At 38.0% G+C, this 144179-nt stretch overlaps 8 protein-coding genes and 3 non-coding genes across 16 annotated transcripts; 4 read left to right on the top strand and 7 right to left on the bottom strand.

Annotated features, from left to right (window-relative positions):
• Positions 1-2552: 2552 nt before the first annotated feature.
• On the bottom strand, positions 2553-12592 carry acy1 (aminoacylase 1). The gene is made up of 15 exons (XM_026197892.1): positions 12466-12592; positions 10986-11129; positions 10304-10368; positions 10114-10218; positions 9934-10028; positions 9007-9083; positions 6867-6956; positions 6502-6558; positions 6344-6417; positions 4675-4724; positions 4446-4590; positions 4270-4338; positions 3648-3727; positions 3500-3560; positions 2553-3253 (listed from the first exon to the last, which is right to left on the bottom strand). The coding sequence occupies exons 2-15, from the start codon at positions 11113-11115 to the stop codon at positions 3089-3091; spliced, it is 1263 nt and encodes a 420-aa protein (XP_026053677.1). The 5' UTR covers positions 11116-11129; positions 12466-12592; the 3' UTR covers positions 2553-3088.
• Positions 12593-12828: 236 nt separating this feature from the next.
• On the top strand, positions 12829-12900 carry trnag-ucc (transfer RNA glycine (anticodon UCC)). Its single transcript has one exon. It is a non-coding gene; the product is annotated as a tRNA-Gly (tRNA).
• Positions 12901-16398: 3498 nt separating this feature from the next.
• On the bottom strand, positions 16399-16470 carry trnag-ucc (transfer RNA glycine (anticodon UCC)). Its single transcript has one exon. It is a non-coding gene; the product is annotated as a tRNA-Gly (tRNA).
• Positions 16471-17666: 1196 nt separating this feature from the next.
• trnag-ucc (transfer RNA glycine (anticodon UCC)) lies at positions 17667-17738 on the top strand. Its single transcript has one exon. It is a non-coding gene; the product is annotated as a tRNA-Gly (tRNA).
• Positions 17739-18004: 266 nt separating this feature from the next.
• On the bottom strand, positions 18005-26322 carry ifi44g (interferon induced protein 44g). The gene is made up of 8 exons (XM_026197889.1): positions 26273-26322; positions 19750-19976; positions 19615-19663; positions 19339-19537; positions 19086-19244; positions 18842-19013; positions 18536-18636; positions 18005-18446 (listed from the first exon to the last, which is right to left on the bottom strand). Exons 2-8 carry the CDS (start codon positions 19925-19927, stop codon positions 18279-18281), a joined length of 1026 nt encoding a protein of 341 aa, XP_026053674.1. The 5' UTR covers positions 19928-19976; positions 26273-26322; the 3' UTR covers positions 18005-18278.
• Positions 21922-43747, bottom strand: map1sa (microtubule-associated protein 1Sa). Of its 3 annotated transcripts, none has more exons than XM_026197888.1 (8): positions 43555-43747; positions 40166-40267; positions 34617-34699; positions 33440-33580; positions 30697-33303; positions 25027-25600; positions 23493-23707; positions 21922-23310 (listed from the first exon to the last, which is right to left on the bottom strand). In XM_026197888.1, exons 1-8 carry the CDS (start codon positions 43709-43711, stop codon positions 23155-23157), a joined length of 4035 nt encoding a protein of 1344 aa, XP_026053673.1. In that variant the 5' UTR covers positions 43712-43747; the 3' UTR covers positions 21922-23154. The 3 variants fall into 3 exon arrangements, with proteins under 3 accessions (XP_026053673.1, XP_026053672.1, XP_026053671.1); XM_026197887.1 differs by having other exon boundaries at positions 25027-25615; positions 30712-33303; XM_026197886.1 differs by lacking the exons at positions 21922-23310; positions 23493-23707; positions 25027-25600 and adding exons at positions 27008-28406; positions 28589-28803 and having other exon boundaries at positions 30123-33303; positions 43555-43746.
• Positions 43748-52729: 8982 nt separating this feature from the next.
• Positions 52730-54401, bottom strand: LOC113040663 (cocaine- and amphetamine-regulated transcript protein). Its single transcript, XM_026198947.1, has 3 exons — positions 53779-54401; positions 53590-53673; positions 52730-52961 (listed from the first exon to the last, which is right to left on the bottom strand). Exons 1-3 carry the CDS (start codon positions 53983-53985, stop codon positions 52854-52856), a joined length of 399 nt encoding a protein of 132 aa, XP_026054732.1. The 5' UTR covers positions 53986-54401; the 3' UTR covers positions 52730-52853.
• Positions 54402-55866: 1465 nt separating this feature from the next.
• On the bottom strand, positions 55867-59110 carry LOC113039787 (kininogen-2). Its single transcript, XM_026197884.1, has 7 exons — positions 58786-59110; positions 58048-58164; positions 57428-57500; positions 57067-57239; positions 56711-56821; positions 56296-56388; positions 55867-56186 (listed from the first exon to the last, which is right to left on the bottom strand). The coding sequence occupies exons 1-7, from the start codon at positions 58981-58983 to the stop codon at positions 56001-56003; spliced, it is 951 nt and encodes a 316-aa protein (XP_026053669.1). The 5' UTR covers positions 58984-59110; the 3' UTR covers positions 55867-56000.
• Positions 59111-61112: 2002 nt separating this feature from the next.
• On the top strand, positions 61113-67376 carry lamp3 (lysosomal associated membrane protein 3). The gene is made up of 6 exons (XM_026197883.1): positions 61113-61365; positions 61655-61875; positions 62818-62937; positions 63046-63118; positions 66824-66994; positions 67115-67376. Exons 1-6 carry the CDS (start codon positions 61305-61307, stop codon positions 67252-67254), a joined length of 786 nt encoding a protein of 261 aa, XP_026053668.1. The 5' UTR covers positions 61113-61304; the 3' UTR covers positions 67255-67376.
• A 1224-nt stretch (positions 67377-68600) lies between these two features.
• mccc1 (methylcrotonyl-CoA carboxylase subunit) lies at positions 68601-78440 on the top strand. The gene is made up of 19 exons (XM_026197882.1): positions 68601-68889; positions 69335-69378; positions 69460-69593; positions 69682-69777; positions 69874-69995; positions 71828-71975; positions 72053-72174; positions 72655-72766; positions 72874-72955; positions 73126-73253; positions 73372-73555; positions 74586-74695; positions 74860-75076; positions 75223-75309; positions 76406-76455; positions 77253-77390; positions 77480-77587; positions 77712-77783; positions 77861-78440. The coding sequence occupies exons 1-19, from the start codon at positions 68834-68836 to the stop codon at positions 77981-77983; spliced, it is 2133 nt and encodes a 710-aa protein (XP_026053667.1). The 5' UTR covers positions 68601-68833; the 3' UTR covers positions 77984-78440.
• Positions 78441-82729: 4289 nt separating this feature from the next.
• Positions 82730-126020, bottom strand: atp11b (ATPase phospholipid transporting 11B). 4 transcript variants are annotated; one of them, XM_026197880.1, is made up of 32 exons: positions 125759-126018; positions 116368-116484; positions 116145-116234; positions 114530-114610; positions 114309-114416; positions 114073-114201; positions 112414-112517; positions 112239-112286; positions 111513-111577; positions 111246-111327; positions 111020-111170; positions 110706-110903; positions 110461-110619; positions 107171-107346; positions 107025-107093; positions 106873-106946; positions 106684-106787; positions 104125-104306; positions 100381-100584; positions 99984-100137; positions 99751-99853; positions 99524-99669; positions 99387-99446; positions 98476-98603; positions 98083-98221; positions 95897-95920; positions 95500-95565; positions 95320-95423; positions 94719-94884; positions 93172-93257; positions 89510-89643; positions 82730-84186 (listed from the first exon to the last, which is right to left on the bottom strand). In XM_026197880.1, exons 1-31 carry the CDS (start codon positions 125783-125785, stop codon positions 89541-89543), a joined length of 3447 nt encoding a protein of 1148 aa, XP_026053665.1. In that variant the 5' UTR covers positions 125786-126018; the 3' UTR covers positions 82730-84186; positions 89510-89540. The 4 variants fall into 4 exon arrangements, with proteins under 4 accessions (XP_026053665.1, XP_026053663.1, XP_026053664.1 ...); XM_026197881.1 differs by lacking the exon at positions 82730-84186 and adding an exon at positions 92015-92142 and having other exon boundaries at positions 89520-89643; positions 125759-126020; XM_026197878.1 differs by lacking the exon at positions 93172-93257 and having other exon boundaries at positions 84026-84186; positions 125759-126017.
• Positions 126021-144179: the final 18159 nt, after the last annotated feature.

The following is a 144179-nucleotide window of genomic DNA, read 5'->3' as shown; positions in this document are numbered from 1 at the left end:
ATAAGTTTGGAAATCAAAATTTCATGGTCGATCACATCGAAGGCAGCACTGAAGTCCAGTAGTAGTGTACCCACTAGCATTGAATTATCAATTGATGTTAGCCAGCTATCCGACATTTGTGTCATTGCAGTGCAGGTGGAATGACCATACCTATAAGCATGCTGAAACATGGTAGTCAAATCATTGTTAGCAAAATAATCTTGCACTTGCTTAGATACAATCTTTTCCAATAATTTACTCAGAATAGTCAAAATGCTTATAGGCCTACTATTTGGACCACATAAAGTTGATTTTGTGTCTTTGGGTAAAGGAATTATCTTACCCTCCTTCCAAAATTTTGGACACTCACCACCAGTCAGACATCTGTTAAAAATGTGACAGATTGGTTTAGAAATATGTCCAGCTGATAACTTCAACAGCCGACTATCCAAGTTGTCTGTACCAGCAGACCCACCAACAGTCAAAGATCTCAGCAACATTTCCACCTGCACAACATGAATGTCAACCTGATGAAATTCATAACTACACAGTTTATCTTTCATAATACACCTTTCAATTAGCTCATTTGAGTTGGAATCCACAGTGTATTTCATTGTCTCTCTAAAGTTAGAAACCTTATTACTTAGATTTAAGTAATTAAAGGAAGCAAAGTTACATTTAAATACTTATTTTCTTGCTGACCAAAAAAACTATCTGATCGGTGGCTCAAAAACCGGAACATGATCCAAACCTTGAGATTTGTGTCCTTTTGAACCACAAGTTGATACAGATCCTTAAAGCCCTAACATGGCAACTGGCACTCTGATACATAGCATCATTCGAGGTCAACGGCTAAGCAGACAAAGTGGGCAAAGGAATTACCTGTGCCTAAAAAGGGATAGAAAGAGACTTCTGGGACGGAGAGTAACAATGTAGTTTTGGACACAGGTCCAAAGTGTATCCAATCCTCATCCACCGAGACTGCTGCTAAATATTTCCCAGTCACACCACAGTCTCAGAGCATGAACAAAATGGGCTAAAATCAGCCAATCGTCCAGTTGAAGAAGTGAAAGCACTGTATCTATGCACTTTAATAATGTGTGCAGGGTTAAAGCCAACCTGAATGGGAGAACTGAATACTTATATGCTGTGCCCTTGAACACAAATCTTCAACCTGAATATGGAAGTATGCATCCTTAAGATCGATGAATGCAAACTAGTTCCTGGGACAGATTTTTTTTTTTTTTGCCAAGATCTGCTTCAGAGTCACCATCCTAAATGCACGTTTGTCAAGCGCTTTGATAATGGGCCTCAGGTCCAGTATCGGATGCAGTCCCCCATCTTAGCTATTTTGTGGTGCCCAAGAGAGATTAGGGACTCCATTCGATACTGAACCTGATTGCTCCTTTTGGGGGCAGACTGAGAGCCTCCAGTCTCAGAACAAGGGCATTTTGAGGTAACGTCAGTGATAGAACCATGCCATTGAAGTGGGGTGGTCTGCATATGAACTGGAGAGAGTAGTCATGTTGTAATATGTGGTTGAATCTCTGAAGTAGGTGGCAGCAAGTTACTGTTAAAGATCGAGTCATTGAGATTCAACCGATTCAATCAAAAAGTTGATTCATTCAATAAGTAGACCCCAGCCTCGACTTGTTCCGCTTGAACCGTATTTATCATCAGCATACATGTGAAAGAACACTCCATAATTCTTAAAGCTACCACCCATCAGTAACATTTTTAAAGAAAATAAGACTGGGGCAAGAATTGAACCCCGTGGCACCCCACATGCTAGTGAGCGTGAGAATGAACTATGTTGGCCAATAGAAACACAAAATCTTCTTCTTGTTAGAAAAGATTGAATGAGGAAAAGGTCCATGAGAAAAAGTTGTTTGTTTCTCACCCGGAGACGATGCCATGAGCAGCCTCAGCATGGGCCAGACCCAGGCAGGCGATGCAATGCTTGTGCTGGTCCGGTAGCCATCGGATGCAGTGAAGAAGTTGTAGTAACCTCTACAACTAGCAACAATTGGCCAGTTACTGAACTACCATTATCTTGTGAGGTTTCAGTATTTTAGAGAAGAGAAGGGAAGTTCCCACAGCGATGCTTTGCAATGTAGAGTGAATTCTTGAAAGAGAACCACATTGTAATGCGGTGCTGCAGGAGCTCGAAATAGACAATTGGTGGGTTTCAACTTGTTTTAATGTGCATTTGTTAAAACAAGGTTGTCCTATGAAAGTTGTTATATTACTTTTGAAAACAGAGAGATAAAATGCTTTATTCCTGTTAATGTCAATATAAAATACTGGAAATGTTTAATCAGAAGAGTTAAGGCTGTTTGTTTATGAAAAGTATGGTTGACAGATATTTGGTCTGAATTAAATATATTTTCTATCTATCTATAGTATATATTTATCCATCTATGGAAAGCGGGGAAAAATACACATCACCTTTTAAGCTATATTATTTATTATATGAAGTCAGTCTATGTGTAATAAAAATAACACTAACATTTCAGATACATTACCCCTTAACTTTTAAATCAGGGCAAAGTAGCACCAGACAACCACATCAATGTTGATTTGTGTCAAAAAATATTTTAATAAGAAGCGATGAAATGTGACTCATTCTAGTTGAATTTACTGTGCAATGTAAGTCTCATAAGTGACCAATATGCATTTTCAGTAAACATAAATTCATGTTTGCATCAGAATCATTTGTATTAAAAAATACAATACATCTATGGCAAGCACAGCTATTCAGTTTCAGTCTCTGAAATCATTTTCTTTTTTCATATATGGAGACACAAACTGCCTAATTTAAGTGTGTTAAATGTACACTTTATGAATTAAAACAACAGTTCATATCAGCTCCTAATTGTGGATATCTGTTAACAAATAAGACTTAAAAGCATTTCTAAGACGTTATTGAAAGAAAGCAGCTCCTGAGTTAATTAAAACAAACACAGAGGTGATCTTCATTATATAGGATCAGCCCATTCTTTGGTGTTATGTCAGATACATTTGTGCGGAAATCAGCCCCTTTACTCAGAACCGCGAGGAGCAGAAGCAGCTGTGAGAGACTGAAGCAGGAGAGGAGGAGCGAGATCCTCTACTCTTCTCCGCTCAGAGGTGGCACACTGGCCAGAGCCGGGATCAGACGCTCGTACACCTGGATGCCCTGCAAGAACACCTGCTCATTCAGATACTCGTTATGATCGTGAAGCAGGATGGGAGTGAGATTCATCGGAGAGAAGCCAATGGCAGGAAGACCCTCCTACAAAAACACAATAGGAACTCACCAACTGAGGGATATAACATACAAAACTAATGAACAGAAATAGTTTCTTGAGCAGCTATCATCATATTAGAATGATTTCTGAAGATCATGTGACTTAAGACTGGAGGAAAGATGCTGAAAATTCAGCTTTACATCACAGAAATAAATGCATCTTCAGTTATATTTCAGATTTTTTTAGACACTGTGCCAGGTTGTATGTGTCTTCAGACAGAAGTGACTTACTTCCCTGATGAAGCGGCTGTCTGTGGCAGCAGGGAAGATTTCCTTTTTCAGAGTGATATTCCTGTTATGAGAAGCACAAAGTCACATGTCTGCATGTGTTTAACTAGAGGCTCACAAAACTTTGCAACAAACTACTTTTCCCCCTCACATGGCTTTGCAGGTGGAGCTAAACGCGTGCCACCAGGGGTCGCTCTCCTCTGTGGACGTGAAATTCTGGTCCATGTGTTTCTGAAGAGCAGAAAAAAAGCAACGAATTTAAAACCAAATAATGAGTCTCTTGTGCTTGTTGTACACACACAGTTTAGTAATTTACAGGAAGACTGGTTCTCCCAATTAACACTACCAAATGCAATGTGTACGGAAACTAATTGAGCAACTAGTCGATTGTGTCTTTTCTCAATGTGGGGTGCAAGAAATCACAGGGATGGTTTTTCACTCAGAAATGTTGCCAGATCTTGCTAGAAATAAATAAATTAATAAATAAATATTGCCACTTGCACCTGCCTACTTTATTGACTCCATAAACTGGATCACTTTAGGAGCCGAGCCCAAACAACAAACCTTAAAGATGTTTAATAAGCATCGCTTATAATAAGTGGACATGGCAACCGTTCAAGAGCGAGATCAAGTAGTGATGATAATTAAGATAATGTCACTCCTGAATCTCTACAGTGTGTATGTGGCCATAGTCTCCTGGCAGACACATGCAATTACCAGATGTGAGATCAGGCCAGATGAAATGGTGTTTGATGTGTAAGAATAAATCTGACCTGTGCAAAATCATATGTCACGTCCTCACCAGCTTCTTTACACCAGGCTTTTATCTTCTCTTCAAACTCCTGTACAGAGAACAGAAGCGGTAGTGACACATGGCAAAAGAATCAGTTCAAAGCCAAATAATTTAATAAATAAAAAGAGACTTGCATGTAATGATCCAGATACACACCTGCAGGTTAACAGTGGGCGGGATTCTCAAGTCAAAGCTGACATCCATTTCAGCAGGAACCACATTGTAAGCCACGCCCCCTTTCACCATGGTCATGTTCACAGTGGTGACATCACCCAGAGTAAAACACTCATTGGTGTTCAGCCTGGAAATCACACAGGTGTAGTTTCACATTTAACAGATCTCATTTAACCAGATGTTTATAATACAGATTGAGAATGAAGCTCACCGGGTTTTCTCTTTCTCTCTGAACTCCAGGAAGGAGTTTATAACACGCCGCTGTGGACACAATACAGACACATGCATCAGAAACAGGACAAAAAATAGACTTCTGTTATGTTAATGTAGTTTGTCAATTAATAGGAGAATGAACATGAAAACTGCATGTACAAGTATTATACATTTTTGAAAGAGTTTTGTTTCAAATAGTTCAACGTGTGTATGCTGCGTCCCCACAAATAAGAGAAGATATTACTGATCTTTCAGAAATCATTATGATTTGCTATTCAAGAAACATTTCTGGAATTAAGAATATTCTTAAGAAAAATTCCACAAAGTCGTAAGAATATTCTTAAGTGCCATTTTTGTTCTTAAAAATGTAACCTAAGAAGAAATTTACAGTTTTTATATGACTGAATAAATGGCTGAAGACACACTTATAATCTCACACTTCAAGGATTGTTTTTTTGTCCTTCCTGCTGATTATCCTAATAATCATAAAAAGTATAACTATTTTCATCGCAACCAGCTTGACTGATGTTTTAATGTGCCGTGTTTTTGAACACTTTTATGGGGCGTTCACACCAGATGCGACTTGCGCTAATAAATTGTGCAATTTGCACGTAGTTGTACACTTTAACATTTTGACTTTATTTGCGTCATTCATGCGTGAAATTAACTTCACAACAGACACAAACTCACGTCATGGGAGGGGCTTCTGCCAGTTGAGTTCACGCAGCATTGTGATTTCAACCACCATTTATTCGGATAATTTTCAAAATATTACTGTTATAGTGTCATGAAATGTAGTTTTAAAAGTATTTCATGTGATAACGTAGTTGTTTTAAACTCAAATATGCAGTTTATTTATAAAGACTGCGCCCATTTAAAAATGTGTTTCGCCAATTTCGGAGACGATCAGCTCCATGCGATCAGCGGGAGCTCAGTGCTCACGTTACCTGATCTGCGCAAATCTACGCAGCGTCAAAAAGGCCGAAAAGCTCAGTTCGTGCTGCGTCTTTTGAACCACAGGATGCCTATTCGGGTCTTTGCATTGACTTAACATGTAAATCACTCACACTTAACCCTTCATGGGCACAACAATGTGCATGATGTTATTGTTTAAATGATTGTCAAGGATACACAGAGTGAAAGCAGCAATGACATCGTTTTCAAAAGTCTCAATTTTGGTCCGTTTACACTGAAACACAACCCCAGAGTTTTCTAACTATATCGAGGTCTGCAACGTTATCAAAAGTCTCAGTTTTTGAGGAACGAAAACGCTGGAGTAGTGTAAAGATTGGTGTAACAGTAGCAAAAGTTATGCGTTTTAAAACAAAATGCACTAGTGTTAACGTGGTCTTAAAAAAAAATCAGAACATTCTTAAGAAGAATTTTTGGGAAAACAAAATACACAATATAAGAAGAAGAAAATGGTAGACTTTTTCTTAATGTTTCATGAATCCAGCCCCTGATTATTAGAGAACAGTCTATATAACAGGTGGATATTTCAAATTTGTCAAAGTTCTAATATTTCATGGCATTTATTTGAAATATAAATGTTTTGCACCAATATAAATGTTTTTTATTTTTTTTATTTTTTTTTTTTTTTAGTTTGTTTTTTTTATCCTTACAGAAAAAAAAAATGTTTAGCCACATCACATTCTGAACACACTCACTAGTTTCTCTGCTGCGGTGTTCTCCACAAACCTGGAACCATGGCCTGGACTTCCTGGACAGCGGACTGTGATCCCTGCAGGACACAGCACGTGTGTTAACACACACACACACAGATGAACACAGAGTAAATGTGGCTTATGTCATATGTGATACTCACACCAGGGGTTCTTTTCTCCGTAGAAGACAGTATAGGCATTGGTTGGGTTTGCCAAACCTGAGAACAAATAAAACAGGCAGAAACCCTCATTAATATTAGTGCATACATGTTTTAGTTTAAAAAATGAATTTTATGAAGACTGAACTGTACTGTATTTGTTTTTGAATGCTACACTGTTTGACGGATGAGCTTAAGTATAAGGGAGCGCAGTGTGTGTCTTTCTGTTTAAAGGGGTGCTAAAGCAGTTTAACCGTTTAATGAATTCACCCCTTAATCTGTTAAAATCAAGTCTGCAATTTTGAGAAAACCTGAGAATACTAAAGCAACTTCATCAACTAGAAGACTGGATCTACAGGTTTGTTTACCTTCATCAAGGGCAAAACCAATGTTCAGCTTTTGAAATTCAGGAAGTTTCACAAATGTCTCCATTCCTTTGTGACCACCGACCTCCTCATCTGGCAAAAACATTAAAAACACCAAGTTGTTTTTATTGCAGAACTGGTAATAACTGAAGCAAAAGCACCAATTGATATCTGTTATGCAATGTTTAATTTGCTACAAAAGATATACAAAAAGACTCAGGAAAACATGTTTGTGAAAATTAGACATTACATAAAACCAATGTGAAATGTCATTCAAAATCACATTTTACTTCCAGAAGTGTTTTTAATGTTGTGCAATAATACGGAAAACTTGTATTATAGTTAACTACAATTCAGGGACAATTTTTACCACGTTGACCATCCACCTTATTTTTTAACACCAAAGAAAGCTGTTTTCGTATGATGTTTGAGACATACGGTTCATTAGTCACTGTAGTGAAATAACGTGAAGAATAACAAAGTGGAAACAGTAAAACTGTTTGCATTACAAACCAGTGTGTTTATAATTTAGACAATACATTAAAATAATATGGTAAGAAACACCAGTGTGCAATATCAAGCCGTTTTATGCAGCTAAAAATAGCTGGAAGTGGATGAGACCAGAAGACACACATTAAATTTACAAACAGCTACATAAATTCAACCAAAAATAAGGTAGATTTAAGAAAAAAAAATTGGTTTAAATTACACTGACTGTATACATAATATTCATTTACAGATGTTTGGCACAAACTAATTTAATGAAATAATAACTGCAGGTTTAATCCTGCCCCAATTCTAAAATCACTGCCTGTTTAGCCCCACCCACTGATTCTAAATCACTGCCTGTTTCGCCCCACCCACTGATTCTAAATCACTGCCTGTTTCGCCCCACCCACTGATTCTAAATCCCTGCCTGTTTAGCCCCACCCACTGATTCTAAATCACTGCCTGTTTAGCCCCACCCACTGATTCTAAATCACTGCCTGTTTCGCCCCACCCACTGATTCTAAATCACTGCCTGTTTCGCCCCACCCACTGATTCTAAATCACTGCCTGTTTAGCCCCACCCACTGATTCTAAATCACTGCCCGTTTAAGTGACATGACGTGTGAGGTGACCATAGGCTGTATCAAAACATGGACATAGTGTTCATGAGGTCACTCGTAGACTCCTGAAGAGCGTTTTTGAAGCTCAAATTGTGCAGAGCGGGCCGTCGCCATCTAGGCAGCGTGTCACTGCCCGACTCTACCGGACAATCAGAATTGGGCAAAAAGGCAGGAGCTGGTTGCCGAAGCCATGCCCACCTAGTGCGATGGCACTGTGAGCAGCAGCAATCCACCTGTCACTCAAGTGGCCACACCCTTAATTAAATTATGCATAACTTTAAGGTTTAATATAATTTAAATGGATGAGTTATAAAAAAAAAATAATTTAACCAGTCTGTAAATATGTTTTTTTCTGTTGTAAAGTTGGGCATTTTAACATGTGGAGTCTATGGGACTGACTCCCTTTTGTTCCCAGCCTCAAGCAGCCAGGGGATGAATTGCAGTTTTTAGTCACTTCCTTGTTGGATTCACAAGAGAGAGCGGGAGGTTGCCGCTCAAACGTAACATACAGCCAAGGATGGTTGAGGGTTCGGTGCCTTGCTCAAGGGCACCTCAGTCATGGTACTGGTGCTCGAGACTCCAACCCACAACCTTAGGGTTAGGAGTCAAACTCTATTACCATTAGGTTACAACTTCCCCCGCCCCTGATTCTAAATCACTGCCTGTTTAGCCCTGCCCACTGATTTAAACATGTAGCTTAGTGTTAACAAGAGAGACAGACAAGCAGGTTTACACAGAAACCAAACGATGAAGATGCTCTGAAAACAGCAAGATGCTGTGTAGCGCCAAGCTGTGGAAAAAAACTTTTTGTCTTTGCATTGTCTTCTTTCTGATCCCAACATTACACAAGAATGGAGGGACTAAACAAGACAGAAAATCACCTATTACTTCTATATTATGGTTTTTGATGTAAAAATCTTGATAACATTATAAGTGGACCTCAGAGATCAGTACAAAATAAAAATAAAAACAGAGGCAGTTCATGACCCATTTAAGGTCTGTTGCTAGCATTTTAGAGTATGTTGTGAGCTGACCTGGGACAAATATTAAATGGACAGTACGAGAAAATCTCTTCCCAGCCGCCTTCAGTCTGCGAATGGCTTCAATGTACCTGCAGAGAAACAAAACTTTAATTCACCAGCAAACTCCATATCTAATATAGATGACAAATTATTATGCTTTTCTTATGTTTTTTTGCACCCAACCAAACCATAGTTGATGACTGAAAATATCGGACTATAATTCTCCAAAAGATTTCAAGCTGTTCTTACTTCATCTCAAAACGTTCATGATTTTGACCACTATTTATAAAAGTATCAACTTTAACTGCAACTGTAACACTGGCTTGCCAGGTTAAAGGTTTTAAAGGGGTCATGCGATGCTGCTAAAAAGAACAATATTTTATGTATTTGGTCTAATGCAATGTGTGTTTACGTGGTTTAAGGTAAAAAAAAAAAACACACACACATTTTCCACATACTGTACATTATTTTTGTTCCTCTATGCCCCACCTTTCTGAAATGGGTTGATTTTTACAAAAGCTCATCGTTCTGAAAAGCGAGGTGTGCTCTGATTGGCCAGCTATCTAGTGTGTTGTGATTGGCCGAACACTTCATGCATGTGACATCAATGCCACGCCCCTTACCATATTTGGAAACACACAGCATCCCCACGACACTGCGGCGGCAGCAACAATACTACAGCGAATCAAAGTCATGCCACCTTTCTTTGCGTAAACATTTGTCTGGTGTTATGCAAATCTTCCCACACAGTGATGTAGACATGTTGAAGCGTTTAAGGAGGGTCATGGATGAGTTTCAACTTTTATAAAGGATATCTCTTTAGGGATCTTAACCCTGCAGGAACAGCTTGTAACACTCCCAAAGACAAAGGAAGACTTGTAATCGCGTCATATGACCCCCTTAACATAATGTTTAGTTTGTGGCTGGTTTAAAACTCACTGTATCGTGACACATTTCATGTCCTGAGATCCTCTGCCGTAGATGTTGCCGTGCTCATCTTTGACAGCAGCGAATGGATCATGTTTCCAGTGTTCCTGAAGCAGACAGTCACACGGTTTCTGAGTGAGATCTGACCCTCGTTACGTGATCCGTACAGTGACTGATGTGTGACAGCAGTACCTCATACACCGGGACCACATCAGTGTGTGAGTTCAGCACCACAGACTTCAGCTCGGGCCGGCTGCCGACCCACGAGATGATCACAATGACTCGACCGGGACACACCTGAGGGGCAGCTTTAAATTAACACGGATGTGACCGATGATAAACATGACTAGAGTTAGACAGATCTAGCAGTTAGCATCAATACCTCCACTTTCTTCATGGGTAAAGCCAGCTCCTCCGCTATCCGCTCCAGGAACCTTATAGCAGCATCTGACAGTGAGGGATTGACAGACGCAGATTTACTTCACTGATCCCAGACATGAGAGTCAGCAACCGTTCATTTCTGATAACCAAAGGTTGTGTTTCATACAATCATTACACCTCAGTTTCAGAGACAGCAGTTATTTTCTATTTATATCCATCTCATCTGTAGTATAATGTAACTGAATAATGTAAATGAAATCTATTGTGAAAAAGACACTAGACACTGCAGTTTTGCGATCTGTTAATGAACAATATCCCGATCCTTTATTCTGGGGATGTTTGCAGGAAAGTACAGGTCAGGGTTGCAACAGCTAAGTGCAGTTTACATTATATGCACGACTAAATATTTACAGAGAGTTTATTTTGACTAACTCAAGTGTGACTGGGGTCGTCAACGCTACAAAAGACGGCGGTCAATCATCAGATGTCATTGGTAATGCATTAGAACACCTTTCACGGCAAATAAGTCTTAAAACTAGTAAACTGCCAACGTAGACACAATTTCTAGACTTTGTGTGGGTTAACGTGTGTTCCTGGACAAAGGTTAATCCAAGTCATAAACCTAGGAGGTGATATTGCCCTTCTATCTACCGCGGGACGGGATGAGAGGGTCTCTAAGGTACCGTAGTCGGGCTCTGGGTGGACGGTCTTCAGCCGCAGGTATTCTCTGAACAGGGTCACTGAAGGGTCTTCTGTCCCGGGACCGTCCTGGACCCCTCCGCCACCGCTCGGGCCATCTTTATCAGGCAACATACCGGCCCACTGTCCTGGGACGAGACCATTTATTATTAACCAAAACACACTCTCATACACGCATATGTGTGACTTTTAAATGTTGCAATCATATTTTACCCTAAAATAGATACAAATTGAATAAATATATATATATATATATATATTTTATGATAACTGTTGAAGGGCATATTTAGTATTTTTTTTAACTTAACATTTTTAACATTATATCATTAGATTTATGAATGATACGTTTTCATGAACCATAGCTCTATTAACCGTGATACAAAAGGTGAGAAATAATACTTTAATTCAACAAATATGCACTAAAATTGACCAAACGTGACAGCTTATGATGCATTTCTATTTTTATAATTCATAAACATTGCAACATATTTCTATTTCAAATAAATGATGTTCATTTGAACTTTATATTCAAAGAATCCTGAAAAAATATATATATGCATTTTTTATATATATATATATATATATATATATATATATATATATATATATATATATATATATATATAATATTATATATAGATATGTTTTATAAAATATTTTAAATAGTCTTCGCAAATATTTTGTTAGTTAAGACCAGGCTTTTTGGGGTTTGAACTTGCAACCTATTGTCCATTAAACATCTGTATAAACCGGTTTACATTTTCATCTAACAAACTTGAAAAAGTAACAACCTGCTAAAGAAAGAAAAAAAAAGATGACTTGTAACACAAGCCTAAGCAGTTTATGCAACTAGCCACTGATTTTAAAGACGGGTGATGATACATCTTTTTTTAACATTTACATAAAAACATTTATCTAAGTAACTTTATTTATAAAATTAAAATAAAGTAAAATGAAAAAGACTTGCCTTTTGGCTAGTTAGACAGATTAGTTCATTAGCAAATCGCTGTCTTGATCTAGTCCCTGTTTATGCATCTGACCCCTGACCTTTACATGAGTCAAGGCACCATCAACCACATGTAAGTTACTTCTTCTACTAAAGGAACAGCGCGTTTATTTCACTCTGACGAGGTTTTTATAAACATCTGTCTTCTCGTAAACACAGGTCAAATATCACTGTGTCACGTGCACTAATCTGGTTTAACTGTCAACACAAGTAATCACACATGGCAGGAAAACAAAACAACATTGATTCTTTATAGTGTAAACGTCACTGCACGACAAATCTGTCTGTTTCAGATCAAACAAATGTTTCTACTGACGTGTCGTGTGTTTAATAATAATTCTGTCCATCAACAGCAGACTCACCTGCTTCAGCGCGAGCTCAAGGCTGATCTGAGCCTTAATCAGTAAACAACGCCGTCTTTATCTTTAATAGATATCTGGAGGTGATGTATAACTCACCTTCGCTCCAGGGTTTTCTGCTGAACTCGTTCCCTTACTTAATATGCTCAATCATGCCGAAAACATCTATCTCGTTCCGGAGCCTTGCGTCATGACGTCGCAACTATCTGTTACGTACGTGGTGTTCAGAGCGCGTGCGCAAAATGTAAGAGTTTTTTTGGTGTATCTGCAGTAATACGTTTCTGAAATTAAATTCCCATTCGTTTTCTTAAACTGAATAACCAATAGACATAATCCAACAAAACTAATTTCTCCAGAAAGATCGACGCGTATTATATTATGAAGAAGATTCCCGCTGTGTACTTGTCTCGATGTGATCTTGAGTCTGAGTATGTGTTGTCCGTAGTGCGCACTAGTAAGCACGCGTTGGTGGTATAGTGGTGAGCATAGCTGCCTTCCAAGCAGTTGACCCGGGTTCGATTCCCGGCCAACGCAGAAACATTTTACTCCGAGGTAAAGCCCCTTCACGCCAAGATCGATAATTATAAAGTTTTAATCAACGTCCTCATTTTGTGTGAATGAAGATCACACTACACTATAACGGTTTATATTTCTGTTATGGCTGATTAAGAAGAAAACAAACCTTGACAGCCGGAAAGGCGTCAGGTTATCGTGCATTACTGTGGATGTAAAGATATCATGGTGAGAATGGGCTCAAAGCTGATGATACACAGCTAGGGCAGATTTTTGAGGAATTCTGCTGCTGTACCTTTGAGAATGCTTAATACATTTCTATCTGGATATTTTAGATCAGTTGAGGCCCCAATGTCTCTACTGGTTGAATAAAGATTAAAGGTCCCGTTTCTCGTGTTTTTTGAAGCTTTGATTGTGTTTACAGTGTGCCACGGGCGTAATTTCCTATGGGGACAGGGTCCCCCCCACTTTTCAAAATCCCGTTCGTGTCCCCCCCCCACACATTCAAATTAGTATGTTATGATTTTTTTTTAACCGCGCGCCGTCATCGTCACGGAGGAGCAGGACCGAGCAGAACAGACATCCGGCCTGTTTGTGTCGATGCGCGCGTCCGCGTACAGGCAGGGACGTCTCGTGCACACTCTAAATAGTGTAAGCGCACTGAAAGTTCTACTGAGCAGCCGGTATCGCAGTCAGTCATGAAACGCCAGCAACAGATGACTTTAATGTCTTCATGGATGAAAAAAAGAAAGAAAGGAGATGTGAGTTAGTTGATTCAGTAAATTAGCTCAGGTCAGGGTAATCAAAATGTCTGTCTACTTATTTTTTGACAGTCTATGGTCTACACCTGTTGATGAGCAAACGTTAACATGCACTGTTGCTAGGTAACTTCAGACCGTTAGCTAGCTAACCTAAACATTTAATGTTGCCTAAAACATTCTGTGTCCACTTTAAACAGCAGCGTTTTCTGTAAGCAATGTATGACAAGCAGACTCTGGCTGCTGTTATAGGCTACTCCACTCATTATACTCAGATGCAGAAATAAAATAAGTCTTAATAATAAATGTTTTTCTAAACTTGAGCTTGTTGTTCACTTACAATATTTGTTCATTTAAAATGGAAGTTTATTTGTAAAAATTGATTTACTTGTTTAAAGAAAAGGCTTAATGTCGAGCTAGCCTGAGTTAGCCTATATTTAATATAGTGTTATGGTTATGTGGTGAGCCTGAGTATAGTTTAACACATCAGCTCAGTCTAGTCTGTAACGTTATTGATACGCAGTCAGGGTTTTTTCTTTTTTAACATTAATCTGAAAATGAATGTGGCACACCCAGTTTTTAAAATGTACATCTAGAGACTCTTTTCTGGCTATGTGGACTCAATATGATCATAACTCTGTTGTTTTCATATCAGAGCACAGATGAGGTGGAGCTGCTTCAGAACAGAGAGGGTGAGACAGGGAGAAGTAGCTCAGAGTTGCAGGTATGTGCTGTGTAAAGGGTCAGGTAATTAATTTTAATTATGTCATATCAGAAACAGGCTAGCACATTTTCATATTTCATAGGTGAGACGGAAAATCTTTAGTGAAAGTTTTTGACTTTATAAAATTATTCTCTCAAGTCTTGGCTAATTAACAATAAGTGAAGGTGACATTCAGCCAAGTATGGTGATCCATACTCAGAATTCGTGCTCTGCATTTAACCCATCCGAAATGCACACACCCAGAGCAGTGGGCAGCCATTTATGCTGCGGCACCCGGGGAGCAGTTGGGGGTTTGATGCCTTGCTCAAGGGCACCTAAGTCATGGTATTGAAGGTGGAGAGAGAACTGTACATGCACTCCCCCCACCCACAATTCCGTCCGGCCCGAGACTAGAACTCACAACCCTTTGATTGGGAGTCCAACCCTCTAACCATCGATTGGGAGTCCAACCCTCTAACCATTAGGCCACGACTTCCCAAATAAATAAAGTAAGACATATTTTTCTTATACATAGTAGCCTATTATTCTTTTTGGCAGAATTTATCATTATAAACAACTTAATTATTTCCTAGATTTTGTATCACCATAGTCCCTAACTGTATGTAAATGGAGGAAATGTGATTCAAATCGAAAACATTTTTCCCCATTTTGTGCCCCCCCCCCCACTTCTCAAACCAAAGTTACACCCTTGCAGTGTGCAATATAACATGTGTTCATGTTTCGCATGTAAAAAAAACACAGTACACCTATCTGTATACCGCTGTTTTCACTGTCATAAAAACGAGCTGATGACTTCCTTGTTCTATAAAGTCCCTCCTTCAGAAATACGTGACGAGTTCTGATTGGGCCAGCGGTTCCTGTGTTGTGATTCGACAGCAGCTGAGCGCGCGCTGCCCTCCTGGAAACGCGATTGGGCTAGTTTTGAAAAGCACGTGGGCAGGAGCATGTGCTGGAGAAGTACTTATAATCACAGGAGCGTTTTTACTGACGAGATGCACATGAAAATCACATCAGATTTTTTTGCACATCCCTAACATCTAGTTAACAAAGCTAAACAGGGCTGCCCTTTGTTTAATACTTTACAGAAACTGTTAAACGCACCAGTTTAAATAATTAAATACACTTACCGGTTGTGGTCCATAAACAACGCCTTCTCCAGACAAAGAGGGAACTGCTCCATCTTTCATGAATAATCTTTGTGCGAATCCGGCATTAAACTGATTGAGATTGAGGAAGCTCGCTGTCCTCAGCAAAATGTGCTGCACATAGTTTTACATGTGAATTATAATTTTCGCATTACTACAGGAACTAGAGGGATGTAGTCCAAACGCGTCGTTTTTTGTAGGTGAATTCTGTTAATTAAAATATCTCGCTTGGCATTGAACTTTGAGCTTTAGAATTTTACAGATATTATTTATACTCTAACAACAACATTACACACTAACTAAAGTTTAAAACATGGGATCACGAAAAACGGGACCTTTAATAATAAGGAAAAGAGGCACATTACAAAATAGCCTACATCGTTAAATCCTGTCCTATTCTTGATAAACAGAACATCATTGCTTATTAACTAAAAATCATGTACTTCAAAGAAGCACAAATAAAGATATAGGTGCAAACAGAATACAGTGATGTCAACCTTTGCTTTGATAAGCAGTTATTTGATGACACAGAACGCGTTGGTGAAACTCATCTAAGAAGAATTTAATAAACAAAATAATCATACTGCCGCAAACATTTAACATTTATGAATTAATTAAATGTCAGCAATTAACAATTCTGCGATCACGAGGAAGGTCCTATTCTATCCCAAACACGTACAGTAAAGTGGATAAACAGTATACAACACCTATCAGTTATATTCAGGTCTATAGTGACATCTGCTGGCACAGTTTTGTAACTTTTTGTAACTTTTGTTCTGTTAAGATCACGAGAAAATAAAGTTGTTAATGACAAAAATAATAATGCATGGCCGCTCAGAGCCTCCATATGAAAGGGCTTTTCTTCAGAGTGTTTGAAGCAGGAAAATGTTTCTGCGTTGGCCGGGAATCGAACCCGGGTCAACTGCTTGGAAGGCAGCTATGCTCACCACTATACCACCAACGCGTGCTTACTAGTGCGCAATACGGACAACACATACTCAGATTCAAGATCACATCGAGCCAAGTACACATTGACAATCAGTGCGCCTTTACATCTATCTTTCGCGAAGAAAGGAGCTGTGTTGTAGCGTCTGATAGTATTTTGGGTGCTGTCATATCGCTACAATTATCATATCATCATATCATACAATTCGCAGAAAGAGAAAGCTGAAAAGGTTTTGAGGTTAATGTTTAACAAATAAATCAAGCATATAACGGGAAAACAAAAAGGAAAAAAAATATAATGCATGGCCGCTTAGAACTTCCGTAAGGTATTATTTTAACATGGTGAAATGTAAATGACAAAGCGCACGAGACTATATTGGTCTCTTTTTTTTTTTTTAAACCCATCTAACCGGACCATAGAGCGAGACCCTCAAAGCCTTGACATCCGGGAGATAAGTCAGTAAATTCGAGTAGAAAAAGCTTCGCTTATCCCGTGCGAATGCACCACACGGAATTCAGATGGGGGGTAATTTCAAAATCACACAAGGTCACAAGATAACACTAATCCCGTGCGAATAGGGCTAATGTATTATATTATTACAACCTATATTATATACGCAGAGCTGGTTGATTACATGTAGGAAAATCTAGATTTACAATCAGACTAAAAAAATATTAATATTATTTGATTACATTTTAAAATAATCAGAGTTACGTATGTATAGGTTAAACGATAGCATATTATTTACACAGCATCAATAATTTATTGAGAATTTATTGATTATCCTTAATTCCTAATTTTCTAAATGTTCCTCTCTGAATCAGAAAGTCTTCCAGTTTTGTGGACACTGACACAAACACCAGTCTCGACAGCTGACCAGAAATACAGGGTCAAGAAGTGTTTGAAGTGAACATTGCATCAACTGATGAACAAATTGATTTGTCCTTGAATGATCACTCAGTCGGTATTTGTACCATGTATTTCTTTGGAAGGCGTTTGTAATTTCAAACGCAGTAAATTGCACAAATTCACCAACCTTTTTGTCACCTGCTCCTCTTTCAACATCCACTGGCTAAAACACTGTATTCAACACAACTAATTTCTCCAGAAAGTGCGACGCGTATTATATTATGAAGAAGATTCCCGCTGCGTACTTGTCTCGATGTGATCTTGAGTCTGAGTATGTGTTGTCCGTAGTGCGCACTAGTAAGCACGCGTTGGTGGTATAGTGGTGAGCATAGCTGCCTTCCAAGCAGTTGACCCGGGTTCGATTCCCGGCCAACGCAGAAACATTTTCCTGCTCCAATGAATCACTCTGAAGGAAAGTCCTGTCATATTAAAGTTCTGACCGGCCATGCATTATTATTGCGTCTTTCTTGTTTTCTCGTTATAACGAATTAATTTTCTCGTGATCTCGACGGAACAAAAGTTACAAAAAGTTACAAAACTGCGCCAGCAGGTGTCACTATAGACCTGAAAATAACTGATGGGTGCTGTATACTGTATATCCACTTTACTGTACGCGTTTGGGATAGAATATGCAGTATTGTTAATTACTGACATTTAATTAATTCAGATCATTTGTGACAGTTCAACAGAACAATAACAAGAACAACAAGTTTTGGCCTCATCATTTCAACGGGACAAAACTGAGATGAACTCATTTTGGGCACTTCTGTATTTTGTAGTGTGAATTGTTATTGTAATGCTCCACTTTTTCAAACATTATTAAACACACCTGAACAAAACAACCAGGGTCTTCAGGATCACTAGGAAGTTACAATCAGGCAGGTTTGATCGAGACTGGAGCAAAACTCTGCAGAAGTTTAATCAGTGTCGTCTTGAAAGAACAGATTCACGTATTGTAAGATGTGATCAACAGCTTTGAGCAGCAGAACATCAGTGTTTTCGTCCAGGTCCAGCTCTGAGCAGTAGTTCTTCACCGGGACGATGTAGGATGTGGCCATTCCCAGCAGCTGCCCAGTCTTCTCCATCTAGAGAGAGGAATCATGAGACGCTCAAACAGCAGAACACGGTAACGTCAAGCATTCAGATGTAAAGATTATAATCGAGCGTGACATACGGCCTGCTGAACGGCCCTGCTCTTGTAAACCTGGGTTATATCCCTTCTGGTAGCGTTACACACCTGGTCCACATGGGTCAGTAACGCCACCTGGTGTACACCTTCAAGACACACAGTGATATTAGACGTTTCACAGCTCGAACCCTGGATTCACAGACTAGTCCCAGACTCAAATGCAATTCTGAGCTGTTTCGATCGAAGGAAACTTGCACAGATCTTAAAATGTGTCAGTGCCTTTGTTTTGTCTTACACTTACTTAAAAGTAAATGTATAGCACATACGGTCCACTCTTCAAACACAACTCACCTAAGTTGCTGATGTGTTCTCGTAACTGTTGGAAAGTGGCACCAAAGCTTTTGGCGTAGGAGCCGACTTTAGATCCGTCGATCACAAACACCACACAGTGCACTTCATCATTAGTGCTCGGTTTCCTGACGAAGCCCACAGTCTCGGCTCCAATCGGCTGCTCGGGACTGAACTAGAAAGACAACGCAGAGTTTTACTAACAACTGTGCTGTTAAATACACACTTGGTCAACACAACACAATACCTGGTGTCCCTCTGGAGCGTGGCCTTTGATGACAGACAGTGCATCGTGAAGAGTGAGTCCAGTGCCTTCTCCTTCACCTACACCCATCACGTCACACAACACCAGAGCCGTGGGCTCGTCTGTGTCCTCTCCTGCTCCTCTGATGGGGTACGAGCGAAGCTGAGGAACAACAAGAAGAACACACTGCAAAATATAGCTTGAGCCTCTCGGAAAAATCAACACAGAATCCCCGTGCAGATCTGGTCACATTTACCTTTTTGGTGAAGCTGGTGGAGGACGAGGAGCCCACCATGGCTCTGTTGAGGACCCGTCCTGAGAAGACCGACTGGACGGAGCTGATGAAGCTGGACTTTCCCGCCCCGACGGGACCGAGCAGCAGCACCCGTGCTTCAGTGACCGTCTCACTGGCTGGTTTAAATGACCTGACCGTCTCCTTCAGTGCCTCTCTCACCCTGAACACATCACTGTTAGATGCAGCTGATACCAGGATGTTATAAAAACTAGGAAAGTTATAAATTGGTCTACTTACTCTTCACTCCACTCCGTTTTTCTCCACTCGTTTTCCAGCAAAGATGAAGCTTGTGTTAAGGTGTAAAATTAACAGTCATAAACTGAGCACTGGGAGTTCATGGAGCATTTGCATGTTTGAATATGTGTATGATACCTTCGAAAGTAAACTGAGGTGGAGGTGCGGTTTCGTTTTCAGGTTTGCTAGCACCATTGATGATTGAAAAGGAGGCTGGAACTGCACTAGGAGTTGAGCCGAACACTGAGGATGAAGTGACATTGACTGCTGGGGGATAGCCAAAAGATGAGGCGTTTAAACCGAATCCTCTATTCATTCTCGATCAGAGAAGGGGGTGCTGTCGCTGATGTGTCTAGAATCAAAAACTAGCAGATACAGGACCGTACAAGATTACTGAGGATATAAAAATATCAAATCTATACTGTAAGAGTTATATGTGACCCCGGACCACAAAACCAGTCACAAGGGTCGGTGTTTTATCTGAGTGAATGAGCTTTCCATTGATGCATGTTTTATTAGGATCGGACAATATTTGGCCGAGATACAACTATTTGAAAATCTGAGGGTGCAAAAAAATAAATAAAAATAAAATAAAATTGAGAAAATCACCTTTGAAGCTGTCCAAATAAAGTTCTCAGCAATGCATGTAACTAATCAAAAAGGAAGTTTTGATATATTTATGGTAGGAAATTCACAAAATATCTTCAAGGAACATGATCTTTACTTAATATCCTAATGATTTTTGGCATAGACGAAAACTCAATCATTTTGACCCTTACAATGTATTGATGGCTATTTGTACAAATAAACCTGTGCGATTTATGACTGGGTTTGTGCTTCAGGGTCACATATGTTAGTGTTAAAATTATAATGTTGGATTCTTTTCCTAAAAAACAAAAACAAAAAAACAAACAAACAAACAAAAAACATAGGCCTACATTATGTAATATTTAGGCTAGTGATATATATTGCTTATTGTCAGAATTTTGACTATAAGATTTTACTACTGACATTAAAATTACAACCATATATATATATATATATATATATATATATATATATATATATATATATTAGTAAAGTCTTTTTAGGGGGTGTAAATATGACTGGTTAGACATTTTCAGTATAATACCTACTAGACTTCATTATGGTATTTTTGTGAGGTAGACAATGTAGCTTTTTTTTCAGTTTTTAACTAGGCTACATAAGGCTGATGATACACTGGGCAGGTTTGTGAGCAATGTTGCCATCAGTTGGCAAAATATGTGTCGTTTTAGTATCGTTATTAAGAGAAAACATGTCGTTTTAACGACAAAGTGTCTCGTTATTACGAGAAAATACTGGCTATGGTTTAAACAACACAAGACCTCGTTATTGAGACACATTGGAGAACAAACAAATGTAAGCGGCAGCAGGTCGAGACACTCTCTCTCTCTCTCTCTCTCAAATTTACGCGTTCAGTGGCTTATTATCAGAGTTATAACTGTTACCGTGGTATTTCTGTGAGGAACACAGTAACTCGGGTACAGTAGGTCACTGCAAAACAAATTAAAACATACTTACGACAATGACATGAAAGAGAGCCGAGGCAACAAGTGAATGTTTCAATATTGAGAAAACGAAACTGTGTGTTGTGTAAGTTTGACACCTGGCCAGTAGAGGGATGCCTTTTCAAAGATTAAAGACAAAACTCATCATCGACACAATGAAATACTAAGGACAAACATGTCACGTCTTCAAGACGTTATTTTATCAGTCACTTCTCGAAGTCATATTGTTCCAGAAGATCCCTGTTATTCTACTGATTAATAAAATCAACCGAATTGACCAATCAGATTTCAGCACGGAGTCTCTTTTAGTTTTGCACTTCCTTGCACAAATAAATGTTTGGTCTGATTGATGAATATCGTTCATTTAGTTTTACTTAAGCCTTCATCTGAGTTAAACTAAAGTTTAATCAAATATAATGATTTTTATCAATGTATGTGTGTGTGAGAGAGATACAAATTAACAGACGTTAAAATGACCAGTTTTCTTGAATTTTTCAAGCTACTGCAGAAAGACAAAAACCCACTCAGTGCTTTCATTCTTAATTTATCAATTTTATTCAACATTTCAAAATACGCTTACATTTTTTTAATTAAGTACTAAAGCATTAAAGCCTGTTAGTGACATTTAACACATTTGTGGTGATATTTTATTTATTGATTGTCTGGTTTCTCCTTATAAGAAAAACGTATGAAAAAAAATAAAAATTTAAACCGTACTTGTACCTTTTTAATTTTAATTTTATCGGCTCAGGAAAAAATAAAAGTGCAATTTTGAAAAACATGGCCGCATTAACTGTTGCATTAATGGCTCTATAAAGTACAAACAAATAAGAAAATGTCTAATAAGAAAATTGTGTGGAACTGTCTCCACCTGATCACAATTAAACTTTTTATTGCTCAGAAAGTTTAGCAGCCATTGCGGTGACAACGTACACATTGGTCGAGCTTGTCTAAAGATAAATATCAGGAAAGCAAGGTGATCAGCAAAAAGTATTCAGAACTCAAATTAAGTGTCGTGAATGACATGCTGCTTTAGTGTTTGTCGATGATTGCAAGAACATTAAAGCATTCAGCTTTGTATACATAATGTGTCTCTAAGCGAAACGAGCCAAGTATGTGGGACAAAGAAAAAAAAAAACACAAAGATTATAATATTCTCCACTCTTAATAAATGCAGAATTAAAATGTTTCTTGGCTGTCACTATGTATATTTTCATATACGCTTCACAAAAAACACTTTACTTTGCTACGTAGTGTTCACACACAAGTCATTTGATGCACTAAAATTGTTTTTTTTTCTTACATTGCGAAACCACACTTTCCACTGAATGTTTAATCTGGAAATGTATTTGGTACAAATGACTGTACTAGAGAAGTGTTTATCTAGCCAGATGTCTGATCATGTACTGACAAAAGTGGTGCAATTCTAGTAAACATGAGATTTGAATTGCCTTCATTTTCTCTCTAGAAGAAAATCAACTTGCTAAAGGTTGCACTGACAGACCAAAAAAATTAAAATACTGTGGAGTGCATGATCTGCACAGTGAAATACAGGAATACATCTGCCCTTAACAAAATATCAAGTGTTAACCTGCATGTCTGACTCTATTCTGCCAAAGCTTTCAAAGCGGCATCAAAACTGTGCAAAATGTAAGCAATGTAGGACCATAAGATATGGTAAACTGATCAGATGAATGTTAGATAATCAACAAGATGCAATGAATAAAATCACATGATCAAGTGTAAAACTGCTAAGAATAGCCACAAAGAAAACAAATGGCGAAACTGTCTCCTCTGTTCACACAGAATCCTAACAAGCAGCGGGTGTAGATGTGCAGAAGTGTTAACATTACAGAGAAGTAATTCCCGACGAATGGAACTGAAATGCTTCGTCCTGCTGCTCAAGGTAAAGCGTGAGAGACTGAGAGACGACATTTTGAAAGTGAACAGAAGTGCTCAAGTGACAGGCAGGGGTGTGATTCTTCGGGTGTGTTTAAAACTCCACTTTGCATGCTGGGAAGGTCTCGTCCTGCATGGCTACGGTGCTGTTGCTCCCAAGCACCGTGATCGCTAGATCTCTCTGCCGTTCGTGGGTCTCCTGGTACCAGCTGTGCATGGTCAGCGAATCAAACGTGGGGATCAAAGTCACCTGAAAAGTCACAGAAAAGCTGTTAAACAACTATTGATCAGTGAACTGGTCAAGTGACTATCTGTCGTTTGTGTGAATTTCAACCTCTGTAGAGATTGGGCATGTATACTTAATATGTCCTACTGCTATAGAGCACTTTGAGCTTGAGAAAGGGGATGTAAATAAATAAAACATCTACTTACCTGAACATCTGGCCAGGATGCTTTGCCCTCTAAAAGAGAGTCGAGAATAGATCTCATGACTGTTTCCTTGTGCGGCTCATCTCCACTAATTATATAGCAGGATGAACGGAGGCGTCGGAAAAACTCCACATCCACAGTAGAAGCTGCTGAGCCAGAGGGCAAATATGCCAAGTCCAAACAGATGGGTACTGAACTTGAATGTGCAGTGACAGAACCTGCAAAGGAAAGCAAGAACTTTATGACATTTGGACTTCAAAGCAGATTTCCTGATGTCCCTTCCATTTATCCATTCTGATATAAATGGAAAGCTTTGGGGCCATTTGTTTCTGCAAATGTATTGCTGCACTGGAGCTGGTTGGTCTGATTCAAGTTTTAGAATTCTAATTAAAGATGTTCACCGAACACCAGTGAACTAACAAATGGACAAGATATTCTCAGAGAGCAGTGGCACTTTTAAGGGCATAAAAGCCTTGTTTGGACTGTCAGTCCAAATCCCAATTTTTTTGCATGTCTGATTGTATTTTGCAGGAGTGAAAGGCAAAAAACATCACATGAAATCATACTCTAAACACATTTCTGGAAATCTGTTTCAGTCTGGCCACTCTCTTTGAAATTTGGATAGCCTTTTTGCCTATGTCACCTTCTCATGCAATGTAAAATGTAAACACATCAAGCAGATTCTCTTTGGAGAAACAAGGATTGTGTTGTGTTAAAGTGAAAGTTGAGAGAAAAATTACAAATACTCCTTGTCTACACACTGTGCATTCCATCTTCCTAAGTTTCTACCACTGCCACAAGACAAAATAATCCAGCGAAATCACAACATGTTTTGGTGTTGTAATACGACATCTGTATTGCAAACCCCCTTGCATGTTTTTTTTTAGCGTAGGCATACCTATGCACCATAATTTACGTTAGGGCTGCTCCGATCACGATCGGCCGACTGTAATGCGCATCTCGTCAGTAAAGCTGGTTATCTAATCAGCGGTAAATTCCATCAGGTGCGTGATTTCACATAGAGCAGCTGTTACTCCACAGAGCCGTTGTTAACTGAGAAGATGCGCAAATAAATGCTGAAAATGAACGTGGAATCATGCACCTGCTGGAATTTACCGCTGATTAGAGAACCGTCTTTACTGACGAGATGCGCATTACAGTCGGCCGATCGTGATCGGAACAGCCCTAATTTCAGTAGAAACCAATGTAGATATTCAGTAAAACGTAAAAGCGCCACAAGACACACAAATTGCAACTGAACAGTTGCGATACACGATGAGGACAGTCGGTCATTTAGATACACAAATAATTGGATATGGACTGAGTGCAAACATAGCTTTGGAAATGCAACCTATTAGAAAATCAAAAGTTTATAGTTAACATGTTAAAATCCCGTCAGAGATATTGTGCCTTTAAATTAATTCCTTTCAGTTTATCATCTCTAAAAATTAGCCTCGCTAATTGACTAGGTGAATATCCTAAACGATCCCCAACATATGTGTGAGTCATATTTCTAGAAGGAGCAATGAGCACTTACCAGATGAGGACTTTGAAGGCACTAGTCTAGATCCGCTAACAGCATTGCGGGAAGCAGGTCTGGTGTCCAGACTGGATGTTGGCCGAATAGTTCCAGTGGCAGACACCGGAGCACCAGTCTTTGTCTTTCCACTCTGTGTTATGATGCTTGCAGATGCAGTCTTTGTGGACACTGGTGCTGTTTTTTTGGTCTTTGATGTTACATTCTTGGAAGATTTACCCAGACCATCAGCCTCTGGGTCAGCCATGCAAGCACCCGGCTGGGATGGCAGTGGTGGTAGGTCCTTCATTGGGGCAGGTGGAGGGTCTTCAGTGACATGCTGGGAATTGTGGTGTACCGAATGGCTGCTAGGGTGGTCGTGAGGGTGGTTGGGTGGAAAGTCACTAGGTTCCTCATCAGAGTCCAAGTCCTCAGTAATGGAGGGACACTCTTCAGTGGCTGGTGGCACATCAGAATCAGAAACCGAGATGAGAGAGACGTTGACAGAGGACGTCGTCTCCTGACTTTCCAGATGATCGCTACTACTGCACTGTCTAACTGGCTCCAGAGAGTGGTCAGGACTTGGGGCAGCCACCTCAGAGGAGAGTCCCTGTTGATTCTCTGGAGAATCGTTTTTTTTGAACAAAAACAAAAACATAGGCCTACATTTTGTAATATTTAGGCTAATGATGTATATTGCTTATTGACAGACTTTTGACTATAAGATTTTAGGCTACTACTGACATCAAAATTACAACCATATATATTAGTAAAGTCTTTTTAGGGGGTGTAAATATGACCAGTTAGACATTTTCAGTATAATACCTACTAGACTTCATTATGGTATTTTTGTGAGGGACACAATGTAGCTTTTATTCAGTTTTAACTAGGCTACATAAGGCTGATGATACACTGGGCAGGTTCGTGAGCAATGGTGCCATGAGTGGGCAAAATATGTGTCATTTTAGTATCGTTATTAAGAGAAAACGTGTCGTTTTAACCACAAAGTGTCTCGTTATTACGAGAAAATACAGGCTATGTATGTATGGTTTAAACAACACAAGACCTCGTTATTGAGACACATTGAAGAACAAACAAATGTAAGCGGCAGCAGTAGAGACACTCTCTCTCTCTCTCTCTCTCTCTCTCAAATTTACGCGTTCAGTGGCTTTTTGTCAGAGTTATAACTGTTACCGTGGTATTTCTGTGAGGAACACAGTAACTCGGGTACAGTAGGTCACTGCAAAACAAATTAAAACATACTTACGACAATGACATGAAAGACAGCCGAGGCAACAAGTGAATGTTTCAATATTGAGAAAACGAAACTGTGTGTTGTGTAAGTTTGACACCTGGCCAGTAGAGGGATGCCTTTTCATAGATTAAAGACAAAACTCATCATCGACAGAATGAAATACTAAGGACAAACAGTTCACGTCTTCACGACGTTATTTTATCAGTCAGTTCTCGAAGTCATATTGTTCCAGAAGATCCCTGTTATTCTACTGATTAATAAAATCAACCGAATTGACCAATCAGATTTCAGCAAGGAGTCTCTTTTAGTTTTGCACTTCCTTGCACAAATAAATGTTTGGTCTGATTGATGAATATCGTTCATTTAGTTTTACTTAAGCCTTCATCTGAGTTAAACTAAAGTTTAATCAAATATAATGATTTTTATCAATGTATGTGTGTGTGAGAGAGATACAAATTAACAGACGTTAAAATGACCAGTTTTCTTGAATTTTTCAAGCTACTGCAGAAAGACAAAAACCCACTCAGTGCTTTCATTCTTAATTTATCAATTTTATTCAACATTTCAAAATACGCTTACATTTTTTTAATTAAGTACTAAAGCATTAAAGCCTGTTAGTGACATTTAACACATTTGTGGTGATATTTTATTTATTGATTGGCTGGTTTCTCCTTATAAGAAAAACGTATGAAAAAAAAAAAAATTTAAACCGTACTTGTACCTTTTTAATTTTAATTTTATCGGCTCAGGAAAAAATAAAAGTGCAATTTTGAAAAACATGGCCGCATTAACTTTTGCATTAATGGCTCTATAAAGTACAAACAAATAAGAAAATGTCTAATAAGAAAATTGTGTGGAAATGTCTCCACCTGATCACAATTAAACTTTTTATTGCTCAGAAAGTTTAGCAGCCATTGCGGTGACAACGTACACATTGGTCGAGCTTGTCTAAAGATAAATATCAGGAAAGCAAGGTGATCAGCAAAAAGTATTCAGAACTCAAGTTAAGTGTCGTGAATGACATGCTGCTTTAGTGTTTGTCGATGATCGCAAGAACATTAAGGCATTCAGCTTTGTACACATAATGTGTCTCTAGCGAAACGAGCCAAGTATGTGGGACAAAGAAAAAACAAAACAAAAAAAACACAGATTATAATATTCTCCACTCTTAATAAATGCAGAATTAAAATGTTTCTTGGCTGTCACTATGTATATTTTCATATACGCTTCACAAAAAACACTTTACTTTGCTACGTAGTGTTCACACACAAGTCTTTTGATGCACTAAAATTGTATTTTTCTTACATTGCGAAACCACACTTTCCACTGAATGTTTAAATCTGGAAATGTTTTTGGTACAAATGACTGTACTAGAGAAGTGTTTATCTAGCCAGATGTCTGATCATGTACTGACAAAAGTGGTGCAATTCTAGTAAACATGAGATTTGAATTGCCTTCATTTTCTCTCTAGAAGAAAATCAACTTGCTAAAGGTTGCACTGACAGACCAAAAAAATTTAAATACTGTGGAGTGCATGATCTGCACAGTGAAATACAGGAATACATCTGCCCTTAACAAAATATCAAGTGTTAACCTGCATGTCTGACTCTATTCTGCCAAAGCTTTCAAAGCGGCATCAAAACTGTGCAAAATGTAAGCAATGTAGGACCATAAGATATGGTAAACTGATCAGATGAATGTTAGATAATCAACAAGATGCAATGTATAAAATCACATGTGTACAACTGCTAAAAATAGCCACAAAGAAAACAAATGGCGAAACTGTCTCCTCTGTTCACACAGAATCCTAACAAGCAGCGAGTGTAGATGTGCAGAAGTGTTAACATTACAGAGAAGTAATTCCCGACGAATGGAACTGAAATGCTTCGTCCTGCTGCTCAAGGTAAAGCGTGAGAGACTGAGAGACGACATTTTGAAAGTGAACAGAAGTGCTCTAGTGACAGGCAGGGGTGTGATTCTTCGGGTGTGTTTAAAACTCCACTTTGCATGCTGGGAAGGTCTCGTCCTGCATGGCTACGGTGCTGTTGCTCCCAAGCACCGTGATCGCTAGATCTCTCTGCCGTTCGTGGGTCTCCTGGTACCAGCTGTGCATGGTCAGCGAATCAAACGTGGGGATCAAAGTCACCTGAAAAGTCACAGAAAAGCTGTTAAACAACTATTGATCAGTGAACTGGTCAAGTGACTATCTGTCGTTTGTGTGAATTTCAACCTCTGTAGAGATTGGGCATGTATACTTAATATGTCCTACTGCTATAGAGCACTTTGAGCTTAAGAAAGGGGATGTAAATAAATAAAACATCTACTTACCTGAACATCTGGCCAGGATGCTTTGCCCTCTAAAAGAGAGTCGAGAATAGATCTCATGACTGTTTCCTTGTGCGGCTCATCTCCACTAATTATATAGCAGGATGAACGGAGGCGTCGGAAAAACTCCACATCCACAGTGGAAGCTGCTGAGCCAGAGGGCAAATATGCCAAGTCCAAACAGATGGGTACTGAACTTGAATGTGCAGTGACAGAACCTGCAAAGGAAAGCAAGAACTTTATGACATTTGGACTTCAAAGTAGATTTCCTGATGTCCCTTCCATTTATCCATTCTGATATAAATGGAAAGCTTTGGGGCCATTTGTTTCTGCAAATGTATTGCTGCACTGGAGCTGGTTGGTCTGATTCAAGTTTTAGAATTCTAATTAAAGATGTTCACCGAACACCAGTGAACTAACAAATGGACAAGATATTCTCAGAGAGCAGTGGCACTTTTAAGGGCATAAAAGCCTTGTTTGGACTGTCAGTCCAAATCCAATTTTTTTTGCATGTCTGATTGTATTTTGCAGGAGTGAAAGGCAAAAAACATCACATGAAATCATACTCTAAACACATTTCTGGAAATCTGTTTCAGTCTGGCCACTCTCTTTGAAATTTGGATAGCCTTTTTGCCTATGTCACCTTCTCATGCAATGTAAAATGTAAACACATCAAGCAGATTCTCTTTGGAGAAACAAGGATTGTGTTGTGTTAAAGTGAAAGTTGAGAGAAAAATTACAAATACTCCTTGTCTACACACTGTGCATTCCATCTTCCTAAGTTTCTACCACTGCCACAAGACAAAATAATCCAGCGAAATCACAACATGTTTTGGTGTTGTAATACAACATCTGTATTGCAAACCCCCTTGCGTGTTTTTTTTTAGCGTAGGCATACCTATGCACCATAATTTACGTTAGGGCTGCTCCGATCACGATCGGCCGACTGTAATGCGCATCTCGTCAGTAAAGATGGTTCTCTAATCAGTGGTAAATTCCATCAGGTGCGTGATTTCACATAGAGCAGCTGTTACTCCACAGAGCCGTTGTTAACTGAGAAGATGCGCAAATAAATGCTGAAAATGAACGTGGAATCATGCACCTGCTGGAATTTACCGCTGATTAGAGAACCGTCTTTACTGACGAGATGCGCATTACAGTCGGCCGATCGTGATCGGAACAGCCCTAATTTCAGTAGAAACCAATGTAGATATTCAGTAAAACGTAAAAGCGCCACAAGACACACAAATTGCAACTGAACAGTTGCGATACACGATGAGGACAGTCGGTCATTTAGATACACAAATAATTGGATATGGACTGAGTGCAAACATAGCTTTGGAAATGCAACCTATTAGAAAATCAAAAGTTTATAGTTAACATGTTAAAATCCCGTCAGAGATATTGTGCCTTTAAATTAATTCCTTTCAGTTTATCATCTCTAAAAATTAGCCTCGCTAATTGACTAGGTGAATATCCTAAACGATCCCCAACATATGTGTGAGTCATATTTCTAGAAGGAGCAATGAGCACTTACCAGATGAGGACTTTGAAGGCACTAGTCTAGATCCGCTAACAGCATTGCGGGAAGCAGGTCTGGTGTCCAGACTGGATGTTGGCCGAATAGTTCCAGTGGCAGACACCGGAGCACCAGTCTTTGTCTTTCCACTCTGTGTTATGATGCTTGCAGATGCAGTCTTTGTGGACACTGGTGCTGTTTTTTTGGTCTTTGATGTTACATTCTTGGAAGATTTACCCAGACCATCAGCCTCTGGGTCAGCCATGCAAGCACCCGGCTGGGATGGCAGTGGTGGTAGGTCCTTCATTGGGGCAGGTGGAGGGTCTTCAGTGACATGCTGGGAATTGTGGTGTACCGAATGGCTGCTAGGGTGGTCGTGAGGGTGGTTGGGTGGAAAGTCACTAGGTTCCTCATCAGAGTCCAAGTCCTCAGTAATGGAGGGACACTCTTCAGTGGCTGGTGGCACATCAGAATCAGAAACCGAGATGAGAGAGACGTTGACAGAGGAAGTCGTCTCCTGACTTTCCAGATGATCGCTACTACTGCACTGTCTAACTGGCTCCAGAGAGTGGTCAGGACTTGGGGCAGCCACCTCAGAGGAGAGTCCCTGTTGATTCTCTGGAGATTTGTGATGCTTAAATTCACATGGTGAAACCAGACATAGATCAACATCATGTGGAAGGATGTCAATCTGTGGTCCAATGAGGTGATTCTCAGATTCATCATATGTGTGGTGACTATTATGAGATGTTTTTAAAGGTAAAGACATATCTGTTTTGGGGTCACGGTCTGCTAAATGTCCATTAGTGTATGCCAAGCTGATCATCTCTTCCTGTGAATGACAAACAGGCACTTGTTCAAAGGAAACCGATAAGGAATCATCTACTTCGGTGGAGTGTGGAGAGCCAACCTCTGCAGGAAAGGAAGTGATGCTGGGAGAGCCATCGGGTAGAGTATCTTTAAGAGAAGTTGAGGAGAGAAAGCTTGATTGTCTATCTTGTGATGATATGGAGCTGTTTTCTATATTGCCTCTTGAACAACCTGCCATTGAGTTCTTGCAGATTTGCTGACCGTCTTCAAAACCAAGAGCAGAGTTGCTGAGACCTACCTTGCAATCTTCAAGCCCTGAACCGTTCTTCCCAGAGTCTGTGGGGGAAACTAACTCAAGGGTTTTTTCTTCTGAGCTTGTACAGCCATCATTTTTGAGGCATCCATCGAGCTCTGTTGTCGTGAGATCAAAATTAACACTTTTCTCACTCTTTGGTGTCTTTGAAAGTGGGGAGGGAAGTCCAATAGCACTGTTCGGGCCAGAGACCCCATCCATACTGCGAAACTTCTCTGGACTTTCATCAGTACCTGTTGTAGAGCCATTCACCTGATTGTCATTGTTTCCAGAGGCACATTCAGTTCTTGAGCTCAAAGGGTTGCCTTCAACATCATGCAATGGCCCATGTTCATTTTCCATCCCCAACTTTTCCAACTGAGCAGTACTGTCCTCAGATGTAGATATCTTTGACTGCTCTGCACTTGAGGGTTTCAAATTGTCAGGCTCCTTTTTGTCTGGCTTTGGCTTCCCTTTGGTTATAGAATCCTTTTTTGGGACCATAAAGTCTTTCTTTAGTGAGCCATTCTTGCCCATTGGCTTTCTAGACTCAGCATTACCTGGCAAATTTCCAGCTACTTTCTTAACATCCTTAACCAAAGGTTTGGTCATTTTTTTGTCTTCTGGTTTGACATCTTTCTTAATCTCCTTTTTCAGCTCGGGTTTAATATCTTTCTTGGGCTTTGCACCAAGATCTTTTTTCAAGGGTTCTTTCTTTTTCTCTACATTCTCGTCTTTCTTTGTCATACTTGTCAGTGGCCTTTCCTCTTTCTTTCTAACTTCCTTTTTCTCATCTTTAACAGGTTCTTTCTTAGACACTTGCTTTTCAGGCTTAGAAGTTCTTGGTTTCACATCATCTTTTGGTTTTGCTTTTTCCTCACTCTCTTTCCCTTCTTTTGGAACAGATTCATTAGTGGGTTTAGTCTTTGTTTTAGTGTCTAGCTTTTTCAAATCTACTTTGCTTAACTTGTCTTTGAGTGTGGCACTACCAGATCGAGATTCTTTGGAAATACTCTTAAGGCTTTCCTTGCTCTCGGCACGCTTTGGCTGTTTATCCAATTTTGGTGCCTCAAGGTCCTTCAAACTAACTACTGGGTGTTTAAGGAACTCTAGATGCTTTAGTCTCTCTAAACCTTCAAAGATCTTGGATTCTGGAGTGCAGCCAGGAAACAGAACACGAATGATCTTTTCTGTAGGATTAGCTGGGTGCCACACCAACAGTGCACATATGGACACCATACACTCTAGAGGGATTTCAGAGGTTTTTAAATTTGGAGTGCTGCCAGGCCAAGTTTGCAAGAAAGTTTCTAGTTCCTTGCTACCTTTGACGGGATTGAGTACATAAAGATCTAGTCGACCTACACCCATCTTCTGGAAAAGAATTACTGGCTCGACAGTTGGCCCAGCAGAGCGACTGATCTGTTCTGGAAAAATTGACAACCTTTCTAAATGCTTTAATGTTAGGGAAGCCTGATCACAACTCCGAAGGACCCTGGAGTCACTCTGTAATGTTTTGAGTCTTTCTGAGGCATTGAAAAATACAACACCTATTTCAGGAGATATCAAATTCCTCTGCCAGTCTTCGTTGCTCTGCGATCCAGTAGACTCTTCTTCTTGTTCAGCTGCTTTTCTGTTAAATAGGCTGTTTATACCAGGTAGATTATCCACACCAGCATGGGTAAGCAATACGGAGTCAACTCGGTCTAGATGTCTCACCAGTTTCCAAAAACAGGATCGAGAATCAGACCCCCCATTGACTAAGACGTTAAAACCATTCACCGCAAAGAAGGCACAGTCACCTCTTCCTCCAGGAAACACATAGCAGCAGGGACGAGACAGTTTTAGGAAGCCAACTGTACTGGGTGGTTCGAGCAAATCAAAAGGCGAAAGAGGTTCAAGAGACTCTGACAGATACTCTGTGAACTCCTGAAGGCCCTCCATCTCTGGGAGCAATAACGGAGGATTGGTTTTAATTTCTATATAATCTTGCAAATTATGCTTTTCTAACTGGGATTTTTTCCACATCCCAGATTCGGGACAGCTCAGAGTTAAGCTGGCTTTCTGAGCAGGGTCTGCAGAGCTCAGAAGATCTCCAATCTGTTTTAAGGAAAAACACTTCCTATTAGAAAACAGTATATTAATACTAATTAATGTTAATATGTTAATTGTTGTTGAATAATAAAAGAGTACAATTTACAAAATAAAGAAAATATTTGACAAATGCTTGACTGACCTCTTCATCTGTAAATATCTGGATAAAGTCATTTAGTGAAAAAGACCCTTCTTGTAACACAAGATCTCCAGTCTCTTCAACACATTGTCCAGCAAGAATTAGCAGCTTGTGAAGAGACGTATCAGAAATAAGCCGGCGAACCTAGAGAATTAAGAGAGAATTAAAATGTGTAATGATTGTTAACCTTAACAAATCTTGTTAAAAGAGTATAAACAAGCTCACATTAAATCATAGAAACGGTATTTAGCCCTCAAATCATGACCTTAACTAGAACTAAATTTTAAGAGGGATTAATAGAGGACACATGGCTGCGGCTTTGGATAGTAAAAAAATACATAATTAAGAGCAGATATAACCAAAGTATTTCAAGGAATGTGTCAACATTTCCCTGTATTTACACGGTCTAATGCCAAGTAGCCCAAATACCAGTCAAATAGCTTTCATACATTTATATGAAAAGAAATGCAGTGGAAAGAGAACAGCAAAGGAACTGAAGGTGCAAGTGAGTAATTGTACAGCAAAACCAATAACCTATTTAACAGTTTCAACAAAACAGAAATCAAGGTACACAGTATCATTTATACCATAAAGCAAATGTTAATTCAACTTTGATTTAGAGTTGGGTACAACACAAGAAGAGCTAGCAATACAAAGTTTCAAACATAATCTAGAATAGTGTAAGCTAGAACTGGGAGGGATTTAAAAAATGTAAATGCACAGTTTTTTAGTTTTTTAAATATAGTTAATCTGTATTTCAATGACATTTAACAGTATATATCTTCTCTAAAATGGCTTAATTTCTTAACGTATAACTATAATATTTGCAATTACTTACTAGTCTTAAAAATGGCAAAACTAGTCTAGCGACCACATTCACCACTGCTCTGTGAAATTTCACAGGCCAATCCAGTCTTACAAATAGGAATTTCATCATGCAGATTTCTTGACTCAGTGCTATTGCCAATGGGGTTTTTGCATGCTCAATGTTACTGAAAATGTCTAAGGTTACAGCACCTTAATGATATCTTATTTGAGAAATGTAATAGCCCAATAAAAAGATCAATGTTGCTTAATTTTGTATTGCCGACCATACTTAAATTCAAGCCTGCAAACCAGTTATACCAAGTAAGTGTGATATTAGTGTATTGCAATCTGCACAAAGCACTTCAACACTCACCTCTGAACAGACCAAATCATGAGATGGGTTCACTATCACCTGGGTCTCAAGCACATCCCCGTTGTGCTGCAGGGTCTTCTGGCCTGTGGATAGAGGCAAAGAGTGTGGCCTTTTAAAAAGTTTGTGTATGATCAATAACAGTGGGAAATTATTTAACATTTTAGTATATAAATGTTGCATGCAGAAGCTACAGCATAGTTACAAACATGACAGCAAAACACACAATTTGAAGATTCCTGATAATTTTTCACATTTTTATCTCTCTTTCTAACGAACCTTTCAATGAAAGATGCCAAATGCTACGAATTAAATGTGGTCACAATGACCCTTGTTGCGAAGTTCTAAGCCATTTATTTGAATAAAGCACAGCATACTGTAGCACCTGGATTTAAAAATGTCCCATCACTGAATTCTTCATCAAGACCACGGCCAAAATGGTGCAAAGACCACCAGATCAGCTGCATATATGAATTGCATCATGCTGCATCATATTGCTCTAGTCAAAAAGTTTTACTTCCTCAATAACTTTCATCATTCATGACAACAATATCATTTAGATGCAGTGGATTAGGAAGTACAGGATGTTTAGGACTGGCTGCATGTCATGACATGTTCCTGTCTTTTCCACAAACAATGAGCAAACGTGAGCTGATGGTAACTCTAGCCTCTCTGCAGCAGAACTAGTTGAAAACACATGGTAGGAAGCATCTCTTTCCTTCCTGTATGCGGACATACTGCTATGACAACATCTTTCAGCCTTTAGTCACAGAGAAGTTGGGAAACAATATCTAGGGCTTCAGACCGATCTACAAAACCAAATTAGTTGAGATTGTGGCAGCGGCACCATTAAATTAAATGTTAAAGGACACAACTACCAATAATATTAGTCATATTTAATGGCCAAAAAAATAGAAGCAATTCATTTAAGATATTGCATGAATTGAAAATGCAAACTTTTTTTAGGCTTAAAACATTTAAAGAGAAGAAACTATAATTCTAGACTTATTCAGAGCTTGGATTTCAGAAACTTTCTCAATTTCTAAGTTACAAAGCTCTGCTGGTGCACGGTGACAAAACAAATCCCTAACTCAGCTAGAAACAGATGCCATGAAAGCAGAACCTGCAGCACTGTTGTTGTGTACAACCATAATAAAACTCCAGTGAAGCTGATGCCTCAGATCTTATCAAAGAGTAATTATGTGTTTGAGGAGGCCCTTCCCCTGCCACGCATTACAAACAACTGCAGCACAGACCATCACATCTGCTGCTGAACACAGCTCTTCAGAACAGACACATGAAATACAACAGCATATGGAAACAGAGCGCTACTCATGTTGTGTACGGGACGCTGTCAAACATATTGCAGGCCCTTGAACAAACACACACCCAGCTGGTCCTGTTCTCTGTCATTTGTGTAAATAGGGGTGAGGGGTTTAATCTGATCTATCTGCTGCTCGGGACGTTCTGCTGGGACCATCTGCTCTGACAAACACATGACACAGCTGAAACACACCTTGATAGCTGTTAAACTAGTACTAGGAGATACTAGCAACAAGGAGCTTCCATGGGGACATCAACTTTTTTAATTATTATTCTTAATTCTTTCTTTCCAACAGTGGGACACCATTAAACAAACTGAATCAAAGCACTAAAAACCAGCTATTTTTCTACAAAGAAAAAATGTAATTAATATAAACTCAATATACAAAAAAAGGTAAATGATTCCAACATACAGTGACATTTTTGGGTCTTAAAGCAATTTGCGGAAAGAAAGAAAGAAAGAAAGAAAGTTATTTTTCATAGCTTCCATGACCATTTATCAGCAAGTCAAAAATGGTGTCAATAGTTTTTGTGCATATTTGACAAGATTGATAAGCATCTCATTTCAAATGAACCATTGAATTGCTCTCAATCAATCACTGCTATTGATTTTATTTATTTTTTCATTTAAAACTTTTAAAAACTAAAAAATTTTTATTTCTGCTTGGAAATCACAAGGCCTGAATGTCGAGTTATCAAACCAACTGGAATTTTAAATTCCCCTAAACTCTACCCAGATACCATAAGTATGTCTCGAAAGCCCCTTTCACACTGCGATTCCGGCAAATACACGGGTAAAGTGTTCCTGCAATTGTTCCCGGGTCACTAGATTTTGCACTTTCACACTGCCAGTGATTACCCGGGATATGTGCGTGCTTTCACACACAACTCGTAAAGATCCAGTAACGACACGTGACATCAGCGCGTGACGTGTAATGTACGAGTCGAAATCATTAGGCACGTTATACTTTCACTGAAGCAAGAGAACGATCTCGGCGTCAGCGCAGAAAGTGAGGAACTAACTGATCTCTGCTTCATTACAGTTTGCACATATTTTTTCGTCACAAACGTTGATCTTCTTTCAAAACAGCCGGTAAAAGAGTCGCGCGATAACCTGCGTCATCACTTCGACATGAGAGCTGGCTTTTGTTCACACAGCGCTCGTTCCGGGTTCAACCCGCCAATGTTACTAGGTCCCCGACCCGGGTTCAATGCCGGAATCAATCCCGGGACGTGTTTGCTTTCTCACAGAAGGCGACCCGGCAATGTTCCGGCAATTTGCCAGGTCCGACGTGCAGTGTGAAAGGGGCTCAAGAGTTCAGGTAAAGGCTGCTTCGCGTGTGCTGGAATATCTCTTCTCTAGATTAAGGGGGATCCAGAAACAGGGTTTAGTATCTACTGCCTTGGGCCAAAAAGCTCACTACTTCCAAAGTGTACACAAACTCCAACATCTTTCAAATGAACCCATCATGAGAGATGAGGAGTCTCACTGATGTGGTCATACATAGTTTTATGATTTAAATAAAACTATGTATGTATGTGTTTTATTATACCATACACCAGGGATAGGCAACTTTGGTCCTGGAGGGCCACTGTCCTGCAGAGTTTAGCTCCAACCCTAATTAAACACACCTGAACAAGTCAATCAGTGTTTTCAGGATTACTAGATAGATACAGGCAGGTGAGTTTTTATGAAGGCTGAAGGTAAACTCCAGGACCGGCGTTGCCTATCCCTGCCATACAGACTGACAGCACTGTGGACATAAACCCATTTCCAGGAACAGGAAGGAGAAAGCTCTTCTGACAGAGATCAGAGCGATGTGCCAGTGACACTCCTGAACAGCTGCTCAAAGATTAGTCAGGATTAGTCAGCATGTGTTGCTGGAAATGACTGGGTCAGTATACCGGTCACAATCAGCGGGAACTAATCCTACATGAACACACTGGGAGGGTGTACAGGGATGTACAGGCAGGAGGATGGGGTTAAAGAGGGACAGTGGACAATGACGGGGTAAAGAACAGATAAAAAAAGTTGTTATTCCATAAAGAAAATATATAATAATTGTATTTCTTTTTCATTTTACAGTGCAGTAGTAATACATTTGTCATAGTTTCTTCAAGTTAAACCAACCTTTTATTTTGAAGTGCGGTCACAAAGAAAATTTAGTTTCTGCATGCATGAGACAACAATTTTAAATCAAATGCAATAAAGTGTTTTACGCTTTAATATTCATCCATATCGCTGTGAAGTGTACAGCCCAAATTTTGATTTATTCATTCAAAATTCACCAAATTCCACGAGATTCCGCGTTATGTTGAAAATTCCATTTTATTCAAGATTCTAGATTTTTATTTGTCACATGATCAGCCAAATACAGAATATGACCTGCAGTGAAAAGTAAATCCATAAAAATTAATGTAAATGGATGTTAATGTTATGACTGAATTCCACATTCCCCTATGGGTGGAAGACTGAACTTCTTCCCAATCGTATTCAAACCCTGCTGCTTCAACACAGTGCCTTCATTGTACAAGGCAAATCAAAACATGGAGAGCTCGAGCTCCCTGTGATTATAAATGCCCAAAAATATTAATTCTTGAACAACACACAGAAAAAGGAGTGTGGCACTGAAAGGCAGTGTTGTTCTGGGCACAGAGACATTTACAGTCACAGACTCCTCTGTGAGGGGACGCTCATGAAGAGAACAGTTTGAGCCCGAGGGGACGTTCAGATCAGAGACGCTTTCACATGCACTTCAACATCCAAGTCAGGATAGGAGATACTGTGAACCAAAGCTCAGCTTATTCTTCTCTATCATCAGCGTCTATCATCTTATGGCTGTTTTTGCAGAAATGAATTACCTTAAACTACATTTTAATATGAACAAAGGCTTCACATTTGCACTGCGTGTAAACTTTATTGACATGAAATTCCCTTTAATCATATATTATAAGCACCTCAACAAAGTCAGACCCACTTTGAAACGACGATAATCGGCAGATAATTGCTCACAGACAGGATGGCAGCAGCTGGTTGCTAAAAAAGAAAAGCCACTGCTGCTGATTCAACCCTCATTGTACAACCATGCTTACTTTAGACAAATACTGTCGACGCTATCCTGACCAACTTCAGCAGAGCTGACAAATCTGACATGCAGGCGACCGGTGAACTGCCAACTATCAGACAAAGGACTTATATATCTATCCATAACTAATATATATCAATGTTTCTCCACTGCTGAAGTCAGAGAAGAATCAGACCAGCCAATGGTCGCCCACAGCATCAAAACATCACTTATGCACATCACTGTGCCTTTGAGATAAAGGAGAGGAATACACAAGACACATTTAACAGGGTCCTGAGGACTCCTTTGGGCAGCACAGGTTTAATAGACAATGGGAAATTTGATTTAGGCCTGGAGAACTTCAGCTGTTCTGTCAGCTGCCAAACTCCAGTCTGAAGCCTCATTCAGGACATTGTTAGCTTTGCTATGGAACACAACATTTCTTAAGAGAGATGCAAAGTTTTTGCAAGAGAACATGAAATCACTGGAATATAATTGAGCTAATATTCTTTTCAATATCTAGCGAATATATTGCATTCTCCCCAAAAAAAGAACAAAAAACTTTAGCATTTCACCCAAGAAACTTTAAATTCATTTGCAAAAACTTGTGCGTTCTGTCACTTTGCATTTCCTGAAAAAATGTTTCCTTAAGATACTTTGAGTTCACTTGCAAAACGTTTGCATTTACATCACAAAACTTTGCATTCTCCCCTCAAAAGACGTTATTTATTTGTAAAAACTTTCGTGCTCTCTCTCTCTCTCTCAAAAAAAAAAAAAAAAACTTTTGCATTTCCCACGAAGTAACCTTTGTTCACTTGCAAACTTTTTGATTTCCTTAAAAAACTTTTGTGTGTGAGTATAAAATCTCTGTATTCTCCAAAGAAATGTTACGCTCACTTAAGGAAAATTCTTCCTTCGTCCAAAAAAACTTTTGTTCACTCACAAAGAAAGTTTTGCAAGGGAATGCTATTTTTTTTTTAAATAAATGCTTTTTTGCAAAAGAACACAAAATCATCGCAATATAATTTAATCACATATACCTTTCCATCACTATGTCCCTTTAGGGTCGTACAATACTCTCAAATAAACATTAATCAAATTTCACAGATCTCCCTCCAAACAGACAAGAGCAAATAGTTCATATGTAGATTGTTCGATTCTTACCTTTGAGGTCTTCAGAGACGAAAGCAGAGTGTCTTGAAATAAAGAGTTTGAGCTGTTCATCTATGTTGCAGGCGCTCAAGTCGACGTCCCAGGAGCGAACACCTACACAAAGATGAAAGCAGCCCAGTCAGACTGCAGTCAACACGAGCAAAAGCTGAATTATTCATGGAGCACATTCACTGTCCACTGAAGATACTGACATTGAGATCTTCTACTGACAGACAGCATCCTGTGGTCCATGCACCAAGAGACACTGACAGACTTGATTTAGAAACCTTCTGGTGAGATTACTGTGACTGTGGTGCAATAAATGAGTAAACCACCTCTCTCAGAGTTTATGAGAAAACATGAAACCAAGCAGCGCTCTTCTCTAACTACATATTTTATAACCAAGCAAGAGGTCAAAGTCGGTCTGAGTTTTTGTTCTCTGGACAGATATAATGCAAAGACAGAGAACAAGAGTAGTTATACACAATTCAACACCTATCTGGAATTTTTTATTATTTCCCCCTGAGCCAAAATAAGGTGACCTCTTTCTCTGACTCACTCAAGAAGAACTCTACTACTGCAATGACTGCATGGTTTTCCTCACGTACTGCCCAAATGTGGATGGTAGCAATATACTTCGGCAGAACTCTGCGTGTTTTCCTAGCCTCTAACATAGCATGACAAAAAACAAACAAACATGTGAAAAACATCAGCTCTGGAAATAATGGATCTTAATGTCTCTCTCATATGTTGCATTCTGAAGTTTATTTTAGTAGATTAACTGGTTCAGAAGATTTAAATCTATAATGCACAATTTTATTCCCTCGCTGAAATATTTAGCTAAAGGCTGTGGTTTTATAAACTCTGTGTTTAAATGTTGCATTTAATATTTAAAATGTATCCGTTCAAGCATAATGTCGTCAACCTCAAGTCCATTTAATAAAAAACTAAAATAAATAGTAAGTTTGGCTGTTTCATAATATAAACTACGTAAATTGATAGTCTGATCTATTTTAAAACATACCACCCACCTTTTATATTAGCGTTAATGTATTTAGCTTTAGCTTTAGTTTACGTGACACTGCTTTCCAAAAAAGTGAAAAACATCTTACACGTTTTAGCCATACATTTAATTTATGCGACAATGATATTTTGGGGGCCTGCAAATGCAAACTTTTAAAATTAAGTTTCAAAGTGGGAGTTTTTGAACTATAGAAAAACATGAATTTGTGAATTGAATTTCGTGTTCAGTCTATAAGCTGTGTGTTTATAGTGTTTCTTTATAAAGAGACATCGCCATCTACTGGCCTGGCGTGAATAATACAGCATTTTTAGTTGTTTTCATGGATCCATGTGAACGGAAATAGTTTTGACAATACTGTTTGTATAGTTTTGACAATACAAATCCTTTAATAAAATTAAAGTAAAATCTTTCCCATTTTTAGTACATTTGTTGTCGTGTAAATAGCTACTTGGGTAGACAATTATTTTTCACCCCAAAAAATCCATTGTCTGTTTCCAATAGTGTAATGATGTTTAAAGCACAGCTCAAACTCCCTTTCAAACCAAACATCTTTCTGTTGGTCAACACGGTGAATTCGTTTAACCAATTCGAACCCAATTCAAAATAAAAATTTTTTTACGTTTTTCCATGAAATTCCCAATCGCATGTATTTCTATTGAAACAACTAGATATCGCTTTGAAAATTTGCCAAACAATGTTAAATGTGACCACATCTCAACAAAGTAGCTTGTTTCGAAGTATCTTTTCCAACAATGGTAGCTATACGCATTGATACGCAAGTTATGTGTATGTGTTTGCTAGCATGTCGAAAGAGCGTTTCGTCATTCATGTCAAATGCTGCACACTTATGTTTCCAGACTGGTTTGTTTTAGCTATAACGATAAAGAAGTGTGGGAGCTGATCACGTTTTTAATGAAAGTGGTTCAGAAAGTGCTTATGATTTACGAGCTATCTGCGAAAACACTCTCACACTCGCTCAGAGTGATGAAAAACACACCACTGCGGACGCAGAACGAACTGCACGACTGCAGAATTGCTTCCTATTTAAAGTCTCTGACAGCATTCAAAACATGAAAGAAATCTTATTCCTGTCCGACTACCGAGGTGGAAGGCTGCAGGAAGAAAAGGAAACGCTGGCAGCAGTCTCAAAGAGGATGTGTGCGTATCGGTCACACGACCCTTGTGTATAGCAACAGATAAAGAGACGGAAAATCAAAGGAAAGCAGATGTTAGCAATCCCAGCCGCACACACACAGTCATCTCACAATCAACTCCCAATCTTACCAACTAGAAAGTGTATAAACCCAGTCTTAAACGTCAAAAGACCAGCTTACGCCAGTCTAATCAGTTCCCTTTCAACAAGGCTGATGTATCGCGCACATTTTAAAGATGGACTATGAACCAACCAGCGCAATGAGGAAGGAGAGTCTGCAAACACAAGGCTGGCTATATATAGCTGTTCTGCTTCGCTTTTCAGGGCCTTTCGACAGAGAAAACAAGCCAGAGACGCATATCTGCTGCTGTATGAATGCGCTTATCTTTCTTTCATAAGAGGGTGCGTTCAGATTGGAGGATTGGAGAGATTTCAAGCGGACCGTCTGAACGGGGAAGTCACGTCGGCTTAGCCATGCTGAAGTAAATGAGCTGCATTATTGATGAACTGCAGAGCAGGCTGGGTCTCTTTATGTGCTTCGGGATCCAGGGGCCAAACATCTCGCAGAAGAACCAGGAAATACTGAAAAACCAACACCATTATAGGCAACATAAGCAGAGGCAAGCTGTTATTTAGTCTGTCGAGTCCAACTTTGTAGAACTTCCCCGTATCGATTTAAGCTTTTATGGGATGTGTTGAAAGCCGAGAGCCCTCATTCATCTCATTTTAGTTCCTCTCAGCTGACAAAATGAAGAGAGGTCAAGGTCACATGAACAAAAGGGAGTCTCTTGAGTTGATATTTGGTTACATTCATGCCATGTGACAGCTTTCAAGAGACTTTTTAGTGGTAATTCTGCATGCCATCCACTCGTCAGGCTTTTATATTGGATAACAAGCCATCACAGTCTTTCAGGTTTAAAAAGATATGTCTGAACTAGTCGTAGAAACTTTAAACTAGAAAACCACAGTTCTCTATATCGTATTAAGACTTATTAAGATTTCTCAATATCTTATTAAGAACTTATTAAGCCTATTTGTACAAATAATAATAAACAATAACAATAATACTGATAAAACTCTAGCAACATGAGCTACACAAATATATTTTCTGATGAAGCTGCTACACTGTTTCTCTCTTCGTGAACTCAGAGAGTGATGATGGGCGAGGGGAGCGCGCGCTGGCTCTCATTCAATCATCATCACACACTTTAGACGAAACTTTACCTCTCTCGATCTCTGACACTAGTAAGTCCACAAATCCGGCCGGACCGGGCTGTCCAACAATGACCAGCAGTGAGTATCTGTCGCTGCAGAAGCCGAGCCGAGCGCTTTGGCTGGAGCTCTCCATGCTTGCCAACTCGCCGATGTGCTCTGCCGCCATGTTGCAAAGTTCACACAAATTCCTGATGTGTCCGATTCACGAGCGAGTCTTTCGTTTGACTCGGTTCGCTATAATGATTCAGCCGAACCGATTCTCTCTGGATCTTTGACGAAGAACATGCTGGGAGGGAAAACTGGAGCAGCATATGCATTTTGCCACTAAATATGATTTATTTGGGATGTTAAAAATGTATCTGGCACATATATACATTTCTATACATGTAGTCATTTAACAGATGCTTTTATCCAAAGTGACTTAATAAGCACAATGGAAGCTATAATACAAAATCAAGAAAGGTGCAATGATATACAAGTGTTATAACAAGTCTCAGTTAAACGTAGAACACGTAGCAAGGGCTTTTAAATAATATTTAAAAAAAGAATAAGAAAACAGATAGAATAGAAAAAGAATAGAGCAAGCTGGTGTTAGATGAGTACTATTTATAAGCTACTCAATACAACGAATGTCTGTATTATAACTTACTCAAAAAAACACAGATGATACATGACAGCCAGATTGAAAATGCTACTCGTGGATATTCTGGTATCAATTTAAACTCGAAAGAACCGATTCACTGAAATGAATCGTACGAACGAACCGACACCGTCAAATGAATCGGACAACCCAACGGTAACACAAGCGATGCGCTCAGGGAAACACCCACAGTTTATATACATCTGACGTCATTTGTGTCCATTTAGAGATGGTACAGATATTACAAATGGGTATTTTGGAAGGATTTAGAAAATTGGGTGTATGATAGAAATGTGTGTAATTGATGTACCTTTTCATTTTAACAATGACTATGTAAAAACTAGTATGCAGTTATTTTGATAGGAAAATGCAAATTATGGGCTCTTCACAAAAAAAAAAAAGTTCTTAGATTTAATTTTATAAATTATTTTTCAAACATAAATTAAAACATGCATTTTAAACACCAATTAAGAAACAAACAAATATATATATATATATATATATATACTATATGTCTAATAATTAATACACATATATTTTATTGCTATTTCTAAACACGTGTGGTTTTAATGAATGGTCGTTTATTCTAGAGTGGTTAAAAATCTGTAATATATATATATATATATATATATATATATATATATATATATATATATAATGCAAACTCCTAATAGTTGACAAATAAATTGATATATAGCCTACTGATAGTATACTGCCATATCAAGCAGCTAGTCCTATCTTTCTTGTGAAAATATATTTAAATATATGTGAATAAACAAATCCATCAACACATAGGTGTAAATGTGATGAATTACACTGCAAAAATAGACGTGTGAAAGATCAACACACATGGTTGTGTGGACAGCATTCAGACATCAGATCGAAGAGCGTATCTGGTACATACTGTTTGAAGCATTGGTATGGGCTCATGTGATGTCTGTCATAATTCAGATGATTCTGAAGGGAAGTATTGGTTATTGTGGTGAATGGCCTATGGCGTCCGTTAATCTCATGCTTCTGTTATTGTCATCTGCTCATGATCATCTTCCTCTCTGTCTCTACACTTTCTGTCACCTCAAGCATGCATGCATCTCCACTGTCCCTTCTCTCTGTCCCTCGTCACATTTATAACTCTTTTCCCACTCACTCGTGACTTCATATGCATTCTCTGTAAGTTACACATCATATAAGGCATAAAACTTTGTGCTACACTCTCAACATCATTACTCTCGTTTTCATCTGCCTCATTTGATGAATCCAAGCAGTCAAGATCGGATAACTCTCCATTTACAAGGTGTGTATACTCTAAAGGAAGATTGTGTGAAAAACAGGTTATATGCATAAAAGTCATAGCTTAACTATGAAATGCTTAGGTATTTTGTTTCTGTGCATGATCTAACTGAGAGCTGGCTAATATATCTTGACTCCTGATGTCCATTGGGATGGACATTAAACTTTGAAAAAATCTTAATGAAATGAAAAATTCAAGAAAAACTTGAAATATTAACAATTGTTCAAATTATGCTGAGAGAAAATGTATTAGGCTAGCATGAACATAAATAAACATTTTTAATGAAAATAGGCACTTACTCCTCGCTCTCTCAAGCTTCAGAGCCATGCGTGTCTTGTCTGATGTATGAAGCTCCCTCAGATCAAGTTAAAAGTCATTTCTCCATTGTGATTGGATACTGGAAGCATTCAAACAATGGAATCAGAGATTTTTTTTTTTATTGGTTTAGACCCAGAAATATGTAATGTCCATTCCAATAGAAGCCAGGTCTGAAGTTAAATCATATTGCATCCCTTGATTTGCACCCTTTATTTTAAGACCGCATCAAAGACCTGACCAAATCAAGGTGAGTCATGTGACTGTGGGGCAGGTAACACAGAATGTGTGGAGATTTTTAAATGATTAGAATTTTATTTACAACACAGTATAATCAAGACATACACAGTGAAGGTCAAAGACACGTTATTGAGTACACTGACATAACCACAGAGATGTGAACTGACTCATTCCAGAAAACAGATTCTGTTCAACAAGTGAAACAAGTAAACCACGCTAGTATTTGCGGTGTTTGCTGCTTCCTTTCATAGATTCAAGGAAAAACAAATGAGTCAAGGAGCTTGTTTTACCAAAGAATATCAGTGTGGCTGAACATTGGTGAGCATATAATAAATATATATATATATATATATATATAGTATCAGGAGAATCTGTATATATAGATTTTGTAGTCATAGACTCACACATGCTTTGTACTATCGTAAAAAAGGATGTTTTATACCTGAGAAACTAATTATTATTGTTTAAGTTATTAAAATCTTTTTGTGAACAGATTATTAATAATAAACATGGTCTGAACATTCTTAGACTCGTAGTATTCATCATGTTACAGTGTTCACTCATTACTTTTATATAGGCTAATAGTTTTATTATATAAAGAATGAAAACATCATCGCCCCATAAGAAATTTAGATTACATTATAAACATGATGTTTACTGATACTAATACTAAAGACAGAAACAAAGAAACTGCATTTTAACGCTATCAGCCACAAACAATATTACCATATAGTCCAGGCATAATGAACGTACAGTAACTATACTGTAAAATAATTAATTTATTCATGGGAACTGATCTTACTGAGTAAGATGACTCAGAGCAGTGATTTCCTTGTTAAATGGAACGCACAGAACAAAAAGTGTTACTTTAATGAGTTACTTTTTCTTCAAAGAAAATGTACATCTCTTCTTCAGTAAAAGATCCATACAAAAACATAGTTAGGGCTCCTCCTAGTGCTAGTCTTAAAGAACATAAAAGAAGACTTTACATCAGACAGCTTCTTATCTTAAACAGCTTAAGCTAAAACAATGTTTCTGGTGTATTTTATTTTTTTCAAACAAAACTGGTTTCACTCCAGCCTACTGTCTCAGCTTCGTGATCTTTTCTTCACTCAGTCCTTCGGTGAATATGTCAGCAATCATGTCTTCAGTCTTGCAGTATTTCAAGTCTTTGACTCCACTTGCAATTTGCTCTCGATTGAAGTGCTACTTGATGTCAATGTGTTTGGCACGTCCATGAAATTGTGCGTTCTATGCCATACAGATAGCACTGATTATCCTCAAACATCAGCGTCGGTCCTGATTGGTTGAGCTTTAGATCTCTCTATAGTTGTTGCATCCAAACCGCTTCTTGAGCTGCACTTGCCAATGCCATGTAGGACTACTCTTCTTCAGCAGTAGAGAGAGCTACACATGTCTGTGTCTTGCTTCTCCAACTCACCGCTGCTCCACTGATCTGAAACATGTATCCTGTAACAGATTTACGATCATCTTGGTCTCCAGCCCATTGTGCATCAGAGAATCCAATGCATTCCTTTGGCTTCTCTTTGCTATACAGCAGACCTAGATTCAGAGACAGTTTGACAGCAGTCCAGTGATGCTTTGTGGGTTTAGCACAGAATCTCACCACCTTGTTCACAGTATAAGCAATGTCTGGTCTTGTACTTGTCGACGAATAAATCAGACTACCAACAGCAGATTGTGTTGGATCCACTCCTTCTTTGTCATCAGAGTGTTTGACAAGCTTTGAGTTCATGTCTATTGGAGTGCTTACTGACTTTGAATTTTTCAATTCGAATTTCTCCAACTAAATCTTTGCATATGTTGTCTGACCCATCCAGATTTTCCAGTTTGTGACTTTTGGACAATTTTCACTCCAAGAAAACAAGTAAACTCACCCATGTCTTTTATCTCAAAGTGTTTTGCATCTTTAGTGATTGCTTCAGCCCATAGATGCTGTGATTTTAGTTTGCACACTAGATGTTCCTTTCCTTGAACAACAAAACCTTCAGGTTGTTGTTGTACACTTCCTCCTTTAGTTCTCCATTCAGGAAAGCTGCCTTGACATCCATTTGATGAAGCTTTAGTCCATGCTGTACAGTCAGAGCAATTATTGTATTGACACACTCAAATTTGACCACTGCTATGAATGTTTCGTCATAGTCTGATCCAAACTTTTGAGAAAATCCTTGTGCAGCCAGACGTGCTTTGTGTCTCTCAAATGTTCCATCAGTATCAACTTTGACTTTGAACTATCAATAACTCTCTGTGCACCGGTGTTGTGCCAGCAGCACTTAAAACTGCTGCTGACACCCCGTACCAAAAACTAACAACATGGACTTTAGAATAATTTTCATCCCATCTCTAATCTTCCATTCCTCGCCATAATTTTAGAACAAACAGTGGCTTCTCAACTGCTTTCTTTCAATCTTTCCTCTAATGATCTTTTTGATCCACTTCAGTCTGGATTCCGTAAACTCCACAGCACTGAGACAGTTAGTGTTTGAGTTAGTTAAGGTCACTAATGACTTGTTAATGGCTTCTGATTCTGGCCGTCTGTCTTTATTGATTCTTGATCTTATTGCTGCTTTTGACACTATAGTTCACTCCATTTTAATCACCCGTTTAGAGACTATCTTTGGATTTTCTGATTCTGCATTAAAGTGGGTTAAGTTCTACCTCTCTGATCGCAAGCAGTTTGTTGTGATGGGTGATTGCAAGTCTGAGGTCGGTGTGGTGCACTCTGGTGTTCCCCAGGGATCAGTTTTGGGCCCTTTACTTTCTAGTATTTAATTTTTTCCATTTTGCCAACTTTTAAGAACTATTGGTCTTAACGCTCACTTTTAGGCCGATGACACACAGATCTATATTCAAAACCTGATGTCAATATGCCCGTGTCTCTTCTTTCTCAATGTTTTACTGAGATAAAAAAAATGGATGTCTGAAAATGTTCTGTCTAAACAGTGACAAGACTGAAGTGATGTTTATTGATTCACTTCATCAGTTGCATAAAGCAGAGTCCATAGCCTTAAGTGTGTACAATTCCAAACTAAACAAAAAAATCTTAAACAAAAATATTTGATGCCAATTTAACATTTGACCATCATGTTCGTAACACAGTCAAAGCATCATTTTTTTTATTTTTATCTCAATGCCAAATTAAGTCCCATGTTGACTTTCTCTGTGGCTGAAAAGTTAATCAACACTTTTGTTTTTTTCACGTATTGATTATTGTAATGCTTTGCTGGCTGGAGTTTCTAAAGCTACCCTAAGTAAATTACAGTTGGTACAAAATTCAGCTGCTAGAATTCTAACTAGGACTAGAAATTGAACAAATTTGCACTGGCTTCCTGTTGGTCTTTGTATTGATTTTAAAAAGGTTGTGTTCTTCATGCAGCAATCGTTCCGTGATGACCTACATTTTTAGGTGCATCCACACTTGCTTCAAGTGCCGTGACTAACACATTGGACGAGGAGCTACCGGGTGTACCACATGATCTTCCTCTTTGACATGATCTCCCACAACTGATTGTGCATCAAACATTTCAGTTAACACCTTGTTGTGCTCTTGAACCGAGTCTCTGTCTTTCAATTGCAATGAGTACAGTTTGCGCCTCAGTGCTAGCTTATTTGCCAAAGTTTTCTTCTGAAACATGAAAACATGAAACATGAACATGAACATGAAAAGTAGGAGCATGTACAGCACTCAATACTTAGTTGGGGCTCCTTTGCCTGAATTACTGCAGCAATGCAGCGTGGCATGGAGTCGATCAGTCTGTGGCACTGCTCAGGTGTTATGAGAGCCCAGGTTGCTCTGATAGTGGCCTTCAGCTCTTCTGTATTCTTGGGTCTGGCATATCGCATCTTCATCTTCACAAAACCCCTTAGATTGTCTATGGGGTTAAGGTCAGGCGAGTATGCTGGCCAATTAAGAACAGGGATACCATGGTCCTTAAACCAGGCACTGGTAGCTTTGGCACTGTGTGCAGGGGCCAAGTCCTGTTGGAAAATGAAATCTGCATCTCCATAAAGTTGGTCAGCTCTAAAACATCCTGGTATACAGCTGCAGAAAACACAGTGGACCAACACCAGCAGATGACATGGCACCCCAAACCATCACTGACTGTGGAAACTTTACACTGGACCTCAAACAACGTGGATTGTGTGCCTCTTCTCTCTTCCTCCAGACTCTGGGACCCTGATATCCAAAGGAAATGCTAAATTTACTTTCATCAGAGAGCATAACTTTGGACCACTCAGCAGCAGTCCAGTCCTTTTTGAAGCGAGACGCTTCTGACGCTGTCTGTTGCTCAAGAGTGGCTTGACACAAGAAGGCGACAGCTGAAACCCATGTCTTGCATGCGTCTGTGTGTAGTGGTTCTTGAAGCACTGACTCCAGCTGCAGTCCACTCTTTGTGAATCTCCCCCACATTTTTGAACAGGTTTTGTTTCACAGTCCTCTCCAGGGTGCAGTTATCCCATCTGTTCCTTCCCTTCCCCTCTCTATTAATGTGCTTGGACACAGAGCTCTGTGAACAGACAGCCTCTTTTGCAATGACCTTTTGTGTCTTGTCCTCCTTGTGCAAGGTGTCAATGGTCGTCTTTTGGACAACTGTCAAGTGAGCAGTCTTCCCCATGATTGTGTAGCCTACAGAACTAGACTGAGAGACCATTTAAAGGCCTTTGCAGGTGTTTTGAGTTAATTAGCTGATTAGAGTGTGGCACCAGGTGTCTTCAATATTGAACCTTTTCACAATATTCTAATTTTGATATTATTCAAATTTGAGATACTGAATTTGGGATTTAACCTTAGCTGTCAGTTATAATCATCAAAATAAAAATTATAATAAAAATAATAAATAATAAAAGTGTAATGAATGAATATAATATACAAGTTTCACCTTTTGAATGGAATTAGTGAAATAATCTACTTTGATGATATACTAATTATATGACCAGCACCTGTAGTATCTAGTATCTTCCGGTTCTCCAAGTAGAAAGTGCAAAGATGGCTCTAATACAATGGTAGCCAGAGCACAATCACTTTTAGTCATGTATATCTTGCTAACTTACTTGGATCAGATCGAGGAGCAGTCTCTGTGCACTTTCCACATAGGATAGTTTGATCTATTAAATGGAAAAACTGTCACAGTCTTGGATTCCGAGCTTATTTTTATTCATCGGAGCGTTTTACTTCTGGGCCCATAACCTGTTGGTTTTAATAAAGACTCGGAGCAGTGATTTCCTTGTTAAGCGCACATAATAAAAAGTCTTTGTTACTTTAATGCGTGTTCAAACATTTTGTACATCTCTTCTTTAGTAAAAGAACCAGAATACAAAAACACATGCTTAGGGCGCTACCTAGTGGTAGTCTAAAATAACTTAAAATTAGACTTTACATCAGACAGCTTCTTAACTTAAGTGTTTTTCTTTTCTCCAACACTTCGTGAGTAGAGCCTATAAGTACACTTTCTTTTAAACATTCTTTCTCTAACATTAACATAACTCATTACTTTTATATCGTAGATTCAGTGAATAAATCTTCATAATGTTTTCACTTAGTCTATATGTTTGTACACATTTAGTCAGGAATCATGGTTTGGAAAAAGTCTAACTATTTACATATATGTACTAGTTATGTCACAGTAACACAATAACTAATGAAAGTATGATAATAATAATAATAATAATAATAATAATAATAATAAAAAAAAAAAGACTTTTGTAAATAATATATCCTCCGCTGGATACCAGCCCTGCATTCTTCTGAGGAAACCCCAAAGGGTATCCTCCCAGCGCCTCTTCATATGAGGTCAGTTTTGTCTTATTCCTCTTACCGTTTCTTTTTTTCAGGAACGAAACAGCAGATAAGAACTCGAGGAAAGGTGCTGCTTTGTTTGCCGTGGTGCGCGCGCCTCTCACGTGGACGATCACAAGCGCGTGGGCGTGATTAGGGCAGACGACGGGCAAAACTCGACATCGCGTTGGTTTCACACTGATTACTTTGTCACATAATATTAGTTTTCGACATGACTGACTTCGTTATAAGACTGCGTGGTCCAGGGTCACAAATGTCATATGCTAAACTTGACTGCACGATTTTCCCTCATACAAGCTGTAGTTGATGTTGGGAACACTTTTTAATATATAGCTGCTGTATTCTAGCTAGTACATTATATACATTTATAAATTTATGACATCTCTAACATGTTTACATCTGTCTGTTTTATTTCAATTTTGTAGAGTAACAAATCAATGGTATAATGCTTATTATTATTTGTCATTAACACATTAATTAGCAGTTTCTTATTTTGAGTTAAATGACATTACACAGTAGAAGTGTGACCCATCTTAACGCACACATTGTATTTGACACATCAGTTGTCTCTGAGCACACTCACCACACATGTTACAATTCTGCACTACATGTGTCAGTTTTAACACATCTCTTTTTGCAGTGTAGTCTGCTAAAACGTATTATAGCTTTACTACTTATCCACTTGCTCTTTGACATCTTGCCCACCAATTTAATAGCTCTGATATGACACCAGCCCTTTATTTACTTAGGTTTCATTCTCAGGGACTGTAAATCGTTGAAGCTTTGTACCGCCTAGTGGCCACAAAGTTACCCGATTTTAATATTTCAAGATTATTCTCTCACTTTGACTTTGAATAAGAAACAGAGGTATATATATATATACAAAAATGCATGCATTTATTGAATGTGTGCATTAATAAAACATTACAACTGATGGGAAACAACGAACATCTCTAACAGGACGATGAAACACTCGCTGGATGATGACAGAACGAGGCATGCTTTCACAAACACTTGAGGATGGAGAAGCTGCAGGTGGTTCCTCCAGGACAGCTGCACAGCTTCCCGAAGCGAGCGCCTTTACGAACCGCACACTGCTCACCTGCATCACACTAAACACAACATTTCATGCTTCAGTCAGACTTTATAGCTTTCATATTACAGAATGATATTAGTAAGTACTGAATACAACGCAAAACACTCAGTTTATGGAGCGCCTTGTATAAAATTGGGTTGTTTTTGTGTCATATATTCCCATCATGGATGGTCTTCATGCCAAAATGAAATTCTGTCATCATTTACTAAACATAAAATCATTCCAAAGCCTAAATATTTTGGTTTATCTTTGGAACAAGAATAAAAGTATTCTTCTTTTTTTGTCCATCCATTGAAAGTCAAGGTAATCATCAATCATGTTCAAGCTTCAGAAAGGAAATAATCAAAAGTAATCCAAGTGAATCGAACAGTTTAATCCAAAGTTTTTTAGATTTTTATTGGTTTATATTTAAATTTTAAATTTAAGTTACATTTATGCATTTAGCAGACCACTTACAATGCATTCAGGCTATCAATTTCTATCTATCATGTGTTCCCGGGGAATCGAACCCCCAACCTGGGAATCGAACGCCCAACCTTGCGCTTGATAACACAATGCTCTACCAATTGAGCTACAGGAACACTGTATACATGGACTGCTTTTAAAAAATTAACGTTTGTGTCAAATGTATACCAAAGACTTACCGAGGGGACCCAACCGAACTTCTTCTCTGCAGTGGGAATCTGTTTGTTTCTCAGTTTTTCAAGCACTTCTTGAAGAGCCTCGATCTGTAACATATTGTTATTTTCTCAATTCATTCATCTCTTAAAGCTGTTCTTTCAGATTGATTTGCAGAGTGCCTGAAGAAACCCTCTTGACAAAAGCGATCTTACCAGTTCTTTCTCCTCTTGAGCCTTCATGTCATCTTCTGGCGAGCGGATCTCTAGAACGTCATCACAGCTAACTAGCAGCATTAAGACGGAGCAGGTTACGGTTAGAAGAAAGATCCGATCTCTGACCATTGTGGCTGGAAGCAGGACTTGATTTGAGACAGGAGTATATGGTGAGCGACTCTTCTCAAGTAACAGAAGAAGGAGCATCTCAACCGTTTATAAGCTCTCATAGCAATGACACAAATCCGTTCTAAATGCATGAGATGTTTTAGATGAGACGTTGTACATGAGATGCTGTAGATGTCATGGGACACGACCCCAAAGCACCTCCGAAGGCAATGCAAACGAAACGCTAGCTCCGTCCACCTGAGAACGTCAGCATGATGAGTCATACGTCTGACCCGTGAACCTCAAACATCAAGCCACTGATGTACACCTAACCTCATCTTTGACTATAATTACCAACCATTTTTATTTCCGGAGAAGATCAGTTAATTACCGGAACATCTATGACAAGAAATAGCCATTTTAAGGGAATGGGGCCAGTTGCAAACAACTCCTTTTGTAAATCTTTTTTTTTTTTTTTTTTGTCAGATGGGTTAGGAGTGAAAATGAAACACAAAATAATGTAATCATCTCAGTGTTAACAAATAAGTGATAATTATTGAACAATTAGATAGCCACAACTTACACAGGAGATCTTCTCTGATTTCTAAACCGGTTTGAAATTATTTTCCATACAATGGAATTATGGAAAAGAAATGAAAAAGAAGAAATGAATTTCATTCGGTAGGCCTATTACAAAGTGTCATTATTTAACAGATAACATAATAAAAAAATTATTAGAGTAAGCACTTTGAAAAATGGCCACAGAGACTTTTTAATATGGCGAAGTAAAAGCAACAGTTGAAGACAATTATCTGCTCAAAAAACATTACATTGACTATATTAACATTAAAATATACAAATTTGTAATTTATTTATTTGTTAGTTAGTTAGTGCCTTTTCTTTTTGATTTATTATCATTCATGGTATTTTGATAATATGATCACCTGAAACCATCAAACTCGTATTCAGATGATTTGGAGGCTACGAAGGAAGGTAAAACACACTCAGCACTGGTATCCTTAGTTTGGAGAAATCGTTCCTCAAAACACTAAATTGATTGCGTAGCACCATACCAAGTGTGCACTCGCAGATAACCCCTGCGTCTTTTACCACAGACATTTGCAATCAATGTCATCCACCTTCCTTCCTTCCTTCCTAAATCCACTTTTCTTTTCCCTCCTCCTATTCCCTCTTTTTACTACTATTTAAATACAATTACCTCACTTCCTTTCAGATTACACTGCCGTTCCCATTCGTTGGCAGTCAATCAACAGATCACGTCATGTGTTTTGACTTTCTAGCTCCGCCACAAGCGTACATTTTAGAAGACTGGTCTCAAAGTACACGTTTTTGAAAACAGCAACTTTATTGTTTCTGTGTAAACACCCAATACGGGAATGTTTGAAAACGGTGACATTATGCGCATGCATAGTTTGTGTTAGGTATGTAGACATGCACAGTACATGTCGATTTTAAAGGCAAGCGCGAACAAACATACACAACAATGGTGGAGTATATGATACTGTTGTTGCTGCTCAAGAGATTGCTAACGCTTCTTCAGCAAAGAGTGGATTTACTTCACCAATACTACAACCAACAGCGGAGACACATCATTTAAAATATATAATTGTCACCTGCATATACTGTTACGGTTTACTAACAAGGTGAAAGTGCCATCTACTAGCCTGGCATAAGTAATACAGCATATTTGGCCGTTTTCATGGATATGTGTAAATGCGAATTGTTTTGAAAACGTTGTCGCGTATACATTACAAATGCAAACGAAAAACTTTTCAGTTTTTGACTACATCATACTACATAAGAGGGCAAAATGGGAGCTATTTTGTCGATGTAGCAATTTATAAAGCACAGCTCAGAAGCAACTATTGATCACGTGACCAATTTGCATTTTCTTGCTTAATATATGTGGGAAAATATTATGATACAGGGACGTGCAAAACAATTCCAGTAAACAGCATATTTGGTTCTTGGTCTTTATTGTGAAATATGAGACAGTCTACTGTGAATTATTGTAGAAAGGTAGTTGAATTTCCTTTCATCCTTCTTTCTTTTTTTATTTTAGGTATCCAGTTAAACAAACACACACAAGCTTCTCAGCTTAGCAGATCCTGGTCACTGAATGCAGCATCTGCTTCGGCCTGTGAAGACTCTGTAGTGTTTGGAGGAGCGATGCTGACGATGACTGGCTTGAACTCTCTCCAGGGTATGGAAGGACAGTTGAGCGGTTTTACTTTCCTAATAGGAGACCAGCCTGGTGGTCGTTTAAATCTTGCGACAGACTGAAAACAAGACGTTGGGCACAAATGGGGTCATTGAAAATCTATCACAATGCTTTAAAAAAAGATCTATATTGTTTAACAAAAACAAAAGAGTGACGGGTTGGCCCACCTTAGTAACCATTGTTTCACATTCAACATGCACTTCTGGCCTCTCGTGCCTCCAAGGAGCCACATCCACAGTAGAGTTACACTGCAAAACCTCCTAAACAACAACTTATGTGAGAGGCTGGCTACTAATACACTAGTACTGGACACATTCCTTATTATTGTTCTATCTCAGACTAAATTAATAAATGAAGAGTTCAACGATGCAAAAGCCTCTAAGTGCCTTATAAAATGAGTATTTTTCTTAGGCTCCTATTATGATGAGTTATTTCACTTCAGAACCAGTCAAGTGAAAATTACTGAACCTACACACAGGAGCCTGATAACAATATTGTCTCTTAGACTTTTACATCTGAACTCTTCAAATATTAAACTACACTGGCATTCAAAAAAAAGAAAAGAGTGATTTTGGATGTTACCGTTTTTTCCTGCATTGGGTGGCACTCCTCAGTAACCACTTTGAATTCTGCCCTGGTGCAATTGCTCTTCTCAATCAAAAACTGCAATTTATACCTGAATCCAGCCACCACCTAGAAACAGAAAAGATCCGCAATAGCACAACATTAACCTTGATGATCTTGAGTTCGACCAGTTTGACCAATTGCAGCCAACAGCCCAATCTGACAAAAACAGTCCAATGGATTAAATGAGGTGATTTCACATTCATACTTGTGCATTCGGAAGACAACTCTTCCCAAAGTCACTTTATATTGCATTCAGGCCATTGGTCTTATCCCTGGGAATCAAACAACTGAGCGAAAAAGAAGTAATTTACCTGTTTTGTTGCAAATGTCAAGTCCCTAAAGATAAAGAAATGATTGTGTTTGACAATGCCGTTGGCTTTCGACAAGGAATAAATGAGTGGTTCTTTCAGTTCTTCGTGATGTAGGTCGATCTTTTCAGGGCAGCCCAGACACGGGGCGACTTTAGAGGAAGCAGCTGGCTCAGCTGTCGAGAAAGTTAATATATTATTCAATTATTGAGTAAATGCTTTTATGCTTTATTTTTGTAGTTACAATAGCTTGCATTTCTAGGGCAGAAAAGTGCTATTCCTTCTAAGTTTTAATACAGAAAAATGACTGTGTGCACATATAACTGTAATATAAGAAAGGGATTAAATTGCGGTTGCGACATACCTGTACAGTCATGCAAAAGTAACTTTTGATCTGCTTTTTCAAACTGGACTTTCACTTGACAGTTTATGATTGCCTGAGGAACCACAAAATATACATGTACAGTACTATAATCATGGTCAAGGCCTACTGTTATTCACTTAATACCAGTGCTGGGGGTAATGCATTACAAGTAACACAAATCTCTATTCAGATTTCATTTTCAAGAAGATGCATTTTCTTCAGAAGGGTCTTTACAGTTGACAAAAAGGTAACTTTTGGGTTTTTTGTTATTAAACAAAACAAATAAGCAAGCCCCGCTTATCTGATAAAAAGAAACGCAAAAGTTACATAATGTATTACTTTCAAAATAAGTTACTTTTTATGGAGTAACGCAATATTTTAAAGCATTACTTTTAAAAGTAGTTGATTGTGTTTGGAAAAATATTTGTATAATTGATGCTAATCTTTATAACTGATATAATTGACTGTTGCAATATTTGTATAATTTACGCTAATCTTTATAACTGATATAATTGACTTTTGCACTAGGTTAGTGTTGCTTCTAAATGCAAGAGGGTTTTTTTTTGCCAACAATGAATGTAGATCATCTTCATGAATGTGATGACTTCATGAGATCTTACCTTATCCGTTTGTTGCAGGTAGTCACATTCATACCAAACCTTGTCTCCGCCTGCAGGACAGTCTGTTTCTCTACTTGTGAACCGTACAAACACCACTTCCACCGATTCATTCTGGGTCTGTGAAAATTACTGTATTATGCTAAACTCTTAACAATGAAGGTGCTTTATTGGCATCGATGGATCCATGAAGAACTTTTAACCTCAATGGAACCACTAAAGGTTCTCACTACACTCTTCAAAATAAAGTTTCTTTATTGGCATCAATTGTGCTATAAGGAACCTTAAACATCCATAGAATCTTTCAAATGCAGAAAAGGTTCTTTATAGTCCAAAAAGGGTTCTCTAAAAGGGGAACCAAAAAAGGTTCTTCTATGACATCACTGCAAAAACAACCTTTTGGAAGAGTGAAGTGGAAAAATGGCTCTTCTATCGCATTGCTACACTCTTAAAAATAAAAGTTTCTTAAGGGGATTTTCGCAGTGACGCAAAGAAGAAACACTTGTTTACCAAAAGAATCTTTCAGTGAACAGTTCTTAGAAGAACCATTATTTCTTAGCATGAAGAACATTTCACCAAACTAAAGAACCTTTTGTGCATTGACAAGGTTGCATGGATGTTAAAGGCTCTTCGTGGGACCTTCGATGCCAATAAAAACCTTTATTTTTAAGAGTGCAGGACAACCTAGAGTTGCCTAGAGGTTAAATATTGTACAATGCAAAGAGCAAAACTACATCCTACCTTTGTAGCCGCCAAGATTTTATAGAGAGCCAGTTGACCACCTTCAGTTAATATCTTATTATGCGTGGAAAGAGTTAAATTCACAACATTCTTCACACTTTCATCATCACACGGAATTTTAATGACAGTTTGTCCATGTCCTCCAGAAGAATACAGCCAAGCTAGCGCAAAAACCATCAAGATCTTGTCTCGCATCATTGTGCTCCTCTGGAAACCCAACTGTGTTGGAGTGAGAGAGTTCTGAAGTGTCCACGCTGAACTCTATCTGTCTCTGTAATGATTTACTCACTGTTAGAAAGCTCAATTCTGTGTCTGTATCTCCAGCTGTCCAAATATGGTGTGGTGGTAAATGTTTACTCATCTGAGATGCTCTCCAAAACACGCACAGTTCTCTGAATCACCACACTAAACCAATGATAAGAGACCTTCACTGAGACCTTTATATGATGGTGCACAAATTTACATCAGATCAGTTTTAACATTGTATTTTGGTGGACAATCAGTTCCAAAAGATCAATCCAGAGCGTTCCATGTGTTCTGGAGTCAAGCACCAGCTCTCAGGCAAAAAGAAAGTGTGTGCAAGTCCAGTTTGTCTACAGATAGATTATTGATTACAGTATTTATTGGTTTTTGGATTTATTTGACCATTTTATCTCAAGTTTTCATGTTATTGTAAAGTATTTTTTAAGTATTTTTATTAGTTTTTTAAGAAAAGTCCAGTGCTTCATAACAGACACACAAGCAGCGTTAGAATGCAAAGTTGTGTTAAGTAAACTGACAAAAGCAGCATTGTGTATTTAAGCCCATACTTTGTCCTCTCTACCTTTGACCTGTACTGTGTATTTTCCTCTCATGGAATTAAAGACATGGTCTCGCACCAAATTGAGTCTCAGTAATTTGTTTAAATAAGTAATTCAAGTTACTTTGTTTTCCCATTGATTCACAGACAGCACACATATCCTTCGACCTGGTGCTTATTAATATCACTTTTGGCGTAAAATGGTATTTACAGTTACAATTTTTTTTTAAATAAATACAAATAAATAAACCTTCGTTTTTTTTGTTTCTTTTGTTATTGAAAACAAATAAGCAAGCCATCCAGGTGATGAAAAGTAATGCAAAAGTAACAATAAGTTACTTTTTATGAAGTAACGCAATATTGTACTGTGCTACTTTTAAAAGCAACTCTCCCCAACACTGCATTCAACATTTTTTTAAGTGTTGGCAATTTGTCTTAGCTACTTTTGTTTTGCTAATTTTGCTACATGTACTGTATGTCACTCAAAATGAGGAATAGCAAGGAAAATATTCAAAATAATATTTCTATTAAGAAAAATATTCAAAATTACTTTAAAATGAAGCTATCAGGTTGTTTGTAAAGATCTTTTAAGAGGAATGCTCATTGTTTGAGTTGAACAGTTCTCCATTTAGAAAACATTGCTTTTTTTGGCATCAAAACGACTGTCTACTTTTTTTATTGCAATCCACAGAGTCTTTAAGCACCACAAAAAGTATAAATAACTTAATTTAGAAACTTAAACATGTTTGTCAGGTGTTTTTTTTTTAATTTACTGCATTTTTTTGTTCTTCTGAATAATTATCTAGACAAAAACAACCAAAAAAAGTGTTTCATGCTTTCATATATATTTAATAATTATTGGTAAGATAATTTTCAAATTAATCTATAACAATATGGATTGCACTTATAAATTTTAAACTTAAAAAAGAAAATCTATAAATAAACAAGAAACTTGAAGACAAACAGACGCACACACACTCAAGAGTTCCACAACCAACCAAATTGGAAAGGGAAGTAAAAAAGTGAACGGAGCCACAAAAGTGTGAACTTACGTGTCTGAGTGATCTGCATCGCTCACACATTACAAAAACCATAAAGTTAAACACTTGAAGAAAAGTTATTACATTGTGTCCTGAACTGTTGTTTTTAATAAAAGTGCTTATATTTTCATAGTTTTGTTTTCAAAACAGATACACATGGTTAAACAGTGAACAAAGTTGGTAGTTGTGATGAACGTGAAATATTCGAAAAAGTTCCTAGAAAATGGAATTTATTCAAGTTATTGGCAATTCAAGTTGCTGTGTCATTGAACCCTTTGAGGCACTGAATGCATTTTTTCTCCGACAAAAAAGTATGGAAAATATTAGTGACAACTGACCTGTTGGCGGCACTGAATTTGGGCAAGATCCTATAACTGGCACCAACTCTACCACTGTGCCACTACTTTGTAACCAAAGAGATGTTTAGCTTGCTTAGAAAATCAATTTAAAGCTAAAACTATATATATATGTTTTACACCAATATAGCATTTTTACTCATATCATTAGTGGGTTTACTAAATGTGGGCTTGGCTAAAGAAGCTTCCTGATGTCAGACAATTGCTGACAGCATCAGAGCATAAGTGTCTTCCTTCACAGCCACATGTGCATTATTTTACTGTGGCTTCAGAGCTGATGCCATAAGAGCAACTGCCCTTAAACACAAAAGCCACTTTCTCAAAATGACTCATGCAAGTTACTACGCCGCTATGCTTCTTCTGATGTCTTCCATGCATTGGCTAGGTGAGTTGATCTGCCTTTCATATGAAGTCAAATAGTGATTTTAATGGTTAATGATCCTACACAATTTGCATATACTCTTATAAATGATGGTTATTTATATTTAGAAAAATAAATGCATGGATATATTTATAATTAGAAAGTTCTAGTAAGTTATAGCGTCATTTCCGAGAATCAAGAATAAAGCAAAAATGTGTCAGCTTAACAGCATCAATAATAGGTTCTGGTAGCGCTGTGTTGGTTAACACTTCATGTAATGGTTTTAAAGCCCCCCGTTGTTTTGTGTTTACAGGAAGCTCTCTAGCCTCAACCCCTCTTCAACTTTCAGCTACAGCGGATGAAGTTCCTGCCATCATCAACAGTGATCCTCCCATTACCTATCTGTCCCAGAGACCCGTTCTCCAGCCCAAAGAAAGCTCCCCACCTAAGTTTCTGTACACCTTGAGGAACCTTCAGGGCAAAGTGTGTGTGCTGGCCGATATGGGAGTGGAGTTTGTGGTGCGAGAGAACAAAGTAAGCTTGTTATTTTCTCAGCATTTTTATTCAGCTCCTCAGCATTTTCTAGAAAGGGGTGAGAACTCACTTGGTTTACCACCAAAATTGTCAACGGCTCACTGCACTGACAGAAAAAATGTGCCGATCTTGTATGGGCACAGCAGTTTTACACTGGGTCAGCATCCTTAAGGGTACATCTTTCTAATATCTTACATTGTTTGATGGCGGAATGGAATAGTCCATAATTAAGATAAGCTATGAAGTGAACTGTAATCCCATGTAAGATATAAGTACTCGTAGTTGTATTGAATGTGCATTTGCAGTAAACCTTAAATCTTAAGTTTATTTTAAAAACACTACTTGCACATAGTGTAATATTCATGGAATAAAAAAGCCACTTGAGTGTAATTTAAGTGTGCTTTCATCACTTATTCAGAACACTCTAACGTATACTTTTAAAAAGTGCGCTAAAATGCATTTTGAATGCTATAAAAAGTAAATTTTGATGTGTCAACTAACATACTAAAATACTTGTTTAATCATCAACTACTTGTAGCATCTTAATCAATGTATTTAAAGTTAATACATTTAAAGTTAATATATGTGCATATTTAAAATACATTAAAAACGAGTGTCAATAGAAATTACAAAAGTATGTTACTTAAAATATACTTAAGTCCTAATTAAGTGGATAAGACAAAAACACTTAAGTGTTCAGCTAAACTAATATAACATAAATGTAAACTATAATAGATTTTCACTTAAATGCAATGGATGTTAATATCTGAAAACATTAGATTAAGTTTGCACTTAAGTATATTCTTCTATGCCTTCAATTTCTGTGCAGTCACACCAAATTTGAGTGTCTTGAACTTTATTTATATTGTTAATTTTACAGTATTTTCATACTATCATGATGCTGATGCCGTAATCACACTGTATCCCACACTTGTATTGCAGAAGAAGTATTATTTCAATGTGAATCCCAGCTATACACGAGTCACAGGATTCTGTGGGGGCCAAAAGTCTGTTTTCTCACTGGAGTTTGATGGCGGACATCTGGAGTTCACTTTCATCAAGGTACCTACAGTAGCTTTTATCTCAATGATAAGTTTTATCTTTGAGGCTAAACGTGCAAAACAAGCAGCCTTAATCTACATGCAATGCAATATTTCCCCACACTTGCAGGAAGGTGATCTCTCCTATGTGAGCAACGTCAAAGGTCTTCTGAAACCTGTCCCACCTTGTAAAAATTGCCAGAGTAAGTATAAATTACACTACAACCTTTACAAAAAACATTATCGCGCACTTTTCATCACGATTATTCTTATCATAAAAAATACATGTTAATATTTTATCTGGGGTTTGAGAGTTAAGAGATAACAATTGGCAAAAATACTATACCTGTCGAGAAGAAACTCCACACATCTTGATTACGACGCAAACATTTCCATCAAATTCCTTCATCTTAAAAAACACAACCAATTTTTATCCTTGTTTTACACTGTTTTCTGTCTCTGTGTATTTTGGCAAGCATTTAAATTTATGTTTGTTCTATTTATTAAGTTTCATTTTCTACTGTGAAACAACGGCCAACGTTGCCACCTTCTGGAACAATTGATTAGTGCAAAACCAAGTCATCGTACATGTGCAATCTACGTTAGGACTGTAAACCGTTAATAGTTTCACAATTTGTTTCAATTACAATTAAGATGTCAATATCACAATTCAATATCACAATTCATCATGATCATATAAAATGTATTTGGTGCATTTTTTTTTTTATTAAATTATATAAGCAGGCTACTTTTACAAATAAAAACAAATTAATATTTAATCAAAACAATTGTTAAGAACCTAAAAAATTAAATAGGCTATAGCTTTAAAACATACAAACAAATGTAAAGTAATACATTAAAGGGACAATAAGTAACTTTTTAGGTATTTTATTATCTAAAATCAATATTTTTATTCATAAATATGCCCTCAATGGTGTACAAATACCTATGCCAATGTTTAAACTAATCCTCGTAAATGAAGAATTTATTATCTTTATATACATGGGACGGGTAGGTCGACGGAGGCTTCCATGTAGTTCCGCCATCTTGCAAAACTATAATAGCAGAGAGGGACAAAAAGTACTAAGCCAACGCCTTTCCACAACACGTTTTCGGTCAGAGCCAGAAACGCAGGTGCAGATCAGTGAGAGGCGCTTGAAACTGCACCAGCAAGTTTAAAAGTCTGGATTGCATTCTTATTATGGACCATACATATGCCGCGCCACAGGAGAAGAAAACATCGTCGCCAAAACAGTCAAAAATAGAACGTAAAAGGAAATGTGACCGTAGATTACAGAAAACAAGAGTTAATGTCGGGGAAGCTTTTTCTAGGTGGAAAGAGCTAATGCTGGATAAAGATTTCAAAAGAGACGCTGAAGTGGCCTGTTTTCTTCTCGACAGGTAAGTCAGTGTTTGATGATGATATCTAACAATGCACATAATTCAGAAAATATAACGAATAAAGAAGACATAACTACTAATTACAATATTTCATGTTTTCCACAGTCAGTAATTCATACTGTAACATTCGTTTGTTAGTTGTCATGTTGCAGTTTGTTTGAAATAACACACCTGTTCACCTGAAGGAAAACTCGACGAAGTGCTATTAGAAGACATCCTGTCAAAGCTTTTTGGTACATATCACCTACCGTAGATGCAACGCGCATTTGAAAAAGCGAGGCGCTGGAGAGCAAAATTAGTTTGAATGCAAAATACAATTTCACCACTAGATGGGAGTAATTCCTACTTACAGTCCCTTTAAAGTAATCACAGTTACAAGTGATAAACAAAAAGTTATTTCAGTATATGAGAATGCTTTAAATATCCAAACGTTTACAGACAATTAAAGTTATGAGTTTTTCTTTTTTTTAGATCATAGAGAGTGTCATTTTTAAAGGGTCAGATGGGGTTGCTAAAAAACACATTATTTTCCATATACTGTACATTATTGTTTCTCCTCTATGCCCCACCTTCTGAAACGCGTACATTTTTACAAAGTCATCGTTCTGAAAAGTGAGGTGTGCTCTGATTGGCCAGCTATCCAGTGCACTGTGATTGGCCGAATGCCTCAAGCGTGTGACAGACATGTCATGCACCTTACCATACTGTGATGTCATCTCCCGGGAGTGGCGAGACAAAACCAATAAAACCCATTACAAACAAGACATTTGTAGCATCCAGTGGGGACATAATTACTGATTATAATCACTTAAACTCCCTTTTTACACGTTATGTTGCTTATCACACCGCATAAATATAAAATCAAGACTGAATTTGTGATTGTAGAAATGACAAACAACAGGCTCTACTCTATACTGTTCGAAACTCATATTTGAATCATCAGTGGACAATCCTTTACATATGAAAACAGACTTACAGACTGTGAGTAAGAAGCACCAGACTGTCCTTGCTAAGTTGTTATTGGCTCACTTTATAGAAACAGACACGGCATTGTAGTCTTCTCTCCCAGGATCAATAAACAGTCCTCATGCGCTGCACATATCTGAATATTTGGGTTGAACTGTTCAGGAACAGTGTTGTAAATACAACTTAACCACTGATTTCTAGTCGTGTCCTCTTCTGGAAGGCCAAACAAAGTAGCGTCGATTTCACAATGAAACACAGCGACTCCACAACATGACAGCAGCGGCAAAAGCAGGAATAAAAATAATGCTTTCTTTCTTTGCGTGAACATTTGGGTGGCATTAAGCAAATATTCCCTAACAATAGTGTAAACGTGGGGGAGTGTTAGACCAAGCAGTTTTAGGAGGGTGTGGTTGACTCTTAACACACATCGATGTGCATGATTCATTTCAACACCCCTAAGTACAAAGTTACAAAAATCTTTTACAAAAATCGTCCAGGACACAAACAGTACACACATACTATTCTGGTGATAAAATGTGCATGACATGCACTGTAAAAAAAATAAAATAATAATCACTCTAAAAAGTTACTGTTAGATTCGGGCAGACTGCTCTAATGGTACATTTATGCTACAATAATACACAAAAAACAAAACTACTTTTTCCTTTGCAATTTCGAAAATCTTCACTTACAGATAACAATGTTGTCCTCATCCACATAAATCTGTGAAAATGATACAAAATACTGTCTGTCAGTAGTTGGCGATGTGACCTTTTAAAGAAATATGCTCAATGTTACCGTTTTCACAAATTCACACTTTTACAGTTTACACAGAGGACATAATGGTATGATTTCCCGTGGAAGGCACATGGAGGCAAAAGTCTTTAAATGGAATGGGTCAAATTTTACCTGCAAAAACACACTGTTTGTGCGTGTTAATGGGACAACAATTACACAGCAGCCGATAAAATTACTGTATTTGAGACACCGGAAGTCATAATGGTACACTGGTATACCTGAATTCAAACATCAGATATTACACTTAAAAAAATGCGGGATTGTTTCAACCAAATTTGGGTCAAATATGGACTAACCCAGCTTTTGGGTAAAATTTTTGAATTATATTTTTCAAGTTCAAATATGTTGTCTAAACGGTAAAACAGTACATTTACGTGTACTAAAGAAACGCAGAAAACTGATGCCGTAACACATCCAGAATGACCTCGTCTACACATACAAAAGAAAGGCATTCAAAATGCAGCATTTATGTGGACAAACAATGCGTTCGGTCATGGTCAAATTTCACATGTTCTGTTTAAAGACTTTTGACCCCGTTGGCCTTCCATAGTTTTGAAAGGTTTGTGTTTTCAGGCCCTTAAAACTGTGTGGTCGTTTAGATAATTAGCCAAAATGCATAAACAAAACGCATGAAGAGTTAACACTGGGATAAACCCGCAATGGTAAACTTACTTTACAGTAGTAAATGAACAATAAACTGGGTTAAGAGAATGCATTTTACATTCTGTTCATCTAATCCACAGATAAAACCTATGTAGGAGTTGTAAGTCACGATAAGCTATTCAAAGCAAAAAATGGTCTAAGCTTCAATTGCAAGTCTCAGACAACTCTGATACTGGCAAGCTTCTTGAAAGTCAAACTGGTGCCACTGCAGATTCAAGCCTTTGGTCTGGCTAACGGAGCGTTTGGAAAAGGTACACACATTTCACATCGTAGACCGTAGAGATGTCATTTTTATATACTACGCAAACACATCTATGTTCTGTTAACCTGTTTGCACAAGAATAACAGGATTTGTAATGCATTTATTTCAGAGGTTGAGTGCTGGGAGGATTACAACAAGCGCATGATCCCCATTATTCTGGGTGCTGTAGCTGCAGCGATTTGCCTCATCGCCATTCTGACGTTTGTGCTCGTCAGAGAACGCCGCAACCGAGGCTACGAACAACTCTGAGACTCTAGATGTGTGATGTGAAGACGAATCACGAGATTTAATGATGTGTTTTACATTGTGTGGATACTGCTCTCCAGTTTTAAATGATCTCAGTAAACAATTAAAATGCGATTGACATGAAATACTGCTGGGAATGTGATTTTTATAGACTATGTGGTCATTCTGATGTCATTCTGAAGGTTTTGGGTCATGACAAGGTATGTACATTCAAGTTACGTGCAGGTTTTACATGTGACTATGAATGCCATTGGGAAATAAAGCTGATTTTTTAATAAGAAAATGACAAAATTAGTGTTAGACTTTAAGGACTAATACTAAGTGCCAGTGTTACATCATGATTATGAAGTTCCAACAACCGAAGGATGAACTGAGTGAATGGGAGGATGAATGTTTAGACTATTATAATTTAGAACAAGCCTTGTTAAAAGTAAATTAAGACTATAATTAGACAACTGATGATTGAGGGGAATCAGAGGTAATGTCCAAAAAATAAAAAGGTGTTACTTTTCTGAATTTGAACTTTTATAATTGTGCCGTTTCATATTTTTCATATTTAAACTGTAGCTTATATTACATTTAAAATACAGATATTATGGATTACTTTTTTTGTCCTTTAGATAGCATTTCATATTTTAATCATGTTATTCTTTAGCAAATCAGTCAACATCAAGTTCCTATTTTTGACAGCACATCCCATAAAGTGTGACAACATGCCCCACTACTTTGCATTTGGCTTTTTCATAGTTAAGATGCTTGTGTCTGAGAATAGCATTAATAATAAATAAACAAAATAATTAACAATAAAAACTAAATTTAACTTGAGAAATTTTCCTCATTATTATGATTATTTTTTAACAAAAAAGTACATAATTACCCGGGTTACATGCTTTCTGTGAGATTATGAAATGCACATCCAAAAATAACACTTTCATGAACAACATTTATTTTACTTACATTTATGCTATATAAAATATACTTTAACGGTCACTAAATAATTGAATATTTAAAAGAGGTAACGTACTTACTCAGAGTGGAAGCGATTTTGAACAGAACCTTATTATTTCTGTCAGGACGGATTTCGCGGGAAATTACATACACACGTCACTAGCCCGTGAGTGTTACGTCATATTCATAAACAGAGAAAAGTAGCTCCAATGTGAAGAAAGAGGTAAGATGTTTATTTCTAATCGCTATATGGTCAAAAGTTATATGGTATAACTGAAGGGAATGCGCTGGCATATTTATTATCTCACTGTACTTCATTTCCCACAACCCTTCCACACACGTCAGACCCCGCCTCCAAGCTCTCATTTCTGATTGGCTCCTGTAAGTACGGTAAGTGGATGAGGACAAACCTAACGCGTTCGCTTTTCCATCGGCTACACGTAGCATCACTGACAACATCGTTTTCATGACCTTTTGCACGGAATAATTAATCCCCGTATAAATAACTGGAAGTATTCAATCAGGTCTATGAGAGAGAAGTTGTGAATCCCATGAAGTGTTTGAAATCATCGCGCTGTTTTAGAGCAGAGTCGTGTTAGTTACACTTAACGTTACACATGCTAACAGAGCGATCATGGCTGCGGTGTTTCTGAAAACTCAACTCAACAGAGCTTTATACAGACACCTGCTGTAAGTTACAAACTACTTTATCATGAAAACACAAAGAAACAGTATAGTGTTCATCACACATGGGGCTGTAAATCAGAACCGTTAGCACTAAAACCAGTCGAGCTGTCAGAAATGACATTCAAACTTAGCTTCAAGTGTCATATTTCTCTTCTCAACGAATGCATTTCGAGATATGAGTTTCATTGCGCGGATCTCTGAATACTGACGTGAAGTCATCATATTTTAGTGTGCAACATGTTATTGTTAAGGCATGTATATTTGGTGCAAGGTGTGCATAATTCATTTGTTTGCATACGTGTTTTGCATGAACTCTTTGTTATTGAGCATCTTTGAGTTCTTGGCACGCTTTGTGGTTTTACATGAAACGAGGAGGTCACCTCTGCAGAGGAATGTGCCCTTGACTCCATTCAGACTGTTTACTAAACACTTGCTCTCTTGTCTGCAGGACGCTGATCTGGACCAGAGGATCCATCAGACATGCATCTGTGGGTAAGAGCTGTTTCTACCTAATGCTCACTGTTATTATAATCCATAATGATACCCCTATATGTGCTGTTTCTCTGTGTACAGGCAGGATTGAGAAAGTGCTCATTGCTAACAGAGGAGAGATAGCATGCCGGGTGATGCGGACGGCTAAGAAGATGGGCGTTCGCTCTGTTGCGGTGTACAGCGACGCAGACAGACACGCCATGCATGTGGCCATGGTGAGAGAAAACCCTAACAAATACATGCACATTCATATTCTGGTCATAGACAGATAGTATAGTTATATAACTGGGTGTGTAATGGCAGGCGGATGAGGCGTATCATATCGGGCCAGCAGCGTCTCAGCAGAGTTACCTGCGCATGGACAGGATCCTGGATGTGGCCAAGAAATCCTCTGCTCAGGTGTGCTAGTGTTAAGATGTTAAGATGTATGGTTTATAACTGAATTGGGAAGTTTGATTTATTATAATTTTTTCTTAAATATTCTGTTTTGGTCAGGCGGTCCATCCTGGATATGGATTCCTGTCGGAAAATACAGAGTTTGCTGAACTGTGCAAACAAGAGGGCATCATCTTCATCGGCCCGCCGTCGTCAGCCATCCGGGACATGGGAATCAAAAGGTACAGTAATAAAAAAAAAAAAAATGTAGTTATTTGACTGTAGATAGGGATGCACCGATACTGATATCGGTATCGGGCCTGATACTCAATTGATACCCGATAATCCCCGATAATGATTTGTATTGTAAAAAGCGATATACAAATAAACTTGAATTGAACTGAATAACAAACGCCTATACCAAAAACCAAAATTTATTCAGAGACCAGATATAATATAATAATTATATATATATATATATATATATATTTTTGTATTATTATTTATTTTTTTATTAGTGGGTGCAGGACACTATAGTTCATTTACGTAAATGAGGATCGCAAAATAAAGTTAACTGTGACAAATTACACCCAAAAACGCTTCAAAAAGCGGACTACCAATAAAACTGATACAATTTTGGGACCAAAAATTATTCACACCAAGTCTGAGGAAAAATTTTTAGTTCAAGTTTGCATGAAGCTGGATGACAGAGAGCATGCCCAGGAGACTACAGACAGTCATTAAGGCTAAGGGTTGCCCGACTAAGTATTGATAGTTGTGTAAATGCTGTCATACAACTGTCTGAATAATTTTTGGTTGATTGCAATCCATTACACACCTTTCTATCAAAGTTATCTAACATTATCAAGATGATTTTGTTTAGACACAGTTTAGCTCTGAGTTCTTGTTATATTTTATTACGATTGTCTAAACTATAGTGAATAAACTGTGATAATATGAAATGTTGACTTTGTCTGAATAAATGTTGGTTTGACTGTATCTGTTTAATAAATTAAGTTAACCAGCTAACATTATACATACTCTTTTGGTTTCTGTACCCAATATAAAAAAATAAAAAAATAAATATCGGTACTCTGTATCGGCAATTACCAAAAATAAAAGTATCGGTATTGGCACTCTGTATAGGCAATTACCAAAAATAAAAGTATCGGCAAGTACCAAAATAAAGTATCGGCACTCTGTATCGGCAATTACCAAAAATAAAAGTATCGGCAAGTACCAAAATAAAGTATCGGCACTCTGTATCGGCAATTACCAAAAATAAAAGTATCGGTACTATGTATTGGCAATTACCAAAAATAAAAGTATCGGTACTATGTATTGGCAATTACCAAAAATAAAGTATTGGTGTCGGCAAGTACTGAAAAAAAGTGGTATCGGTGCATCCCTAACTGTAGTAGCTGCACAACAAAGCCCCAGTAACTTGTGAAAAAAAGTGAGCTGAACTGATGTGTTGACTAACATGCTAAAGAACATGCTTTATGAAAATTAGCCACGGTTTTACTTAAAAAAAAAACCCTATGGCTACTTAACTTTTACTATAACAAACCCATGCTTAATTTTGATAAGGGATGCAAAAGGATATATGTTCATGGAATAAAATGCAAGTTATGTTTTTCAAGTTTATATTTAATTGCAAGTTCATTTTTACACAGTATATTTAAGTGCATGGGAGTTTCAATATTAATTACATTTATGGTAAACTAAAATATATTTGAATATTTATCAGTACATTTAAAGTACAGTATTTAAAAAACAACAGAATTATGACATTACATAAAATATAGTTGCATTTAACTAATTGCATTTAATGATAATTAACTATAATACATTTTCATTAAATTGCAAATTGTCCTAAAACATTCAGTATATTAGTTTAAAGTATATTATTTCCATGATAAGTACTCTTTAAAAAAAAATATATTACCTAGCAATGCCTTATTGTTTGTATAGTGTAGTTTTCAACTTTCAGGCAAAGCTTTATCTAGCCAACATTAAACTGAACTTTCCTTTCTAGTGTCTAAGTTTCCGTCCGTCTCTGTTTTTTCTTCAGCACATCTAAACACATCATGTCAGCTGCTGGCGTGCCCATCATTGAGGGTTACCACGGCGAGGACCAATCAGATAGCAAACTTCAAAGCGAGGCCGCAAGGATCGGTTACCCCGTGATGATCAAAGCCGTCCGCGGCGGCGGAGGAAAGGTGCGTTGTGTTTGCACTAAACCATTCTGTAATGATACACAGACTTGAAACCTCCACGCTTTATTTGTGTTGTGCAGGGAATGCGCATCGCACTCTCCGAAGCAGAGTTTCACGAGCAGCTGGAGTCGGCTCGCAGAGAAGCACGCAAGTCATTCAACGATGACGTGATGCTGATCGAGAAGTTTGTGGAGAACCCCAGGTCAGCCTCAGACTACTCATATATGTGACCAGAAAACCAGTCATAAGGGTCAATTTAAAAAAATAAAAAGAGGTTTATGCATCATCTGAATGCTTATTAATAAATTAGCTCTCCAATGATTTATGGTTTGTTAGGATTGGACAGTATTTGGCAGAGATACAACTATTTGAAAATCTGGAATCTGAGGGTGCAAAAAAACAACAACTGAAAATTGTCTTTAAAGTTGTCCTAATTAAGTTCTTAGCAATGCATATTACTAATCAAAAATTAAGTTTTTATATATTTACGGTAGGACATTTACAAAATACCTTCATGGAACATGATCTTAACGTTATATCCTAATGATTTTTGGCACAAAAGAAAAATCTATCATTTGACCCATGCTATGTATTTGTGGCTTTTGCTACAAGTAAACCCCAGTGAGTTAAGACTGGTTTCGTGCTCCAGGGTCAGTAGCTTTGTTGTTTGTTGTTGCATCAGACACGTTGAGGTGCAGGTGTTTGGTGACCAGTACGGCGATGCGGTGTATCTGTTCGAGAGAGACTGTAGTGTACAGAGACGACACCAGAAGATCATCGAGGAGGCTCCAGGGGTAATTATGACACCGCTTCTGTCATTCTGCATCATAGTGAAGTCTGTGATACATGCTAGTGTTACTGAAACCCACCTGGCTTGATCTGTGTGTGTGTGTGACCACAGCCAGGCATCAGTCCTGAGGTCAGGAGGAAACTCGGAGAGGCAGCGGTGCGAGCAGCTAAAGCGGTCAACTATGTGGGAGCAGGTAAAGCAAAGCAAAAGAGACATTAAACTGATCAAAAGAGACATTCATAATGTTACAAAAGATTCCTGTTTCAGATAAATGCCGTTCTTTTCAACATCCTTGTCATCCGTTTTACCGTTTTTAGCATTGAAGATGATCAGATTTCTGACTGAATGATTGTTGTCGAACAGGTACTGTGGAGTTCATCATGGACGCGCAGCACAATTTCTACTTCATGGAGATGAACACGCGTCTGCAGGTGGAGCATCCCGTCTCCGAGATGATCACGGGAACAGACCTGGTGGAGTGGCAACTGCGCGTAAGACACTACTGGAAATATCCACTTATCTCCCAGATTCGTCCAAAATGGGGTCACAATCAGACCCTTCTTCACACTTCATCAGTTTTATTCTGTTTTCTAATCTTCGTCTCTTCAGGTGGCTGCGGGGGAGAAGCTGCCCCTCTCTCAGGAGCAGATCATGCTGCACGGTCATTCTTTTGAGGCCAGGATATACGCTGAAGACCCCAATAACAACTTCCTTCCCGGAGCGGGGCCGCTGCTACACCTGTCCACGCCGCAGGGGGATCAGTGCACACGCATAGAGACCGGCGTGCGAGAAGGTACTCTTTATTTAATCTTTAATTTTAAAGTTATTTATGGTTTATCAGTTTGAGGAGGTTTTCAACAACAACAAAAAGTAATATTTGTGTTTTGGCCATTCATTTACACGACAGTAAACACAAACTTTTTAAAACTGGTTTCCAAGTGCAAGTTTTTGAAAATGATACAATCATTGTCTCTGTGTAAACTACGAAAATGTGAATTTGAAAAATGAGGATTGCGTGTTTCTTTACCAAGTAAATTGCCAAATACTGGCCTTGCATGCATAATACAGTGTTTTAAGTTGTTTTTACAGATCCATGTCAGCGCGGATCATTTGTTATTTTTTACAGTTTAAATCATAGATTTTTTTTCCCTCCATGTTAAAATATTAGAACCATTTTTGTTGCTGTGTTTGTATTATGCTAATTCAGTTTCAAAGAGGTATATGTAGTATGAGTGTCTCAATGAACTCAATGAAATCTTTATCCAAATATTTGTTTATTTTTATCCTATTAATTTTCTTTTCATTTGAAATATGGTCTGGTTATGTCCCCTGAGTGGTCTTGTGAAATTCACCCTTAGAAGTTTACATTAAACTAAAATTCACATTAGGTCTTATTTAGAGCCCGACCGATATGGGTTTTGGGGACTGATGCCGATATTAGTGAGTAAAACAGTCAGATACCGATATATCGGCCGATATTCTTTGTGTAAATTATAGTACAGTACCAGTCTAAAGTTTAGACACACCCTTTCTTCCTTTTTCCTTTCTTTCTCCTAAAAAAATTGGCATATGCCGATGCAGATATATCTCTGACAGGCTTGTATCGGCCGATAAAATCGGTAAAACATGGATTTACATCACAACAAACCATAAAACAACTGTGGCATTGCAACTTTAAAGCCTGAAGGAAAAATACGCAATAATTATGACAATACAATCAACAATCGTGTGTAGTGGAGAACACACTGATGGACTGTCTCTAAATAAATGCATTTATAAGTGATTGGTTGCTAACTGCTGTTTGTCTGTTGAACATATGTAAGGTGATGAAGTGTCTGCTCATTACGATCCAATGATCGCCAAACTGGTGGTTTGGGGGGAAGATCGCTCCGCCGCTCTGAAGAGACTCAGATACTGCCTTCGACAATACAACGTAAGCACACATACTAATATTTACGGTTGCGTTAGCAAAATTTTGCTGAGGATAGGTCTGTTGTCCATTGTCAATATTACAGCACTTTCAAACCAAGCAAACCAATTGCAAGCAAAGTTCCTTCAATATTCTTGAAATCAACACTGTATGTGTGTATTTCACAGATTGTGGGTCTCAACACCAACATCGACTTCTTACTCAGTCTTTCGGGGCATCCGGAGTTCGAGGCAGGGAACGTCCACACCAGCTTCATCCCGCAGCACTATGATCATCTGTTCCCCGCCGCTCGAAGCCCATCCGGTGCACTGCTCTGTCAGGCCGCCCTGGGTCTGCTGCTCCGCGAAAAACAGCACACAGAGATGTACAGAAACCAAACCAGTGGTGAGAGTGCATCGTCTGTAGAGTCAAAAACTAATTCAAGTGTGTCCGAACTTTAGTCTGCTGGGTTTTGGTGTTCATTGATGGTACAGTGTGTGTTTAGGCACATGAAGCTTGTGTGAGATGTTAAACTAAGCTTTCTGTTGCAGACATGTTCTCTCCGTTTGCCTCCAGTAACGGGAGACGATTCAATGTCCTGCAGTGCAGGAACCTCACACTTCAGCTCGGGGACGACAGTAAGCCTTCATGCTCTGATAAAACACACACACACACTGTCCGAAGAAGTGACTGATACACTCATGTCAACATGATTTGACTCTGAATGATCACTATAGAAGAAGAGCAACACACGATAAGTTCAAATATTGGTATATTATATAAATATTATGTACATTTTCATATATGCATGCATAATTTGTGCATATTACAGCCTTTAAATTTAGAGATTTCTTTTTCGACTTTATAAAATAGCTTTTACTTAATATTTATTAAGTTAAGAGTCACATTTTGTTGACATCAGGGGTCAAGCTCTTGCAGATTATTCATGAATAATTGCTTTAATCAGATTCTTGATTAATAGTTTCAGAGGGTCAGTTTGCATGAATGTTATTATGAATGCATGAATGATCAGTGTTATTAATGGACGGCTCACCTGATTCTTCTGCTTGTCAAGACTATCAGATCATTCTCTTGAAATAGAAACGTCTGCATTATATATGAGCACTGAAGAGATGCCATTGATCATTATAGAGGATTTCAGCATAACGAGCCTGAAATAGAATCATTTACAGCAAGATCTGTAGAGATGAGGCAATCTCACAAAGATGGGTCTCCAAATATGTGACCCAGGAACACTAAACAAGTCTTAAGTGTCAATTTTTCAAAATTGAGATTTATTCAGATTTACTCATTCTGAATGAATACGCTTTCCATTGATGTATGGTTTGTTAGAATCAGACAATATTTGGCTGAAATGCAACTATTCTGAAAATCTGGAATCCAAGGGTGCAAAAAAAAAAATCTAAATACTGAGAAAATCACCTTTTATTACTTATTCATATTACTAATCAAAAATTAAGTTTTTATTTATTTACTATAGGAAATTTACAAAATATCTTCATGGAACATGAAAAGAATAAAAGAAAATGTTTTGATAATTTTTTTTTAATAATTCTATTGCTAAAAATATACTCCAGCAACTTAAGACTGGTTTTGTGCTCCAGGGTCACATGTAGTAAATTAAAGAAAACAAAGCTCATTTTTAGCACCATTATGATGTTTTGATCTTTGACAATGTTATTATTTAATAAGTACTACATATTTATTTTGCAGAAGTGGCAGTATCTATTACTTACAATCCAGATGGGACATACAGTATGGAGGTAAATTCTGTTTTAGACTGCAACATGTTATATTCACACCTACATATATACATTTATATTTTGTTAGTTGCTTTAAATGTCTTTATGATATAATAAATGCTATACTATAGAAATGTTTTACAATTCTTGTCCTATCATAAAAACTAATACTAGGGAAAAAAATAAAATAAAAACAATAAATAAAAACAAGCTCACTGAACTACAGTAGAACAAATAAATAAGATATGCTACATTTTATAAATTAATCAAATGTATAAAAACACTGCTGTGTAAATTAACTATTTATTTAGTCTTATTAAAGTTAAAAAAGTGATTTTACTCAAGAGCACTGATCGAGTTTGTCTTTTGTTGTTAGATAAACATGAATAACAGACAGCGGTCGTATTGGACTGCTATCACTTTAAGAGCTGCCTGGATTCAGTAAACTGTTACAGCCGTTTGCTTTATCTTAAGACATAAATTACTGTGTTTACGAGCATACTTGCAAAGATGGGCATTTTGACACACACTAGTGTGTGTATTTAACAGTTCAAGGCCTATAAAGCGGTCTTCATGTGCACGCCCCTCTCTGACAACTTGTGTATATTTGGTTTTCGTTTTTTAAATGCTTTACAAATGTGTGAAATAGAAAGTTTTCATGGCCACGCAGCACATCAACATCACGTCAGCATATAACCACAACAGAGACCATAGTCCAGTACTGGTTAATTGTCTACGGGTATTTTAGTCTTCCAGTAAGTGAAGTGTCATTATGTACTAAACATGAATTTCCCCACGTCTTCATTTGTGTCTGCTAGACTGGCGGTCAGGTGTTTCATGTATCGGGAGAGCTGCAGAGGGAGGGGGACGTGACCTACCTGTGGTGCTCCGTCGATGGAGTGCTGTCCCGACCCAAACTAGTCATTCTGGACAACACCGTACACATCTTTTCTATGGTGGGGCTCTTTCATCTTTATATTACACTTCACCATTAAGTCAAGACTGGTGATGATCTTGTGTGTTTTGTTTTTTGCTTCTTGTTTAGGAGGGAAGTGCCCAGGTGGACGTACCTGTGCCCAAGTTCCTGGCGGGCGTTAGTGGCTCCAGTGCACAGGGTGGCGCTGTTGCACCCATGACGGGCACCATCGAAAAGGTATTTAAGGCATCTGCGGTTGAAACCCAGTTTGTGTGAGACCAGAACAGTGCATCCCAAATCAAACGATTCTACATGGAACCAAAACAGCAACTTCTAGAACTCGGCTTTGCTTTGTTTCCAGGTCTTAGTCAAGGCTGGAGACTCGGTCCAGAAAGGAGATCCTCTGATGGTGATGATCGCCATGAAAATGGAGGTGAGGCTCTGTCACTTTTCTCATTAGGTGCACTCCATAGGCCATATAATAAGTGATCATGTCCTCTTTCTGGGCAGCACACAATCCGTGCACCGAAAGCAGGAGTCATCAAGAAGGTGTTCTTCAAAGAGGGCTCGCAAGCCAACCGTCACGCAGCTCTGGTGGAGATGGAGCAAGAGGAAGGAGCTGGGGAAGAGTAAACCTGCTCAGTACACCAACATCTTGACGAAGCACTACAGTAGTTTGGATCTTTTGAGATTTAATAAGTAAACTAGAAGCTTTCTTATGGACACCGATACCTTCTCACCTTTAACTTTGTTTGTGAGGAATTGAGTCCCTAGTAACTTGGTGTGTTTGTGGTTCTGTTCTCCTGGTTCTTTTGTACAATGATAATCGTGGTCATTTTTTGGGTGGATGAAGATTAACGGATGGATGACTGTGGAATGACTTGTCGTCTTCCTATAAAGTATATGCATTTCAAGAAAAAAACTAAACAAACCACACCCGTGGTTGCCTGTCCCATATCTGTAAAAGAAAACTACAGTGATGTTATGTGTGGTGGATAAGGTGCCTTGTTGTTAGTTTGACTACTGAAGGAAACCTTTACAATCTGTGAACGTTTTAACCTTAACCATTAAAGTTTTTTTATGCAATAAACTCATGTTTTTTTCTTCACCGTTGTGTTCTGACCAATAAGGTGACAAGAAATTCTTCACTGTGTTACAATATCAAATCACTGTTCACAACCTATGTTACAATTGTGTGCATTCATTTTTATTTTTTTAAAATCCAAATTCATGAGCATAAACCCCACCAACTGGTAATGACTTCTACCTTAAATATGAAACTTTAGAAAGTTTATAGATAAGTGTGCTTGTCCTACTACATGTCCTACTTACAAAGGTAATTCAAAGTGTTTTTCCGTGTGATAAAGTAAAACGCACATAAGTAATAATAAAAAAATAATTTAAATGTGCTCCTAATGGTCCAAATAGTCAAGTTTATCTTCATTAAGCATACATTAAGTGCAGTTTATGTAGATTAAAGCCATTAATTATTTACACTGGTTTAGAGTTGATTTTGAAGACTCTAGGACTGATGTTCCCGTACTCAAAACATTTTAGACTTAAACAAAAATTAATACCACACATTAATCAGGATAAAACCATAGTGTGATTCTGGAAGTAAAACAATTCTTCACAGAGAACGTGAATAACGACATAACATCTTTCCCAAACTGATTTGCCTCAAGGTTGTTCTGTGATGATAAATGCTATTCTTATTTATAAAATAAGATTTCGGTATCAATTTCAATAAAAAAATGAAGTTGCCACTAAGACCTTAAGTTGGGCTTTTCACATTGCGTTAAACCCTGTCAAATGGTAAACGAAAACATGAACGTTTCAGTTGTTTTTTTTTTTTTTAAGAAATCCCCAGCAAATCTCTATTTTAATCAAGTTACAGCTTTAACTGACAAAGGCAAATCACATATGTGGTGGGTAGGGTGCACTCACATTTCTGAAACCAATCTCCAGTGAGTAGCGACAAAAGCAAAGTCAAAGCTCCACGATCAGATTGTGAATAAGGCTCTAAGTCAGGGGTGCCTTGGTATTTATACACCCACCTACAACTCCTGCCAGTGCCGAGACTCAAACCTGCATCCGACTCTCCAACAATTAGACCACTATTTTCAAGGAAATAGCGCAGGTATTTGTGTGGAGAGTTCTGCATGGTAAAAGAAAAACACAGAGCAGAATATTCCAATGTACAAATAACAGTTTCTTTGATTCCTCTGTCCTCATTTTCTTTCCTTGTATTCTTCCCTCATATCCTAACGGGGGTGGAGCTAAGATGCAACAAAAGGAAACGAGGATGCACAACTAAAAATTGAGAAGCACCCTTGGCCTGCTTCAATCACCACCTCATGTTCAGGGGTGGTGTTTCAGTATGGCAGTTTCCAACCTACCCACCATACTCTGGCCATACCCAAGACCAATGGTTCCCAACCCTGGTCCTTGAGGCACCCCAACATTGAAAATTTTGCATGTCTCCTTTCTCTGACACACCAATTCCAGGTCTTGAAGTCTCTTTAAATGAGCTTGAATCAGGTGGGTTTGACATGCAAAACATGCAGTTTTGGGGTGCCTCCAGTACGAGGGCTGGGAACCACTGTCCTAGGCATTCGTCCCTCATGAAACCCAGAATGCCGTTTAAACTGAGTGGTTTTTAGGTTTTAATCAGGAGAAACTAATTCAAGTGTGTCCAAACTTTAGTCTGCTGGGTTTTGGTGTTCATTGATGGTACAGTGTGTGTTTAGGCACATGAAGCTTGTGTGAGATGTTAAACTATGCTTCCGGTTGCAGACATGTTCTCTCCGTTTGCTTCCAGTAATGGGAGATGATTTAATGTCTTGCACTGCAGGAACCTGACACTGCACCTCTGGGATGTGTTTATTCTCTGTTAAACACACACATATGATTTAGTTCTTTTATAAGTACTTTTATAATTCACTTTTATTGCTTTAAAATCCATGGAATAGCGATTGTTGTAATTGAGCACAGGACACGTGCTTCATCTTCATGATCACCAGATGGCACTAAAGTGAGCCCTGCAGAAAAGCTTCAGATAATGAGCTAAGTGTCAATAAGTTCATGTACCGAAGGCCTCATTTCTTCATTTTGCAAAAGGAATAGTTTGAAAATTGTCCCTCCACAATATCCTTAAATCTCATTAGAGGTTGCATGAAATCACCTTTTAAATTGCCTTTACATATTCAAGATTTATTCAGTGCTTTAGCAATATATTCAAACAAATAAGATTTTGTAAATGTCAGGGTCATTAGCATCCTGTAATTGCTTTGATCAGGCTCTTGACTAAAACTTTAGCATTAGTATTATTATGAATGCATGTGCTCATTTACAGATGACTCAAACAGTCATTCATCAACATCTGAAAACTACAAGACCATTCTCTTGAAATAGAAACAGTTCATCTGCATTATATATGAGCACTAATGAGCAGCGATTGATCATAGTGAAGAAGGATAGCAGCATAACAATCCTTAAATAGATTTTATACCACAAGTCCTGCGGAGTGGATGAGAGAATCTCATGAAGAAATGTCATCCAGAGGAGATGCAGTATTAGTTATTTTGATGAAGTGGCATTATTTGAGAGATTTCACACTATGTTCAAGAATCATGCCATGAATGTCTCTGGATCATGTTTTCAGATGGAGGGAGGCGTGACCTACCTGGGCTGTTCAGCCAATGAAGTGCTATAGAAACCCAGCTTGTCAGTTTTTCCATTTTTTCTTCAGCATTTATGTCATGTCCAGTCTCTGGAAGTGTGCAGGTGTACGCACCTGGCATCTCCAGGTAATTCAGGCTCAAGTCCTGTACCTAAAGTATGCAAGAACTGGACCGGTGCATCCCAGATCATAGGCAAGTGTTGGTTGGTTGGAAATACCCAACCCTAATATACTCTGGACACAGATTTAATGACATGGTAGTGTTCTTATGTTGTCATATTGTCCAAGTACATGCATGTAAGTACTTAATATGCAGTGTTTTATTACATATAAGAACAGTAAGATGATTCAGAGCCAGTTTAAAACTGCTATCACAAATTGATTGGAAAGTCAGTACTCACTACAATATTTTAAAAAAGCACAACCTAAAATTCTTCTAGTTTTGCAGTTCATGATGTTTCCTCTGAAATGATAGTTAGAAACTTTCTTGTTTATCTGAGTTAAAAGTTTTTTCCATATTGAGAGTTTGTATTTGCTGTCACCTGTAACATTCAGCCCCCTTCGGATATTTTGTACCTTGATGCCATTGTTTGGAAGATAAAGATGGGTTTGCTGGCCCCATTTCCCTGAATGTCCACCATCTGAAATGCTTGGATGATTTTCGGGGTTAACCGCTGGATGAATGTGGACTGAAACGACTCTTCCATTAAACAACTTCTGCAAGTATTTGAATTTCAACAAAACCAAACTACCGAAGTATACAAAGAAAACTGTAATCACTTTGTGATTGACTGTACAAGTCTGTTTAAAGAGTAGTTGCAAAAATTTGTTCTGGCAGAGTCTCACTTAAATAAGAAAAGAAAAAAAAAAACACTTTGAAAACTGCTTAGCACAGTGATATAGCTTGAATCTGTGCACACCAAAAATAATATCATTACCTAAAAGTCAATGCAAAAACACAAATTGTCAAGAATTTATGCCGGGGGATGCAAATTGGGAAATGTGATTACCATAAAAGTGCAATTATTGTCTCAATCACGTCTTCCGCACAAGTTGAAGTATTTGAACTCAAACAGGAAATTCACATAATGTGTTGTCGCACAAGCCAATCAGAGAAGAGCTTATTCACAAGTCCAGTTTGTATCAGAAAAATGGAGAGCGTAAGCAATGTTTTTATTCATGCAAGTGATGTGAAAAACATCCCGCAATTAATCTAGAATGATAATGTAATGCAAATATTTTCTTTTTTAAAAAATATTTATTTTGCCATTTTTACCTATTTATTAGGATAGGACAGAATATGAGGCAGGAAGTGAAGTGGATGAGAGACGGGGATGTGATCAGGAAAGGCCCACGAACCAGGACTCCCGAAGCACAACAGTGTTATATGTTGGTGCAATGCCCACGAGGCTCTTAGTGCTGAACACACACCATTACTTCTGCCACTGGTTAATATAGTTCAAAATTATACTGGAGGAAGGGATTTACTTTGGGGGGGAAAAAAGTTGATTTCACATAATAATTATAAGTAAATAATAAGTAAATGCCAAGTAACATTGAATTATACATGAAATCTGAAAATAGAAACACTGAAATAGTATATTTACACACTATTTTATAAAAGCAAGTCTACTGCATTGTAACCCTGTAAAAAAAACTGAAATGCAGAACACATAATCATCATAAAACACTGGGTTTTTATAAAGGTATTTATTCTGTAAATAGAACTTTCATAAACATCGGCAATTAAACATGTTCACTTTAAGGAGAGTACAGTTAGAAGAATATATGTTTACACAAAAAAGATGAAACCGCAAACATGGATGACTGACATCAAAGCTAGATCAGGAATTTCCAGTCTAGACTGAGTCTTATTGCTAATGTCTCTGAGTAACAAGTGGCATACTGCGTTGCTATATAATCCAAGAAAATACATTATATAGCAAAACACTTCTGCCAATGGATTTCAACACAAGATCTGAAATAGTAATGATCAGCGGTCAGGAGTCATTTCGGGTTTGAACATTGACATGAAGAAAGTGATATACAAATAAAGACTAGAGAGAAGAACCACTAAAATAAGCAAAATCGGACTCCCAACTGCCACCCGGGTCACGGCACCAAGTTTCAGCCGATACCTGTGAGATCCGGGGCTTCATGGCCTTTGCAGCAAAAAATAAAGACATATTCAAGACTCCTCAAATCGGGAGCATACAGGTCCAGTTGACTTAGGCCTCTGTTACAGGGTTATTGAGACAGATTGACCAAAGTGCAGCATGCAGTCTGATATCATAAACTTCGATATAATTGATCTAAGCAAGTTTAAAACGGTTGTCTCAATGCTCTGGCCTTACAATAACCCACGGCCCATGTAGGATGAACTTCATACCTTTTCCTTCGGCTATGCCCTACTACGTTATTAAATACACACACGCATACACACACAAATGAATAAAAATAATCATACCGCTTTGATGAGTGGTTAGCAACACAAGCAAAAAAACGAGGAACATGAGAACAATGATAAATTAACAAGTGACAATGGTTAGAGATGATAACATAGCATGTGCGAGACAAAGGAAACGAGAAATTATATGCGGGCACATGACTGATGGAGGATGATATGATAGTTTTCCATCAAGGACTCCATTGTGACATTCCTGCATCATGATAGTCTGTACGAACCACAACTCAGGCTGGGTGTACAGGTAGGCATCTTAGGGTAGGAAGCTACAGGTTTGTGAGCTAGCGCTACACAGCGCTCACATTTAATACCTTGAAAATCAGGCAATTAAAAGAGGGAATTATGGCTTCAAACAGACCCCCTCGTTTTCCTCAGGAAAGACGGCGGCCCTTTGCGGACAGTTCCGTGGTTTTACTAGCAGCGGAAACTCAAGACACACAAATCCTTTGGTTTTTGTAGGAGCAACGGCCTGTCCCTGGTTGCTGATCACATATGATGTGATACTCAGAGATTTAAAGTGTAATAGTCTGGCTGGTGACTGGACAAGGGCATGGGATGGGGTCAGGCATCTCCAGACTCTATGAGCCGATCCTTTTTGGGCTGGTGCATTAACAATGAGAGACCTCCATGGGTGAGAGTGTCAGGATGCTCTGGTCATTGGAGAAGAAGGTGTCCGAGTCGCTCCAAGATCTGGAAGGATCAAGGAAAGTACGAACAGTGAGGGGGACAGTGTGGACAGTCTGGAAATTTCAATTTAGAGCTATATAGGCGCAGAAAGGGACGTTCATGACCAATACAAAACCTGAACACTAGATATGCACAATGTTTCAGTTTTTAGTGCTATAATTTTGATATATATCAAGCTATTTTCCCCCCAATTCAAACAGGTTTTAAAAGTAATAAATTGTTATTCTATTTAGATTATTATTATAATTTCTTGAAGTATATATATTGTGTAAAACAACTTTGGTAAATCTTAAACTGGTATTATGACTATTTCCAATCATCAACCATTAAGAAACATGACAAATAGGCAAACAACTAATTGCGAACATTTGTTTTGCAGACAAAACCGTGTAAATTTATGGAAAATGAATAACTATTGACCATTAAGTCTTACTATATTTTATAAAATATATAAAATAACGTATAGTTCACCTAGAAATGTAAATTCTGTCGTTAATTGCTCCATCCTCATGTCATTCCAAACCCATAAGACTTTCGTTCATCTTTGAAACACAAAGATGTTTTATTAAAGAATTGACTCTTTACCTTCAAAGTCCTTTACAGCAAAGTAAAAGAAGACTGCATAAAAACTAACTGACCAAGAGACAATCAAATATGGTGAACATAAGCTTAAACATGCTTATTTACGGAGCAAGAATCAATTAGTTTTTGCTTTTCTTATTTGTGTTTTGAAGATGAACAACAGGGTTTTGGGTTTACAATGATATGAATTACAACGGTGAATAACTAATAATAGTTTACTTATGGTTGAACTATCCCTTTAAATGGGCCTTCATGAAACAGTTCTCTAGGAGGCGACAACTCTTTTTTTTTTGTCACAGATGGTTTGTCAATATAAAATTACAAAATTTGTATTTTGCCAAACATACAGTATTGAATATCAGGTCAAAAATAAAAATTAACTTCAAGCGGACACCTCAATCCCCCACTCAATTTCCTCCACTGAGGATATATTCTATGGAAGCATATGGGTAGCAATATTCAATTTGGAATGTAATATGCAAAATGACAAGGCAATATGTAAAATGGCAATGCATTACTGTAATTACATTTACATTTTCCAATACATTTGTGCAACGTTTGGTGCAAAATGAAAATAAAATTACATAATTTTCATTTGCCATTTCACAGTAGTTTTAATATGCAAAATGAATACTAATTTTAACGTTTTATAAGTTGCAAAATTCAAATGAAAATGTATTACAAAAATGATTAGATCTGTGTAACATGTTCAAATGTAATTTTTCTTAATTGCATTTACACTCACAATCAAGACACTTAGAATTGCATTTTCATTCAATGTCCCGTAATGAATGTAGCCAAATTCAATGCGCTCATTGAAAATGCATTCCGAGCCGATGCATTCCAGTACATACCAATACATTCATTGCGGGACATTGAATGAAAATGCAATCGTAAGTGTCTCGACTGTGAGTGTATTTAATTTCAGTTAAGAAAAGTAACATTTGAATGATAATTTTGCCAGTTTTTCTTGAACATGTTACACATCATTTCTGGAATACATTTTCATTTGAATTTTGCAACTTATAAAGCGTTAAAATTAGTGTATGAACGACTGTATGAAATGGCAAATTAAAATTATGTTTTTTTTAATTTATTTTATTTTGCACCAAAGGTTGCACAAATGTATTGGAAAATGTAAGTACAGAAATGCATTGCCATTTTACATATTGTATTGTCATTTTGCATATTACATTCCAAATTGAATATTGCTACCCATATGCTTCCATAATATTCCTGAAAGTCCAGTTTACTTTTTTTTTTTCTAAGTGTTCATTTGTCTGGATCCCTTCTTATAAATCTCTCTTTAACTAATGAACTTTTTGTGCAAGATCAGCGAGCAACAGTCAGAGTCACAGCCAATGGAGAAATGGATGAGTTGCATGTTAGTACAAGATGGATTAATGTGGATGGTAATAAGACAATAAACAAATATAAACACAACATCCTTCCACAGCCTGGACATTCACATAGACTTCATTCTTATGAAAGTATTAACCTTTTCCTAGCCAGAATATGTTGGGTATGGTACCTATATATGAAAAAGATAATTTGCAACATATAAGTAAATATACATGACGTAAATCTATTGTCTGTAGAAAAATACGGTGTATATTGGTTCACTATAAAATGTATATTATATTTGTAAATAGAGTGTAATTAAGCAGCCCTTGAGGATCGGAGCCGTTCCAAAGCTATAGTCCTCAAACGCCAGACCTTGAACACCAGAGGGCATTGTCTTCATCCAATGGACTAATCCCTCTGAAGCACAGCCATATTTTACATAGATCCATGCTATATAAGATAAAGAATACATTGATAGCTACAGTAATACGATTATCTTTGGATAGAAAGGACTGGTAAAGGGCAAATTTAAATGTACTATTGTCATGTTTTGCAGATGAGGACAACCGTTTTAAGACCTTGAGGAGGTAAAAAGTTGAAATCAGAACACGTATTTGCATTTATATAGTTAAATATATGTCTATGCGGCATACTGGCCTTATACAATAGTAACAATCTCCTTCATTATCTAAAGCAGTGGTTCTCAACTGGTTTTGCTTTAGGACCCAAGTGTGATGACCCAGTAAACCAAGTACCAAAATCATCCCAAAGTAGATTTAAAAAAGAAAAAAGAGAAAGGTTAAATATTATAGAAACAAGATACTATGGGGCTCGAAAGTTTGGGCACCCTTTGCAGAATCTGTGAAAATATGAGTAATTTTCTAAAAATAAGAGAGATCATACTAAATGCATGTTATATTTTATTTAGTACTGTCCTGAGTAAGATATTGTGCATAAAAGATATTAACATTTAGTCCACAAGACAAAACATTGCTGAAATGATTAAAATAACCCCACTCAAAAGTTTGGGAACCCTTGGTTCTTAGTACTGAGTTCTGTTACCTGATGATCCTCGACTGTCTTTCTGTTTTGTGATGGTTGTTCATGAGTCCCTTGTTTGTTCTGAACAGTTAAACTGAGCAGCGTTCTTCAGAAAAATCTTTAAGGTCCTGCAGATTCTTCAGTTTTTCAGCATCTTTGCATATTTTAACCCTTTCCAGCAGTGACTTTATGATTTTGAGATGCACCTTATCACACTGAGGACATTTGAGGGACTCAAACACAACTATTTAAAAAGATTTAAACGTTCACTGATGCTCCAGAAGGAAACAAGATGCATTAAGAGCTGGGGGTAAAAACTTTTGGAATTTGAAGATCAAGGTAAATTGTACTTAATTTGTGTACCGGGAAACATACAAGTATCTTCTGTTGCTTACGAAGGGCAGAACTAAATGGAAAAAAAAATATATTATTTCAACAAAATAAGAAATAACAAATTTGGCCATCTTCATTGTGTTCAAAAGTTTTCACCCCCCAGCTCTTAATGCATCTTGTTTCCTTCTGGAGCATCAGTGAATGTTTGAATCTTTTTAAATAGTTGTGTTTGAGTCCCTCAAATGTCCTCAATCTGAAAAGATGTATCTCAAAATCATAAAGTCACTGCTGGAAAGGGTTAAAATATGCAAAGATGCTGGAAAACTGAAGAATCTGCAGGACCTTAAAGATTTTTCTGAAGAACGCTGCTCAGTTTAACTGTTCAGAACAAACAAGGGACTCATGCACAACCATCACAAAACAGAAAGACAGTCAAGGATCATCAGGTAACAGAACACAGGACTAAGAACCAAGGGTTCCCAAACTTTTGAGTGGGGTTATTTTAATAATTTCAGCAATTTTTTTGTCTTGTGGACTAAATGTTAATATCTTTTATGTACAATATCTTACTCAGGACAGTACTAAATAAAATATAACATGCATTTAGTATGATCTCTCTTATTTTTAGAAAATTACTCGCATTTTCACAGATTCTGCAAAGGGTGCCCAAACTTTCGAGCCCCACTGTATGAGGATATTTTGACACTTTTTTTTATAACATTTTTTTTTATCATCATTTAGACAGCAATGTGTGACAAATTTTTGGCCCATGACCCACCAGCTGAGAACCACTGATCTGAAGACATGTAAGATAAGCAGTACAGATCACTGATAAATGCAACAACATATAATCATTTAGATGCTTCATTTGAGACACACTAAAATGGTAAACGAACAGTGATAAAGCGTAGTAAAATACCTAGTAATACTCTAGGAGGAGGCACATACTCTCTTGTTATTCGTCCACCACTTGACACACTAAATATGAAACGCTGCCGTCATGCAATTACACAGATTATTTCGACTTCCATAAGGCTTCAAGTTTAACGTAACAAAAAAAAGACCAACAAAAACAAGAATCCTCTTGGAGACTAGTTAACGGTGTCTCACGCAATCACGATGTGGTCCCTTGTTGAGTTTTTCTTTGCGATAAATGAGCCGATCATTGGCCAGCCAGAGCAGAGGTCTCCTCCAGTACCCTGCGCTTCGATGGCAGTGTTCTAGCCGTTATACTGGAACAGGAATCTTACATTTAGTGAGACCAGGTCTCCTTGTACTAATCTCACCACTGCAGAGTAGTTTCAGAACTTTCCTGCTTCCAAAGTGCGGATACGGACAGTCAAAACGATTACGCGAAAAGCTGAGGCTGAGGAGTGCATTACGTTGGCATGCCATCACAAACCCCTCCACGGAGAGGCACACACGCAAGGCCAAGACTACAAACACTTGAACAGGGATGCAACGTCTCAGAACACGTAATGACAGGATGTTCCATGGATCAAGCCATATAGTCCAACATTCGACGAGCAAATACTTGCATAAATTGGCGCTACAAATATTAGCCTAGCTAATAACTGGATGTGATGTCTGACGACGAGGATGACGAGACAACTTCGGCGATTATGGACTCGTATGGAGGCACTAGATCTTCAGCAGAGAACATTTATCTGCCACAGAGATAAGACACGAAAAGCGACACCAACAATGTAGGATGCACCTCGAAAGATGAGGAAAGACGAAAGACAATGGGTTGGAAGGGCAGACTCAAAGTAACTTTTCTACATGTCCTTGTTTACGTACATACCTGGAGCATCCCAGGCGATGAACCTCGCTCAAACTTCTAGCTAATCTTTGTTACATTAAATGCAAATGAATTCACCCGTTTCGGTCTTAAATTCTACATTGTAATCATTAGGGAATGCTTTGAGTGCGCTGGCGGCTCCCATTCGTCCAGGCTGCGGACTCGTCGTGCTCCAGCTTGTAAGAGACGTGTTTACAGCAGAGGCTAGAGAGAGAGAGGTCGCACCTGGTGGCCTGAGCGGGGTCGCAGCGGCCCATCATTCGCTCCACCAGCCGGCCCAGCCGTGAGCAGGCGTTTTGCCCCTCTGAGAAACAGCACATGGAGTCCACGCATCCGATGCCCTGGTAGGCCTCAATAAACTGGAAAAAGAAAAAGAGAGGTCAACCAGAACATGAAAGAGATGAAACAAAATGGTTCCCAACAAACATATCTGCACTGATTTTATGTACGTAATAGGCAATGACTAGATGTCTTAATATTTTGTCATACTGGATACTCTTTACACATCAACTTTAAAATGCTGAATTTGTCCTGCATTTTACAAAAGCACTTCCACAAAAAGGGCGAAAAATTGGGCTTGAAACCCGAAGGGGTTTAAAAGGAAGATGTAAACTCACAACTATGAAAAAAGTCAGAATTGTGTGATTATAGGTTGCAATTAACTTCAGACAAACAAAAAAAGAAATATTATACCAATTTGTACCCAACTTGAGAAAAGAACTCAAATCATAAATGCAGTGCATTATTTTACATTTAAAAGATGAGAGGTCTGAAACGAGACAATGAATGACCAAAAATGAAGACATTAGAGTGATAAATGGTGCCATCTCATCAGAACCAAAGACATCCTTGGCCTCGACAGAAATGATAGTTCTCTTTAACTCAATACTCAATTACTAAGATGGCACTAAAGGGCTACATGTTAAATTACAGCCTGAGTGCTCCAAGATGGCTTATTCACATCAGATTCCCAATCAGATGCTCTCGAAACCAACCAAAGAGGAAAAAGAGTGCGTGCAGCCAGAAGTGAGGAAGTCAATTCTTTGATCTCTCGGACAACCTGACTAGGCATTATGCAAACTACCAATATTAACATTAAATCCCTCCAGACTCACTTCAGCATGCCTTGCAGAACTGCTACACAGTCTTGAAACAAATGTTTTTGTTGACTGATGCATTAATGAGGACTTTCATGTACACCTTGCTCTACATCTACATTAAAAGATGCTTGAAAATTGTCAAACTACAATCCACAGCTATAATGATAGACAATCCCCAACACATTCGGTCAACACAGAAATACAGTCAATTTTTCAACGATGTTTCTTGTTAACCTGAGTTTGGGTTAAAGATTTAGCTATTACTACATGGACTTTCTGCAAAAAACAAAACAAAAACAAAGAATTCTATATTTGCAGGAACTTGCGGAAAGAGTAAATGCTGCAAAACTTCAACCGTTTCCTGTAATTGTAAATAAAGAGGCAGTTCAAGCGAAACATACAGTTCTAATCAAAAGCAGAACCTTCGCAGTAATTGCTGGAGGCTATGACAAATGATGCTGCTGTCATTTCATCTCAGTTACAAATAAATGTGCTAGCTATTAATAAATCATATTTACCGGTTTAATATCTGTAGAGGTAAGAGAGTCATGGATAATTTTTCTTGAGCTCATTTAAATGGAGCAAACTATTGAGTTCTGAGGCTCCAACAGAGTTTAATTGAACAGTACACATCTAAATTAGGAAAACTTTTCCAAATAGATCAAATTTTGGTTTTCAGTAAAAGCTCTAGTGTGAAAATGTGAGTAAATGGCCTAAAGATTTTTTTAGTGAGTACAAGTGAGTACTCCAAGTACTGAATACAGAAGTCTCTCCTGAACTCCTAATGATTGACGTAATACCATCATCTTGAAGCTGTGAAACAAAAACATGTATGCTAACCATTGGCAATTTAGTTTGGAGTCCAAAAAATATGACAAATCATTAGGGCTGCAACAACTAATCGATAAAATCAAATATAAAAATAACCAGCAAATTTGATCATTGAATTTTCAGGTCTGTGTGCTGCTCACAGAAAATATCACCAATCATTCTACTTTATAATAGTGAGTAGTACCTTTCAATGGACAAACCACTTCTGGAAAATAGTGGAGAACACAGAATTTTTAATAATACATTTTAAATGTTAATTAGGTTTGGATTTTCATCTGATTAGTTGACAAAATTAGTGTTAGTTTGCAGCCCAGCATTCAGGAACAGAAAGAAAACCATATTTTCGGGCTGTGTGTACATGGCCATAGTATGAACAACATGCTATTAACTTATAAACAAAAACCAGCACCATACAAGTTACTAACCATTGGTGAATCACACATGAACGTCAGTAACTTATAGAAAAAGAGCAGCTCATTCGATCAATGATTTATAAGGTTGATGAAAATACAAACAAACGTCTGTCAAATTAAATACAAACACAACTGATTATGGTGGAAAAACAATAAATAAAGATTAGTAAGACATGCAGACATTTAATGCACTTGAGTCGGAGATTAGATTAGACCAGCAGAGTCTCAAGCGAATAGATCGGAAAGATCTAAGACTCATGCCACTCAGAGCAGCCCTCGCTCCTGGTGACATCACAGGAAGAGCTAGTCACATGACAGGATGACTGGGTCATGGTGGTCACATACTGTACACACACAGACAGGGCCTGATGGGGGTAGAGTACTACCTAGGGGAAGGGTAGGGCTGCACCAGAGGTGGAGGAAAAGCAGCGATCAGTGGCCGATTGTCCTCCCCTCTGCTCCCGATTTCAGCAGTGTCATATTCTGAGCTGACTGAAACCTTATCCGCTTCCATCTGGAGGGACAAAACAGCGCGGTAAGTGTCCCAAACGGATCAAAACAGAAGAAAGGGGAACGAGCATGAAACTGTCCCATGTCCACTGCGAGAAAACACTACTTCTGAACGTGAAGGCTCCGTTTCAAAACCTAGTGAGCTGCCTATGTAGACAGCATTTTAAGGCATCTTGGGCACTATCCAGATGTGAAGTCGGTTCCAAAACACTCAAGAAACCTTTGGCCAAATTAAGGCAGCATCACTTATCTTTCACAGAGCAAGTCAATTCTATTTGCCAAAAATGTTTATATACAATATAAATATAATAGATATTTATATATAATAAAATGTTATTATAATTTAATAATATAATTTAGTGTTCCTGTAGCTCAAATGGTAGAATATTGCATTAGCAAACGCAAGGTTGGGGGTTCGAATCCCAGAGAACACATGTTAGGAAAAAAGTCGCTTTGGATAAATGCATACATTTAATTTAATTTTAATTTAATAATTTATTATTTTACCAGAAATTTGTGTGCGCTAGTATATTTAACGTAAAATCACATTTACTATTTCTCTGCAAAATTTCACAGATTTCGGAGTCTGACAAAAGGACGATAATACAATTTTACATATCGCGCAAGTTACACCTTTTTAGATTTGTTTTTGCTGAATTTCCACAAAGTTAAATTCAGATTTTAAATAAGTATTTTTACTGATGTCTCGCTGGAGGTGGACTGGAGATTATTTTCTCTGCTCGTTGGTAGAGGCCAAAAACAATCGGTTTGGGAACATGTGGTCTGGGTAAAAAAAAGAAAAACTCAATAGAAAGCTTCCAAACTTTACAAAAAGCCTCCATCAATGGGGCTGTGAGCTCAAGCTCATGCTGTACGAGGATGCATCTCCAAACAGCCACGTCTGCTTTATATCTGACCCACACAGTCATGCACTTGCAGGTACGGGTTACACATGCAGGTGAATAGCTAAAGCACGCGAGTTGCTTATTTCGCTCTCTCCGCATGCAGTGTGAGGGTGTCTCTCCTACTCTACCTAATCTTGCCCAGCTGATTCTTGGCTCTGGACAGAGGCTGAAGTGCGATGAAGTCATCACCTATAGCCACGCAGTTGGTGTACATCTACAGAACACACAGAGGGTCAGTGAAGAGGAGGAAAAGTCAACACAGTGTAAACCAAAACCCCCTCGCCACACACATTCAGAAATGACAGAGACAGGAAACTGGAAACAAGCAGCAGACGCAGAGAGAAATCACTCTGAAACTATTGGGTGTCACCCGCAGGGCAGCGTGTGCTGACGCCACAGAACCGTACTGCAGATACTTCAGTTACTGCCTCACTTAGGCATGAAGAAATACATAGGAATATAAGGATTAAAAGAGTACAAAGTGAATAAAATAAGTGTTTTAATAAGTGCTTTTTTTATCTTAAATCAACAAAGCTTGGCAGTTCTCTCTACTTTGCATTTACGAAAAAAAAAAAAAAAAAGGTTGTGGCATACAATCACCAGTGGTACTTGGTCCTATGCAAAATGGTAACATATCAGGCACTAGAAACTATTAACCAACCACATCCCAAATTATTAACTTATAGCTGTAGTCTCCTTACAAAAGTGAAAACTGGGACCGTTTTAGTTTAAGTGTTTGTCACTGACTGATTTACTTCAAGTGCAATCGAAGAACGAATGGGTGTAGCATATTGTCAAACAAAGGCTATGTTAACATCACTACAATATACTAAAAACTGAACTTTCTAAAAGTTTTGCATACACACAACAATATTGTCTAAAGACCCATGGATCTGTAAAAAACAATAAAAAATTCCTGTATTATTCATGACAGCCCATCAGATGGCGATGACAAAACACCCCCAAAAACCTGGTCAAAACAAAGATGTTGGAGTTATTGTTGGTTCAAAAAATCCTGTTTCTAGAAAATGTGTGCTGACTTTTAAACACCATCAAGCCACTATTTGTTATTATTATTACCATTTACCATTTATGTATAACCAATAGTCGCTTGACGTTCATGACAATATAGTATATATATATATATATATATATATATATATATATATATATATATATATATATATATATATATATATATATATATATATATAGTATAGTATATAGATATAGTATAATGACCTCACTTAAAGCTTTTATAGTGGCACCAAACTAGTTAAGTAGACTGGAACTCTTGTAGGTTACAAATCATTGTTTTAATTAGCTCTGAATCTTGAACTTTTCTTTTTAAATCAGAGAATCATGAAACAGCAGTGTAATTGGTGTAGACTACTGGAAAGTTTAGTACTTGTGGCAATAGTTATCTTACTCAAATGAGAAATGGTGATGTTACTTCAATGAGGAACATATACCTATTAACAGGAAGTGACCGTTAAGGTAAACAAGCATCATGAAGCTACATTCTGCCATGATCTATTCTCATAATTCAACCAGACAAGATGGAACAGTAGATTTTTAATGTTTTGTTGAATGCTGGCGCTGTCGGATGATACCTCTGAGTGAGGTTAAGTGTCAGTCAGAGCTGGAGTGTTTGTGGTGGAAATATGGCGCTCACCTGAGATTTCTGCGTGCTGGTCGGCTGCAGGTGCCTGTAGAAGACTTTCTTGATGACATCTGGAAACAGGCAGGCCACGACGATGATGATGATGGCAAACCAGGCCGAGCCGCTGGACAGCAGCTGAACGAAGACGAAGTACATGTCCTGCGTGTGAAGAAATGGCCTAACGGAGAGGAGAACTTCAATTAGTTGAGCAGTTGATAATTCTGTCAAATATCTAACGAATGAGCAAACGGGCAAGTGTTTCAGAGCCAGAGCCAAATATTGAGCACAGCATCTTGACTGTATTCCAGAGGCATCGCTACTGGACACATGAGGCTAGAAAGAGCAAACGCTTATCTCCAGCAAGTCAACAATACAACACAAACTATTTAGGAAGGAAAATAACCAAATGAGATATTGTTCCTGACAGAAAAACATGCATTTTGACAATTTATTACACTCATTTTAAGCAGTGTTGATTAAAAACACATTCCTCTGAAACAGACCCATAATGCATATGATTGCTGGTAGGAAAGCATGATTTCCTTAAAGTTCAGTCAAAGTTCAAATTAAATATTTCTGAAGGCACTATGGGAGAACAGATGCAATACAGTACCAGATGATGCTGCCATAAAACAAGGAGAAGATGAAGTAGAAGGCGATGGAGCCCCATGTGACAAAGTGATTCATCCACGTCCAGAAATGTGTTTCTAAGGCCAGCTGTGGAGACAACGGAGCAAGTGAAGCTCACGTGTTATTTAAAAAGCACACGTGTTGGATTCAAGCACGCACTCACCTTCAATGTAACCGTAATAACCATCACAGTGAATACTAAAGTGCCAAATGTCCAGTTTCCAAACATCTGCAAGAAAGAAACACAACTGTGTGAAAAGATTTCAAGCTAGCCCATCAGACTGTCCACATGTCATACGGGGTGAAGGAAATATCTAGAGGCTTTCAATTCATCCAAAATAAACCATGCCCAACCGATTTATATCAGAGAGCAGTTCCGGCTCGTCGGAAGCCATTCGCTGTCATGCAAAGTGCAAGTGAGAGAGCACGTCCAAATCTTGTGGTAATTGAGGATGGCAGAGTATCAAAAGAATCGAGTTCAGAGCCGCTAAACCAAACCACAGAGACAGCTGCTCATTAGAAAAGACACATGCATCAACTGGAATCCAGTCAGCTCTTACCAGTTGCCTGTTAGCTCGCAAAATCTGAGAGCATGCACCGCAAGAAAGAGAAAGAGAGAAGCAGAAAAAAGTGACAGAAGATGGATAAGTAGTAAAAGCCAACAGTTCGGTACAAATGTGCCAGATAACGATGTAATTAGTTGGAGGATTGATGCTTTGTGTCTGTAAGCTAGAGTAAATCAATAGTCACTGAGGCCAAGTTACAGTTATTAACGTCTAACCAAGTGCATTCATTACCTTAAAGGGTTAGTTCACCTAAAAATAAAAAAATCAGGCTGTATTTTATTCACCCTTGAGAGATCCTAGGTGTTTTTTTTTATTTCAGTCGAATACAGTCAGTTATATTCAAATTGTATTTGATCTTTCAAGCTCTATCTTTGCAGTCAACGGGGTGTTGTGTTGCATCAGTTCAAAAGAAGTTAAAAGGAGGAGGCCTCCTGTACCGAATCGATGCATTTTTGTAAGAAAAATATCCATATTCAAAATGTAATAATTACTTTAATCTAGCTTGCACTCACTGTTGTACACAGAAGCAGTTCGAGGGGAATTACGTATATATGTGGAATAGTGCTGCAACGACGCGTCAACTTCATCGTTTATGTCGACTACAAAAATACGTGTATATATAAAAAATATAAAAATGCGTCGACGCGTCACACTGTTTGTTTACATCTCGCGTAATGGCATACTGGGAATGGAGAAAGTTGCATTCTATCACAAAAACAGAGACCACTGTTATCAAAAGTATGGGAATACTTTAAACAGAGGACAAATAAAATGGCCATTTGTTCCCTTTGCAAAACCGATATGGTGAACCACGGAAGCACAACTGCGATGCGCGAGCACCTCAGAGGAAAACATCTTGGCGCTCTCCGGTTACGGTTTAACTGGTTACCGTGTGATCTGGTGACCAACTTCCTGGTTCAGGTCTGATATTCTTGCGCTTGCTGCATTCTGAAAAGTTGAGATGTTTTTAACTCGATGCGGTGCGGGCGCGCCTGGACAAAACAAGGGCGTCGCACCGCGTGCGCGTCGCAACCGTATCGCTTCCATTATGAGTGCCCTTATCGCGCACCTACATTGGAAATAACGAACTTGAGCGTGCAAAAGACATATGTGAACGGCCCCTTAAAAGACAGCGCGCCGTGAGACAACAGTCACAAACCACCGAGCTACCCCGAACCAGCTCCAGATCTCCAAAAACCATGTTAAACCATAGCAGAACCCTGACTACATTTTATGGTTTGTGAGGCTAAAGAACATTTCATGACGTCTCAGACAACTGTAAATTTATGGCTACTGTGGTTTAATTATAAACGCTATCATAAGCTCATATTTACCATAGTAAAATAATTTTCTTTGCCTCATTATTTTATACTGTAAAAACTTGAATAAAGGTTGAAATATTATATTAGAAGTTGTACTTATATATTTTTTTTGTAAAGTTATCCAAAGGATTCATTAGCTAATAAAAAAAAAAAAGAACATTTGATTAATTATTTATTGTAATAAAAATAATCGTTAGATTAGTCGACTAATCGAAAAAATAATCGTTAGATTAGTCGACAGAAAGAATAGTCGTTAGTTGCAGCTCTACTGTGGAATCAAACAAATCAAAACAACAGTCAAATAATTAGAAGTACAAATCAAGGATTTTTAAAGAAGAATGTCGGAGGAACTCGTGCTGAGCCAAGAGGAGACTGGTTTTCTAAAGTCAGGAAACTTTGTTTCTTTTGATCCTGTAAACAAACGTTGGTTTTCACGCGGCGCATGTGCAACGCTGACCTCATACGTCATGCTCCCGGAGCTGCTTCAGTGTACAACTGTTGGCGATTAAAGATTAAAGTGATTATTACATATTGAATATGGATATTTCGCTACAGGAGCCCTTTGTTCACCACCCAGAAAGGCGTTTTTTATTTAACTTCTTTTGGACTGATGCAACACAACACCCGGTGACTGCAAAGATAGAGCTTCAAATACAATTTACAATAGGCTGAGTAAAATGCAACCTAATTTGCATTTTTGGGTGAACTAAGCACTTCTAGCTAAATTATTGAGAGAGTGTGTGTGAGATCTATACAGAATGCTGTGTGGAGGATATTGAAGACAACTGTCATGCCACAGACACACATGAGCTTGAATGACAGAAGAGCGAGGAGAAGCCGAGAGACACTGGCGCTGACCTGTCCATTTCCCATCAGCGTGGTGTCTTCTCCCATCAGGACGTAGGAGCCGAAGAAGAAGACGAAGGCGTGGCAGAAGCCCAGGAAGGTCCAGTACAAAAAGGTTTTGAAGGACAACAGGGAGTTTTTACTGATGTCTCTGAAGAAGGGAAAGAATATTACTTCATTTGGATTTGTTTGGGGGCTGAAAACAACAAAACAGACTCAAATTCCCATTACAGCTAGTATGAAATTAAAGATTAAATTGGAAATAGAGAAAAGGTGCAGGTGCATTTTTAATTTTTGCAATTCAATAACTGATTTAATGAATTTAAACTACTACTACTACTACTAATAGTGACATGATGAAACTTTGTCTTTTGAGGACATTTTGTTTTAAATAAAGTTAAAGACCTGTAAAGTGCTGGTTTGCTCTGCAGAACATGGGGATGCACCAGCTGCTCAAACAGACTGTATACCAGTATGGGCAGAGAGGTGAAGCAGATATTATACAGCGTCAGATACACGCTGTCATAAAGAGTCTGCCAAGCACAAGAGAGCATGTTAAACACCCACACTAAAATCAAACAGGTTCTTGAGAAATCACACATTGATCACACATACTGTACAGTAAAAGGTCAAACTGAAATCTCCAGACTTAACCAACTACTGATGATTTCTAAAAACACGCAATATCTAAAGACTTGGAAAACCTCATATACTGCATAGTCAGAGCAAAGAATGAAGTGTATTATAATGACAATAATTCTATTCTAACTTGAACCAGTTCCAGACCTTTTTTCACTCTCACATGAAATTCTCAACACAACGGATTCCTACCGAAGTAACTGGATTTCAAAAATCTGATGAACAACAGAAGTCCTAGGAGCGAGCCGTGGATGGTCCCTACTCTATGGTTTTCTGGTCTCTAGATACGGATTAGGTCATTTCTCCAATACCACCAATTGGTCATTTTTAATTGGACTGATTAAAAACATTTCTGTAGGTCGAACAGTAAAGCATGGCACTAGCAACACCAAAGTCAAGGGTTCCAACATAAATTGGAAAAAAGCATCTGCCAAATACATAAATGGTTAATAAAAATGTCAACTAATTTAATACTAAGGCTTTAGAGTTACATTTACCATTGTTTTGCGAAATTTTCCAGGTGAAATCCAGTCAATTTCAATGGGAATCCTTGAGAGTTGGTATTTCAAGCGAGGGTGAAAGATTTTGCAATGGGTTTAAGTTTATGACACAGATTCGCGGTGTTAACCGCCATAAATGACATATGCACACTGATATACACATATATAGACACTTACTTGCTGTGAGAACAAACAGAAGAACTGGTATAAAAACTGGGGAGTGATAAAGCACACATTCTACAAGAAAACAAAACAAGAGTTTTATAAAAAGGCAAATCTTCAAACTCAAAGCCACACAAAACGTCCCAACGTACCTTGTAGAAAAAGTATTGCACTAGGGTTGCTATTCTAATGTAGTAGAAATGGCCGTGCACAAGCAGCAGTTTGGCGAGGAACTTGAACCTCGCGATTGCATAGTCGCTGTTCCTCACGGCTTGTCTTCCTTCTTTGCCCATGATTCCTGTACAGTTTTTTTTTTTTTATTCGGTTAGTTTGATCGCAATACATTTGACTCACAAGCCGCACCTTTGAGTCCACCTACCAATCCCAACGTGAGCCTCCTGGATCATACTGACGTCGTTGGCTCCGTCTCCGATGGCTAATGTAATAGGCTTCTCAGGAGAAGTCTTCAGCAGTCTCACCACCTGCCAAACACACACCAGCACGATGAAAACAACAGGCCAGTGTGGGGCGACCAGCCATATTAGTGTGCGGGACCTCTGGCCTTGTGGGGATAGAGTGAAACGTCAACACAAGAAGGGTGAGGTGACCCACCTTGGCCTTTTGGAGAGGTGCCATTCTGCAGCAGAGAACCGCCGAGCAGTTCTTACACACCTCCATGAAGAGTTTCTCATGCTCCCGCAGAGCCAGAGACAGACTGGCCCCGTCCACCACCAGCCCGTGCTGGATCACATGATCCTCCTTGATCCTGCACAAGCACATCTTAAACAATTAGGCCTACAATCAGTTTCCCTGTCAGATGCAAAGTTTATGAGAGGAGAGTATTCAAATGAATCACGCAATGCGCTCGTCAAATGACCGTTTTTCTATTGTTTTACCCTTAGTCCTATATTCCCATTCAACATGGAAGGTGGAAACCGCTTGACACTCATCATGGAAGAGTTTAAAAGGGCTGTAGATCTCAAAGGAAGTGTGCAGTGGTGTGTTGTACCTTCGGGCTAGTCTGCGGAGCTGCTCGGCGCACTCGTGGTCAGATTTCTGCTGCACGAGCTCCAGGACGTTCATGGTGCGGTGGAAGTGACCGCAGGAGAGGCTCACGCTGACTGCCGTCTCATGCTTGTCGCCGGTCAACACCCACACCTTGATCCCAGCCAGTCGCAGCGCTTCAATCGTCTCCTGGACTTTGTCCTGCAGCCTAGACACAAACACACACAGAAAATCTGAAATTCATAGGCCACAAAATATAACAATAATAACATGAGCACAATCAAAAATAGCATATTTTGCTGCAATGAAGAAGTCATGTGGTAATGACAGATTGAATGCAAAGTGCTGTATTAGTTTTGAATTCTGTTCAATTTCCTCCCATATCTGCTAAAGAAGCCTATTCATTTGAAATTAATACACTGAATATTTATTTTATAGTTTATTTCTTATTAAAGTGACATTGTTATTATTATTAATAATAAAAATAGCTTTATTACGCTATCACTGATATATTATTTTACTATTATACCATTATACTGACCTATGTTTTGTTAAAATTAATACAATTTTAATTTAATATATACACATACGCACACATAATATTTTAATTTCAGTAAAAAAAAATTTTTTTTGGTTTTTCCTAAATGCTGACACACCACTGATTGGATTAAAATGAACAGATAATAATCTTTCAAACAAACATGAAAAAAAAACAAAAAAAAACATAAGAGCAATGATGTGTAAACCAGGTGGTAATTATTTTTTTAATAACCTTTTGGTAATTATACTTTAATCACATTGAAAAAAGGTTTTCTACTTTTTTATTTTATTAACAACATGAAATCAAGGCACTTTTTTTATCAGTTACACTATTCATGACTTTTATATTAAGTGTTTTAACAGCTGTCAAGTATCTGATTAAAAAGTTACGCAGCATGTTCTCAAGACCTCGTTTAGAAAACAATTAAACGTATCTCTTAGCCTTGACTTCACGCAGTACTAAACGCAGCACACGGTTGGCACGGACTCCAGAGACAGCAGCATTACGCTGCAGAGAATGCCAAGCACATAATTGTGGATGCAGTCACGGCTTGTTGTTTCCCTGAGGCTCGATTAAACATGCAGATTAACAAGCAGCTATTCACACTTGACACACGGAAACGGCTCACCGTCATTAAAGCAAAACCATCCTGGTCTCTACAGTCCTCACCGATGACAGCTTCATCAAGTCTTCTTATAGTCATACATGTGTTTTTACTCTCTTTGACCTTAAGTCACATTCACAGATGTGTTGTTCAGGCACAATGTAGTCATTTCAACTGCAAATGGGATTTGAGTGTGAGGATGAAAGATTTCCATATGCAGATTTGTGTTGCACAATTTTAACATCGTTCTCTTTGTATTCCTCATGCTTTATATATATATAGCTCTATACAGTGGCCTAGCACAGAGACGGTCAGATCTATGTGAGGATTTCTCTGAAGATGCTCATTGGGAGGACGTGTGTGTGCCTCAGTTGTGCAGTTTTAATGGGTCTTCAAAAGGCTCATGGAAATCCCAGCGACAGTCACTGCAGCTCGATTCCAGACACGCTCCTGTGTCCCTGCATGCCTTTAACACTTGAATTGCACATGTGGACAGAGATTGATGGCTGGCCTTAAGAGCACAGAGAGCTGTGTGAGTCACAGTGACATGTCAAACTGCATTAGCAGCAGCTGCAGACTGACTCACGGCTGACTTCCTGCTCTCCTGCTAGGAGGACATCCAATAATCACGAGCCAGTGTGAAGTCATCACACCACTGCCATTATCAGCACTGTCTGTTGACAATCAACGGTCATATACTGTCACAGACAGTGAGTGCATTTAACAGATCCAACAGATCCGACTGTTTTATCAAAGCTCTTCAGTGCTGTCAAAACTAAAGTTTGAACTGTGTATGGCTTGTTTCCATTGTGTTTCAGTTTGTTTTGTTGTGTTGTGCTAAATGTATTGCATTGCGACTTGTTTCCGTTGAACACTGCATGTTCTAGGTGTTCTAGGTGCTAGGTGTTATCAACTGCTTTTTTCCATCTAAAAAATGCATCTAAATTACGGCCTATGCTCTCAATGTCAAATGCAGAAATGTTAATCCATGCATTTATGACTTCAAGGTTAGATTATTGTAATGCTTTATTGGGTGGTTGTTCTGCACCCTTAGTAAACAAACTACAGCTAGTCCAAAATGCAGCAGCTAGAGTTCTTACTAGAACCAGGAAGTATGACCATATTAGCCCGGTCCTGTCCACACTGCACTGGCTCCCTATCAAACATCGTATAGATTTTAAAATATTGCTTATTACTTATAAAGCCCTGAATGGTTTAGCACCTCAGTATTTGAATGAGCTCCTTTTACATTATAATCAATCTATGTCCGCTACGTTCTCAAAACTCAGGCAATTTGATAATACCTAGAATATCAAAATCAACTGTGGGCGGCAGATCCTTTTCCTATTTGGCGCCTAAACTCTGGAATAACCAACCTCTCTTTAACCTGGCTCACACATAACATACTAATATGCTTTTAATATCCAAATCCATTAAAGGATTTTTAGGCTGCATTAATTAGGTAAATCAGAACCGGGAACACTTCCCATAACACCCTATGTACTTGCTACATCATTAGAAGAATGGCATCTATGCTAATATTAGTCTGTTTCTCTTATTCCGAGGTCACCGTAGCCACCAGATCCAGTCTGTATCCAGATCAGAGGGTCACTGCAGTCACCCGGATCCAGTACGTATCCAGACCAGGGCTGGGCGATATATCTAATGATATGATCATGCGCACCTAATCAGTAAATCTGGTTCCGTGATTAGCGCTAAATCGCCATCACCTGCTTTTAAATGGAGCGGCACTATTGTGTTTGCTCAAATTTCATTGTTTTGCTGCTTGTTTCTGTTGTGTTGTACCAATTTCACTGTATCGCTGCTTCTTTCTGTTGTGTTGCGCAAATTTTGTTGTGTTGTAGCTTGTTTCCATTGCGTTCACGTACACAACGTATATTGGCTACTAACTAGATGTAACTAGATGGCAAAAGCTAAGGTTCTTCTCCACTCTTCAAGCACACAAAAACATAAATCTTATAGATGGTGTTTCTTGAGTAAAGAAAATGCTGTACTAACTCAGACATCATCAGTTCTTTATTTACTCTGACATTGCGAAGAATTAGACATCTGTTTTCAAACTGCGCGCCGTGGCACTTCATTTTGAATAGAGGCGGGGTGGAGTTATGAGGATTGACTGACAATTTAAGGATCCTTTGAATTATTTTCATTGGTTAAATATTTGCAATACTCACAAACAGATATAACTATGACCAATAGCACTGATTTAAAATGCAAATAATGAAATAGAGAAGCATCTGATAATTTTCCATGGCACTTTGATTGGGAAACACTGATCTGAAGAATACACTTATTTGACAAATTTCATTATCATGTTTATATTTTTTTATTTAATTAATTTTCAATGCATTTATTATTAATCTAGTAAATATTATGTAAAATAAATATAAATTTCAGCAGTTATGCATCTGTTTTTACTATCTTTCAATGACATGTCAAAGTGCGATGTATGGCAAAGGAATCCCATGTGACCAGAATGAATTTGTTTATGTTTATGAGATGTCCATCTCCACCTCAGCATCACATTCTCATCCTTGTGTGTGTGTGTGTGTGTATGTGTGTGTGTGTGTGTGTAGACTCACTTGTCCTCCACCCCAGTTGCTCCCAGCAGTTCCAGGTCTCTCTCGATGAAGTTGAAGACCTCGACCAGTCGTTCCTCTCTCTGCTGCAGAGCCGTTCTGGCTTCATGGAGCCGTCGGTCCACTTCCTGATACTCATCTGCACTGAAGTGTCTGCAGGCCACCACTAATGTCCGCAAACCCTTCTACAAGAGTGAGATGGGACAAACACATGAGGAAGAGAGTTAAAATAGTCCATTTTACTGATTTGTGCACAAATGAAGGATCCATTATACACAAAATAATGTAATACAAACATTTATACAAGTATAAATGATGGTGAACTGCTGGCCAAGAAGCAGCTTAAAAGCCACAGTCCTGAGCTCCACGTCCATAATTGAGTTCATGCACTTAAGCACAGACATAAGAGAGCATTTAGCATATGGAGGAGCTTTTCAATGTCACTGCTGTGTCTGAAACATCCCATGAGTCTCAATACGATCCTCTGAGAACTGCCGGGAGCATGTGTGTGTGTGTGTGTGTGTGTGTGTGTGTGATGTGGGTCTAAAGATGCTCTCATGGGTTTCAGCACAGCTGATAATGAGGACAGCAAATGGAGCTAATTAACTGCAGTGCTCTCATCAACATCATTTGAATTAGAAAAGCTGAACTCGGACCAGACCTTGACATTTTAACTAGACTTTTAGATGTCTGAAGAAAAAAGTTTAGTGGCTACTCGCTCATCCATGCTTGTGAGAAGTTGCTAGGGCATTTTGAGGTGATTTGTTTAGACAGTTTTTTCCTGTACAAATTAGTATCTACTAATGGAAGATCGATATATCGGCCGATATTTGTCTCTTTTGTTTTCCAAATATCGGCATCGATAAGTTTTTCTGCTTGGCCGATGTGTTCGAGCACACACAGTGCTCACTCTCTCTCTCGTTCACCATCGTCTTTAACAGTTATGTCCAACACAGATAGAAGTCTGTGTAATAATCTGATATTAATGTATACAGAAAGTATTATAATGATTGCTTTTATATTAACAATGATATTAATAACAATGATAATTTTTAAAAAAAATCATATCGGCTTTATATCAGCCCCCTTGCTTTCCAGTATTGGCTGTCCAAAAACACATATCGGTCAACCACTAGTCTCTATGATATTCTGGTGCTGAGTTCATGAAATATTTTCCTAAAATTCTCAGTAACTACTCATCATTTTCTAACTTAATAAAGTTAAGAATATTTTATGCTTTTTAAAACATCTAGGAATGCTATTTTTGTTTTCTTAAGATTGCTCTAAAGAAAAACCTAAGAAGAATTCCAATTTTAAATTTGACCTAACATTAATGGGATACCTACTAACTTCTCAAATCTCCAGATGTAAAAGTTTACTGAATTTATTGGGTACAAATGAAGACTAATATTAATCATTACAACATAACACTAGTTACAAGTTAATGCAATACTTGTGACTTTTGCCTAATTTAGCACTGTCAAAATGTATGCATTAACGCAGGCTATTAATAAAAAAAAAAAAATATATATATAATGCATTTAATGCAGGGGCGAGGGGGGGGGGGGGTGCTAGGTTTGGACACCCCACTCACAACTGTTGCTTCTGTCTTGTTTTTATCTTGACAAGAAGTGCATTTATTTAGATGCAGAAAGTCTTTACGACCACATCAAACAGGAGACTTTTCAGACACACACTCCACTTGGCCTCAACGACAGGCACAAGTCAAACGAATGCAGAAATCATAAAAGGACAGCTTTAGCAGAACAAGAGTGATGAGATGTTGTCAGTCCATACATCAGTAAAACCAATCGTTCTGTCCTGTCAGCCGCTTTACTGTGCTAGTAGCATGTGCTCTTTAATTGCACGCACAAATATGGCAGTGCGCTGTAGCCTGAATCATTTCATATTAAAGCTTGATTGAAACTAGAAGCGTGCATCATGTAAGATCCACATCACATTCAGCAGCGGCAGCTCTTAAAGTAATAGCAGCCAAATAGTCTAATAAACCAGCTGCTGTCATGTCTGTTAATCAAAGACAAAAAAGGGATTTTATTTTACTTTTGTAGCTTTAGGATTCATCTATATTTGTTTGAAAAATTAATTCAATTTCTGTATATTTTCTACTTGCTGAAGGACACATGTAACTAAATATGACATTATAGTAGATAACTAAAACTCATGTTCTTAAGAATGAATTAGATTTTTTTCAAGAATTTCTTGAAAAGACCTCTTACAACTTATCCTAAGAAAATTGTTTCTTAAGATTTTCAGGTCTACGGCCCCTGTTTTTGAGATACAGTAAAACTCAATCCCGCCTTCAAATGGAAGTCTGTGATTTTTTTTTTTTTAAACACTTAATTGTCTGATTGAAAATTGCCAAAATGCAGCTTTGAGAAAAATAAAACTGTATCTCTTCACACGCCACAAAATCCGGTGTGGATGAGTGTGGACTGATTACTTTGGTCTATTTTACTACTAATGAGCACCAGTGAAGCTTTAAGCACCACTAACTAGAGTGAACTAGTATGCAGGCATGTCAACATGATGTAGAGAGCTCACCAGAGCAAACTCATCCACGTGGACTCTGGTTTTATCGATTTCACCACTCGTGGCATAGGGCAGAATGGCTGATTCGGCTCCTTTTGTGAATAGCACCTTTTCACCTAAAGAGAGACAGAATGACATTAGATAACTCCTCAAGCGCTGCGGTTCAGTCATAAACAGACTTGTGTGATCGGAGACACATGCCTGAGGGCTTCTGGAGAATCACACTCATTCTTCTGCGGTTAGCGTCAAACTCCAGAACGTGGAGGAGTTTGTATCTGTGGGCGGAAAGACAGATGTTAAACAGACAACTCTGAACGCTAAACAACTTTAAAATACGTAAAAGTGTGATGTACTTCTCTGCTTTTCCAAATGTTTTAATCTCCATGGTTTCTCCATGGCTTCCTATAAATGTGACACCCATCCTGCAGTCAAAAAAAGATTCAAAAGATTAGATTTGGCACCACTGACAGCAGAAATCCACAGTAGAAGCTAAGCTGACCTCTTGGTAGCTTCCACTAGAGCTTTCTCATCAGGAGACGAGGCGTAATACTCCATCTGAGGAGAGAAGCCGTTGGCACGAGAGAAGGGGTCTCCTGGCCCATCTGTTTGATCATAACTGATCTGCACCGTGTGACACAGTGAGACGGCTTTCAGGAACAACTCCTCCTCCCTGCTCTGAAAGATGCACACACAAAATAATACTGTCACATTCTGATTAAAAACATGAAGAATGTCACCACTCACATGTTTATCATGAATCACAAAAAAAAAGGGCCCGTTTCATTTCAAACTTAAAATATCAGGTATACTTATTGCAATTTAACAATGTCATCATAATTTAGCACAAACTAGTGTTATTTTAGTATCATAGAGATATCATTCTATTTTTTTATATATATATTTCAAAGTATGTAGATTTTAGCTATTTTTTTATTTTATTGTTTTTGTAATTTTTAGTAATTCTTATCATATGTTTTAGCTATTTTAGTACAATTCAATTAAAATGAGAAATGAGAAATGCCTTGGCAACTGACTGAAGTAGTTATTTTTAAATCTTTAAAAATCTATTTATTTATTTTTAAATGGCATAACCGTATGATCAATAAAGTTGAACACTGGTACGCATTCTCTAAAATGACTCGTCTACATAAAAAACCAAAAAACCACATTGCCTCCATCTCCCAGTCCACATTCTGTGCCGAATGACAACAAATCTGAATGACCTAATGTTAAAATAAATTCATATATTAGTACATTGTGTGAAAACAAGTACGTTCCAAATTTTGTGAAAATCGCTGGTTCTATAGCAAGCTTATGCCAAAATCATCAGTCTCTCCAAATAAGCTAGGAATCCATTTCCACAACAAAAAAAAAAAAACTTTTGTCAGCGTTTTGTTCTTTTGTTAAATGTTTTCATCCTAGGCGTTTTGTCTAACTTGCATGAAATTTGGTGGATATCAACTACAGATGCTTCAGACATTAACTATTAAAAGAATTTGAATTGATTTAACCCTTGAAGCCCTGAGGGCATTTTTGCCTCACTGAAGTAGATTTTTGAGTGACAAACTTGAAGACTGTAGCAAGGAGAGTCAAAATGTTGGTATCGTTTGATAGAAAACTTTCAGCATTTTCAGGGGAAAATATTTTATTTGGACATTTTCCTGCTGAGAAATAGCTGATAAAATATAGGAAAAATTAAAGGGTTCAAGAGAATTTTTGTAATATCGGTCTTACTTGACATTCAATACCTCCGGACAGAAATAAGGTACGAAGAAAATTATTTTCTGATGACTTTACCCAGCATGTTAGTAGGGGTGTGCCGGTTTCAGAATTGTTGATGACGGTTATGACGTGAGTCAAATGTGACGGTTCATAACTTAACCGTCGGGGGGGTGGGGTTATGCTTGTAGATCTGCCGTAGAGTCAATTGGTTGTTCTTGGAGATAGCGGGTTAACTCCGTGTCAGCGCGCGCTCTGATCGGTAAAGGGGCAGAGATTTCAGACCTCCGTTTATTAAGGAGATCTGTCACAAAACTCATCATCCGCGCCAAAGTTTTTTGAGCAAATTTCAAAGCCGCGCCCGCCCGCCATCCGCTGATTGATTTGCGGTCTATGGCAATGCAATGCTTTGCTGATGCGAGCCGCAAAAAAAAGCCATTGTCTGTTCTAGAAAGGATGCAGCAAAGATATTTAATGCTAATGTATGAGGCATAGGCCTACGCTGAGTTTCATTTACGATGAGATGCGCTCTAGTTCACAATGCAGTGCAAGTGAACGCGGCGCGCTGGTGCTTCCATGTCACGGTTATCATTGTCTGCTATATTTGCTTTTTATTTATTAAAATACATGCAATTGATTGATGAAACATTTATAAAAATTAAGATAAAATTTGTAGAAAACGAAATTCGTTTTTTAGAAAGGTTTTCTACAAAGCAAAATTGAATGAAGTGGTAAATATCATGTCTGACGATTTACAAAACTTAATTAAGTGGTAAAAACCATGTCTCCCGATATATTGTGCATCTTATGATCCTATCTAAAAAATGAAAATAATTTTTGATAAAAAATATTTTAATGACACGGTTTTGGCGGTCTCACGGTTATATACTAACCGTCACACCGCTACATGTTAGCTGTATTCGTTTCAAAGTTTGTGGTGATAGCATAAAGTATCCAAAAGTAACAGTATTTTGTAACAAAATAGGCCTTTTTGTTTAGCTCAGTGTTTCTCAAACTTTTTCAGCACAAGGACCACTTTATCTTCCAATTTTTTTCTGAGGACCACCTAACAGAATCACACTCTAACACGCCCCCAAAAACCAACAAAATAGGAAGGATAAGCTACATTTAAGTTTAATATGCAACTGTTTCAAGTAAAAAACTAATTATTCAAACACAAATGCAATAATATGATCAGAAATTATTATATACATTTTTATTTAATTTGAAAAAGTAAATGTGAAATGAGTTGCAGCTTAATATGAACAACAAACTGCACATGTGGAAAAAAAACTGCAATTAAACATACTGTAACAGCCTAGGTCCCACTTAATGCCATTCCAAAGAGCCATTAGTTTAAAACTGAGGTGGTGGGTATAGGAAGTCTATGGTTGTAACTATGGTAACAATAAAATGCTGAAAAGAATGTTCCCCTTAATGTCCAATATCACTGAAATTACTGGGATTTTACACATGAAACAAAAACTAGTACATTACAAAACTAATAGATCTGTGGATTCTCGATTTTGAGATTTCCATCTAAAACTTAACGTGAATATTAATGAGACGGGTGGTGCTGCTTATCACACATCAATGTCTGGCTCCAAACACTTGCCTAGTTTAGGTCATCGTTTCGCGGACCACTAGGGGGCGATGCCGGACCACACTTTGAGAATTACTGGTTTAGCTCTTTACTCCCAGAAGGCATTGTAAAAACGGTTGTCTCAAAAATAACCATAACCATAAAAGTAACCATTTGATCCAAACTTCATGAAAATGAAAACATGGAAACTTTTATGAATTTGCAATGCAAGAGGGCACTAGAACTTATCACTAACCTAATAGTGCAACTGTGATCAAACAAGTTGAGATCTGACCCAAAGAAAGGTTTACCTGCATCATCCACAGGGCAGATTCTTAAGAAATTCTTGCTCCGCCCACTTTGAGCTTAAAAAAAAAACCTATGAGTGACCTCACATAACTACGCCCATGTTTCTATAGAGTCTACGGCATGGACCAAGACAAAATCCCCTTCCCAAAATCTTCCCAAACTGTAGAAATGGACCTTACCACACAAGGCACCGATCCATCTGGAGAGTCTTCTGTCATTCCTTCAGGGACGAGCTTCCCGTTGATCTCCTGGTATTTGATTCCATTGATAGAACACTCCCTAAACTGCATCTCGTTCTCAGTGAGGGTTCCCGTTTTGTCTGTGAAGACGTACTCCACCTGCGGCCGCAAAATTAGCATAGATTAACTCATGGCCAACAGTATTACACCTGGGGAACCAGTTGTAATCACGCACACACACACACCTGTCCCAACTCCTCGTTGAGGTCTGATGTGTTGACTTGAGCCTTCTGGTCGCTCTCTTCATGGTACAGGTCCAAGTCCCAGCCGATGAAAAAAGAGCCCAGAAACTTCTGCAGCTCAACGGTCACGTACAGCGAGATTGGGATTATGAAGTTGTACAACACCAGGAAAGCCAGGAAGTCAGAAATGAACTTCAAAATCTGCAAGGAGAAAATCACCAGTGGTCTTAATGGATCCTACTAGTTTTTGGGCCAATCAAAGAGCCACCAGGTGTCGCATAGTATGAATTTTCTAATGATAAATAAATGAGCGTAACCTGACTGCTGTTTCTCTCCTGATCGGTCTTCTGATTGTAAAACGGCTCGTCCCACTTGTTCTCTGCCTGCCAGGCGTACTTCAAAATGGTGCTGAGGATGGCTTCGAACAGCAGAATGCCCAAGTAGATGATGAGAAACGTATTCATGGATCTGCACAAGAGACGAGAGAGACGATGTGGTAAAGTGAGAAGGAAACGGTGGAAATGGAAATGACAAAACACGTACTTCTCTACTGCAGAGCGTTTCTGGGATTTGCACTTGTAGTTCAGAGCCATCTTGGACTCCATGCCCGTATATACCGCCACACCTGCAGGACACCACACCAGTCACACTCAAACCATCACGACATTTTAGTGAACCATTAAACACACAAACTGTTTGGGGAGTAAAGTGCAGTCATAAGTTGTGTAAGAAGCTAATAAGTAAATACGGTCCATTCTGAATTCACACTGATTTCTAAAGACTTCAAATAAAATGGTGTGAATGCCATACCAAATATTTCTTTGGTGTTTTTTAATCTTGCTCCTCGAAGCAGGAGGTTCTCTGGTCCTAAGGGTCTAAAAAGAATAACCAAAATATATAAATAAACAATCAAATAAACGTTAAAGGTTTAATGAAGGGCCAGATTTAATTCCAAAACGGCACCGATGGGAGGGAAAGAAATCTGCGATTGATTTACTAACAGTTCACACATTAGAGGCACAGACGCAGACAGATCATTTGCATAATGACCAGCACAGTCTCTTAAGAGCAGCGCAAATTATCATCTGCTTTAAGACATGCTTTTGGGACTTAAATAATGGTGTTTATCCAATGCATGATACGTCATGGTACGGGCTCGGTACGGTTCACTTTTGAGGGGTTTTCCACTGGGTACAGTATCTGGTACCTGCTAATTTTTTTAGTACCACCTCGGTTGAGGTTCCAAGTGGACCGTACCATTACCAAAATTCCAGCGAGAGTTTGATGGGGCGACGTTGAATGAAAAAGGCTTTTTTGGGGAGTCGCGGCAGTAGAGGTGGCGCAACATGAATCTTGCCCACTCTAAAGCAATTTGGGATGTGCTGGAATGGGGGATTCACATCATGGATGTGCAGCCGACAAATCTGCAGCAACTGTGTGATGCTATCATATATATATATATATGAGAGAGAGAGAGAGAGAGAGAGAGAGAGAGAGTGAAAACCATAGTAATGTCAGATTTTAAGCTGGTCGTACCTGACTATCTCCTCTCCTTGTTGGGTTACTGTTATTCTTCCCACAAACCTGAGAAGAGAGAAGGTGCTGCGTCAGGACTTCCAGAGCTGATAATAGCATCAAATGGAGTGTGGTTGAGCTGCAGTGTAAAACAGTGTTTGAGGAGGATTAGGGTGGATCTGCGTCTGTAAGGTACCTGTATAAGTCTGCCTCGGGCTGCTGGCACTCCACCACGGCCTGCAGAGACTCCAGCCGCGACACCGACTGTGATACGGCCGTTTCTGGCACCGCGTAGTGCGTCTGCACATCAGCATTCAGAGTTACAGTCTGACACATCTCACTTCTTACTTCATAACATGTTATTTCATTGCTTAGTACAACACTATACAGTTGACATGTATCACATTGTCAAATAAAATAAGATATCTGGATAGTAAATCATTTTTACTAATGCATCTCATATTATCCAGACACAAACAGAGAAGTTGTGTTTTTTTCCCCTCCATTGAGCAGTATTTGTGAAGTGTTAAAACACTGGGGGTGGGCGATAAGAAAATATCAATATAATGAAATGAAGAAAAACCAAAAAAAAAAGGAATCCTGAAGCGTTACTGTGCAACATGGTGATGAAAAACGTATTGTTTCCATGTGTTTGTAGGTGAAAGCAAACGGATGACAAAGAAAACACATGTAGCAGTATTGGATCCGGGCAGCTCTTAAAGTGACAGCGCTCTAATATCCCTACTTTCTGGCATTCATGGTAATCCAACAACAAAAGAGAAAAAATCTCTAACTGCTCTTGACTAAATCACTTTTGTTACTTTAAGAAGAAAAATTTATTTAAATTTACACAGTGAAGAATATGCAATGTTTTTATACATTTTATTTCTTTACACAATGTAGCAGTTCTAATTTGTTCTAATATCGTTTTTTCCCCTGTTATTTGTATTTTTAGTAATGCTTTTAATGTTAGTTTCTTATTCTTAATCACTGACTATTTGTATTGAGTGTGCTAGAGTTGGTTTTTTGTTTGTTTTTTTTTAGGCTAGTTTTTTCAAACATTGCAATGAATCACCTTAATAACTACAGTACAAGGATAAAATTAAGTAATACGTCTCTAAATAATAGATCTGTCAAACTATTTTGACCAAACTGAATGATGTCTAATTGACCTTTACACAGACAAACTGATCATCTATTTATTAAGATGCATTTATCATTGTTCTGCAATTTCTGAGGGGGAAATGGAGTCATTTTAATAAGAATGCACACAGCTGGGAACTTCACATGAGGGCGAACAATCCTCACACACTTGGTAACTGGCTTTCACAATGATTCACCACACTGACCAACACAAGGCGGTTTTGGTTTAAAACGGACTTCTGTGTGAGCCACACATGGACTTTTTTGGCCCCAAAAACGTGCTTACATTTCTATTTAAATGATCCATTTAAAAAAATAACTTATTTCATTTGTCAATCTTTTTTAACAAGCGTTTTATTTAAATTCTAAAGCTTCTCCATCGCACGATTTGGACAGCCTTTTCCTTCTAAACTGAAACCCTTTCTGACGACTCAATATTTATATACTCCATATTAAAGCATGTCTAATCCAGACATTACTCAGCGTTTCTTGAGGTAATTCACTCAGTGTGATTGCTTCTCGCTGCACATTTGTCACAAGCTCAGGGAGGTAAACGTGACAGCAGAGCTCAGTGGAGGGCCAGTTCCACAAAATACACTCAGAGTACAGTCCCACAAGCCTTCAGCACACAAAGAAAGTCACAATGTCACATGTTTATTCAGTAAGCGCTCTGAGAGACGCAGTAAGCTGCTATTGTTTGAGCAGAAAGCACCTTCAGGTTAGTCTCTCCGTCCAGGCTGGCAGTGGTGATGTGGCACGTTCCCTCGGCCCGATCGGATGATAACAGCACCAGATCTGCAGGAAACGTCTCATCTTTGGCTACTCTCACTATATCACCCACCTAGGAGAACACCGGAGGAACATCACGTGACATGGACTGCTGAAACGGCACATCCTAAAGATGTTTGTAATATCTGAAAGCATCTGTTGTTGTTGGCTGACACTCACTCTGATGTTCTTGGATCGGGTTTGGACCAGACTGCCGCTGCGCACCACAAACACAGGTGCTCCGTTCACTTCATTGTCAGCTTTGTGCCGCAGCCAGTCTTCATATCCCTGTATTTGTGAGCGGGACAACTTAGCGGTTATTCGCCAATCAAACTTTCACAACACTGTGTACATGTCATGATCCGTGAACATGAGCTGCCAAAACACACTCGCACGCTCACCTGTTTGATGGCAGTTACTGTGATGACGAAAAACAGGGGAAGTCCACTAGTTATAGGGGAAGTGGGGGTGTCTATCATTAACTGGAAGGGAGAGAAAGGGTCTGGTTAGAAACAGGGCAGACCTGTAGTATACGCTGTCATATACTGCCTTTAACCCCCATGGACATACATCACTCCTTGAAAAAACAAGGAGACACGCTTAATCAAGAAGCTGTACGGAGCACTTTTTATGATGGATGGATGCACTTTTCTGCTTCAAAATCTCGAGCGCCTCTCACTGCTATTATAAAGCTTGAAAGATACGGGTCATTCTTTAATATCATTCTGATTGCATTGATCTGAGAGAAGAAAGCCATCTACACACAGGCAAAATCCAGTCGTTTCAGCAGGAATCCATACGACAGAGTGAATTCAGAGCATGATATAATGAGTTACTTAACTCAAGCTTGATTTCATGCAGTTGGGATGCCATCACCAGCAATATGTGGTCATTGATTGTTGTTGAGTTGTACTTTAACACGACTAAGGTGTTTGTAGTGAACATAATCTTTACTTTCAGGAACCTTTTCCAACAGTGATGTTGCTGAACTTGTATTATTTTTTCAAGCCAAGGTTTACGGAGCTAAAATAGTCTCAAAATATAATTTACAAAATACGATCCACAAAAAGGTTGACATATTTGCAAACAGCAATTCTCAAACTAATTACTAGGGTTGGGTATCAACACGGTACTTTTAATGGTACCACCGAATTGTCCATTCATAAAAACACAATTTACTCTATTAGCGCGTAATGTCACAAATTAATCAGTTTTGAATAAATCAAAAGTAGTTCTGCCACTTAATTCAAATCGTGATACTAGTGTCTGTAAATATTAAAATGCATAAAAGCCGGTTTAAATTTGAATCCTGTATGTTCCTTTTGGCTCTGTAAGTATGAATGCCAGAAATGCGAATGTTTACTACACAAATATTGAAGGACGCGTGACACTCGCAGTGATTTTCGGCCTCTACGGCATGAACAAAAACGTAATCTCAGTTTTCCATCAAATTTAAATAAAACTATTGACACAACACAATTTTTCTTCTATGTATTAATTTCAACCGTAAACCTCAATTTATTTGCCAAAAAATAAAAGGGATTAATTTTCATTTGATTAAAAATAAATGTGTAATGTCTTCATTTGATTTTCAGAAAAATTCAAACAAAAGTTTTCTGGGGAAAAAGAAAGAAAGAAAAAGTTTGTAGGGCCCAATTGTTCAAAATGTTGTAATTGAGACTTTTGGACTAATTTTTTCACTGAAATAAATGTTTTTGTAAATATACAGAGAGTAAAATGCCAAATAAAGGTACCATTGTATACCTGCACCAAATTTCATGGTACCGATACAGATATCGTATTGGTTAAAATGTGAACGGTACCCAACCCTACTCATTAACACAATCATATTCACTAAATATTATGAATCTGAATTAGATTACGAGTTTGTGAACTGCTGTTTCGAATGTGAATTAGCCTACAGACTCCTTTTCAGAATTCATTTTGAGACTCATTTCGGTCTGCAAGTACACACTCAGCTGAGAGATGAGAAACACAAGGACGATCTGGGCTTACCTGAACCAAGAAGATAATGAGAAAATAAAAATTGGCGATTCTTCTGAACTGCTCAAACAAATTCTTGGGGATGAAGTTCCATATGGTGTACTAAAAAGAGAAAGCAAAACAGCGTGGATGATTTCACTGCCAAATTCTCAACAGGAGCAGGGAAACACATGCACACGTGATCTCTATTTCTTGACCTTTTCACATTGGAGCTCTCAGAAGAATCTGCTCTTACCTTGGAGGAAATGATCCTGTTGTCGGCAAACCTCTGAGGAATATAATGGCCGTGCTGTGGGAACTTGTTTGCTATGTAAACTGTGCGTGTGTCACTCTGATGGGGAGGGTCGAAGCCCTGGAACAGATGAGGAGAGACGGGTCAGTTCATGTGACAGACAGACATCAACGACTGCGGTTTAATATCTCACCTAATATCATACTAGCTAGTGGTGAAACAGTGACAGAATCTTAAAGCTTATGGAAAAGAGTACGCTGAAGAAGCCGAGAGCCTGATGGGATGGCATATCACTCTGCCAAAATCATTATTAATGCAGTTAGTGTGCAGCACACAATTCATTACGGGAGGCACTTTCACAGCACATGAGAGCTAAATCACTTACTATTGAACTCCTATTGCTTTCTGACTTCCTCTTCGGTCTGCTGGCCAGAAGAACATACTTCATGTGAATGAGTGTGTGATAATCAGAAGCCAGATTCATAGAAATATTTTAAAATAGGGCTTGGCGATATGGCCAAAAAATTATCCCAATTAAACGTTTAATATCAACTGAAGTCGGTATCGATAATTATCATGCTAAACCTCAAATCTTTATTTATAAAAAAGAAATATATGGGGGAAAAATTAACAACCTAATTTTTGATGGTGAAATTTAATGATTCTGACTTGGTTTTATCCAAATTAATTTTTTTATACAAAAAAAAAATGTTTTTTAGGTATTAATATGAAAAAAAAATCTCAGTATAAATGCACAAACATTATAGCTTAATCACAAAATGCTGTAATTATATTTTTCTGGATTTAAATGTATGCATGAAGGCTATTTTCTGGCCATTTATGACGATTTTCAAGAACATTAATTTCAGGAATTCAATTTTTGGTTTAAGTCTTCAAAAGATCTAAAACTCCAGTCATTTCAACAGAAATACACCCAACAGAGTTTTGCATGACGTGAGAACAGAAAGGTTCCCCACACTGATTCCACACATGTTTAAGTTGGTCGCAGTGTTGATTGTTGACCAACAGGAAGAAGCTTGGTTTGAAAGTGACTTCCACGTGAACTGTACGGTCTGGACTATTGGCAACAGGAGAAAAAAATAACAAATACTAGCAGGAAACCTTTCTAAATTCAGTCCCAGATTCCTGGAGTGGAATTTCCTCACAATTAACACTTAATGGCTTTGGTTTGTGGAACATGTGATTCAGGCTCTTTGCATAGACACAAAATCTCACTCAACCTAGTGCTTTATGCAAATGTTTTCTGCAGCAGCACACTGGAAATATTCTCTCTTTGCTGTGCAGAGCGTCTTCCATTGACTCTTGTCCAGAGGAGGCTGGGAAATCTCCTTCCTGTCTGTCACATGGCCACGTCACTCGACCTCCAGTGCCAACACATGCGTTCAATTACAGTCTGAATCTTTTGACTGAACCGTGTCTTTCCATCCCATTTCCCCTCTGCACTTTCCAAGAGTAAGACGCTGGAATTCATTCTGTGTGCCAAAAACCAAAAGTGAAACTATTCCAAAAGATGTGTGTGTGTGTGTGTGTGTGTGTGTGTGCTAATAATCCACATTATAGAGATAATGAAACCCGGACTGTAATAATACAGCACAACAGCAGAATGAGGCGGCTAATCAAGTATATCAAATCAATCGGAGAACAAGTGATTACGTATCTCTTCTCAGAGCTGATCTTTACACAGAAAAGCTTGTAAATATCCGCTGAGGTGACCAAAGCAGAGCACCAAATAAATCTGAGGCACAGCTGCGTGACTCTTCCCTTTGCAGCAGCATGGCTAAATTTACTCTTCATTCAGACTTATTTAACAAAGGCAGTTTGAGAGGGCGCTCATCTGCTCTGCATATTTTGTAATAGTCTGTGTCTTTCACTGTGAAAAATGAGTCTGCCACTCCACTAAAGCACCTTTAATTAAACATTCATTTGGGAAGCGGCAGCTAATGAGATGAACGGTCAGGAAGGCCATCACTGACTCATAGCTACTTCCTTATCCTGGAGTGACCCGTCTGAGAGCTCAAAAGAGCTCCTAAACATCAGCATCTCACACACTCACAGCAGCTTGTTTAGTGTGAAACATTTGGCTTACTTGGACAAGCACAAAGGATGAATGAAAAACTGAAAAACTTTTGATGATGAAATTAACATACAGAAGCACTGATATTGAGAAGAAGAAAAAAACAGAATTGAGTGGATCTAGTTAATGGGGTGCCTCAGGGCTCAGTTCTTGGACCACTTCTCTTTTCTGTTTACATGGCTTCACTAGGTTCTGTCATTCAGAAACATGGCTTTTCATACCACTGCTATGCTGATGACACTCAACTCTACATCTCATTCCATCCTGATGATCCGTTCGATAGCTGCTCGCATCTCAGCTTGTCTAACAGACATTTCTTGCTGGATGAAGAAACATCACATTCAACTCAACCCTGTCAATACAAAACTTCTTGTGGTTTCAACTAACCCATTACTTCATCACAACTTTCACCATTCAGCTTGGCGAATCAACCATAACTCCTTCAAAAACAGCCAGGAACCTTGGAGTTGTGGTTGATGATCAGGAACTTGAGATTCAAACATCAGGAAGACCAGGCCTTTTCTTTCATGCTTCACAACTCCTTGTTCTGCTCTCTACAACTAATCCAAAATGTGGCCGCAAGATAAGTCTTTAACAAGTTGAAAAGAACATCAACTGTTCTTCAATTTGCACTGGCTAATAGCTGATCGTATAAATTTCAAGTCTCTGATGCTTGCCTTCAAAACCACCTCTGTCTCTAGAGCCCTTTACCAAAAATCTTTTTGCATTCTTACTTTTTTTCTTGTCTTTTTTTATAAAAAAAAAAAAAAACATAACTTGCCACATGTACGCCGTTAGGCTTACCAAGACTTGTCATAGCACATATTATTGGTTTTGTTTTTTATCATAGCACATATTATTGGTTGTGTGTTTTGATTTTACGTTGCTTTGGAAAAATAGCTAGTCTGCTAAAGGACTTAATGTAAATGTGATATAAATGATGATAAATCATATGGTATTGCCAGAATACATGTCATTCTCTATATTATTAGACTCTCATGGAGAAATCCAGATGGCCAAGTGAACACATCACAAAAAAATATATACTTAAGTCTAAGATATGTCAACTGCAATTGCAAATTTAGTTATTTATTAAAGTCCCCATTCCCAAAAGCAATCACTTTCTTGGTTATTAGTGTTGAGAAGGAGCCGTTTCCTTCTCTAAATGTAGAGTTGAGAGGTTACTCGGCACAACATCTTATTCAGTCTTTCATGTGGAAATGCTCTGAAGATGGAAAACATGTATTTTGGTTTTGACAAATACTATTTTTGCATCTATAGGGACAATGCCAATTTTTTAACAGTTGATTGATTAATCATTCTACTCAGTACTAGTTGCGATATTGCAGCAAAAAACTAATAAGCTACTGAGAACACACCTTTATCTAAATAATTAAAAATGAATAAATATTAAATGAAAACAACCACTGATCATAAGTAAACACTGTTGTTCATGTAATTACTCAAGCAAACAGAGAGTGGTTTGCTCACTTGTGTTATTTGATTGATATAATGACAGTCTATACAGTGCACTTTATCGGTGACCTTAGTCTCCAAAGTATAGTTTCAGATTCATTTTTCTCATTAAAAAAGTCTCTAGGAGGAAGTTAAAAGCTACAGACCAAACCAACCAGAAGTAAATCATCACAAACTCTGATTTAAAAAAAAATAATAATAATAAATAAATATTAGGCAACATGACTCCATACTTAATGGCTTTAACAAAGATAAGAATTACAATCCCACGAAGCCTTTTGAATGACAATTAAAAATGAAGTTGTTACATTTTAGGATATATCAAAACACTGTCCAGAATAAAACTTACCGTTTTTACTGTATTCATCATCAAATTACCATAGTCTTGGTGAGAATAAGATACTTTTCAAAAAATAAAATTAAAAATAAAATAATTATTATTTATTCCAGATTTTGACTGTTCGTGTGTACAGAAGCAATACATTTCACATTTATTTCAAAAAGCACATAAAACTAATCAACTAGACTCCATTACGTCATTGGCAGTGATTCATGGTAGTGGGCGCCTGTGAAAGACTTCTTTTGGCTGTTACGTTGAGATAATGCTGGCTGATGACTTTAATAAAAGCCTTGAACATAGATTATCAACCCTGGAGACAGTAGGTCTGTCTAGTTCAGAAGTTATTATTAAAGGGGTCAAATTTGACTGTTCGCTGACGTCCACCTACAAGATTTTTAACATTAAAAACACCATAATTCAGAAGCAGTAGGTTCTTCTCTGTCCTGTTTTCAAGCCCCATCATTGAAACTCATCGATTGGATCGACGTGACTCATTCTAGACTATATAAATCCACTGCTATTGACGGGATTAACTGTTTGTCTGTTTGACAGCCTACATTCTTCATAGATGGATGCTGCTATGATTTAGCCATGATAAAAACACTGTTAATTGTGAGTTGCGACATTACTGACACAGCATTGTCTTTTAGTTTTAATCTCTCTGCAAATCCCCAATCGATCTGTGCCTTGTTTAAAAATGAATCCGCAATAAATGTAAAGACTATTATACTCTTGTTATCCTCTGAGCCATCTTTATGGTTTTGGTTGCCTGTGTTTGATTCTCTCGTCATTTACAACAAGTGCAAATAGAAACCGATGTTGATCTAATTCTGCAGAGGTGGTTTTTCATCGCACTTTGCTGTCACAGTGAGAAAATTCCAAAAATAAGTCATTTTGGCATAGGGATGCATGAAAAATCGAGATGAAATGGAAATTGCGATTAGGCAGAAGCTGCTATTGTCAAGCATATCTTTCAGTGAAGCACGGTACTTCTTGAGTTTGTCTCATAATGTTTATTATAATGATGCTATGCTAATCGACATAGCCGTTATCACTGCGTAGAATACTATGAAGCCACATCATCTCACAGAAGGATTTATTTCAAACACTCGGCTTACGTTTTATGTAGTGAATTTGGAGGAAAAATGTTGTTTTAATGTGGTATTTTCACGTGTTTTCAGATGGAGCAGTATTTACTACACAGAGCCGTAGTTCAGTGAAAAACTACGCAAACAGCTGTCACATGCGAAAAAAAAAAAATAGATTTCATAATCGTCTGCTCCATCTGAAAGGATGTGATGATTTACTACTGATCAAAGAACCGGCTGTGCATGACAATCACATTCGATTAATAGTGCAGCCCTATATTGGTCGCCTGACTTTTGTTTTTAGATTTACAAGAAAATTCGGAGTTCTGAAACTTACAGGCTGCTTTTATCATACAATGATTTCTTACGTGTCAGAGCTGGGGTGCGTTTCCCAAAACCATAGTTGCTAACCTGTTAGTTGGTTGGCAATGGGAAATTGCTAACTTAGTTAGCAACTATGATTTTGGGAAACGCACCCCTGGATGGTAACGGATTACATGTAATCTGGATTACATAATTAGATTCCAAAAATTAAGTACTTGTGATTAGATTAAATTACATTTTAAAATACTTGTTATTAGACTACAGTCAATAATTTTTCAAAAATCCCCTACTGATGAACTAAATTTTTATTTGAATTATCACTGTCAGTTATTGTACTATATATTACTTTGGATGGCATTTGTCTTTCAATAAAATTTTAATCCACAAATTGACGCTAATTTATGACGCTAACTAAATCTGATCCTCTTTGACCTGATATATTTTATCAGAAGTACCCCTGAAATTTTAGAATAAACATTTTAATAATGAAGCATCACATCTGCATGTTAACAGTTCTTCATTTTCACAGATAACCAAAAAAAAAAAATTTAAATTTTTTATGTAAGTTTTATTTTTGACATTTGTTTTGACTGTATTTTTATGCCCTCATTGTTTCTTTCCATCGGGCTGCTGTTACACTTCAAGATGCAATGCACAAACCCAATATTATGACACGGCGCAGATGTCCCGCCTGTTTACATTTACATACCTGCTTTGCTTGCACTGATACCTCACCAGACGAGCACTCTGGTCAACAAGTGCATTTGACCACTGACTCATAAACATCTGGTTTACAGCTATTAAACTTAACAGCCACATCTATTTAAAATACACTCACCAGAACAAATACCACATTAAATATGTATATACCATACATGAGACATATTGAATAGTGACTGATTGTGAGTCACGGTGAGCTGGAAGCAGCTGGTATGGCAGCGGATGAGTTTGTGTAAGATGACGTTGGCAGCAGAAAAGCAAACAGAATGCAGATCACATTAGGCTTTAGTGCTCTGCCCTGACACAACAAGACACTTCCCATGACTCACTGAAACATGAAGAAACACAGGCAGCCTCGATGAAGCAAGGAAGGAATAAAACACTGAGAGAGAAGGGAATTATTATGCATTAAGGGAAGTGTCTCTTATGTTCTGTAACTTACCCATTCAATGCAATAAAACCACAGCTAGATTATTCTCCAGTTCTGAAGGAAAGAGTGGTAGCTTGAGCAAAACTGATGTGGGTGGCTGTTTAGCCCACCTCAAACACTGACGTCATGGTCTCTCCATGTGACCGTTTGTCTCAATGAAAACACAGATAGCTCAAGATCATCTACCTGCACCTGCATACTCTTCCGTTCATCGTTTCCCCAAAACATGCAGCATCTCCATAAATCAATCTGCAGATAAGTGAATACACGGATTTGTAACATGATGCCAGAAATGGAGATTCATAAATAGAAATCTGCAAACAATGCTTCAAGCCCACATGCTGATGATCCCTGTAGTCATACAACTAAACTAATTAAAGGAATATGATATGAAATGTGCTAGAGATGTACACACGCTTACGCTATCAGAGATGAGTTTGATTCTCCAACAGATTTGGAGAAATGTAGCATTACATCACTTGCTCACCAATGAATCCTCAGCAGTGAATGGGTGCCGTCAGAATGAGAGTCCAAACAGCTGATAATAACATCACAATAATCCACAGCACTCCAGGGGCCTGTTATCATGAAGCTGGATTAGCTGACTAGCCAGGTAAGTTTCAGTTTAGTTTGCACCAATCCTGGGTTTCAGGTACCATGAAAGTGGCTAGGCTTTTAGCTGCGCTGATTGCTATAATACAATACGCAAAAAAGTCACTCCCCGAGTTTCTCTTCCTACAAACGAAAGGACACTATAATGTTGTGATTGGCTGTTCACCACTGATGTCACAAACTCAAGATCAAAGCCTGAATTGTCAAAGAAAGCTGATCAGTATCATGGTACCAATAAAGCAAGACTGGAGTGGTTTGGTTTGGTCAACTTTAAACTAACCCTGTAACTCTGAATTAGTTCATCTAGCATCATGGTACAAGCCCCAGGCCATCAGTTTACATCATGTGAAGCCCAAAGCTGTGTTTGTAAGAAACAAATCCATCATTAAGATGTTTTTAACTTCAAACCTCCGCTTCTAGCTAAAATAGGAGTCCATAATACAACATTTCCTCCAGTGAAAAAGTCATCTGGTCTGAATCAGGAGAGAAATCTGCACAGATCAAGCACCATTTAGAAAGCCAAAACAGTCCAGAACAGCTCTTACATAATATGTGGATGAATTTTGACGTGAGAGACAACAGGAGATGGACTTTTTCAATGGAGGAAGCGTTATTATGGACTTCGTTTCTTACAAACATGCAGCTTTTGGCTTCACAAGACATTATCTGATGGACTGGAGTGGTGTGGATTACTAGTGGATTATTGTGATGTTTTTATCAGCTGTTTGGACTCTCATTCTGACGGCACCCATCCGCATCCATTGGTGAGCAAGTGATATAATGCTACATTTCTCCAAATCTGATGAAGAAACAAACTCATACACACCTCAGATGGCATGAGGGTGAACACATTTTCTTTTTTTTTTGGTAACTATTTCTTTTGGTTCTAGGATGTGTAATAATGTGTGTAAGAGAGAGAGGAACTCACAAGGTTGGTAGTGAAAAGTGATCACAACACCTGACCTATATTATGCACACACACACACAACAAAAACTCACTGGGTGATTGTTTGACAAGAACAATTGCAAAAATACCAAATGAGGGAAGTTCTGAAAACTTTAAGCGCAACACTGCCATTTCAGCTTCGCAGGAACGCTCCACTGTTTCTAAATACACCGATTACTCAGAACAAGCCCAATTACACAGACGGGAAAGAGCGACACCTGAAAGATGTGAAAAACAGAGATGTGGTTCTGTCACACCACTGTTTCCATCTCCACTAACCAAGTAACAGTCAAACCCAAGTGTGCAGGCACAGGGTTAGCACAAGTGTCTGAAATGAGACCAGATCTACACACACTTCCTGTGATGTGAAGCCAACAGCATTAGGGCACTACCTTCAGACCAACAAACGAGATAAGACACCTCTACATATAGCTAATCTAATATTATCTGTAAATTACTAAAGCAGCTGAGAAGCGTGGAAACCATCAAAATAAGGAAATATCACACTGTAACTATACGATTCATACTTCAATTGAGGAAACAGAGCATTTACAAATCAAAGCGTAGCCTTAAAATGAACACAATAGGTGGGGCATAAATTAATTAATTAAAAGAAATGTAAAGTACCTAAAATGCCCATCTTGTTACGTTTTTTATTTAAGGTTATGAGAGCATTTTATAGTCGTATGATTATAGCTTAACAATAACAATGTAATAAACTACAAAACAGTATGCTCCGGAAATCTTAATAAATGCTTGTTATAATACACGGTGTGTTAGTTGTTTCAAAAAAAACTAAATCATATTAGACAACAAACACTGATATCTGACAGCTACAAATATCATCTAATGATAGATAATTCACTACAGGGGAATTTCGCCTGCATATTTTAGATATTTAAAGCTAAATCTGTTCAAACGAAGCATGTGAAGTCTCAGCTGAACACAGTCTGTTAGTGAAGTAGCTGTCAAACTTTCTGCAGTAAGTTATTCATAAAGCGCGTGAGTAAAGTCGATTGTGACATTTGTTGCAGAAAAAAAAAGATACCGTTACAAGTGCCAGTAAGAAGAAAACGAGCAAATCAAGAGACAAAACAACCTTCCCGCCCTGGACGATTTAAAAACAAAACCGTTAAATTATCTCGTTATTCGTGTTCTCGATGACCTCAAACCTGAACACCTGCTACATCAAATAAAACAGACGAAATATTACAACACACAGTTTATTATTAAGCGAAACGCTGCCTTAATTAAATGTAATTTAAGACGTTACACGTTAGCTTCGCGCTAACTCAATGAGACCGCAGCACCACAACACTGAAGCGAGCAGACTGTGTGTTGATAAAGAGTTGATAAACGTTACCAGCTGCTGTCGGATCCAGCGGATCATCCTGACTCGAGCTAGCGCGGGGAGCTACCTCCGACACGGCATCAACACAACCGCTTCTCTCCGCATTACAGTGCGAGCGAGCCAACGCGAAGAGCCCGGCACAGTCTGAAACTCGAACCCAATGCGGCGGAGCGCGAACGCGGACACAAACACACGCCGACTGCGCTCGACGGAGGAGAATTTTGACTGACTGACAACATCCCGGAAGTGACGTCACCCTGGACCGAGCACACCAACGGCTCAAATAAGTTGTGTGTATGTGTCACACGTGTTAACGGTGAGTGTGTGTGTTTGTGTTCACTCGGGGAACAAATCTAGTTTCTATCGACTGAAACGTAGACAGTAATGCTCCCGAGTCGACACAGTTATCCCGTAATCGTAGATTTAAAGGAAGAGTTGAGCAAAAGAGAAGATCACGTCATCATATACTCTCCCTCAGGTCCTTTCACTCCCATTTAATTTTCTGTGTGGAGCGCAAATGATAACTGGAAAACCACGGGTACAAACAAACATGTTCTGAAATGTATTCATTAATGATTCACGGGGGATAAAATAAGTTAGTAATGAATGACAGCGAGTAAATATTTTCTTTTAAAAAATTATGCCTGCAATTCATTCAAAACTCTTTTGTTGGAAAATCTTAAAAACAAAGATCTCTCTCTCTCTCCACACACACACACACACACACACACACACACACACACACACAACAGGGTAAAGAATTTATTGAACACATCACCATTTTTTTTTTTTGGTGTAATTATATTTCAAAGGTGCTGTTGACATGACATTTTCACTAGATGTTGGTAACAACCCAAGTAATCCATACATGAAAAGAAAAGAACATTAATAAGTTCAGAAACTTTGTCATGTTTAATAAAATGGAATGACCATGGGGAAAAGTGTTGAACACACTTATTGAAATTAATTTAATACTTCGTACAGAAGCCTTTGTTGGTAATGACAGCTTCAAGACGCCTCCTGTTTCAAGAAACTAGTTGCATACATTGTTCAGGTGTGATTTTGCCCCATTCTTCCACACAGTCTTAAAATGTTGAAGGTTCTGTAGTCATCTTCAATTAACTCTGATCTGTAGTTCTTTCCATAGGTTTTCTATTGGATTCAAGTGATTGGTTGGATCATTCTAGCAGCTTTATATACTTTCTTTCTCTAAAACCAGTTTCCTTGGCTGTGTTTGGGTTCATTGTCCCGCTGGAATGTCCACCCTCATTGCATCTTCATCATCCTGGTAGATGGAAGACGATTTTTATCAAGAATGTAATGTAAAATTAAAATCCGATCATCCTTTCTTCAAATATATAAATTTTGCCAGTGCCACACCATGATGTTTTTGGGGTCATGTACCTCCAAGCATTAATTTTGGGCTCATCAGACCAGATTATATTCTCCCAGTTTTTCACAGAATTGTCTAAATGTGGTGCAGCAAACTTTTAATGTGTTTCAACATGCTTTATCTTCAGCAATGAAGTCTTGCATGGTTGAGTGCATTATTGTTTTCTTGAAATAATTGTACCTACTGATTCCTGATCTTTCTGAAGCTCTCCACAAGTGGTCTTTGGCTCTTATACAACTCTTATGATAATTATTTTCACTCCTCTGTCAGAAATCTTGTGAGGAGCACCAGGTCGTGGCTGATTTATGGTGAAATAATGTTCTTTCCACATCCAGATTACGACCCCAATGGTGCTCACTGAGCATCAAGAAGTATAGAAGTGCCATCAGTATGTTTTGCAACAATAAGGTCGTGAAGGTCTTGACAGAGCTCTTTGCTTTTATCCATCATGAAATGTTTCTTGTGTGACATGTTGGTAATAAGGCACCTTTTTATAGGCCATCAGTTGAGACTGAATCAGCTAATATTAATTTAAAGGCACCTATTGTATCCATTAGAGTGATCTTCTAAAAATCTTTCTTTGTATTGGTCTTAAGTTATATTCTAATTTTCTGAGATACTGAATCTGGGATTTTCCTTAGTTGTCAGTTATAATCATCAAAATTAAAAAATACACATTTGAAATATATCAGTCTGTGTGTAATGAAAGAATATAATATTCAAGTTTCACCTTTTAAATAGAATTAGTGAAATAATCAACTTTTTGTTGATATTCTAATTATATGACCAGCACCTGTATGCTTATACCGTAAGCCAGAAAGTGAAAATTCGTAAATATTTTTAATTGTTTGTAAAACCTACTTTTTTGAACTCGTCTTAAGCCTTTCCAGCGATTTTCATGAAAATGTAAGCAGATTATCTTCAGACCTTGCTGGCAAAAAGTTATGGAATTCAAGTTGATTCGTCCAACCGTTCTTGAATAACACGCGAAAAATTCTATGAAAAGCATGCAAAAATTAATGTGAGGCTATATCTCTGCAAAGGTGAGGCATATTGAGACCAAGTTTAGTGTTTATCATAACAAGAGTGATCTGGGACTACCAGCAGTGTTTCGCACTGTGCCACTTAGTGGTAAGGATATATGAAAAATGCATATTTTTGCTTACTACTTCTGAATGGTTGGGCCAAAAATGATAGAACTGGTCTTTTTAGATTTTATGCATCATGCCAAGTCAAATGACATACAGTTTTCCCATGTTAGCTGTTTTGGGTGCCGGCCATTTTGAATTTTGTCATGAAATGCCATAATTTATGAACACACTGACATATCTTTACGAAACTCGTTAAGCATCTTTGACACCAGGCCCTGATGGTACTCAAAAAGTTAATATGAGTTATAATGAAATTTATAAAAATGCTAATGACTTTTGCTTGCATTAGCCTATGTCCATTGTAATGGGACTGATGTTGTTAGATTCCTTGGATCATGCAAAGAACATCAATACCAATTTTTGCCATAATTGACTGAACTTCCTGTCCTCCATTTTGATTTAAGTTGAAAGCCTACTTTTTCTAACTTTTCGAAGGACGGTCAGTCCGATTTTCAAGAAATGTTCAATAAAGTTATGGATTTTGTGTCAATATAAGAAACTGTTCACGTTTAGCACGTCATCGAATTGGCTGGAAAGATGCCAAACTGCATTTGAGAGGTGTATCTCTGCAATGCTTTTACACATTTAAATCGAACTGTACATATATGTCACCTCAAACTAAGCACACCACATCAATTTGTTAACAGCGCCACCTATTGGTCAAGAGTAATAAACCATTCATTATCTTTTAATTATTAAATTTCCTAAAATGCTAATAACTTTTGATTGCATTGGCCTATCGTAATGATGCTGGTGTCAAAATATGGTCATGTCTACAACATAGATACCAATTTTCGCTTAGACATTCCGAACTTCCTGTCTGCCGATTTGATGTATGTTGAAAACGCATGTGATTGTCAGGCACATCTCATCAGTAAAGCCTGTTCTGTGATTAATAGTACTGGTAAATCTCCATCACGTGTTGAAAGTTGAAGGTAAGGTGGTCTATGGTCTAATGTGATGTTGTTCATGTTCATGACGAAATTTGATTTCATTGCTGTAATTAATTTATAGCATTAACAAGATGACCCATTTAATTGATTTTGGAAGCAATGACTGATTAATGTATTTTAGTCCAGTGCCTGTATATAGGAGCAGTATAGTAGTATTAGGATTAGTAATCAAAACCTGGATTTGAATTTTTTATGTTATTGTAACCTAAAGATGCTATGTGAAAGTCACAAAAAAATAAATAAATAAATAAACTCGTGGATTATCCAGGTAACCACACACAGTATTGAGAACTAAGAATTAAGGTTATTTTAATTTTAGCATTTTTTGTATATATAATGTTTGTGTGTGTGTACATAACTTAATCCACAATGCAAAACACCATGAAGTTTTGTGCTTGACTACACATATTTGTCCATTTCCGAGTGATTGTCATGATATTGTGACTCAGTGGCATTATGGGGAACAGATGCAGAGATTATGCCATGCCAGTGGTTCACTCTGCATTGAAGTCTGTATATACAGCCTTAATTTGTCAGAGAGCACTGCATTACCTCATCATCCACTGAGAGTCTCTGGATTAGTTTAAGAGCATCACAGCTGTCAGATTATCTGCTGTCAGAGCACTGCCTAATATTCAGGGAAAATCAAAACTGTCATTGTGAATGTTCAGTTTTGCGTAGCGGTAGCTTTAGCCCATTCAGTTAATGCAGGGGTGCCCAAACGCAGTGCACGATGACCGGTGTCCTGCAGAGTTTAGCTCCAACTTGCCTCAGCACACAGTCTGGAAGTTTAGTGTGACCAGTAAGAGCTTGATTTGTTGGTTCAGGTTTGTCTAAATCAGGTTGAAGCTAAACTCTGCAAGACCTCCAGGACCAAGTTTGGGCAGCCCCGAGTTGATAAATAGATGTGAATAGTTATTAGTAAAATATAAATGAATTTGGCTCCGTGTGTACCTTTTCCTTTATTAATGTGCAACTCTGTATGTTATCACTCAGTTTAGTGAAGCCCACTTCCATTCAGCAGCCTTTTATAACACAATAGCACCTCAGTCAGGATAAAGAGAGAAATAAACTTAAGCATTCTTTATATTTTTGTTAAGTTAAGTTTTGTTAAGTTATTTCTGTTAGAAGTCATTATATATATATATATATATATATATATATATATATATATATATATATATATATATATATAAATAAATACTGTTTTGAATGGATGTCTAATAATTCCTGTTTGGGAAATGTAAGGGATACGATTTAGTAACCGATTATATAATTTAATTGTATATTAAGTGTCACTCAAGTTAACGAAAAAAACAATTGTTTTGAAACCATCCAGCATACACTTAATAGTACGGAATACACATTCGTCTTAGTCACTTTGTATCTATTTTTGCAGAATATACACAATAGCACAAAATCTCCACAACACAACAGAAACAAGCCAAAAAACAAAATTAGCACAACACAAATGGAAACAAGCCACAGCAAAAGCAGCACAACACAACAGACGCAAGTCACAACACAACAAAATTAGCACAACACAACAGAAACAAGCCACTACACGACGAAAACAAGTCACAGCAAAATTAGCACAGCACAATGGAAACAATCCACAAAAGCGGAAAGAAGCCATATTACAGTGAAATTAGCACCGTCGATGGCGATTTCGTGGCGATTTCATTGTGTTGTGCACTACTCGGCCACCGTACTATCAGCTGTTGCCATAGTAAAGAAACCATAGCGGCGACTCTGGAAGCAGGCATGGATTTTTTAATGCACTACATGGCCAGGCGTGCTCAATCTTGTTTCTGAAGATCTACCTTCGTGCAAAATTCAGCTCCAACCCTGATCAAATACACCTGTCTAATTATCAAGAGATCCTGAAGGCTTTAATTAACTGGTTCAGGTGTGGAGGATCAGGTTTGGACCTGAACTTTACAGGAAGGTAGATCTCCAGGAACAGAATTGGGCACCCTTGCCACAGGGTGTCTCATTTGTCATTTTAGGCTTTAGAAAGATATTCATGAACACCCCCATTTGTGACTGGTGTGTGACCCCACAGACCCTTTTGCTGGAATCCAGTCTATCCCAGTGTTTCCCATCCCTGTCCCTCGAGGCATGCAATAGTACATATTATCAAACTCTTCCTGATCAAACACACCTGATTCAGTTCATTAGCTCATTAGTAGAAGCTCCAGTGGCCTGTCGTAATGTCCACACTTGTGGTCTTGGTCACTTGACAGGAAGTACGACTGTCCTAGGCCTGAAAAATGCTGAAGAAAGCTCAGTGACCTTAATGGCAAGTTCACACTTCAGGATTGTAAGCCCGTTTTGCAAGTTAAAGAGTTTGCCGACAGGTTGGGCTGTGATCAGTGTTCGGCAGTCTTTATGTGTTAGCTACTAAACAACACTTCAGAGAGGCTCACTGACACACTTTCACCGTTTTCAGCTTAAAATTAAAAACCTTTTGTGTGTTTCGGCTATATTACACAACATCAGCATTTTGGGGACATGAAAACACACACTTTTGAAAATGGGTTTCAAATAACGCAAATAAAGAAAAAATAAATAAAGACATCATCATAGTATGTTAAAAAGAAATGGAGGCCAACAAAACAAGGATTTTGATAGACCTGATATAGTGTGACTCCTAGTCGAAGGTTCCAAGTCAACTTTTATTTCCTGAAGCATTAAAAATAAAATGGACTTGGCTTGGCATATGATATTTTTGTAAAATGTGTTATTCTGGTTCTCCAAATAAATGAATATGTGTGGAATAAATCCCCTCCCTCACACCACGTGCTCTCTGTTCTCTGTGGTACCTCCTCCTTGCAACATCAAGTGCAAAATAGTTAAAGACCATTTAAAAAAAATAATGGCACATATTTAATGAGCTCAAACAATAGTTTCTTTTAAATACTCTCCTCCCATAAATGTTGCATCTGAAAGGGAAACTCCTGCAAATGCATAATCATTAAGGTCAGGCTCAAGTGCATGGAGTGTGTCCATGCATTTTCAGTGCTAATTCTTCACTGCCTGTCTTTAGTAAATCCTGACAGTACTATTTTAACACCAACAGATGGTTTGCACTGGTGCAAGCTGTTATTAAGACTGACAATTGCTGTTGTCTAAACATTCTAGTACACAATTACCATTTCAAGGTAGTACATTTCATAAATACTTTGCACACTGATGCTGCTCCTTTGCAAGTGAAAATTATATTATTATAAGCGAGACGCTTGCATTGGCGCTAAACAAATTTCAGTTCAGTTGCTTAGTCATGAGACATATCAACACATGTAGAAGTATTGTATGTTGTACCCTACTTTAACCTGTTGATACATGCCTTCACTTTTATCAGAGATGGACATGTTTTTATAGACCTGTGATGTTTCAGTTGGTGGAGGCGGGACGTGTGAAAGGATATTTGAATATTGTAAAATGCTACTTTAAAATACGTAGCATTGCATGATATTTAAAAATAGAGCGTGATGGAAAACGTAGCTCATTCAAAGTGTTGTTGTAGCACAACCCTGTTATTTTACATAACTGTGTGGCAGTTCGACAGGTACAACAGATGCTGTTTGCAGTTTGCACGATTATTATGTACTTTGCATAGTGATTCACTTCCAACAATACTCCTCTCTCAAGCATTAAATTCAGGAATAATACTTCTCCTCGTGATAGTCTGCAGCAACACCTGCTGGGATGATTGGGTAATACATTATATGTCAGATCCATAGACGGTCATGGTTTGAAAAAGAATTATTACTGGGCATTTTTCGTTATATGTTCAAAATAATTTAGCTGGCAGTCAGTACAGAAAATGTAAGGCATGGAAACTGAAGTGAAGCCAGCGCTCTTGTGTAAACACACAGACAGTTCTGGTTTCTGTTTGTTGCCGTCGTTAATCCTATTTAATGGAAGATACTTGTAATTGCCCACTTAGGGTCCTTAAAGCTGGGTTCCTGTTGGTCTTGCTTGGTTGAACTGGCAAGCTCTCTGCGCTTTAAGAGTGTGTAGGATTGGGTTTCGTGAGGAACTAATCCTTCCTGCCTGCATCTCGAACAGCCACTGACCCACAGCCAGACGCAGCCACATATTTCTCATGGCTGACCAAACACAATTCCTTGTAGGTCTCTGTGAGTGCACGCATATGCTTACAAAGGAACCTATGCACGGTTTTTAATAAATGTATGTCTTTAGTCCAGTTCTGTTAGTTGTGATGCATATGTAAAACATGCCCTTCTCAAAAGCGTGAATGTGCATTTAGTGTACTTCAGAACTTAAAGGTATATTTAAAAGAATGGACTTGCAGATGATGTAATATAAATGAAATAAAGGTCACTTACTGTAAGTCTACCTAAAGAGAAAAGAAAATCACTTTAACCATATTTCCATATAAAGATGTAGGTAAGTACCATTTAAATGGGTGAAAAACACTTTATAGTTTAACCAATTGTGTTTAATATACATTTAAACAATAATGCATTTTAATATAATTGTAAATAAAATGCACTTTAATTAAACATTATTCAGTTATTTAAGTATTAATTCAATAATATATTTTAAAGGTATGCTAAAGCGCACTTCTTTTTTCACAAGGGTATATGCGTCTCATTCATTTATTATTCAAAGTTGTTTGAACGATTTGCTTTGACAGAAATGCTTTTTGTGTTATATTATTATAAAAACATAAATATAACTATTATTTAGAAGTATAACAAAACTGTAAAGCAAAATAAATACATTAATCACTGCAAATCTGTGCATATACAGTATATGCACTAACTCTAGATAAATAACAAATAAATAAAAAAATAATTACAATTAATAATGTCAAGGTAATCAAATTCAACTGATACCATATTAAAGAAAAAGTAAAATTGTTTAAATGAAAACCCAATTAGTATTTGGGGGGGGGGCGCAGACACACAGTGTTAAAGGACATTGATATTTGGTTAATTTGTCAGTTCAACATCTAATGTCAATGTTAGTTTGTTGTCCCATACTGACGTCAGCTGGCATTGGTACAGTATGTGTTGTTTTTAGGTTGTGTAACCAAAATCCAGCGTTAAGTCAGGGGCAGACCTAATCAAATTTCAGCTGTGGGACTCCAACACAATAACTATGCTCTTTTATGCCTAACCTTATTTTGCTTTCTCTCTCTCTCTCTTTTAGCTATAACAAGTCCCCATTTAACATTTATCCCATCACATCTTAAGTAAATAATTAGTCAACTTGATGCTGTTCTAACGCTATATTACTATGTTAGTCTTCCTGTAGCTAAATTGGTAGAGCATTGGGCTATCAAGTGCAAAGTTGGGGGTTCAATTCCCCAGGAACACATGATAGGTAAAAATCGATAGCCTGAATGCACTGTAAGTCGCTTTGGATAAAAGCGTCTGCTAAATGCATAAATTTATATTAGGCTATTTTTATTAGACCTAAGTCTATAAAAAAAATCTTGCACTTGTCCATTTAATAAATTGTAGACTTCTTCAATCATTTTACAATTCAAGTATCATTAAAATTATCCCATGCAACTCGTTCCGTATTTTCTCAAGGGGTTTGCCAAGAAACAAATCGAAAATGTAATCTCAAGTAATCCCATTTGTGCATTTATACGAGTGAATTTATATATTTGTTTTTATAAAATCATGACACCAAACATGATTCTTTCTTCTCTTTAGGTTAATATATCCATTCTGAGTCAGTAAAGACAGCCTAGAAAGTGTGCACTGATCTGTTAACTGATCTTACGACGTTCAGTTAATCAATGAAGCTGTCTGTACTGACAACGAAGCTCTTATTAACATCGTATCTACACATCGTTATAATGAGAGGATTAGCATGCTTGCACAACTCATCACCTGAAAAAAACTCGTCATTTTAAGTGGTAAGTGAACATTGGACGCTCTCTATAACACACTGTCAGATATATTTTGCCAACCTCACTTTTTGGTTAAGTCCACCCCTGAGTCAACGTCAGATTGGCGTCAAATACTGTCGTCAATTCGATGTTCATTCTCAATCATGTCCAACATCAACCTGCCGTTATATTGACATCCTGTGCCTGCTGGGTAATTAAGAAATAACCTGCTTTACATATTAACATCATACTTCCATACAACTTTAACTTTAATATAACTTTGGTTATGCACTTGGATAGATACTGTTACTCTCTGTCATGATCGGATCCATCTGTAATATTTATCATAAGATCTGAACAGTTCCTGACAGATGATTGTGTGATGAAATCAGTTCAGAGGTAGATCACGCCCAAATTTCACCAACATTTTCTATTACAATTCAAGGATATCACAGTCTCGCTTTAATTTCAAAACAGGTCGGTAAATGGGAGGAATCATTGGAGGTATTGTAAACTATTCGTTTATGGGGAGCATGAGTGTAGAGGGCTGGTCTGCCGGGATTTAACCGACTGCAGCTTTGGATGTGCCTCATTTCCACAAAGGACCTGTCGTAGCTTGAGGGGATACCAAACTGACAGGCCTCCAATCACTGCGTGGCTATCACAACACACTAATGGAGGTAAAGAGGGACGACTGATTACAGGGTCTGGCAGGCAATCTGTCCTACATGCTCTCACGTAATGTGTAAAACTGGAGTGTGGTCTCCTCAGAGAGTGCTGACGGTTTCTGATTGATCGCTATGATGCCACTGAACGGCCTTTTCCCATCCACAGTACATCTGTGCTGGATTCCCCCAACATTACCAGCAAGTCTTTTAGTCAAACTTGATTTTTAAGGTCCAAACTTCTAATTTACTGTTACTTTCAACACGACACTTTCAAAGTGAAATATACTAAGCAAATGAACATCAATCTGGCAGCATTTGATTAAGTTTACTGTGTACGTATCACAGCAGTTCAGAACTGAAATGTCAAGTGATTGGCGCTGAAAGGTTAAACATAAAAATAACATGCTACCAACTCTAAACCTGAACCTAACCGATGGTGTTCACAACAGTAAACATGAGCTTAAAACACGTTTGGTAGAGCAACCATGCCTTTATAGTTTGCTTTTCAAATTATTGCGATCTTTTATCATGACTTGTTGTGTTAGGACGTGTTACCGAGTGCTCTGCGTTGCAATTGCAATGTTGTATCAGGTGGACTACCAAGCAAGTTTACAACATCAGAAATGCCATTCGTATGGACCTAGTATAAAATATGTCTTTATTCATTTATAATTATCCCTTATAATCACACTTTGTATGAAAAAGGCTAGAAGTTGTTAGTGTTTTTCTGCAACAAGTGTTTATTTTTAGCTTGAATGGATAGGTGTTCTTGGGGATTTATAGCTTGCTGTAGCTTCTTTGGTGTTTATGGTAGTTTCTAGCTCATTGCTTGCTCTAGAAGCTAACCATTGAGTGAAAATTGGTTGTACCCTTGTTATTGTAGTCTGTCGTGAGATTGAATGAGCACTTGGTGTTTCGGACACCAAAAGTAATGGCTTGTGCTGTATATAAGAGTATGGGGTGGTTTCAGACACGGCATTTATCTTAATTTTAGCTAACAATAAAAACACTGCAGTGTGTTTTATAGTGTGTGTTAATGATAGTTGTTAGGTTGTTGTTCTGCACGTCTTAGCTTCTTTTATATCAGATCTGTTCAAATCTGTTCCTGGAGGGCCACAGTCCAGCAGAGTTTAGCATCACACCCTAGTTAAACCCACCTGAATCAGCTAATAGAGGACTTCAGACTCTCTAAAAACTTCCAGATAGCTGTGTTGGAGCTTTTTGGGGCTAAACTCTGCACATTAACCCTCTCCACAAGTTACGCCTACTACTAAAAGTTATGCCCTTTCATACAAACAGCAAACTTGATGTCACTAGAGCCCCTCCTCCTGTGAATTACTGATGTTATCACTAGTACCTTTCATCTTCTACTTTTACTTCCTTCGTTTGTCTTTACTATCGTCACCTATTGGTAAAACATTCTGTATTCCATAGCTTACAGATAATATAACTCATCTTTATCTTGATAAAGTATTTTAAATAAAAAACTATTCAGTCACTTTTTGATGGGGATTGTTGTTCTACCAGTAGTTTTTCACAACTGTCTCATGTGTCTTTGCTCCATTGTAGTTTATTGTTCTATTGATTTTAATTAGTTTTGTATTCATTTATTTATTTATTTATTTTTCATATTTTACGACTTTATCTGTCTTAGTAAACATTAGTAAACTTATGTTACAGCTAATATCTATCTATCTATCTATCTATCTATATATATATATATATATATATATATATATAATTCTTTTTTTTTGGGGGGGGGGGGGGGGGCGGTAATTGAAATTAAAGATGGTATAAAAAATCTGTGATGTTAAAATGTTAAAAAAAATATAGCCGTTAATCTATTCTCAAAGTTGGGTTGGGAGCTGGGTCTAGGTGAGCTATGATGACTTTCACCTTGATATTTTATATAACCGACTGGCTGACGCCAGCCTAAAAAGATAATCAGGACAGTTGACGGGCCACTGCTGCGCATCGTCACGAAAGCTTATCTTTTTTCACATGTTTTTACGCCTTACCGCTTGTCGATTTAAACATTAAAGCATCCAAACACAAAACACGGAAAAGCTGAACGGAGTAGCTGGTTACTAGTGTTCGGTGCGGAGAGAGAGAGCCGCGTATCACGGACAGTTTCACTGAACCGAGCTCTCTTCTGCGAAGAGAAAGGCGTCTCAAAACACTTGAACACCGAATTTGCTTATTTTTGCTCTTGTGCCGACAAATACATACAAAATATGTCAAAATATCCACCTTGGAAATTATGCTCGAAAAAATTGTCAGTTATTTCTTAAGTGAAAGTAAACAGTTGAGGGAAAGAATGGGGTGTGTATTATATTGGATGCGTTCATCGTCTCTTAAAGTGACCGCGCCTAATTTAGCTGCTGGCTGCTGTAATGTTAATCCAAGAAAATGAAAATGAAAATCACTCACTGCTCTTCACTGAATTACTTTGTAGTTTTAATAGTCAAACCAAAAATTATTCAGACACCAGGTATAATTTTTTATATATATAGCAAAACTGTAACAATGGGAGAAATGTTGAAGGTGTTCATTTTTACAATGAAGACTATCCAGTGCTATTTTACATTAAATTATTTGGTTTCTGTACCTTGACACCTACAAACTTGAAAAAAACTTAAACATTGGCATGAAACAGGCGTAAGGTTGTTTGCACCTTGTGCAATGTGGAATTAGTTTACAGCTTTTTCAAGCAGTTTGTGATGCATTTTGGAAACTGGAGATGAGCCCCTTTTCTAATGCACCACCTAGCTTGATAAACCCCTTCTCAAAGACTTACTGTTTGTCAATTTTATTTGGGTAACACACATATTCTGAATGCTTTCGGCAGAATTCGAATGAACCATTTTAATCTAGATTAATCTAGATTAATTTCAAGATCACAGTGAGATTAATCTAGATTAAAAAAATTAATCTATGCCCACCACTAATATATATATATATATATATATCATACTTTAAATAATTTGAAATCAGTATAATTTTGCATTGCAAACATGTCTTACAGTAAGTATAAAATAAATACATAATTTACTCTAAAAAATTATGTGATGGGAAATTTGTAGAAATAGTAGGGATAACTTGTAGTGGTTGTAGTTTGTAGTCCTTTAGGATGTAGACAGACCCTTCTTGTTTGGGTTTCCAGGGTCTTACTATATTGTTTTGGTTATGGGCGGTTGCTAGTGTGTTTCTGTGATGGTTGTTAGGGTCTTCATTGTGGTAACTAGGGCATAACTATTTGGTTTCTGGGTCACTGGTGTTGTCTTATTTCAAGTCTTTATGACATTCTGGTCTCTAGATGTGGCTCAGGTCCCACCTTAAAAACATCCTCATTTGATTCTTTCACCATTTAGTTGCCCTTTAGGATTTGTTTTAATCCCTAAACCTAGTATGAGCAATAGTAATGATGAGTAATGAGGGGACAATTGTATATATTGGGAAAAGCGTCAACCCAACTTATATTTTAGATGTAATATACTTTGTTCTTTTGTGTTTTATGAATGTTTTATCACTGTACTTTGTTTAAACGGAAAAGAGGGTTGCAGATCTCAGACCAGCATTTATTTTGAAGACTATGTGAACCTGAGCAGCTTTGAGTAGGTGATCAGTATGTGGGCGTTTGATGCCTTGAAGTGTCCAGGTGTTGCTGTGAATGTTATCACAAGACCTGGAACTGAACTCCTCTCAAACAGAGAACGTCAGAATCAAGCTGCTTGATGTCTTTTGTTTCTCCTCTCGTGCTGATAAACCTGCTCAAGTTCACCACTTTAAATCATATATGGTAAAGACAGGATTTGCAAGTGTAAGATAAGATAATACCTCAAGTTAACTGGAGACGGTTGTTGAATGGATTGGTAATGAGAAAATATGGACGCAATGCTCTCAGCTTTACATCAAGCAGTTTTTGCCGATATCATTGGGTCAATATTTGTCCTCCGGATGTATTAATTTATACAATAATTTTTTAAAAATGTCATGTTTTTTATTAAAATTGATTACATTTTTGTTGTTGTGGTCATATCAGTGTGACACAACTATTCTGATATCAGGAAGCAAACGGGAGTGAAATATGTATTATTTCAGCAATTTAACAAAACAATTAGTTTTGGGAAAAAAATTGTTGACCAAATCATGCATCATGTGGTGCAACCATAGACTGTAAAAAAGATGGACAATGCACATTCATTTCCATTGAAGAAAAGTAAAGCCGCCATTATCCCAATAGGGTGCGGCCATATTGCACTGATTTGGGACCAGAGTCTGCACAGTTTACAAATCAGTACCAGAGTCTGCGCAGTAGAGAGCAAAGTGGAGCCATGTCCTGGCCCAACACTTCCAGTTTTATACCATCACATAACTAACTAAAACCAAACTTATTTAAAAAAAACTAACACCCTAACTTACATCAACGTGATAAAATCTACATCAAATGATATAAACCATGTTTGAAGACAAAACATTTAAATTAAATTCGATTACATAGAGAGGGCGTGGTTTATGACTTATACTGGGACCAGCCACCTGGGGGCGATCAAAATGCGATGGCTTCACCTTTGAGGACCAGTGCAACACACTGACAAAGTCATGTAGAGAGCAGAATATCACAGGCTGTTTAGACTGCTGGCAAAAGTGACCAATTTGAACCACTGATGGCAGATCTGACGATGCTTTTTATAATTTTCTGGACCTTGATGGTGTAACTTACTTCGCAGTCTATGGGACAGTCACAAATCTCTCGGTTTTCATCCAAAATTTCTTAAATTGTGCTCCGAAGACGAACAGAGCTTTTACTGGTGTGGAACAACATGGGGGTAAGCTATTAATGACAAAATGTTTATTGTGGGGTTAACTAGTCATTTTGTACACCTGTGTTCCCCTTACTGTCCTGTGTTTATTAGCCCCGAGTCTGTGGTGTTTGTCTGTGTTCGAGATTGTATGTCTACCCCTGAGTCTCCTGTGTTCCTGTCCGTCCCATGTTACCCCGTGGATTTATGGATTCAAAGAACTGTTGTGATTTTTACATCTCCTCATTCCTCGCTCCTCGCCTTAGGACAGTGTGATAGAATCTCAGACAAAAAAATGTACTGCGTATTTCTCCTCTTGTTTTGTCTCAGTTTTCCTCTGTGTTTTTGTTTCGGCCGTGTGCCTATGGACCCCACCCCCTTCGCCGTGAATACATCCTCCTCCTCCTGGAGCAGAGGGATAAATTGCTCGAAGGTCATACCAGACTGTTTCTGGCATTTGCCTGTCTCATCACCTATCCTGACGACGCGCTCTGTTGACGCTCCAGTGACACTTCCGACCCAGAGCCCAGCCCATCATCTCCCCGATGTGTCGGAGCGCCTGCCCAAGCCCACTCCTGACAGAGAGCCGCGACCGCCGAGCCATCGCCAGAGAGAGCCCCAGAGCTGAGGATCACCTCTGCTCACCCTCAGCCCACCATCATTACGGTTCGAGCACTGCGGGACTGCCATCCTCCAGTGTCGCCATGGCTGGCGATGGTTTGGCGGTCCACAAGTCATGCCAGGCTCCCTTGTCCCTCCAGATCCACCTTGGTCTTACATCGATCATCTTGTGTCGACCATCCTCCACTCCTCTGGCTTTGCTTCATCCTTCCTGCTTGATCAGGTTCCTTCATCCCCTCGGCTCCACCTCAGTTCTCTCTTGCTCCAGCTCCACCGCATCCTCCCGAGTCCACATGTTCACGTCGATCGCTGGCGCCATCAGCTCCACCTAGGAATGTGGAGTGTCCGGGTGTCCATCCTCCTCCGGAACCTCCTCCTTAGTTTTAGGGGTCCTCCTCCTCCGCCAGCCTCTTCTGAAAGAGCACTGAATGTCTGGATCAAAACACGAAGAAGAAGCAGAAACAAGTGATCGCATATGTAAGCAGATGCATATGTAAAATAACATGATCATCAAACATTAAACAGAAACCAAAACTGTAGCCGTTCAGACAGAACAGAAAATAATACTGTTTTCATGCCAACCAACTAAACAAAAGCTTGCAGTGCTTGCCCCGCCTCTGGGTGCTTCTGATTGGTCCACTGCTCTGGATCTGACATTGATGAACGGCGCTACATCTAAAAGTTTAAAAAAGCATAGCTCATGTGAGATGCTGCAAAAAACATTAGACATAAGTGCAATGGTCATACTAGTGCGTATTTACACAGAAAAACAATGGATAAGTAATGTATAAAAATGGAAAAATGCTTTTTGTAACATAACCAAATGAAATGGTGAGCCAGGAAGTGGTTTAGGACTGTGAAGCTTTGGATGTGATGATGGACTCAGTCTCCTCCATCTGTTTTGATGATAAATTAAATCGAGATGTATTCAGATTTTCTCCTATTTTTGATCAAAATTTTGCCTTTTTCCCCATGAAATTTACCCACCTTCAAGTTTTGATGAGAAAGAATGCATATAATAAAACACATTGCATGTTCAGATATTCATATAAGAAACTAATCTGAAAGTTTTGAGAAAATAATCCAATAAATAAATAAATAAAATGCTAGCAGGTTCTGACAGGGAAAGAGTTAAATGTTGTCAGATCATAAGAGCGGGTTGCATAATACCCTAGCAATCACATCCAAGTGTAAAAAAATAAAAAAAAGTTTAACCCTGAAATACTCTATCCCTAGATTGACTCTTTGTTTATACAAAAATCTCACTGGATTATAACAATATTTTCATTTGTTCAGAAATCTAAAATGAATTTTTCTTCTAGGCTACTAAAGCTAAAGATACATTTGCAGTATTTCAATCCTTGATGTATTTTTGAAGGGTTATACTTGTAGCATTAGTCACAGCACAGGACATAAACCACAGTAGGGAATTTGCTTCTAATATGCGTGTCAGGTCTCTCATCTGTCTTGTCCTTGAAAGTGGCATGACATCATGCGGCTGCGGCTCCCTTCTTGAGTTAGCGTGAAGTGCCCTGTCAAATATCTTCTTGGGGCTGTTAGTACCTGCATGTGTCTTAATCCACTCAATTTTGCTTGTTTTTTCTGCCTAAATGGCAGAGAAGAATGCCTGAGGACTGTCAGCAAACACCTGCAGTCTGCGCTCCCCAGCCAGATCTCTTGGCCTCCAACGACGCTGGCGCAACACGAGAAAGGTATTAGCGACTCGGAGAAATGTATCAAACGGTAACGTCACAGCTCTAACACTTTTGGTTGGCCGGGGGCCAGGAGGGATAACAAGCTGGGGCAGTGAGAGAGCCACAGAGACGGGCCCAAGTCTTCCAGAAGGTGTTGGCATGATGAATGACAGCTTCTCACTGGCTCGTCTCACTGCAGCCTCGGCTATGAGCTCAACATCTTCTTTTTCTGAAAGCTGCAATAATTACATGTAAGCAAGGGTTAAACTCCGACTTTTACACCTGTAAAGTGAACAGCTGCAGATTTGTTGATCGACATAGATTCATAGCTGTCAGTCACGGTTAATCTGAGGGTTTGTTTCGCTCAAGTGCACCGAGATGCTTCCTGCTTCAGACCAACACTATTCAGCAAATATATATATATATATTTGCTGAAGATATATTAATTTAAAAAAAATAACATAAGTGCACTTTTAAAAATTGCCCTTTGTAGTAATGTCAAATTAAAATATTTACTCTAAAGGATAATTTAAATCGTTAAGTTTTAATAAACTCTTCTTATGCTTTAAAGAAGTAATTATTTTAACATAACTAGCATTTTACATACAAAAGCACATATACTGTAAAGTACATGTAAGTACATAATGGTTATAGTTCTAACTGTAGTATTCCATTCAATGTTGCAATTAAAGTTAATATATATTTTTTTAATTTACTAAATTGTAATTTCATCATATACATCATGAAAATTTCAGTAGAAATTATATTTATTTATATTTTGGTTTGCCATAAATGCTGGTCAGTGCATTCAAAAATAAACTTTATTTCTAAGACAATAGAAGCAATTATCTATTTGTTTGATCAAAATATTTTGCATTAATTATAATAAGACATAAAAAAATGGTTAATGTATCTTCTGAATAAGCTGAACTTTAAAATAATATTTATTCGGACTAAAGTGTATTTAGTTTAATGTGATCAAAATGTTTTTAACACTTCTTTAACACTACCTTACAAACAATCTCAAATACAAAACAAAAATATTAATGTATTTATTTTGAACACATCAAATCATGTTTAAATTACCCAGTGAATAAGCTGAACTACAAACAAAATATTTATTCACACTTGGGTGTATTTTGTGTAATATGAACAATATATTATTGTGAACACATCGAACACATAGTAATAATACATGTAATAATTCATTTAAAAGCTGCTTAAACGTAATTTAATGTTTGCTATAGTTGTGTTTGAGGCACTTAAACATTCACTA

The sequence above is a fragment of the Carassius auratus genome, chromosome 22 (genome assembly GCF_003368295.1).
Source record: "Carassius auratus strain Wakin chromosome 22, ASM336829v1, whole genome shotgun sequence".
NCBI classification, from domain to species: Eukaryota; Metazoa; Chordata; class Actinopteri; order Cypriniformes; family Cyprinidae; genus Carassius; species Carassius auratus.
The sequence above is the reverse complement of the archived record's forward strand: the minus strand, read 5'-3'. Positions and strand labels throughout refer to the sequence as shown.

Excerpts from the sequence above, each read along its gene's own strand:
- acy1 (XM_026197892.1), bottom strand. The coding sequence starts at position 11,115 with ATGTTGCCTGATAAAGATGGCCCGAGCGGTGGCGGAGGGGTCCAGGAC. Across the intron at positions 10,219-10,303 it reads TACCCATGAAGAAAGTGGAG|GTGTGTCCCGGTCGAGTCAT; the intron begins GTATTGATGCTA and ends GCTGCCCCTCAG. Across the intron at positions 3,728-4,269 it reads TGACATATGATTTTGCACAG|AAACACATGGACCAGAATTT; the intron begins GTCAGATTTATT and ends TCTGCTCTTCAG.
- ifi44g (XM_026197889.1), bottom strand. The coding sequence starts at position 19,927 with ATGAATAGAGGATTCGGTTTAAACGCCTCATCTTTTGGCTATCCCCCA. Across the intron at positions 19,538-19,614 it reads AAAACGGAGTGGAGTGAAGA|GGTGAGAGAGGCACTGAAGG; the intron begins GTAAGTAGACCA and ends TGATGTGTTCAG. Across the intron at positions 19,245-19,338 it reads CCACCAGCTTCACCAAAAAG|CTTCGCTCGTACCCCATCAG; the intron begins GTAAATGTGACC and ends GTTGTTCCTCAG.
- map1sa (XM_026197888.1), bottom strand. The coding sequence starts at position 43,711 with ATGGCGGCAGAGCACATCGGCGAGTTGGCAAGCATGGAGAGCTCCAGC. Across the intron at positions 40,268-43,554 it reads AGTGTCAGAGATCGAGAGAG|GTGTTCGCTCCTGGGACGTC; the intron begins GTAAAGTTTCGT and ends ATCTTTGTGTAG. Across the intron at positions 25,601-30,696 it reads AACAGGGACTCTCCTCTGAG|GTGGCTGCCCCAAGTCCTGA; the intron begins GTGGCTGCCCCA and ends CTCTCCTCTGAG.
- LOC113040663 (XM_026198947.1), bottom strand. The coding sequence starts at position 53,985 with ATGCTCCTTCTTCTGTTACTTGAGAAGAGTCGCTCACCATATACTCCT. Across the intron at positions 53,674-53,778 it reads CTCAAGAGGAGAAAGAACTG|ATCGAGGCTCTTCAAGAAGT; the intron begins GTAAGATCGCTT and ends AATATGTTACAG. Across the intron at positions 52,962-53,589 it reads AGTTCGGTTGGGTCCCCTCG|TGTGATGCAGGTGAGCAGTG; the intron begins GTAAGTCTTTGG and ends TGTTGTGTTTAG.
- LOC113039787 (XM_026197884.1), bottom strand. The coding sequence starts at position 58,983 with ATGATGCGAGACAAGATCTTGATGGTTTTTGCGCTAGCTTGGCTGTAT. Across the intron at positions 56,822-57,066 it reads TGACATTTGCAACAAAACAG|GTGGTGGCTGGATTCAGGTA; the intron begins GTAAATTACTTC and ends TTCTGTTTCTAG. Across the intron at positions 56,187-56,295 it reads GTGAAACAATGGTTACTAAG|TCTGTCGCAAGATTTAAACG; the intron begins GTGGGCCAACCC and ends TCTTGTTTTCAG.
- lamp3 (XM_026197883.1), top strand. The coding sequence starts at position 61,305 with ATGACTCATGCAAGTTACTACGCCGCTATGCTTCTTCTGATGTCTTCC. Across the intron at positions 61,366-61,654 it reads GTCTTCCATGCATTGGCTAG|GAAGCTCTCTAGCCTCAACC; the intron begins GTGAGTTGATCT and ends TTGTGTTTACAG. Across the intron at positions 66,995-67,114 it reads TAACGGAGCGTTTGGAAAAG|AGGTTGAGTGCTGGGAGGAT; the intron begins GTACACACATTT and ends CATTTATTTCAG.
- mccc1 (XM_026197882.1), top strand. The coding sequence starts at position 68,834 with ATGGCTGCGGTGTTTCTGAAAACTCAACTCAACAGAGCTTTATACAGA. Across the intron at positions 69,778-69,873 it reads CCAAGAAATCCTCTGCTCAG|GCGGTCCATCCTGGATATGG; the intron begins GTGTGCTAGTGT and ends TGTTTTGGTCAG. Across the intron at positions 72,956-73,125 it reads GGTCAACTATGTGGGAGCAG|GTACTGTGGAGTTCATCATG; the intron begins GTAAAGCAAAGC and ends GTTGTCGAACAG.
- atp11b (XM_026197878.1), bottom strand. The coding sequence starts at position 125,785 with ATGATCCGCTGGATCCGACAGCAGCTG. Across the intron at positions 111,328-111,512 it reads AAACACCAAAGAAATATTTG|GTGTGGCGGTATATACGGGC; the intron begins GTATGGCATTCA and ends GGTGTCCTGCAG. Across the intron at positions 100,138-100,380 it reads CTCCGCAGACTAGCCCGAAG|GATCAAGGAGGATCATGTGA; the intron begins GTACAACACACC and ends GTGCTTGTGCAG.